Here is a 143,819-nt window from a genome sequence, read left to right on the forward strand (position 1 = left end):
GTATAACATCCTGCTGCTGTAAATACTCACCAGTGCACCAAATGATTATCAATCAGTGGCTGAAAATAGCACCCCGATAAATTAAAGAGCGAAACTATTATCTTCAGCCAATTTTATTTATTTATATATTTATTTTTTTATTTTCACTCAGAACCCATGGGCTCAGGGCTGGCAACTACAGACAGGGTACCACAAAGTGTTAAGAAACTGACTATTATTACTGCCATTATTTGTCTTTAGTCAAAAACTAAAAAAATATGAAATTATGGCTTTAGAAAAATGTAATTCATTGAGCATACTAAAAAAAAGACACTATTCATGCCCTGGTGTCCTGTATGTTGTTAGTGGTGGTTAGTTTAGATAAGGGGAGGGCCTGGCAGTGCTGTTATTTCCTAGTCTCTGCCCACATGTGGTCCCCCCCCCCCAACCACACACTAAGGCTTGGGAAGGTTATAAAAGCCGAGGGGGTGATTAAGAAGCAGGAATAATGGCCTCCACAAAACTAGGAATGCGTTTAACTGCTACAACGGCTCCGGAATCATTCTAAATCGGACTGCCGCCATTAATATCGGGAATTATTCTGCTGCTCTTGAGAAGGAAACCTTACAGGGGTTTAACATGATTTTCAAAGGAACAGGCCCTGGGAAAACATGGGAAGCATAGACAGTATGTACTGTAGGTTTATGATTTATGTCTGAGGGTGACCTGGGAGGATTTAGGTTGGGTATATCTAGAGCTATGCTGACCCACCCACCAGTTCTGCATTGTTGGAGTTTGGTGGATCCCTCTAAATCCAGGATTAGAAAAGTCAAATATACAAACACTTTCACCTCTTTTCTCTTTCCAACTCTCTCACATATAGACATACCAAGAAGAGGAAGAGGTAGACAGCGTTACCGTTGGCTGCTGCCTGCCTGCTAAGCATGCTCAAACCCCAAACCCCATCACTTTCCTCATTACTGGGGCTTCATGGCTTTTTAGGGCTCTGTGCTTTATCTGGGATTTCACATTTCCCAGCCTGCCACTTGACATGGCTCACCCAGCTGCCAGCAATCAAGTAGCAGAGGGCAGCAGTGGGGCCGGCTGAGTCTTCAGGCTGCACCTTGATTTGAGAATTGCACATCACAGCCACTGGCCCGCTAAGCTTCGGTAATTACAGGCCACACATCCCATCGTGCCTCCAACCCTATTTCTACCCCACATCATACACTGACCTGGCATAATGGGTGGAGGGGAAAGGGAAGGGGGGGTGCATACAGAGAGATAAAGATGGTCACGGGTCACGGGCGGATTCTAGGGATGTGGATCTGTGCCTCAAAAGGCATAAAGTGTGTGACAGAGTTGGAGAAAGCAGTGAGAATATGCTCCAATAAGCATCCATACTGTCAATCTTAGCTGGTTGCATGTTATGAAACATCCTTGTTTGTCTTTTTATGCATGTGTGAGTGTGCCCTTGCATCTACAGTACACACATTATATGTGTGTGTGCCTAATTGAGAGGTAAGCAAAAAAGTTGCCTTTAAAGTTGCCAATAAATATCCTGCCAGTAATGTTAAACACCTGCCCATAAAGCCCAGAGGAATGCTAAATGAAACCAAGTTGCAGAGCCTGTCTCCTGTCTGGGGTCTCAAGTCAAGACAGCAGGATTTGTAATGGCTGTAACCAGGATTATTGAGTTCAAGCAGAACAGCCAGGAAGCAAGAAAAAAACATGACATGGTCGGCAACACTGCTTTTCGTCCCTTTAACAACCAGTACAATGACTCATGTGCGTCCTTTTTACAGTAATCCAGATTATTCCTCAATGTAATTGCACAGCAGAATCAATGCTAGAACTTTTGGCATCAGAAACATGTCAAAACACATCATGGCAAGATTTCTTCACCACCGCTGTTACAGCTGAGTGATCAAAGCTCCTCATGGAGTGTTGTATAATAGTAGTGGACACATGGGTGTTTAAACAAAAAGTGTTCCCAATGTTCTTTGTGTTGGATGTGAGCTAGATATAGTACGACAGATGATTACTGCAGCTCAAAACATGCCCCCATGATCTTCTGACCCTGATATCACACACCCTCAAACCACCCAACACACACACACACGCACATACACACACAAACACATACACACATTTAAGATCACATGCTTGTACACGCACAAAGATAACTGTGCACACATGCACATACATTCACACAGATACAGTGTCAGGGCAGGAAGAGGCTCTCGCTGGGCTTTGGAGCCTCCCGGGGTGAGAGAGAGCATCTGACCCCAGAAGCCAGAGACGCTGTCGTTTGGCCTCATCTCTGGTTTCGATTCCCTACACTCCTGACGCCTTCCTCCCGCTGCACCTGTCGAGCGCCAATAGACCCCCTGCCCAGACCCTTTCACCACAGAGAATATATGGCCCTGCTCCCTGGTCCAGTCTGGCTAATTACTATTGGCCTCAAACAGGCCCCAAACGCTGGGGCGTTTAGCCGCTGTTGCCACCCTGAGGCCTAGCTCAGCAGTCCTCCTTCTCTGTGGTTCCTCTCCATTCCTCAACAAGGGCCAGATAAGGCTGACCGAGCAGGGGCATTTACTTCCAGAGTCACAGGCTGCCCCATTCAGCCCAGAGATTAAGCACTGCTGTCTACACGCAACCATGAATAATGAAGCTATCACTCCAGACAGGCAGGCAACAGCAGTGTGAGTTATATACACCAGTAATCCCATAGGCTGCTGCACACACGTGCCAAACATATACAGTAGCAGCATCACTGTATGTATGGCTTATGCATTATTTCACATAGCGGAGGACTCACTTCTAACCAATTAAATATCTTCAATGACCTTGAGGGCTATAAAGTCCTATGTTATAGAACAATTCACTGATGTGAAAAAAGCAGAGGGGCCCAGGTGCAAAGAATGTGACCCCACTACACGCAAATTTTGCACAAGTACCTTTAAAAACTACTTCAAGTAGTTTTACAGTCACAGCCAACACAAACAGAGATTTATTTGCCATGTTCAATCTAAGCACTGATGTGCAGTGAATGAAATGCAGCATGGCTGTTTCATAAGGCATCAGCACAACATATCTGTGGAAATATGTATTTCATGAATGCACAGTAAAATTATTAACATTAACATATCTTTGCATGTCAGTTCAGTTCAAATCGATTGCTCAGTGTAGTTGAAGCTATATTTCTATTATATTACAAATAATCATCCTGGAAGACAAATTATGACCTCTCTAACCAGTGTCAGGATAAGAGCTGGCTGTAAGTACAGATGGTGATGAGGTTCATCTTCATGTAATAATGTGCATCTGTCTATCTTTTTTCTTCTTCTTTTTTTTGAAAGGCAGCTTTTTTGTGATGAGGCATCTAAACTGGGATTATTGTAGCAAGGTGTAAAATACTTTGAGTTGTAGAGTGTAATGAGAGTTTGGTGTCGTGCATTTATTAACACAAATAATTTATTTTTGCAGTGCCTTTGGATTATTTTAATTATTGTTTTAAATAGTTTTTATAGTTTTTAATAGAATTTAGACTGAAATTCAAATATAATATTCGTTAACATCGTTGTATTTTTATTCTGCTCAATTTTGTTTTTAGTTTACAGACATACTAAACTCCCCTCTTAGTCCCACATCTCTCTCTCTCCTTTTCAATTGCAGATCAAAATACTCCCTCACACACACAGCAGTAGGCTGTACCTGACGTGAGGCTGGATAATAGCAGACCTCACGTGACTGCAGCACTTTCCGTCTGGACGCACGGCAGGATCTGTCAGAGCCTCCCTGGTGAGGACCACGCACACACGCACTGGACGGATAAAAATAGACGCCATTCATTCTTTGAGAGGACGCTTACAAAGCTACACGGAAGACATTCAACTTGGTAAACTTCACACGACAATCTTGTTTTTTTTATCACTGGCATCATTACAAATCGGCATAGAAACATTCTGTCCAGTTTATTGTATCAACATGCGCAAAAGCCCGCAGACCAAACCCGCACTGATTTCACTCCTCCACTCTTGAATCAAATCAGAGGTGTTTTCTGTTCCATCGCACCACACAGCTCAGTCCCCGTCTAATAAGAGCGACACCGACACAATTCGTTAATTTACACAATAAGTCTCATCGCTTCAACTATAGTGCTGCGTCACCGGCTTGAGAGAGTGGCAAAGTATGGCACCATATCTGAACTTGCATGAATGAAAGTGACGGCATTAAAGCACTCTGTCAGCAGGCGACTCACTCAGCCTCCAGTGCGTCTTTCTGTCTCGCCTGTGAGGCGCTCTCCTGCATCCTTCAATGAGCATCACTTTGTGGAGAAGGTGCGAGGCATCCTCCTTTACAAACACCGGTGCTGGACATCCTAGACAGCCCGTCCTGCGACATATTTTTAGTTTGGACCCGTTGATGTCACTTCCTGCCTGGGTAATAGCCGGTACGAGTGAGCTCAGGGATGTGGAGGGGTGTTCGGGGAGCCGTAAGAGGGAATTTTCGAGGTCAGGCGGCAGGCAAGTTCAGGAGGTCAAGCAGGAGTGAAATTTCCAGAGGCAGACAAGAAGCACGTCAGTGTTTAAAATGACACCCATCATCTCATCTTGCTCATTCCCACGGTGCCCTATACTTTTATATAACCAGTCACATCCACATCATCCTACCCCCTGTGATGCTCCAGCCAGTTTCATTTCCTGTTACGCTGTGCGCATTTACGGCCGCGATTATGCAACGATGGAGGGCATCATCACTTAGAGTGTTTTGAAAAATACTACACATTACAACAGGTGAATACACGCAAAAGCACACAAATCCCATTCGCCTCCCTCCACTTTCAAAAGCTTTTTTAAAAATGATGATATTATTTAACCGCAAATCGTGCTTAATACAATACAATTTGAAGAATGTGAATTATGCTTCTGATTGTGCTGCACTGACTACAAAAAATGGCCACCACGAGAAGTGGACATGGACAGGCCAGGTACACGGTTTAATCATGGGTGTATAAAAAGAACTGATACAGTGTCAAACAAGCCAAAAAAGCTGCTTCGCTATTAAGAAATACCCAGATAAAAACACACTTCGCAACCTATAAGGGCCCAACGCATCCATTGAGCATGCTCAGTAGGGCATGGGCCCCACAACGTGATGTTGTAATTACATGGTTTGGCCACTATGTCAAATTGGCTTCAATGCCCAGCGCCTTTTCCTGGGGACTTTGGTTTTAGCGTCTGGTCTGTGAATGCAGATTATGTTCTACACATGCGCACTAGAAAAATTGCTCACTAAATGAGCAAGAGCAAGTGACAGTTAATTAAAATAAAATGCCAACAGCCGCAGATATTTTCCATCTATATTGTTAATGTTAGGTCAACGTTGACTGAGCCAACATCGATACACACATGCTAGGTAATGTTTTTATTAAACAATGCAGAAATAAAGCAGCATATTTAGTAGTATACTGGTCATCAACTCGTATTTCCTGATTTTGTATTGGTTACTGTAATCCGTAAATGTATTTAGAAATTCAGGAAATGGCATTCAAATCTCAAATTTCAAGCCCAGTTATCACAAAGTCCTGGTATACACCTGTTGATATCAAATAAACGTAAATGACTCCTATAGGTTTCCTGTTCTTTTTCTGTTTATTTGGACTTTTTTAGTCATTGCTGTGTTTAAGGTCCAAGGCATTCACTGCTTTAGAGTGTGTAAATCCTTTGCATGTCCTCCACACATTCAAGATAAGAATCAATAACGAGGACACACATATTCTCTTAAGCATGTCAGGAGGGGACTGACTGCTCTGTCTGATGAGGAGTAGTGGCAGACACACTGAGGCGATCTGCGAGATGAGGGTTGGAAGCCTGTCGCAGAGTTGACTCCTGCCAAGAGTGCTATCCTCTTACCTCACACAGGTCTCTCCGCTTTTACCTTTGAACCCAGGCCCAGCAGCCCATCTCTGATCTACAGAAGGTCTCCTTTTACCCCCATCCCTTCGCAGGCCCCCGTGATAGATGACCATCAGCATGCCAATACTGCACAATATTTCAATTTCCTGTGCAGGAAGAGGAATTTTAGGGGTTGAGTGAAGTTCAGAGGCACAGTGTGGTGCCTCCAGCTCACAACCAGCCCCCAGCCTCGTGCCGAAGACCAGAGACCCAAACATTCAGCTGAGAACATTCCAGAAACCAGGTCCTCTCGGTGTCAACAAAACAACCCCTGCCGCCATCGTCCTGCTTGACAGACAGCAGCGCAGAGGACACTGACAGGAGACCAAGCGGCTCCAGTGAGTTCAACTTTACAAAGACAAAAGATTTTTTTATTCAGCAGTGAGTAGTCTGTCTACAGGGACTGGTCGATGTTAGGCTGGAATGGGCCAGCTGTGCCACCCACTGCTGATATGACAGCCTTCGCCTTCTCCTCGGATAAAGATAATATTCAGTGCCAAAATAAGTATTTCTGGAAGATGGCGAAAATTTCCACTGATACTAAATATTTTAACAAAATATTTTGTCAGTCATAAAAATGTTTGTTGCCTTCAATTCAAATATTTTTTACTTTTGACTTGCTGAAACACCAAATGATTTGTACTTGTTGAGCATTAAGGACATTCTTAATCTTGAAACACTTTTCCAATTTTTTTTCAAAAAGTATAAATCCTTCCAAATACTTCCTGTTAAACTTTTATGTGGGAATAACATTTCTGTGTTTATTTTAACAGTTTTTTCATGTACTGTAACACGTACACAGACTGTATTACAAACACAAGGATAATGAAGCTGTGTTTTCTTTGTTATGTGGATTAGTTATATTTATATGCCACGGTGACACAAACAAACAGGATTATGTACATTGTGTCAATGTGAGTAAAGCGGGCATATATCCAGTATGTGTAGGACTGTGCCTAAGTATATGTGTGTACAAGTGTGTAGTGTAGTATTTTTTGATTGGATGCGTCTCTCATGTGGCTCTGTTGTAAAGGCCTACGATTGGCTGGATCAGTCAGAGGGTTGTGGCAGGCAGGAGGAGAGGCTGGGAGGCAGGCAGTGCGACCTAGTGGTGGAAGAGGAGTGTGTGGTGCACTATGGATCACACAGATACACTCACACACACAAATACACACTTTATATCACACAAACACATACTCAGAGTCAAACCCACATGTTTTGTTGACTCGCTGTATAGTAATTTATCTCCTTGAAACACATGCTCTTAACCTCTAACCCATGTGTTTGATCTAATGTCCTCAATACATGACATAGTGTTCCAGGTTTAAAAATAACACATAATTCCCCACAACCCACCCACATACATGACTTAACGCTCTCTAACCAGGTTTATATGCATTTGTTATGTCAGCCCACCCTCCGAGCCCCTCCACCTCACACCCCCCCGCTCCTACTTCCGTCCTCCCACAGCCAAGCCCTGCTCTTGAACCAAATTGCACTGATGGCAACTTCAAAGTCAGAAGCTCTGTGACTACCCAACCTTAAAAAAGGAAATCCCTTTGCCTCTGCTGTGGAATATTAGGATAGTATGACTATACTAGCTGAGGTGTCCACCTTTTTCCAGTCAAACAGCTAACACTCAGCCTAGCTGTGTTTGAAGATGATCAGTGTAGGATCACAATTTATCCCCCACACCCCCCCTCCCCCCAAAATTACAGATTACCCCACCCTTCCAGATGTGTTTCAGCAGAGATTGAGTGGACAGAAGGAGGAGCTTTGATAAAGAGGGGGCTGGGTGTAGTTGGGTGGGTGGTGCTGGTCACCAATTTTGGGAGAGAGAGGAGTGCAGCGAAGATAAGTGGAGTCCCAAAAGCAGGTTTTAGTAGGCCCTGCTCTACCAGAGCCACGGCCCATTTTGCCTTGAAGGGGATTAATAATGAATTAAGGCACCCCCCACCCACCCACCCCCCCTCTAAAAAGATATTCATGCATGCTAATGCATCCATTATTTATAGTGTGCATAGAGGCTGGCTGGTGGTGGCCACATGCAAGTTGGAGGGATGTAAGGATGAAGTAAGGAGGTGGGGGTGTCTTCCCCCCGAATGAAGCTTCGAGGCTCTGGAAGCAACATCCGCCCATTGTGGCTGGGCTGGAGCTGAGTGGGGATGGGATGGAGACTAGATATGGACAAGTAAGAGAAGGTGGGGGCTGAGGGGGCTTCGCTGCCAGACAGGCAGCTCGTGCATCAGGAGAGGGTCGCCAAGTGCTGTAGGGGGAGGGGTGGATTAAACAAATAAATACATGATAAGAAATAATCATGCCAGGGAGGGAGGGCGCAATGGAGACAAAGAGGCTAAAAGGGATGTGTGGGGTTGCAGCGAGGGGGGGTTACAGTAAGTCAGACAGGATCTACTGTCTGGATGGGCCCGGCCCTGACCAAAAATTGTTGTGAAGACAACTTTTTTTGGCTCTCCTTTTGATATGAATGTTTGGTTTGTTAATTTGTACTTGTGATACTTTTCTAGAGGAGCTAACTAGAGCTTTTCTATTATGTCTAGATCATATCAGGATCTGAAATATTCTGAATCTGAATGAGCTTTTATGTAATTTCCATGCAAGTCTACACACATGATAGTAGGCTGCAGTGAATGATAATTTAATAAACCATTATAATTGTTAAACACAGTGACGGCAAAAGATGAAATGTAGTGATGTGAAATAGATGAATAGCTGTAGGTGAGAGATGGAGAAAGAGTGAGAAGAGACTGCACTCTTTTCATGTGCGCAGCATGCCAGGTATGTGGTGATGCAGTACGGAAGTGAGGCGAGTAGAGTGATAAGATAAAGAGAAAGCATGAGCTAGATGAGTTTACTACCCTACTGATCCCCATATTAGCATAGATACAGAGTCATCAGCATGGTGACACCGGGGCCATGACACTACATCTCATCTCCATAGATATCGCTGGGGCCATGCAGACAAATCAGGCTTATCTTTGTTATGTCTGTAGTGCATGCTATTCTGCCAACAAGCTGCCACCTTAAATTTCAGTAATCTTTGTAAGTGATTGATCCCTAATTCTGCTTTGGTTGTCCCCGAATTTAAGAAATGATACATTACCTAAATGATTCTTTAAAATGATGTGCTGTCAGAGTCAGTGGCAATTTCAGACCCTTTTTAGGGGTGCTTAAGCACCTCTAAATTTGATCTCGGCAGCCCTAAAAAATAAATAAATTACTATTGTATATTATACAACTTTAATTATTGTTGCGAGCCTGTCAGCGATGGGACAAACACTTATGCTACAGGTTCAAATGGTTTTATTTGAACAGGTTTAATCTACTTTAGATAGTTCTGTCATTAATATATAATCTTTCCCTCAGGGTTCATTAACTATCTTCGGGTCCTCTCTGTAGAAATCTGATTTATTCTGAACCATTATTATTATTACACATTATAGTAGACCACTCTACTATGTATTGATGTAATTTATGTTATCCAGTGAAATGAATGATTTAGCAGGGGGTTTGAACACTTGCAGGGCATTTTATGTCAAATTCTCATTAGGAGCTGAGCCCCCCTAAAGGTCTGATCCTAGAATCTCCCTTGGTCAGAGTCATAGTTTTAGTTGCATGCTCAGCATTATGATAAACTGCATGATTTATAGATAATCCTGGAGAGGCTACTTAGTGTTCAATGTTTATGTCCTTGTCCCTTGCGTGCATGAAAACACATCTGCTTGAGATGTGGGAATATCTGGGGTAAGAGGTTATCAGTGTGGCTTTGCAAAACCATTTTTAGTGGGACTGCCTACCCATGTCAAAGTGTTGATGTGGTATTATATCCATGGCATGCCAGTGAAGCTAATCCCTTAGTATGATGGAGTTATGAATTGTTGTACCGTAAATTGATCAAATATTGTAACAACAACTGTATGAGTCAGGAACAACGCAGGTAACAGCCAGACACAGATTAATGGCACACATGCAACACGTTTCTCAACAAGTAGCACCAGAGGCAAGACCTCCCAGAAGGTAGAATCTGCATTGTGCAAACATTGCAACCTTTGTTCCCCCAACAAACACAAGGTGAGGCACCTAAGTGCTTTTTAATACCAAAACCTCAACCACACACAGGAAAATCCATAAACATTGGAATGATGTCAAAACAACATTGTAAGGTTTGACAGTTTTAATTTTCCACTGCTCAAGTAAAAATGGTTCCTGCAACATTTCCTGCACCCCCGGTGATTTTTATGACAAATACAACATCAGCTTAATTATACATGTGACCACCGCCATAAAAGCAAACCATTAACTACCATCTTGTTAACACAGAGGACCTGCCTTGAAAGTGCTAGAGTCGCATTTTCAATTTTTTCACTCAGTGCCTGTCTACTGTGGCAGATTGGCACCATTAAGAGGAAATATAAAAATGAACGTGGCAGTGTGTACACGCCTCATGTGTAGATATATGCTTTGACAGCCAAGCCTCACACCACATCCGCTATCATTGAAACCATGTAGTTGCATGCTGTTTGAATCATCTTTGTTTTGTGTAGTTATCTGAGCTGTTATGTTATTTATGTTATTCTATGTTATTGTTTTATGATCTTCTTTCAACAAAAATCATAAATTTTAGACTGCCCCATGGATGAATTTTAAATCAAGAATTTGAAGCTTTGCGATTGACTGACTGGAGGACCAGCTACCTGAAAGTGATTCCTTTCGTTTTTCCTTTAACATTGCTCAACACAAACACACGAAAGTGTCCTTGATAATGTGACAAAACAATAGGTTAATGTTAAGGCCATCAGTTTGAATTATTTCTCCTTCGATTATGAGTGTTATTTGTTCGCTTTTGGTAGCAGTAGGTTACGGAAGAGCTTTGTGTTGTGAGCAGACTTAGTGTATTGGACCACTCTTTTGGGTTGTATGCTGTGTATTGGCTTCTATCACTTCAAATTGCCCCTGATCAACCACCAATTTCTCTGTTAAGAAAATGTTTTATAGCCAGTGATAGTAAAAAGTTGCTCATTTAATTTTATATTTACAAACAAATGTGACGAAGGATATTCAATATGGAAGTCTGTCTTAAAACAGTCTTCCTCAAACTGGACTTTACATTGTACATTCCATTTAACCTCCAATGTTACATAATTAAATTTTAAAGCAAATGTCACATTTCATTTTCACTCATGTCACCTTCATATATTTCATACACTTCTCACTTCACTTCATTCACTTTCATCTCGCTACATTTTTAGTATTCCTACCTTACTTTTGTCTATTTTTTGGGAGCAAAAGCCAAGACACATTCCTTATACGCTTACATCGGCTAATGAAACAGATTCTAATTGAATGGACTGCTGTATGTCATGCTGACATAAAATCCCCAAACACAGAATTACAAAGATACAAAAAATATCCAGAGTTATGTAAATAGTAGCCTATGCATGCATCAGTATTTGACGACCTGGGAATGAGAACAGGTTGGTCTTTTCAACTCTAACCTTAACCCAACAACGTCTGCCAACTTCTGAAAAATAAAACAAACAAAAAGCTTCATTTTACATGCTGGACTTTCAAAGTGCTCTCAGTTATTATGGGAGTATCATCAACAACTGAGCACTGTCAAATACAGGTCATATGTTGTTCAAAATCATTTTCACCCATTGGACGAACATGTTTACCACCCCCTTAAACTCTCCACTGTACTCTAAATTCAGTATTTATAACTTCCAATTCTTGGAAAAACTATATATGTATATTTTATCTATATATATTTTTTTAAAACTAGAACTCCCTATGATGCAGCTTAATACAAATCAGCACCACGGTTGTAGTACCTTAGGCAAAGTAGGATTGTAAAAAGATATATCTATTGAATATATCAAATACCAAGTTAAGATGAACTAGTACTGCATCTAGATGATCTTTGTTAAGAAAAAGTAAAGTTGTTGCAATGCAAAGACAAGACCATAGCAACCACCATAGCAACTATAGAAAGCCTGAAAATATATTTATAGTAACTGACAAACTAAATATCATATACATTCACTGAAAATAGATTATGAAAATAAAACGCACGTTTCTCACTACAAATGTTATCAAAATACATTTTAATCCAGAAGTAGTCGCACCAGATTATTGGAGATCTTTGCCTATTGAAGTCTGGGCAATAATAAAAAATGAACAGTAGTTGAACAATGTCAAGAATGGCCACTAACAAACCTAAGCCCCTTAAATTTAGTCGAGGACATGCTCTCGCCCCATTCTGCCACATAATGAACTATATATCACTGTCTTAATAAAAAGGGTCACCCTAAAGACTGTGGATTGGTTCTGCAATACAGGATTTTTGTAAACTATAATCGTTTTCACCCAGTTTGACAACAAAACCTGGGAGACTGTTCTCAGTCACCATGCGTAAAGTGTTTAGAGACTGACCTGTGAGTCTAATCCCTAATAAATTGAATTTTCCTCTGAGAATAAAGGGAACGTCAGTCATTTTTTCTCTTTCGCAGACAGAAACTTGATAGTCACGTGACACAGGCCATAGGAATCTCACAATTTTAAAGCTGTTATTGTGAAACTAATATGTTTTGCACTGTGGGCCAACATAGCTATTACAAATTTTGATGTGAGACACGGTTGGCTTGAATGAACAGGATATTGACGGCTGACAGCAATTATTTTGGCCTTTTCCTGATGCACTGGCAGGAACACAATGATAGAGACACAGCTCAAATACTAGACACGAACATATCCACAAAAACAAAACTGGGGCACGGATACTTCCCCTAACTATGAGTTCATCCTACAGCTGGATGGAAGAAAGGAAGAAAGGTGGCTTCTGGTGTCCCTGACCTGCCCCAGTGTGTCCAAGGAGAAAGCTTTGGAGTCTCCAAATAAGAGTCAACTTCCAACCTCTTCCTGAAGAGACTTTGGTCAAGTTTCAAAGGCTTCCTGGTTTTACGTTACTGGCCAAACACGCCCCAGCTGTACACAAAGTGGCCACTCTCAATGAGACCCTATGGAGGCAGAGGGAGATCAGGCCCCCCTTGACGTAACCAAACATCCAGTTAAAAGCAAAGTGAACAGAGGGGATGCCATTGATGTTATTGCTTGCTTGAACAGGTCAGCGTTCACTCATGGCAAGTGTGATATTACAGAAAGTAATAACATACTTGAGAGCAATGGTTCAAATCCAGGGGCCTCTACAAAGAGAATTCAAAGTTTGTCACTGTCATGAAGTAGAGCGTCCATCTGAATATTTCATATTTCAGTCTCCCTTATCCTTGAGATGTCCAAATGGACTTTATAGAACATGTCAATCGCTTGAGTGATAGTATGTAAAACCCACAAAACACCACCCTAAAGGCAAGCCCATCAAGCGCCATTCACTAGGAGATGTATAGCCCTATGTTAAGCAAATGGCCAGAGAAATGGCGATCGACTGAATCCATTATTTCTCCTCCTATGTCTATTGTCTTACAATCTGCCTTATGTGCCCAAAGTGCCTTTAAAAGCCATGTTGAGAGAAAAGAGCTCTCTGTCTTGGAATGAGCTAACTTAATTATCATAGCAACTGGCAGTGCTCTTTAACATGTCAATGGTACTTGGTCTGCATGCATAATTTTGCTGTGTTATTGTGGTGGCCTCTGCATTTCTCGCTGACAAAAAAAACCCCAAACCACAGGCACGGGGGCCTATTGTCATGGGCGCATCCATCTGGATCAAGGCCATTAGAGGATATTTGCACTTCCTCTGTGGCTCCTGGCTCTTTTTGACATGCATCAGAAGGAGCAGGCATCACCCACCAGTACAGGGCCAATTGAGGTGCAGATTGACCAGAGGGACAGTGAAGAAGGGCAGCCAGCAGGGCAGCTCTCCTGTCAAATCCAGTGATGGACACCCACGTGGGGGCTGGTAGTTGGCCTGCGGTTTCTGAGGTCCTATTGCAATTGATGGGACATGACGAGGCAGGCGCCCTGGTTTTATTCTTTTGTCCCTAGGGATGTTGGAGGGTGTATCAGAATGTCAGAGGCTCTTGGCTACAGCACACTTCTGGTGTCAACTGCCAACTACATACAACTGCCCCTTTCCTGCCCAAACATGCACCAACAAGGAAACAGATATTCAAGTGGCTGTGACGTATAAATGCACCGTGCCTTCGAAAAGAAAAAAAAATGGTAATGTTCTCTTTTTTTGTTCAAACTTAATACATGAATGAATAAAAGATGAACGTATGGAACCTATATGCTGTGAACCCAGCGTGCATGTAGCGGAGAGTGCAAACAATCTGAACACAAATGCTAAATGGTGCCCTTTGAAGCGATGGAAACATGCTGATAAGGTACACAGATAGACTTGATGTGGTTAACACCACAGCATTCACAGGAGCCTTGAATGCCCATACGCATATATATATGAATACATATGTATTGGCATATATGTATGCTTGCACAGGTTAGAAAGACGATTAATAGTAAAGATCTCTATACACATATGGCAAAAACAGCTCTCTCAGACATATCAAACAGAACCAATTCAGCTCCAACCCATAAACACATTAGCTGTCAATCCATATCTCCTCACATGTAACTTATATGCTTGTCACTGCATATGCAGCCTCTGAGCTGTGTTGGAATGCTGACAGCACAGAGTTAGGAATCTTGATTTGATTACGAGTCAGAGTTTAGGGTCTAAGCACTGGAGCCAATATCTGATCGGGCGGGTGGGCGAGGAGACTGTTGGGAAGGAGATGAGGTGGAGGGGAAGGGGCAGAATCTGATGGCAAAGGTGTGCATGGGGGGGTTACCTGTGGCCCAGGCTCCAACTGGGAGTAATTTGGAACAGACTGCTCCCAATGTGTTCATTAGGTTGTGATTGGACTGAGTGCAGGTGGGGAGTGCCTGCCCAGCCTGACGCTGAATAGTCCTGATTGTGCCCAGCATAAAACACCATCTGTTTCAATAAGGGAAGTGAGAGAGAGAGAGGGAGAGAGAGAGAGAGAGAGAGAGAGAGAGAGAGAGAGAGAGAGAGAGAGAGAGAGAGAGAGAGAGAGAGAGAGAGAGAGAGAGAGAGAGAGAGAGAGAGAGAGAGAGAGAGAGAGATGCAGGAGGAAGGAGAAGGAAGGAGAAGGAAGGAGGAGGGAGGTACCGGTGAAAAGTCATGTTTTATGATGTCTGGACAATTTTGAATACTAACAAGGGGACAAAAATTAACAGGAAGAAAAAGTAATATACAGCAACATTTGCAACTCTTGCTGTCTTAAATTCACTGTGGGATAGAATCTTTAAAAACTGCTATTTCCTTGAAGTCAAAACAAAATCAATAAAGTTAACTGTTGATCAGGTGTTGAAATTGTTGCCCTGTAAACAAAAATAAGTCAAATGAAACTTATTCTAGAGAAGAGGTAAAATGGCGTCCATTTCCAGTCTAAATGGCAGGTTTCAGTCTAGCTGTGGCTTGCCACTGTGAGCAGGCAGCTGAAGAGACAAGGGGATTGGAGATGGGGCAGAAGAGTTTATTTTAAGGGCCGCCTGCTTCAAACCTGGGATGTTTTTGGTTAATCCTGTACTCATACTGAAAGCAAACGCTCAAATGTTAATCTAGGTGTTTACATGCAAGTTTACACTGTCTATTTCACTGTAGACACAACATTATCCAAAACACATTCATAGGTCTCGTGGGTGAAAACACAGAAGACAAAAATATCTTTTTCCTCAGTCAGCCTCTCTTTTCTCTTGAAAAAAATAACTCTCATTTTTTTCTCTCACTGCAAGTCCATGGGAAGAAAAGAAGGAGAGCAGAAGAGAAGAAGGCCACTGTTTGCTGCTCGACTTTTGAAGCGTCTTTATCGGGCTTGGCAGCGTGGTCCTGCGTGTCCAAGCCTCGTCGTGCTTTTCATCCTTTGTGCTGTCCAAGGTGTGTCCAATGCACTGGGGCTTTGTGTGGGGAGGGAGACGACACATCACATTCTGTCTTCTGTCCTTAGCTGGGGGATGGGGGGATGGTGGTTGTGGTGGTGGTGGTGGGGTTGTACAACAGAGGGGGGACAAAAAGCAAACTTATAGAAGGCCGCGGCTCTTCAAAGCTGCGATGCACAAAGGCTTATAAAGCGTTACTTCATGCAGAGTTGTGCCAGATGTAATTGCGGGGTTCCTGGAGATAGAGAATCACATGCAATGCTTAGCTCCACCCCTGACACCATGAAAGGGCTGTGGCTAAGAAGCTTCAACTGCAAAGGGGGGTGAGCAGAAAAGTTTGCTTCACTTTGATGCATAATAAACAAGTGAGCAAATGAGTTATCTTAAAGGTTCTGGGACAAATCCACAACTTGCTGCCTTGGAAAGGGTAATTTCATGCGTGGAGCTTGATAGATGCAGGCGGACTGGCTGTCTCCATTAGAAATCAGGAAGGGTGGAAACTGCGCAGAGCGACAAGTGAATGCCCTCCCCTTTTTCGCTCCGCCATCAGCTTTGTGGTATAGGCTCTTTCAAGTCTGAATGCTGCTTTCTACAGAAAATTATCTTGATTCATTGTTAATAAGCCCAGAGGTTGGCAGGGTGAACATGATGCATGGCAGGTATAGGTGGGCTGTAGTTTTTCTGATCAGCCTGACTAGTCCTCTTCTGTTTCCTGTGGCTTCCTGCTGAGATGGGACGGGTGTTGAGTGTGCATTGTTAAATATGTTCCAGGGCACAAACGCTGCCACTGTCAGGTACATTTGCACAGCCTACTCCTCTTTTCAGTGTGTGTGTGTGTGTGTGTGTGTGTGTGTGTGTGTGTGTTTGTGTGTCTGTGTGTGTGTGTGTGTGGGTGGGTGGGTATGTGCATGTTTGTCTTACTGACAGTGAGCAGTGATGGGTGTGGAGGAAAGGGTGGTACCATCACTTTAGGCCTGCAGATGGGGTTCCCACAGGAGGGACACGCCCCGGCGGTTTCCAAAACAGAGACGAAGGCAAACATGGCGGCAGATCTGTCTTTGCATCTTACAGGTTCAGCACATATTTCCAGTCTAGTTAAGTTCTTGTTGTCTCTTCATGTGTCATGTCATGTGTCATGTGTCAAGGACTCCTGGTTAGGGCTTTGGAAACTCAGCCATCTGTATCCACAAGGTCAAGGCATAGATGTTTCTTTTGCAGGCCTCATTTTAAATACAATAGAGAAAAGTAAATCATGTAGTGCTTCATCAAGGTGACATAGTGTGAGCACAATAATAGAATATAAATGTACCTCAGTGGCTCTCATCTTCGCAGGTTGGGTTTACTCAGGGACATGTGTTTGTTTTAGACCTCTTTCTCCCCTCTATGGATCAGAACTTCAGTTTACTTTACATCTTCATTGCAGTAAAAAGGCCTATGTTTGTTCTATACTAGCAGAATTACAATGGCTGTTCATGGCAGAGTGAAATATTGCCGTGATTAGAGTGGAAATGAAGGATCTTGTGTATATCCAAGTGATATTAAATAGCACCTGGCAGAGCAGGAGCGCTAAAGCCTCACCCGGTACCTCTTTGCATATCAATAAGGAAACACGCGCGTGAAATTGAATAATTCAAACACTATATTGGAGTATAGGAATTAGTTTTGATGGAGGGGCCACAATTTACTTAGTGTATGATTTTTTTTTTAATAGAACAAATGGACAGAGAGCATATTACTGACTGTGTACGAAATCATTACCTCATTAATTAGTTATTAATATCTTGCTTTATAGTGAGCAGTAAATTAAGACATGGACACTACTTTTTTCATTCCATTACTGGATTTCTGCACTATATAGTAGATACATTTACACACTCTGAATTCAGGCACTGGCAGACAGTAAATATGGTGCGCTATACAGGCTGGTGAATAGAGAATAACACAAAGGTAACACATTTTATGCAAATACCGAGAAAAATTGTAACAGTGTGCACTATTAATAATGCCAAGGTAAAGTGGACGTAGGTGCTAACGTGTTGAAAATCATGTGGTGACGCACCATTGTAACCCGATGAAACTTTCGGATTAGCTTTAAACTAGCCTGTAACTCTCCACATGTACACACCATTTTCAGGTCGCAGAACAAAGCACAAGGGCCAGCGAGCAGGTGTCAGGGGTCATGGTATCCCAAGGGTACCTTGAGTCTCATCCCAAAACCTCTAACATTTTTCAAAGCCCTCCTGCAGCCCAGCCCCTCATCAGAGAGTGCCCCCAATGGCCCCTTGCACATATGCACTACCCTACACTCCTCTCTGGTGGGTGAAGGGGGAACCTGAGTGCATCACCTGGAGCCCCCAGTACGTGATGAACAGGCTCAATCTGTCCAAAACCAGCCTGAGACCCGGCAGGGGGGGCAGTAATGATGCTGAGGGGGCAAAAACACATACAGGGGGCAGATTTCATTTTGTCCATATTTCACAATGGCTTTTTACACATTCTTGTTGGACTCAAAGCTTAGCTAGAAAGGGTTTCACCCCATGAGAGATAATTACTCATAACCTACATAGCCCTGCTAGCTTGGGTTCATATACACATTCACTCAAGTCACAACAAAACAGCCTCTCAGTTTGGTTTGAGTTAGAGAGTGGTCATCTCTTCCATATCAACTTTTAACCATACACTCCCATATATTACATAAAAATAAGCTGAATTGTAACCTCTACAGGCTTGGGGAGCAAGGAAAACTAAGATAATTTAGACAAGACAGGAATACTACTCATACTAAGCCTGCATTCATTTGATATGTTTGTGAAAGTGTCCACTGGGCCTTGATAAAGTGATGTGGTTGAAACCATTGATGCAATAAATCTAAACCCCCATCTCCTTGTCTGCCCAATCAACCATCAATATAATCTCGCCTCATCAGTACGTCAGACAATTACAATACAGGCCAAGCTCTACCTTACATAGGCTAAGAGACCCCATGGCACACCATGTTACATGCAAGAGGCTGGAAAAACATTGAGGTGTTATATCTCTCAGCAGATTATACTTTATCCGAGATGAAGGGTTGAGAAGAAGGAGTGTAGTTCAGTCAAACTAGCTAAACGGGTGAGAATTAAGATGTTGTAGCGTGGGATGAGGCAGTTATGCATACATAACATGTTGAGCTGGGACCCCCTACTGGGGAGAGGCACGACAAAGCCTCTCTAACAGCAATACCTCTGGGACAGCTAATGATTAATTAGCTTGTGTCATTAAGTGAGGCAAATGTCACCCGAGCTTCCTGGGGAAGCTGTCACACCATGTGTAGGCTACTCACAAGTTTCCCCCTCAGGTGCTGGTGAAGGTGGGGGGTGGGGGGTTGGGGGTTAGTACACTGTTACTAGTCAAATCCTGACATCTAGTGGTCAAATATAAAACCACATCAGTCTCCAGATGCCATACCAAAAGAAAAGTCTGTCCAGAAAACTTTTTTTCTTTTTCTTGAGCAGTATATCTTAATGATAAAGAAAAATACTTACATATAACTTATTCCTAACATTTCTAACAATAGACCTACAACAAAGAGATTATCCAGATTCAGCTTTGGGATTACTCACTGATCTCTGATCCCTGATCAGTAAATTAGGTGAGGTGACCTCTGACCTTTAAATGTCATTCACCTCATTGTGTCACTGACGTCAAAATTAAAGCGCTAATACTTCCTCACACTCAAGTTTCTGAGCAAGCATGTGGTGGTATACGGGCATGCCTGTTGAAGTAGGCATTTTTTGCCAACCTGGCAAAAACACAATTTTAAATATATCTTTCTCTATGCTACATATATAGTTCGTAGTGTTAAAAAAAACAAAAACTAAATGCCCAATTGTTTGAGATGTAACAGCAGATAATTTAAATTTTCTTACCCAAGATCCATGATGTAAGCTGGGGTTTGACGACTTTCTTGCAGTTTGTGACTAATCCAGACATGAGAAAGAGCTTAAATTAAGTTGCTTACTTTACTACTGCTATTTTCTCTGTCACCTACCACTGTCTTTTCACTACACACATGCTCACACTTTATTTCTCTCTCTCTTCATCCCATGATCAGTTAGTCTGACTCTTGTGGAGGTCAGCACTGAATCCTGGCCTGCTGTAAGACCAGACCCAGAAGAAGTGAGAAGGCCCCTCTCTTCACCAGGGAGTGGCAGCACAACGAGGCTTAACAAACACACACACACACACGTACAAACGCACACACATATACACTTCATGTCTGTGATTATTCACATCTTCAAGCATGCGCACATGTGCACACACACACCCACACTCACAATCTGCCTAACCCTCACATAGACATACGCATACAAAAGCACACCTGTCAGGGCCTTTCCACTATGTGAGCAAAAGCAAAGAAGTCTGCCCCCCCCCCCCATGTCTCTCTGTATGTGGTATCCCATGTCTGTTATATTAAAGCAAATCTATTCAGTTCCCACTTTCTCATCTGAAATAATGGCATGAGCAATTTTCACATTTAGACAAGCAAGGACACATGCAGTCTCTCTCTCTCTCTGTCTCTCTCTCCCTCTCTCTTTCTGTGTCCCCTTAATGAATGGAATCGGATCTGGGCCCCTGTGGCTGCAGTCTAATCTTCCTTTGAAGATTTCTACAATTTACAGATTTTAAAAAGAAACGCCCCAACTCCTTACACAGTTGTATTATTTTGCTAAATACACAAATAAATAAGTCATCTACTCATACCAACTTATACTCACATATATAAGTAAATGTGGTTTTTGTGTTATTTACAGTGGCCAAAAGGGCCTGAGGCCTTGCAAGGAGCTTCCAGTCTGCTGGTGTGTGACGTCCCTTTGAAGGGGTCTAAAGGAAAGAATCTGTCAAATAGAATGATTGAATTAAAGTGCACTTTGGTCAGGAGTGCTCTCTCTTTGCCACTTTGCACCATAACATGTCTTGTCCTAAAATAATTAAATTGAGGCTTTGGGTGGTAGAGTAGCCGGATCCTCAATGGTCAAAAGCAGGAATGGCCTGGCTTTGAATGGAAGCCTCCCATCTTAAAAAACACTTTATTTCTTTACACTTGAGGTTTGTTGTCTTTTGTGACTATTATCCCTATTCACCATTTGCTTTCATGCAGCTGTGCCCCTCTTAAAAAAGCCTTTGTGCCAGCACCATGAATACAGGGAATGTGTCCATGGCAGGTAGCCCTTATTGCAAGTTAATCTCCTGAAAGAGCCTCATACAAGTACTTTTAAATTCTCTCCGAGCCACAGAGGGCTCATCATCAATCGAGCACTTCTCCCCTTTGTACAACTGATGAGTGTGGTGCGCGGCTGGTGACAATGGCTGCCAAGTGTGGCAAAGTAATCACATTCTGGGGAAAACACTAGTAATTACTTCTAAACTGTTTGGGCTTCAGAGACAACTACTATTGTGCAATAAAATGAAAGGCTCTCTTTAGGGACCAGTGCTGTGATGGTTGCTCTCAATCTGTTTGTCATCTGTTTGTTTACAGAGATTTCTCTTTGCAGTTGCCCACAGCAACCATGCTTTATCATATATGTGTGTGCGTGTACATTAGTTTATGTGTGTCCTCATGTCAATGCACTTCTATGCCTGAATTCCTAACTGGAGAAAGGACATACTGACACCCATCAAGCATACAAAGACACTTTATATTGCAGAAGCTATAATAACTGAGCAAGTCTATTTTTTCCCTCCTCCATTCCTATAGAATATGTTAATTAAGCACATTCCTGCATTCAACCAGACACGTATCTTCTATTGAGCTCTGTGTGATGAAAGTCTAAGACTATTTCCTGAACCACTCTGGCAAGACAGTATATTTTTTGTTGATCAAGCTTGGGTCTCATGTTCTTCTGTGTCCATTTGTAACTCATCTGGGTGAGTGCACTATTGGGAAACGACAGTAATATAGAATGTAAGGCCAAAATAAAACAACAACAAAAGAGACCATTCTGAATGTTCAGGCTGCTAAATGATGGATTGTATTTAAGCCTCTTTTTTATTACAGTATACAGTATGCTTGGTGGTTACTTAAAACTGCCATACCACGAGAATGTCAAAGTATTACATCATATACAGGCATGTTGTTAATTATGTTTTAACCAGGCATGATTACAGCTCTTGACCTCGTGGGATTTATGTTGTGAGTACGTTTTTGGTCCATAGCCTTAAGCTCACATCGTGCTGTCACAGAAAATGAACAGAGCATTTATAGATTCAGGTGCAGGCAAGGCAGGGAGCTTCAGTAGTGAATCTACTATAATTGTATCACCTTATGTTATACAGCCAATTTAATTACGAATTTCCCTCAAAGTTTCTAGGAGTGAATAGTCTCTTGTGACATCATTAGGGAAATGTCAATGTTGATTTCAATATAACTTGTTGAACTTCTCTATATATCTGATTAAAAATAGCTTCGATTTAATTCACTAGTAATAAAACATCTGTTTATTGCATCACTAAGGCAGTCTTTTCCATCTCAAAAATGTTCTATATATCCAGAAACTGGCTTCAATGACAGAAACTTTATGTTTGTTCTGATATTTTTAATTTGTGTTTAATAAACTATGCAAATACCTGATTGTATATCAACTCAAACGTTACATCATATTCACATTTTTAAGTTTTTGTGTGTGATACAGAGAGTTAGACAGAGATGTTTAATAAATACAGAGATAACCAATTAATACAGATGAGAAATGACTTTTCAAAAATGATCTAGGTCTTAGTAAAGTAACTGGACAGACACTCACACACACCATCAGCTCTTACCTTAGCTTCATTTTAAGCTCATCTTGTCAGTTCAGTTTGACACAGCCATACAGGTCCTGAGTGAAACGTACACTGGGCCATTCAATCTATCAAGAAAAAAAATCTAAATTAAATAACCAATGAGAATGTTTGGTTTAATCTATTTTAGATGACAGATGAATTTTACAAATCATGATGAAAGAGTGGTTGGCTACCAGAGAAAAAATATGCAAACATCAGTTAGAAAACATAGAGCATGAGTATTTTACCCGTTACTGATGATGTGCCATTTGAATCCATTTCTGATTCTGATTCTCATTTTTTATTGTCATAATGTTTTCATGTATTTGTTCTTGCAACAATGGCTAATACTCATTCAGACACAGAATTAGGAGAGAGTTAATGTCTATTTCCAGCTGTAGTTTAAAAATGATGGTCGTAAATAGGTGTTAAAGTTGGTTAAAGTCTGTGTCATTGCCACTAATAAGATAACTAAGAGGGGCTAATTACTGTGGCTGGAGCTGTGATTAGACTGCTGGCATACCTAACATTACAGCTATGGGCATCACGATTGATGTGCCTGTTATGATTAGCAAGACAGCAGTACACAGATACTGAATGTGTAATACTGCCTAACCTACAAAACATGCTCCAGGGTGAACTGATATGGTTGTATTGGTTATTGTGTATTGTGGTGACGCTATTTCTGAACCCATGAAGTGTACAAGTACAACCGCTTTTTCAACACTGAGTGCAGTAAAGACTAACCAACTTGTCACAATCACAGCCATAGCTATAACCATTAGCTTCAGCTACAGCCAGAAGCTGTATACAGCAAAAACCAGCCACAGCCCATATCGACAGCTACTAAAGTCACATATACAACTCTGAGTATCTATCAGTTTATTTTGTCATCCTTTTGCTAATTCCTAGTGGCCAAACATCACAAAATGCAAGAATTCAAAATGGCTAACATGCAAGCAATCAATTAGGCTACCTTTACTTCCACATTCAGTAGACACAAAGCAACATTAGCATGCATTTGGACTTTAGATTATAGGTTCAACATTTACTCACCTTTTTGCCCTGTTTTGTTCTCCACCAACCCCTGAGAAAAACATCTGGTTCTTTAGCTGGCACCAGGCACTTATACTTGATAACTGCATGGTTATATAATAAAGTCTGAAATACATCCATGGGTAACTGTCAGCTGTTTTTTCTGGCCAGGTAGCAAGCACACAGTGAGTTACCTACTTCTCTTTTTGCTATTTTCTCTGTACCAGCTACCAGGTGGGGGACTATTTAGCAAATTCTCCACTCCCACTTTTTAACAAATTCTCTCTCCCACTGTACACTGAACCAAACAGCAGCCTGCCAGTGTTAGTGAAGAAGGAACAGCTGGTTGTGGACCCAGATATTTTGCTCTGGAACAAGCATTATTCATTTTTTTATTTATTTATTTGGCAGTGAAAACAAGACAAATGTTTGCTAATACATCAGCCATAACATCTTTATCAAGCAATATGCTAGAGCTACACCTGTCAGCTTGTTATGTGCTTCCTATTCTTCGTGGATATCAAACATCACAAAATGCATAAAATCTAAATGGCTAACATGCTTGCAAACAATTGTTTTTAAGTTCAGTAGGCTCTATATAGCATTAGCATTCATTTGGAGTCCTGTTTCTGTGTGTTGTATTTTAAAAGTTTGTTATATTATCCATTGTGTCAAATCTTCACCTGAAAAGTAACTGTCAAATAAATGTAGTGGAGTAGAAAGTACAATATTGTTGTGGAGTGGACGCATAAGTATCAAATGGAAATACTTACGTTATGTGCTACTACAACATTGTACTTGAATGAATGTACTTACTTTCAACCGCTGCCTTTTCAGCTCTGTTTTAATCTTCAGCTCTGTCAGTAACACATGTATGACTCTTTAGCTGGTGAAATATTGGTTGTAAAGTTCACCAGGCATTTTGTAACTGATACTGGTGTTTGGTGCTGGGCAGATAGCTAGCATAAAGTGAATTAGAGCTTGTAGCTGATATCCAGATTTTAGCCACAACAGGGAGCTTTTTCAGGAAGACTGACAGTAAGACAGAGCGTAAGACCCATATTTTTCTTTAGTGCAGACAGTTCTTAGGCAATGGGGACAAAGCATTTGTTTACCAACCAGTCAGCTATGAAATATTTACAAAGCAATAGGGATATGTATCTATTAGCTTCTTTTATAGGTCTTCTGCCCCTAGTGGCTGAAAATCAACAACATAAAAAATTCCTTATTTAATGAAGAAAAAGAATTACTGCATCAGCAGCTACAGTCAGAGCTCGGCTTTCCTTCAGGCTACATCCCTAATTAATGGGCATTATCACTATAAGATTGTTCGGATCGTCTTGGCAGCAATGACTATGATATGGATGCAATTTATACATTTTTCTCCATTGCCCAAATTATGAAACAGCTGGAGAGAGCCATTTTAAGAAACTCAAAATACTTAATTGAAAAAAAAAAACGTGATTTCTTGGAAAGGAACCAATTTCATGTCAGTGCTAGACAAATATCAGATTTATAACTGTGTTGTGTATTGTTTAATCTTCATAAAAAATAATATGAAGCAATAAGAGCAATAAAAAGATTAATAAGTGATTATGTTTACTACTTTAGCAATTACAGTCATGTCACTAAAGCACCCATGTAGCTGAATTTGAAAAGAAAAACCAACAGAGAGAGAGAGAGAGAGAGAAGAGAAGGTTGTGAGCTTGTAGTGCTTGCCCTTTCTGCCCATTGTGTGCTTCAATGTGTTGGCCCATAGGTGTCAGTGAGTGACAGGGGAAGAAATGCACTGCCAGTCTAATAATTCCGAGGCAGCAGGCTTGTGGGTCTCTCTTTGAACCACAGTCCATTCAACAGAAGAACAGGGAAATATCTCTCCACCCTTTTGTGGTCACCAGCATTTCATTTGCAAATCTAAATCTAAAACACATGAGTCACATCAAAGGGCTTTTTGATAGCTCGGATAGAACATAGACTTGAAATAAAACGGCTAATTACGAGTGTTGATTAGTAGGCCATGTAAGCTACAGACTAATTGGATTGCACAATGCAGTTCGGCTTTACTTTTCTGTGCATTTTAATTAAGTCTTTTTCCTATAAAAACTGAGATGTTCAGCCCATTTCTGTGTTTCCAGCATAAATATATATCTTATAGGAATGTGCATAGAGACACACCTACTGTATAAAAGAGATGTAAAGTCTGAGGTTATGATTATTTTATAAAATAAAATGTATAAATGTAAAAGCCTTTTTTTAAAGAAATTCCATGTATAGAAATTTTAGCTCAGTTGAAGGTGCTTTTTACACTACTGTTAGAACAAATCAAGGTTGGGTTTTAAGCTTTATTCTGTTGGAGGTTAAACTTCTCCTCACTGCATGTTTCAAGACGTAGACATAGACAAGACATAAGAGACAGAGTCATATATGATATATAAGATAAAGACATAAAAAAAAAAACTCTGCGTTGAATTATAATATGAGTCTGATGTGTTCTTTCCACAAAAGAGAAAAATCTGCACATGCACATATATGTTAATCTGACATCTTATGTGAGCACAAAAAATGTTCTTCCTTCAGCAAATGGATATGAAAACAACCTTCTCGTGTCACATACATCATTCTGCACAGTGAATGTTAAACATCCAAGTGAAGGATCAATAACCAAAACACATTTTTGGGTCCCTGAAATTGCTTGAAATAATGTAACATAGAGAGAGTTGTAATTATGTCATCTGAAAACAGTTTTCTTCATTTCCTCATTAGGAAATGAAGATTTTAAGGTGAAGACTAATTGTTTGCTTGCCAAGTGCTTTAAATATATGAATAAATATGACCTGAAACTAATATCTGTGTATTGATGTAGTACACGTGTTACAGGTCACAAAACAGAGGCCAAATGAATATAACAGTAAATGTAAGGTTAAGATGTGCAATATGATCCTACACTACTTTGAGATTATTGTTGTAACAGTATAGTGCCACCAAACTAGTGTGATAAAGTGCAAAATTTAAAAATGGTAGCATAATTCTCTCCTTTCTCTTTGGTATGCTTGCCAGGGAGGACAAGAGCGTATCTAAGGTGGTGTAGAGAGACAGATGAAATAAGCATGAAGAATCTATCTTCTGATGAAGATCATGTGATAACAACTGAAAGCACCACAACAGCTACAACATGGACCTTGACGTCAGTTTGTATTGTCCACTGCTGTTTACAAAGTCAGTAATAGAAAGGGAAGATGAACATGTAATCCTAAAAGAAAAATAAATGAAAGGAAAATCCAACATCTATGACAAATAGCCAAACTCAATCTAATGTAAAATACATGAACGCTCTAGAACAACTACTAATTGGACCCTCAGACAAACTTTTTCCCCCTGTTCTCCCTCCCATCCCCTCGTCCCCTCACCAAATAAGTATAAGAAAAATGGGTTAAAACAATAAAAATAAAGCACGCATACAAATACTGAAAACAATTGTAACACTGATGCATTTCAAGGGTGTTTCTCAGGACATTATATCACACCACATGGACATTCTACCCCCTCAGAGCCTCCTCCTGCTGAAGCAAGTTACAAACATTAGCATCATGTCTTAAAAAACATATAAAAGGTCTCCAGATGTCATCAAAAACATGTTGCTTCCGTCTAATAATGTATGTTATCTGTTCTATTGTCATGTTTGATGCCATCTCTTTAATCCACCTTCCAATTCTTGGTCCCTCAACAACCCTGTTACTGCTATCACCAAAAATTTAGAAATAATCAGCAGAATAGAAATAAAAATAGCTCAAAACATTGTAGTCTGTTAGAGATATGATGCCTTCAAAGTACAGTGAGGTTTTGAGCTTCACTCTCCTTACTCACACGACATTATATTTCCCAACAAATTGCACAGTGCTCTGCAGAGATGCTTGCAATCTAGGTTGACTTGAGTCCTAATTTGTTCTCTCCCCTCATAGCAATCCAGTTATTTGAGGACCACATAAACAGACATCTGATTGAATCACTTGTTGTTACTAAGGAGACTGGCTGAAATAGGCTTTAGGTGAATGGCAAATCAAGCCTTTTATTGGGGGACTTAAAGGACACAATTATAGATAGCTTATTTATTATTAACTGTTTTCTGCAATGATACAAATAAGAATGTGGTTGCTGAAATGAGCAAAAAATAGATTAGGCTATATAAATGTAATAGACTGTTTTTCTTTTTTTTTTTGCGACAAAACCTAATCCATAAAAGAAAATGACAGATTGACACAATAAAAACATGGGGATAACGTATGTATTTTCCACCTTGTAAAAAAAGTGTCAGACAGGATCGTGAAAAGCACTTGCACATTCACAATAAAAGAGGAAAACGGATGGGAGGGGGGTCGGTGACAAGCACCAGCAGGGAGGAGATTTCAACGCAGGTGTCCTTGTTTTTTTTTTTCTTCTGACATCTCGGAGACAAGACCCGACCGTAAGTAGCCTAAGACTGTTGAGGGGGAATCAGTGCTGATAAAATAATAAATGTTTGATCTGCCATGAAATCCGAAAAGAGCAGCAAAGGAGAGATACGCTCGTCTGGATGAGAGACCCCCGCTGGGCGAAGACACGCAGCGTATGTTAGCTGAGCCGTGAAAGCTCGCTGCCATTGACTGGAGCTGATGGGAGCAAAACGATGAAAAACCCCGAGCGCAGGAGCGTGAGCATCCTCAGGCTAGACAACGCATCACTGGTCATTTCAAGGTATAATACATCATTTACAGATTAGCAGTCCGCGATATTTGCCACTGGTTGGACATCCACAGTCGATGCTGCCGGTTTGCACGGTGGCATTTATGGTCGCCAGACAAATTACGTTTTTTTCACTCTGCAGATGTGGGCTGCAAGAAGACAGGCCTCCTCCGTGGGTGAAACGTTCAGGAATTAATTACACATCACGATGACCAGCGAATCAAGTATTGATCTCCAGCATTACAGGCTCTTTATGGATGAGTCTACTGGACTGTTTTCACATGCAATGGATGAGAGGCTATGCCATGTTTGCATTTGAGAATGATGTTAGATGCATGTTGAATTTTGCACATGAGATTCACTGAATAAGGAGCATCAATAGCCTATAGCTTATTGTTTTGTCATCCTGAAAAACAACCACATCTTGAGCTTTTTTTCTCTCCTGTCATAGCTATGGTTGATCAAGATGAAACTAAACTGACTAGATGTCAACACTGCTGGATGTGAGGCCACAGCACATGCACTCACTGGCACTGGTGTCGGACGACAATGCCGAGCTCTCAGGTGCCCGGTATGGGCAGTAATTTCAGTGATGTTCCCTGGGAGTCTGGCCTCAGCAGCTCCAGTCAGGACCCGATCTGGTCCTCCACTGCTAACAGCCTGGTAAAGATTGTGCTCATATCTCTGATTGTGTGCGTGTCCTTGTTTGGAAATGTGGTTGTTCTCCTGGTGTTCCAGAGAAAGCCTCAGCTCCTGCATGTGGCCAACCGCTTTGTTCTCAACCTCCTCTTGGCAGATCTACTCCAGACCATATTGGTCATGCCCTTTGCCATTGCAGCCACGGTGCCAGGTGTGTGGCCTCTAGATGCCCGACTATGCCAGGCCTTGGTAGTGCTCATGCACCTTTTTGCATTTACTGGTGTCAACACCATTATAGTCGTCTCCGTGGACCGCTACTTGGCCATCATCCACCCTCTGTCCTATCCCACCCGAATGACCCCTCACTTGGGCACCAACCTGATCATCTGCACATGGGTGCTCAGCTTCCTGCAGAGCACACCTCCCCTCTATGGCTGGGGTGCTATTGACTTTGACCACCATCACAAGGTGTGCTCAGTAGTGTGGTCCTCCAGCCTGTCCTACTCTGTGGTGGTGTCCACCTTCTCTTTTTGGCTGCCAGTGTTTGTCATGCTCGTATGTTACTGGATGGTGTTCAGAGCAGCTCGGAGGCAGAATGCACTTGTGCACCCCATACAGACACAGGCCTACTCCCAGCCCTGCACACAGGACTTCCAGGCACCTAGCAGCCCGCAGCAACAGCCACAGCCCCAGCTCCAGCAGGCAAGTTCACCTGATGGCCCCTACTCAACCAGGGGGTACCCTGTTCGTGTTAGGCATCGGCGTTTCCATTACCACTGCAAGGCAGCACGTGTAGTTTTTGTGATCATGGCCTCATATATCCTCAGCATGGGGCCTTACAGCATATTAAATACCATATCTATGAGCGCCAGAGCAGCTATACCCCCCTGGTTGTCCTCTCTTGCCCTTGTGCTCTTCTTTCTGCAGTGCTGCCTACACCCCTACATTTACGGATACATGCACCGTAGCGTGAGAAAGGAATTCCTTGCTCTGCTTTGTGGACTGTTCTGTAAACAGGGCCGTCCCAGCCAGAGCTCCGCTGTGGAGAGCTGCTTCACCGCTACTGAGGGACGCTCCGGTGCTCACCCTCACCTGCCCAGCCTCGCTGCTCGAGTCTTCCCCCTGCGAACATGGGAAGAGTGCACCACATCCTCCTCTCCCATTTTTGATAGAAAGTCAAAGGACAGCCGTAAAGAGACCACCTCGACCAGCGTCAGCTCTGAGAGGGAGCTCACAGTCCACAGCAAGCAAAGCACATAAACTGAAACTGCCTTGAGTATTCACTGGATAGTTTGACTGTATTTGCCCTTACTTCAAGAGTTTCTGATACAGTATGCCTTTTTGACAACAGGGTTTTTCATTCTGATGTTGCTGGCATTAGGTATAGTTGTATTACCTACTTCACCATCTACACAATGATCTTTTTCTATTTTGTCATAAGAAAAAACGAGTTGGTCCATCCTTTGTTGCATTATGAATGTATTGCTAGTAGAACTAACTGTGTGAAATAAACCCTTCACAATGACTATTACTTTGATTTCACTAGTCTTCTTTAGGGTTTTATAAGTAAATGCAGTTTTAAGAGTTACCACATGGACCAGAACAGTTCAAATGTGTGCAGCTGTTGTGTTTTGTCTCTACAAACCATCTGTACTGTTTTAGATGTATGCAATTATTGTACTAGCCACTGTTACATAAAATGGACATTTAAATCAATTTCAACTTTAAAAAGAAAAAAACTAAAGTAAAACCAGAGACTACTTTTAATTTGTATTATACATACTTGCCAGCAGAACTATCATAAATGCCAGTTATTTTCAATGTTACGCTGCGTCAACAATATTTGCTTTATTCATGGGTTATATATGTCTCTGATAAAATATTGATCTGCAAAACCTGCACAACGTCTCAATCTCCTTTAAACTTTTTGTGTGTTGTACTCTGTGTGATCCTGCCTGAGGGTGCAGGATGTACTGTCATTGTGTTAGTTTGAGCAAGCTTTGCCTGCAACTAATGAACTCAGGGTCTGTTTGTGGAAGAATTTATAGTGCCATTTTTTGGACTAAATCTTGTTGAGCAAGTAAAAAATGACCAAGTGTGTGTGTCATTGTTATTGTAACTATTCTTAGTCTCAAAGCGCCTTTTAAAAAATGAGTAGTATAGTGATATTGTGCCTGTCAGTAAAGAATACACAAAGGTTGGTGACATCCCTTTCCTTGATGGGATCGTCAAATATTGAAGTTTGTCTTAGCTTGTTTGTTTCCTTTAATTGAAGCTTAACAGAGGTGGAATTTGTTGCCTCTTCAGTGTGCTACTGTATGTGCTGCCTTTGTAAATTGAATCTTTCTTTGAGGAAGTACAATATTTCTGTTTAAAATACTGTCCATAGAGAGCAGGTTTTGTTTTAACAAAAAAAAAAAAAAAGACAACTTCAGTGGACTAGCACCAATATTTGTTGTTGGCTTCATGCCACAAGATTTTATGTAACAAATTTCTTATATTCCACTGAGCACGTAGGTTTGTAAAAAATACCTCCTGATACAGTAAATGTGTCTGCTTGAAGCCAAGTACGGGATGGGTATGTATGCATTACTCATTTTAGAGAAAGGCAATCAGCTAAGTTGATGGGGTGAATGATGTGTTACCAAAGGATGTCACAGGTGCATCACAACAAGTGAGCATTATTTAAAACTGTTTGTGAAGTCCCCATTTGTTTTTATAACCTTTTAGGTAATGGAAGAAAATATTTGGGAAATGAGCCAATGTGCTCCTTATTTATTATTATGATTATTGTTGTTAACTGTGATGTAAGTTTTCTGAGATACCACTCCCAACTGATTGCACCTGACCTGGTGTGGACATGAGCCTTGGTTTATTCAACTGTCCACTCATTAAAATCCATACTACAGTATTATCATTGACAATCAAACTTGTATACTAAGTTTGTCAGAGTGTTGCTCTGTAAAGAAGAAAGAGGTACAGCTCAATATGTAACACAATTTATCATTGAATAAGAGAAAATGTGTTTTTAAGTGCTTTAAATCTACATATTTTTGTGATTTCTATTGTGCTTTTGTATTATTTCTGGTTTCGTTATCCAACATCAAAACCTGTCTGTTGTTTAATAAAAGTGAATTATATTTATTAAGTGTAAAAGTGTCAAATTTGAATGATTTTTTCATACCAAAGAAATGCTCAAAACTAAGTTGACTACAGGAATGCTATAAAAAAGACTATTATGCATTTGACACTGGGTAAAACAATATCCTATATAACATCCAGATATCCAGGGCACTTTTGAGGAAGGAAATTCCAGAAATCATAAACTAAATACATTCATAAATGATCTAAATCAGCTGCTGTGCGGACTGTTTTAGTTTTTTAAAATTTGTAGCAAAAAAAAAAAAAAGCATGTCTAAGCAACCTTTTTAAAATGCTAGACAGAAATCACATAATCAAACAGCCCAATCTTCTTGAAGGTTTTGCAGTTATAAAGTTCCACATTTTCATAATCAGGACAAAAAGAAGTTTAGGAGTTAAGGACAAATTCATGAGGACTGAAATGAAAATGCTCAAGAGGTAATCCTGTATATATGTCGTCCATGTCCTCACAGAATTGTCATTTGGGTTGTGATTGTTGTAGATCATATGCAGGTGTGAATACTTGTAACTGAGGAGGGAGAATAAGATGTGTGCTCTGCATTTATCTGCATTAGATCAACAACACTGTCTCCTCATATGCTCATTTTTTCTTGATGTTATGGTTTCAGCCATGAAAATCTATAGGTATGAACAGAACATTGGATCTCATCGTCTTATTTTGAGAAAGTAAGGAACAATGTGGTTAAAAGTAAAAATGTTCCATTATGCATTCCAGTGGATGGAAGAAAAAAACGTGGCCTTCATTTTGAATTAATTGCATTTATTTGTAAAAATGTTATCACCTTGGGTGATGACGCCACACTGCTTGAAGCAAAAGACAGCAGTGTTTTATGTAGTTACAATTCAGCAAACCACTTATTAACATCTAAAAGGGTGCATCTCAAGGGTGCATATGTACTTCATCAGTAAATTGACGGACTGCGTTATGATTAACTAGGTGAGAATCTCCTGTGGCCAAAAAAAAAAATCAGGCATGTCACTGAGAGATCATCTGATACTGTAACAACATACAGTAGCTGCAGCATATTCATCTATGATACAGATGTGCTTTTTAACCAAGGATACCCTTTGATTTAATGCAAACTTAAATGTAGCCATTAAATACAAGAGAAGGGACATGTATCAGAGCAATGTCAGTGTTTTATATCATTTCTTAACTACATACAGGCTGATATTTAAGGATTTATAGCCCCATCTTTACCTATAAAAGAAAGAAAAAAAAACTACAGAAGCTTTCATAATGGTGACAATCTTTAAGTAGCATTCTCTCGCTCGCTCTCTATACAATATATGTACACACACATTTTTTTTCATCATTACAATACAGGTAATGAAAAACAAAACCTTTTGCCATAAGGGAATAGAAAAGCAAAACAGACAACATTTTACTTTCATTAGAAAATTAAAATAAAAACATTTCAGATTTTCCTGCTAAACCCACCAAAGTTCACAATGACAACTAAATCCCAGGAACCCACAATGATGTTCAAGGTCCCACTCAAAAATATTACTGGTCAACAGTGAACACAAAATTATACTTTTTTCTTTTAAAAAGAAAAAAAAAAAAAGAAGAAAAATATAGCAACATAGGTTTAAAGCACAAACGAGGACGGGCTCTGCTTTTCGGATCTTTTCTATGATAAGTGATGGTTTCAGTTCAGCTCCGTTCAAACCACTTTCTCACACAGCCAGCACTGAGGAGGCCAGTACTGTGACACCAAGGATAAGTCTTTCCCTCAGTCCTCTAGTCCACCTTGACCACACTGTAGATCTTATTTACAAACCAGAAGCAAGCAAAGAAGCCAATTGTACCTAAGAAGAAAAAACAGGTTAAAGAAATTAGTTGAGTTTTTCAACAAAAGATTAAAAAAGCATACAATCATCATCATCTGTAGACGATGAAAGGACATTGACACATTTTACCGAGGTGGGACTAGCTGCATTTAAAATCTGATTCTCAAGTTGTGCAGCTCAACGAGACATTTTAAAACTAAAAAAAAATCCACAAAGTCCTGGAAGTAGTGTATTTCAGTAACACAGACACACAAAAAAAACTTTCATGTGTCAAATGGTGCAGTCAGCTTGCTGTTGCTGCACAACCAAACTTCATCCACTAAGTTTGACTTTTGACAGGTTTGAGACTGCAATCTCCCAAAGACCACGCTAACACCAGCAGCAGCACTTCATTTTGTCAAGGAGAAAGTATATTTTCCCAAGACCCCCCAATGCTGAGAAGCCAGATTGGTCAAAATCCTGGATCAATTCATCTGGGTATAAAAGTCCTATCTGACTGCTGAATGGGGGCCATGCAGCCCAATCCCGAATTAAGTTGAGATCAAAGTTGGGGATGAGGTGAATAAGTAAGACAAGAATATAAAGACTTTAAAAATGGGAAATGAGAAAGATTAGAATTATTTAGTTCAAAACTGGAAGCAAGGAGGGAAACTGATAATCTTTTCCTTGAATCCTTGGATTATTTCTTGGTGATAATCTTTTGACATCTCATCCCCTTGCTACTTACAGCTCTGTCTTAAGATAGTGTCAAACAGTGCTGCAGTGACACGCAAGGCTACAGGCTAACTTTTATCTGGCCTAATGACACTAGAACAGCAGAAAGTATGTCATCATCTGACATCATGGTGAGTCCCATATTTCTGGGCGGCATAAAGACTAGGCGTGCATTTGCTTGTAATCTAGTCCTGAACTTTATCCTCTTTCTGCATAGATCCTTTACTCTCAACTGAGTGGGTGTGCAATAGAGCAGGACAGGGCCAGAGAGTGCTGTTACCATGTCAACATGTGTCAATCTTTGTCTCTTTTAACATATAGACAAAAACAGTGAGGATGTTATATTCAGCATTGAAATAACGTGTGTGGTAAACCTGCTCACTTTTTGACACACAGCTAGATTTCAAGTACAAGAATAGATAAATCATCTCAACAGTGATGGTCAGGAATCCTGAGTGCATATGTGCTAATTATCGTCCCTAGCAAAGAGTCTATGTGGTTTTCTGTGTCGTTTGATTGACAGAACAAAAGAACAAATAAAGGAACTCCCTGATAAAATTAGACTGTCACTTGTCGCCTGTCAAACAGCAAACCACAGACAGTAAAGTTGACCCAAATAAGTCTGCAAAACTAGATCTGAACAAGAGGGACTTTGAATGTTCGAGACTCATTTCCCATAGTCTTTCTGATTTTCATTTAACTTCAAACAGACTCAAAAATTACATTCAAATGGGACCCTTGTAAATAAATGCTCTTTAACTTCATTTGACACGGTGCTTCTTTACTGTCAGTATAACAGTGAAATGGCCAGGGTTTGGCTTAACTACAAGAAAAGCAAACAAATGTTGCACAATAGTGGAAGTTACTGACTAGTGTTTTACAGGAACAGGATGGAGATCCTGAAGCCTTAAGTTAATACTGAAAATAAATGAATGAGTGTTGGCACGTTACACTGAGCAAACAATGGCACACAGGCTACAAACTACACATCCTTATCTGCCTCTGACATACTGTAAGCTAGTGAAAATAGTCATGAAATTGTTATTTGACATAATATATATTCATTATCATTTGTCCTTTTTATGACTTCAACAATACAAAAAAACACTCACAATATATCAGTGCATTATTACAAAATGCTCTGTGGTTGCTTAAAGAGCTCACATGTCACATAACAAAGCCTCACCTGTGAAGAGGAAGAAGATGAGGACCATGATCATAGTGTATCCAAAGTAGAGGAAGGTACTGGCAGCTCCAATTATTTGTAGCTTTGAGAAGAAGTAATGCACAGCATAGATGAACAGATAGACTGCTGTGAAGCCGCTGGTCAGGAAGGAACGCCACCACCAGTGGTAGTCCTGGACACACATTACAAATGAAATATTAGGACCCAGTGATTAGGATTCTAAACTAGATGTGGAAATGAATAAGCTTCATTGATGTCAATACAGTTTGAAACAATGTAAAAATAATAATAGCTTCATGTGTACATGTAGTCTCTACAGTCCTGTGACTGCACAGCATTTAAGAACATGCTCAAGACTGATTGATGATTTTGTAAATATAATATCTACCTTTGTAACATTCACAACAGCTCTTTTTTTTAGACAAGTATATTTGTATAATGAAAATTCACGTGTAATCAACATTGAATAACATTTTAAGTCAAAGTATTTATTGTTATAAACCAAAGTTTGATAAATCACACAAAATTCTCAAAATATTCAAGTACCTCAGCACATAGGTGGAAGTAGCAGAGCAGAATGGTGGCCTCAGAGCAGGTGATGAGTAGAATAATGAAAACCAGGAATAGGAAACCAAACATGTAGTACATCTGATGAGACCTACGACACAATAACTCCATGTTAGACAAAAGGCTTAGAGCGAAACATCATTTATGAAGGGCACAGGTTATTAAAAACTGGATCAACTGGTGACCCAAGAAAGACAGCATTCTTTTCGTCTTACCAAATGCTGTTCAAGATGAAGAAAAGCTGGATGAAGATGCAGCCAAAAGGCAAGATTCCTCCCATCACTATACCAGGGATAGGCTTGGTGAAGAATGACTGCTCTGGAATCTGACGGGGGATCTGGTTTGTTCGCACAGGTTGCTCAATTGCCTGTAGAGGAGCAAAAAGAAAATTATTAAATGGTGAATGAATTATTACAAACTACAAATGAGTACGCACGCACACAAATTCTGCAATTTATTCATTTATAGCTAGACAAATTCCTCAAACACAGGGTGCTGCACTTACTGCTTTCTTGAATCCAAAGTAGGCACCGACGAAGGTGAGCGGCACAGAGATGCCAAACCACAAGGCCAAAATGGCTACTAGGGTACCAAAGGGGATGGCCGCTGACGAACCCTCCACCCAGAGGATCAGGTTCATCAGGAAGAAGTCTGCAAACACAATACTAGGGAAGAGAGGTGGATAAGGACAATGACATAGAGTAAGATAATATGAATAAGAGGGATAACAGAAGTTTGACAGGTAAAGGGAAGGGTATAACATGTCACTGTAGTACTTCAGGACAGAAATGAAGCCTGAAAATGACACAGTTGAAACAAACTAAATAAATATGGTCAGTGAACTTACCCTGGGCACAGGAGTGCTGTCAGCAGGACATTTGACTTCCATTTTTCACCACCAAAAGCTGAAAATGCAAACACAGATGGATGAGAAATGTTGACTTGTAATACTGTAATGAACTTTGCTATAAATCTTTTACAGAACTCTTACTTTTGTAAAGGCGAGCAGACACGTAGCCAGCAGGGGTGCCCAGGAGAACCCAGAGGACCACAGCACACGTCATGAGAGCCCCTCTGTTGGCCGGTGACAAGAATCCCAGACAAGCCAAGACTACGGTAGACAAACAGAGCACTCATTCAGACATGCCAGCACTACTGCACGTGAAGTACTGAAATATCAACACACAGGCTGCTTTTAATGTGACTCCATTCAGCTGGGTAGCACTGCTGCAAAGTAACCTTAGACTGTGAAAGCTAAAATTCAAAATCTAAACTGGCTTGAAAATGTAAATGCCTTTAAATGTGTCTTTTTGGTTTAATAATGTAGTTGGCTATAATTTGGAGTCTACCACACACCACGCTCCTTGACTTTGTGGGAATGTTTTGGCATAAATTGTTGCCTCGCCACTTTGCTATGGGATTTTTAAAAAGTATGTTGGGGAAGATAACCAGAGAAATAAGCTTTAACTAACATTATCTTGCAACTTCCACATACTGTGTTTTTTTTTTATTTGAGTCATTTAGTTCCTTTAATCTTTTCATCATCACTATTTTGTGAACAGCAACATGACAGCCACTTATATAAGAATGGATCCCACGGTTCACTGTGTGTAATTATTACTGTGGTCAAACATTACAGCGCAAAGTAAAACCGTCCTTACAGAGTGTGATGAAGGTCATGATGAAGATCTGGGTTCCCTGTCCGAGGAACACTGACAACAACATGCCTTTCCTGGGGGGCCGGAACACATCTCCGTGCACTTGCTTCCACCCTGACTCCTCCTGTGCATCCTCCTGGGAAGGGAGCCAGACAGTAACACAGCAACAGTCACAACCAAGGAAGTAAATCACATTTTTCAAAGAGAAAAGTAAAACGTTAACCAACCACCACACAGTAAATACTACATTGAAATCTGACACCTGCTAGCAAAGTGTAATAAAGTGAAGAATGAAAACCTTGTTCACTAAGAGCTGTGAAATCTGGTGTGGAAAACGCATAACTTATAATTCTTAAGTATAAGTCAGTTTTTTGAAACTGGCGTATTAAAAAATATCCACACCACATTTTACATACTATTCTAATGTGCCGGTTGTTTGCCATAATCACACACCCAGACCCCTGATTGAGTTACCATAAAAGGTTTTGCTCAAAATGGCTTTCAATAAGCTTACATAGGGAAGAGAGGATTTTTCCTTGGTCGATGGAAGCTTTATCAAGTCTGCCTGTGAAGTGTAACAAAACATTTATAATTCTGGCTAGTATGCACACAGTGTGCTGGGTGGCATTTTACACATCAGAATTATTGCATCAATATAACCTCCATAATATATGGTTATGTAGATAAGCGTAGGCTCTTCAAAGTTTCCAGGAAATGTTGGCGTTTTACTGTTTTACTACTGTTCACTAGTCGGAAATATGAGGCTTTCACATTACAACACAGCAATGGCACCAGATACTGAATAGTTCATTTGCATTGTGACAACATGGTGCTCTCCTGTACACAAATTACAAAATGAATGCAATTCAAATTGTATTCATATGAGTATTATCTAAGTATATTTCTGCACTGTATTTTTAAGAAATGTTCACTTGTATATACACACACATCTGGAACAGTTCCAACTGAGCCAAACAATGCCTTTACCTGGTCCACCTGGTTGTATCTGGCAATGTCCTTGTGCAGAGTTCTCAGCATGATCATGGCAACCATACCAGACAGGAAGAGGACAATGACCAAGGAGTTCATGATGCTAGAAAAAAAAACACAAAAAACACACCCTCAGATAAACATGCATCAAGAGCCAGGGAGTGTCAAGGAGGCATTGTTTCTATGCCACATAATTTGAACAAATTCTTCATACCTAAACCACTGGATGTTAGTGTGAGGCATGGAGACCAGGATGTAGTCCCACCTGGAGGCCCACTTGATAGAATTGTTTTCCTGTAAAAGGAAGCAAGATTATTGCAAAAAAATATCCCACATAGTTTAGTATATCTCATGGTAACTCAAAATCATTGTATATTAGTTACATATAATCAGCCATATATTTTAAAGGCCTACCTCAAATAAGACTGAGTAGCTGTAAACTATGGACACGTCATTATCAAACTCTCCAGGGACCTCCATTGGGCCACCTCCTTCACAATTTAGGTTTTTCTCATCCGTGTGCTTGATACTGTTGTGCGCAAAACACACAAAATCCTTCAGGTCAGTCATTAATAAATAGTAAAATAAAAGTGCTAGTTTTGAATGGGGAGTTGTCATTCTATTAAAAGCATGTTGAAGGGGATTAAGCTTAAATCAAAATATGGTGATATCATATTTATCTACTGCCAACTGACATTTACCTCTTTGGCTCCAGAGTGGCAGCGACCAGCCGAGCGCCTCTCCATCCTTCTGTTGCTCCACTGTGGTAAGTGATCTTGATGTCTACATGGTTGAAGACGTAAAATGTGTTCTTCTTGTTGAACTCAGACTGAAAAAAGAAATCTCATTCAATATCAGGTATGATAAGATTTGTGAACATATTTATGTTGTTGAGCATTGTCTATACTGTAAGTATCTAATGCAAATAATTTTACAACATGACTTCAAACTTCACCTTTATCCTACTTATATCACATGTACTATTCTGTATTGGTATGGCCTTCACTTTATTTACTTACATGACAGTAAATTAGTAAATTAACAATTAATTGTAAATTAAAGAGTGTTTCTGTATTAGATAACCTAACACAAGAATCCTATCAATTCTCTAAGTATTCACTGAAATAACAATTATCTTTTATCATAACTATACAGAGAAACATTATTGCAGTTCTCAGTGGATACAGGGCATTTGCACAATTCGTAACTTCTAATTCAATGACTTTTAAAACCTTGTAATACCTAAACGGGGTTGCTATCAAGCAACAGGATGCCATTGGTTGCACTGATGCCCTTGAGGGGATTACATGCCATTTTGGTGAGCATTCCTTTATAAACAGCGTGATGCTCCTTTTTCTGCGTTGCTGCCATTGGTTTATGTTGCACTGAAATCCCAGTGCAATTCATCACTACTTTGTTGATTTTAAGTGACACGTTTGTATTTAATTGTCTACCAACTCAATGTTTCAGTGAAGTAATGGTTTTCTAACTCAGTTATTACTTAGTGTAATACATTGACTTTAGCATTTATAGCTTAATGGTGATCTCAAAGTAACATTAAGTTTGAGTGTTGAATCATTTAGCAGCAACCTTTTACTTGTGAAATAATGAGTACATACATAAAGACCCCAGGTGTGTAGGTGCAGGTGTGTTGTTCTTTGACATTTAAGCTCTGGTTCTTATTTCTGTGGTGCACTGCTTTTTGGACTGCTGTGCTTCCGCTAATTGTTGAATAGCTGACAACACATTTGCAAGTGTTTGTCACATACACTTGATTTATAAGTCTTATTGAAAACATTATGATGTATCATTATTGTTTTTAAACAGGTCAAAATGTAATGCGCCCCCCCCCCTAAAAATTAAGACATTTCAAGACAAATTTTAGACCTTGAATTAAAATATTTAAAAAATATTTTGAGATGATCAATTAGGTCAAACTTAACATGTGAATCAGAGAACAAATCCAAAGACCAAAACTCACATTGATAACACAAGCATCTTTAGATCTGCCATCTGAGGTAACAAGGCAACCAATGGGGAAGCCAGGATTGCAGTACTTCTGACCATCTTCCACATCATAGCACCATGTGACAGGCATGTTGTCAATGATCCTGAAAAAAAAACAAAAAAACAAGTTAACCTCAAAAAGGTTCCTGATAAAGAAAATCTGAGTGAACATTTGTTTGCTAACAACTTTTCTCTACTGCTTCCATCCATAATTTAATCAAGTGCTCCAGACTGAATATAACGCACTAATTAATAATTATGTTACAGTGGAGTAGATATGTTACTAACCAGTGGTGCTGGTAGTTCAGCTGCATTCCCATCTTAAGAAAATCTAGTTTGGTGGCATCATCCTGGTTGCCTTTCTTGTACGCTTTTGTGCATACAGCCTGACATTTCACATCTTGTTTGAAGTTGAACTGTAAAAGGCAAGTGAGCCATGTTGCATTAACAATCACGTTCAACAAAGAAGGCTGAAATGGAATGTAAAATATGTAAACAAACAAAAACCACCAAGTAGACTAAGATTTACAAGTACCTTGTACGGAGAAGACTCAATTCGTTCACCAAACAGCACCTGTCCAAGGTTCTCAGAAGGCCTCTTCTCCTTAACATCTTTGCAAAAGTCAAACCTTTAACAGATTCACAGATTGTCACACACTATGAAAGACAACAAATCCAGACATTAAATAACTGGCTTAAAGGCATAAACTAAATGTTACTTACATATCATACTCATAAGGCAGGACTGACTCCACGGAATCCAAGCGATTGACGAACAGCTGAATCACTGTCTGTAAAGAAGCAAGAACATTTTTTCTGTCAGTTTAGAATTGTCGAATGAATACAAATCAGATTGTCAAATCCTAACAATAGGTTACAACCAGCCAAAACCTGTACAGTTAACAGGTTGTGCATATTTTGTGTCCACTGATGTCATCACTGGGACTCACAGGTGACCTGGGGGCGTTGACATGGGGACCTTGTGGATGTCTGGAGCCAATGACTGCAGTTATTATTTTAAATGTTGATTGATTGTTTGTCACTGTGCCTCTTTCTCCTGTCTCCTCTTTATTTCTTCTTCTCTCCCTCAATCCCAACCGGCCAAGGCAGATGGTCGCCCACCTAGAGCCCAGTTCTGCCTGAGCTTTCTTCCCTTTAAAGTAAAGTTTAAAGTAAAGTGCTTGCTCATAAGGGGTTGTGGGGTCTCTTTAAATTAAATTAAAGAGTTCAGTCTAGACCTGCTCTATGTTAAAAGTGCCTTGAGATGATTTTTGTTGCAATTTGGCGCTATATAAATAGAGATTGATTGCTTGACTGATTGACGTGATATAAATAGGGAGTAAATTACTCAGTTTTAACCAAAGATTGCATGATTTGTCTCTCAAAGAGGAGAAGGAGTTGATTCAAACTTACCTGGACCACGTAGCAGAGCAGCGCCAAGCTTACAGTGGTTACTATTAGCCTTACCTGTCACCCTTCATTATTTGATTCAGTGTTGATGTGCCCACAACATTGTGCTAGGCTGGTGAAAAACCCAACAACTCGGTATCTATATTAACATATTTACCCCAGGCAATGTCAGTGCAGATACATTTAGCAGGCACCAGAATATGATGCTAGTCCTCCGGCTACAGGCAATAGCCGTGGCCTAAAGAGAGGACTGGCTAGCTAGCAACATTAAGGAGGATAACAAAGTGACATGTCAATTCTATTTTGGACAGACCATTTACTACATTACAGAGCAATTGTAAGTTTTATAAACTAATCATACCTGACAATCTTCACCACCTTTGCCATCTTCACAGAAACTCACTGGGGCTAAACCCGGAAGATAAAACGCCGAGCACGAAGAGAAATGTGAAACCAGCAAGAAAACCAGCACAAAACCAAAGTGTATCCGCCTCTTCATTTTCTCGCGGACACGGTTAGTCGCAGATTTGGTCTTCTTGAGTCAAAGCAGAGGGCTCCTTCTTTTAAGGAAAGCGTTTGTTAACGTTAGCTGTTCACGGATAGCTAGCTCTTTCCACTCGAGACGCAGCGGCTGACCTGTCTCACAACCAACTCTGCCAAGCTATGCGGAAACGGATCCATATCCTCCGGAAGTCAAGTGATTTGATCTTCAATAGAAAACACATGAAGTCTTTAGTATAAAAAATGATAAATTTATGGCGGGTGTAGATATTCATAAAGTCATTGTATATTATTTATAGCAATCCTGCATACATTTATATCACAAAAACAGTTACAAACTATTGAGTTTTTAAAAGTCAACAACGCTTACATGTGGAGTGATTTTATCTTGAAAGTAAAAATGGGATGTCGTGTTTTGTCCTGACAGACTTGACGACGTGGAGGTAACACTGACGTTGCTTACACTTACTTAAACATCCTTGTTTTCCTTAAACAAATCATAATAATAGTTGGGTTTCTTTACACTGCACATCAATAAGATACACGTTTCTATAAAATAATAACTAGTAGAAAAAGACGTACAGCACAAAGTGAGCGATAAAAGTAGGTAAAACAAAGAAATATTACAGATAATACAGACTATTGTAAAAAGCGACTGGACAAACCAGAAAAACAGGCAAGCAGCTATTGTTGGGGAAGATGGTAGCATTACGTAGTTTCGTCCACTACATCTTGTTTTAAATTGATTGTTATGGTATATGCTACTGCGTTTATAAACTACCGTAAAATAAAATAAGCAGGAAGTTGTCACAGGAACATACAGGACTAATTGCAACAGGCTATATATTATCTATATATTATTAACAAGGAAGAAACTGATGCATGTAAAGAAAACGTTGAAAGTAAGGAGTGCCTAGCATAAGGGAGTGGAGCTATTACGTATTGAGGGGAGAGGGTGGGTAAACAGAGGTCGGTTTCCCTTATTAAAAGAAAAAATATATATATAAAGAAAAGGGGACATAAAGAAGCTATGACTTGACCACATACATCCATGGTTGGGTTAGGGTAACTTTAAGAATGTGTTCTGATACAATTGCTAATTATTAGTTAACAATGTAGTCAGTAACATAATCCCAGTATTACAATTTTAAAGTAATGTAATTTGACTACTTTCAGTTACTTTTGGATTACTTCAATACCAAATATGCAATAAGGGACAGGGGCGGAGCTAGCTTTTGGAGCTGTAACCCAAATGTTTTCTCAAAAGCCCTGAATCTTTTTTTTTTAATTTATTTTTTTAATCTAGTTGAAGTCACTTCACTTTGTCAACAATTGTGATTAAGAGTGAAACTTCTTAACACATGTTACTGAGTGACATGTAGCTAAAAAATGAATGCAATATTTCTTTGTTTTCCTTTTGATGTAATGCCTTATTGGTTATTTATTTATTTTTATGTGCATTATTTTTGGGAAATAGTTATTAAGGACTGAAATAAATCACTATACTATGTTTGTATTAGTCATACATTGCAGTAAAGTTAAATTCTGTGTATGTGAACCATCCAAAAAAAATGGCTCTGGTGCTCTGGTGCTCTGGTGCTCTGGGCTTATCCCCAGATTTTGTCAACTCCTAGATCCACCCCAGATAAAGGCAAAATCCACAAAGGATTGTGTGGCTTTTGCAACCGCTCAACTGGTGCAAATGAGACAAATAATAGTATATAATTCACAAAAGAACCCGCAAGATGTGAAATGCAGCTGCAGACTACGCTAACAAGCAACTAGGGTCATCTTGCCTCTCCCATGCATTTATGTGCGTTATTATAATAAGCATTGTTGCAAAACCCGTCTAATTCACAAAGGCCAGAACAAATTGCCACATGCAGTTAGGGTGGAGATGTTAGTGTGTTCAGAGAGTTGGTGTAAACTGTGTTGACTCTGTTTTAGTGGCTTTCAATCTACTTACAGACAAAATAATACAACAAGCTTCAGAAATATACACTAAGAATGTCTATAAACAGGTGAAATATTTTCTGTGAACTGTAACCATGATACAAAGAGAGCTACAAAGTGAGGAGTGCTGAGGTAAATATTGAATGGTAAGAAAAAAGTCACTTTACAGTGGGTGGTTATGTACAGTATACAGCCAGTTCAACTATACAGTAATGAATGTAATATATTACAGAAGAAAAATCAAACACTGAGCTAGAGGGAGTTACAAAGAAAAAGTCAAATCAAACGAATCAATCAAAAGAAAAACAAATCAAGTCTATGTTGTATTTGACATCCTTTGTGACCAAGCAGTGGGATTTTATCTGTTAATTTGCTTTTAAGAATATGAAATTGTTAGCCCATAAAATGAAGAGATTAGAGATACACAAATTAAAATTAGTTTTATATTCTAGTATGCCAACACTAAATGCATCTGTGCAAATAAAAAAAAAACAATAATATGGAAAATGTTCATATGGTGGTTAATAACAAAATTACACATATTACAAAAAGAGTACTAACATAAACAACGGTCTTAGGGATACTATAACAAAATGTACAACTCATGCTCATTTTTTGTATAATTATTTGCTGGCAGTATTGGGGAGTAACTAGTTACACATTAATGTAACTGTAATCCGTTACAGTTACTGAGAAAAAATGTGTAATTAAATTACAGTTACTTATGAACATGTTGCTGATTACAAAGAGGGTTACATCTGAATATTTTCTGTTAAAAGCTTCGGCTATATGTTGAATAACATTCATTTTGTTTCTTTGCGTGATTCTGATGCGCCTTCTTTTGCCAGTCAAGGCTATTTGGTAAAGCCTTTTGATGTTATTCTGAGAACATGTTACTGAATACACATATTACTGTTTTTAAGTCTTTGAAATCAATATTTTTTAAATATTTTGTAAACAAATCATGACGTGAACCTTGGAGTACACATGTGCTTAAATTTAAGACCATGTCAGACTTTTGACTTTTTCATAAAATATTTATATTCTATATTCCAAAATCTACAGGAACTTAAAACTGCATTTTCAAATGAGGGATAAATATTGCTTTAAAAGAAGTTATCTCCCTTATAAATCATGTTGGTATCCATGAAAAACAGCTGAACTTAGATGTTGGTAGGCTTAATGGATACACTTACCCTAACAGTTGAAAACAATCATTAGGAAATTAGAAAAGTAAAGAAAAGTAATCAAAAAGTAGTCAAATGCTTTCAAAAGTTTCATTACTTTGATTAAGTAATTGAAATATTTACATTACTTATTACATTTTAAATAGCGTAACTAGTCATCTAGTCTATTACATTCCCAAAGTAACCTTCCCAACCCTGAATATCTATCCAGAAACACTCCTTGATGTCATGATGATATTACCCTCCGGTGCAGTAGGTGGCGACATGTACCTCTTGTATTGGTTTGCAGCCCGCCATTAAACAAAGGAAGAAGAAGAAGAAGAAGAAGGGCGAGAAGAAGACGACGACAAGAGAGACGAAGAAGAAGGAGGAGGCGATGAGCCGTTATTGAGCTTCTCACAGCTGCACCTACCCTGTTCATATATACTATAACGGTAGCATTGCTTTAGTAGTTTTACTAGCTGGCGGGCAGCTGTAAAGCCTAAGTCTGCCTTGAGCCGACGGAATAACAGCCAGCTAGTCTAGTAACTAGCTTTTACCACCGCTGGCACGTTTATCGCCATTTTGCGCGTTGAACGGTCCAAGACTTTCACCAACAGCAGGTAAGAATCACCACAACAATGTTTGAGTACCAAGAGATACAATTGATGTTAGTATTATATATAATCTAATAGTGCATACGACGTTTTGTTGTTGATGTTGTTGTTGCAGGTGGGGGATTTGTGCAGCATGGCAGAGGCAGACCGACCAGGGAAGCTCTTCATCGGCGGACTGAACACCGAGACCACCGAGAAGGCCCTGGAGCAGTACTTCAGCAAATATGGCAGGATTGTGGAAGGTGGGTGTATGGAAAGATTGTTGGCAATTTTTCTTTTCAGGTCGTATCTTAGGTAAGTTAGGTTAAATTATACAAGAAAATAGATATTAAAGGCAACAGAAGTGCATGATCAGTTCATGTTATAGGTTACTGTGCGGATTCGTGCTATTGATACACATTAAATATATATACCCAGCTGTGTCTTCAGTTTAAATGATTAGTTCTGGGAATTAACTGCTAATTATTTCAAGTATTTTAAAACACGAAACCCATAAATAAATATATTTTTGAAGAAATACTAATCATCACACCTACCACCATGATTCTGGTCAAGTGTTCATTGTGTGTCACTTTAATGGACACATTTGTTTTCACCTTTGGTAACATGAAGCATGTTTTGAGCTGGCTTTATTGCCCCTTGTTTACTGTAAAGTGTAGTGACTTGCCGCAGGAAATAAGAAAACCCTTTGAACCATGAAGGGTACATATTGGTTTAAACCGATAACAGTGTGACTCACAGCTTTAGTCAGTAAATTGGGTGTAGCAATAAGAGCCATTTTTTTAAACGTTGTCCAGCTTAAATTGTTGCAAAATAAGCTATTTGTACCTTTTTTTTAATCAATTTTTTTTGTAAATAGCTAAAACTATGTCACAATGCTCCAACACTGTTCTTACCCTGTATATCTTAATTTCAGTTCTTTTGATGAAAGACCGTGAAACAAACAAATCAAGAGGCTTCGCTTTTGTGACTTTTGAAAGTCCAGCTGATGCCAAGGATGCAGCGCGCGAGATGAATGGAAAGGCAAGTCCTACTTTTAATCAGGCATCATTTAGAACATAATATAAATCATGTTGAATTTGCAATTGTTAATGGTGCCTCTTCTATTGCAGTCCCTGGATGGCAAGCCTATCAAAGTGGAGCAAGCTACCAAACCTCAGTTTGAGAGTGCTGGCAGGCGAGGACCACCACCCGTACACTCTCGCAGTCGTGGTCCACCCAGAGGCCCCCGCGGGTCCAGGGGAGGTCCTGGTGGTATAAGAGGCCCACCATCCAGAGGTAAATTACTTTGCAGATTTTGCTCAGTCAAGTTTGTGAATATGTAATGATGAAATACACTAATTTATTATATTATATTTATAAATTGTAATTTTTGTTATACATCTTTTTGAGTTTAGTTTGTTAATATTTGCATTTCTTGTCTGTTATAAGACTACTATGATAATTCAGGGAATGTAGAACCCTTCTTTAAAGGGATGTCATCCAGAGGTCCCCCTCCAATGAAGAGAGGACCCCCAGTTCGTAACGGAGGTCCCCCACCCAAGAGGTCAGCCCCATCTGGTCCCATGAGCAGACGTAAGTGTGAGGGAATTCTTTTTATATTTATCTCAATTCAAATGCAGCCAGAGGGGTGTAAGTAATTCAAAAAAAATGCACTGGCATAATACCCATTGGTTACCTGCTTGGAAATCCCCTCCCACAAAATGTTGTTGAGTCAAATGTATTTCATTGTTGTTGAATGTATTTATTTATTTTGGATGCACAGGGTGTATGATCCAACTCCCCTGCATGCACCTTGATGGACTGTGTTTATCTCAGGGTTATTTGGAGATTAATAAGCTAGTTTGCTATTACTTTGTGTTCCAGCCCCAATGTCAAGGGACAGGGATCCCTATGGTCCACCCCCTCCTCGCAGAGACTCCATGATGTCCAGAAGGGATGATTATCCATCACCAAGAGATGACCATTATTCCTCAAAAGATAGGTAGGATGCTTAATATTGAGTCATATTGTACACCAGTTTAAAAACATTTGAACAACCTTGCAAGTTTTTGCACAGTTAAGTGTGCCACAAAATATTTGTAAAACTTGTTTTGCTGAATGTATGCAGTGACTATGTGACAATAGTTAACACAATAACTTTATACAATTGCAACTGTGGAAATGGGGTGGTTTTAAACTACGTACAACCTATTTACACCTTAACTTGCTCTTTGTAAAATATATGCTTCATATTCAAAGCTTATTCTGTTTAGGTCTCAGTCATATGAAAAGGCATAGGGTGGACTTTCATATGCGTCTGAGCTGTCCTGTATCTGAGAAGATCAACTCCACTAATAAGTGTTTTTAATTAAGTGCGATAGAAGTTTTTTGCTTACACAAAATTTAAACAACTTTAATGTTTGAATTATTTTGTAGCGAACAGAATCTCAAGGGAGAGTGTGTATTTGTTGAACTGAATTCTCATATAACTGATTTAACCTGTTTTTGTCAGTTACCAAGTAAATGCATAACATTTCATGGTTACAGCTCTGAGGTTAATTGTGCTATTTTTGACAGCTACTCCAGTCGGGATTATAACTCCAGAGATTCGCGGGACTATGGACCTCCTCCCAGAGATTATTCATACAGAGAATACTCAAATTCCAGTTCCCGAGATGACTATGGATCAATGTCAAGGGGATACAGGTATGAGTTTGCATTGATACAAAAGGTTAAACACGTGGCTCTGATCTCACCGGGTCACCAAGTAACAACTATTCCTATTATGTAGTGAGCGTGATGGGTACAGCGGAGGCCGGGAACCACGAAGCTACGTAGACCGTCCAAGTGGTGGCTCCTACAGAGATTCATATGATGGTTACGGTAAGATATGCCTACATGAGTGTAATGTGGACAGATAATTACTGTGGCACAAGGAAAAGCTGCATTAAATAATCAACCAACCAACCAAATAATAGCATTGACTACCGAACCTCCAGTCACAAGATGCTGCAGTTTTTCCCCTAACCCAAAGGAAATGGCATTTCAGTCTGACTCTTAAACGTTTTGCCATTCCATTTGCCGCTTCCCTCACCTGCAAAGCAACTTGCAATCGTTCCATCTATTAGAAATGTATAAGTATTGGCATCTCAACTGAACTACAAAAACATTTTGGAAAGCTGTATCCACATATCACAATCCATATTACCGCTGCATTCTTCAAAAGAATAAATGTTTGTGACAGTATCACACAAAGCTAATGCAGACTACTTAATGTGCCCCAGAGAGTTGGCAACCATAAAGGAATCCCAAAAAATCCTTGGAAACAGCCGTTGACCACTCCGTATATGATGCCTATCAAAGCACTCCCTCAAGGAGTAACCTTCCAAAAACCATCAAGACAACTCTGAATACCTCGTCCTTACCTGCAGTTCTAACACTCGGAGCTCTAAAAGGAAAAATGGCTACACAAAAATCAATGGCATGCAGAAACAAGTAACATTGCCCTCTTATTCCCTGTGCTTGGATATTTTACTGCCCATATCAACTAAATATCCAGTGTTACATTTTAAGGCTTATTAAATGACGGGACATTTAAACATGTCGTCCATTAAATTTATTTTTTAGAGTGAATTCTATTGGCAAAAACAATGAGCACTTTACAGTGCAAGAAACTGTGTCAATTGAACCTTGCCAATTACCTGACCCATTGACCCTGCAGGTAACTCTCGCAGCGCCCCACCATCAAGGGGTCCCCCACCATCCTATGGTGGGAGCAGTGGAAGCAGTCGTTACGATGACTATGGCAGCAGTTCCCGGGATGGCTATGGCAGTCGTGACAGTTACCCCAGCAGTCGGAGTGACCCATATCCACCTAGCCGTGGTGAGCGAATGGGCAGGCAGGATAGGGGCCCAGCTCCCCCTGTCGAGAGAGGCTACCCTCCTCGTGATTCATACAGCAGCTCAAGTCGTGGTGGGCCACGTGGTGGCCGTGGCAGCAATCGGGCCGATAGAGGAATGGCTCGCAGCAGATACTAAAATGGACATGGAAATCACGTCAAAGCAAACGTTAGTGTTCGTGCACAGTTAACACGTGTTTTGGAAGAAATCTGACAAGAAAAACTATCCATGTCTGAATCTGTGGAATATGGAGCATAGCTTTGAAATGTATCTTGAGTTTCCCATTTTTTTATGTGTAAACTTTTTTTTTTTTTTAATTAGTATTTCTCTTGCTCATGTAACAGTACAGTTACCAAGTGAGTGTTCGTTTTTGTACATTCAGTGCTGTTGGAATCTGCAATGCCCTATAAGCCTGGCTTTCCTACTCTAATAAAGATTTTAGTCGTTCTTTGACCACTTCTCATCGATATTAAAAACAAGACCAGAAACAGTGACATGAATGTTAATTAACAACATGATCTCCTTTTTACAAAGTTCTCTGTAAAGCTTAGGTGAGTCTCTGCTCGTGCTTTTATAGTCGAGTGACTTGAGTTCATTCTTAACACAAATGTGCTTCCAACTGGTCACTACTGTCTCTAAGGGTTAGGCAAATGTTACTGTCAAAATGTTCCAATGTAGTTTCCTTGGAAATGGATCCGTCACCCTAGAGCCATTTGATGGCATGCAACGACAAAACCAAAGGCAACAACAACCAAATGCAAGAGTCTTTTCAACTCGACCGATAGTCAACGGCTGGTAAGCAAAGCAAACCTCTTTGTTTCTCATCTGTAAATGAGTTTCTCATTGTCCTGTATTGCAATCTTCACTCAAAGCGTGATATTCAAGACAACTTTTGCCTCAGAGGACAAAAGGAAAAAATGGAGGTCAACTGAATGTGCCTTTTTATTGTAGTCCGTTTTTATCAGCTAAAATTGTCAAAGTGCAGCACCATCCTAAGAAGTTTCATCCCTTGTCGGCAATGAAAGTTTGCCATTTTCCCAGCTGAGCCCTCAAAACCATGGAGATCCTTTTTTCCCTAACCAATCGTCCAACCTGAGTGAGAATGATTGGCAACAGTGGTTTGTAAAATCAAAGGTAAAGCTCTCATAGCTATATGTAAGAATTTTTTTTTGTCTCAGTAAAATTTAAAAGCCATTTTAAAATTGATAGCCATTTTTTCTCAGTATCAAAACCTTTTCCACAAGCATGCCAATTCAAACAATGGAGACCTCTGGAAGAAACCTACCGCCCTGCCAAACTGGAAACGATCGCTAAAGCCAAATCGAAGTCGGACCATGGATTAAAAGCATTATCAAACATTGTATGAATACATAATTAATAGGAGGGCAGCACGTTAATAGTATGTTCTTGTTACAGGATGAACACCCCTTCAAGGCAACTGCTCTTACAACGTACCTGAATTGCGTCCTCAGTTTGTTGGACCAGTGAAACCACAGTGCAGCAGTGCAGGTATATAATTGTTATCACTGAATTATCTGTACATACAGAAAAGCTAAGGAAATATTGGCAGTGTGAAAGAAAAGAACCATGGAAGAAACATAAGTTCTTTTTGCATTATAAATGTTGAGAATATGTACTTTTCAAATGACCTCCAACGTATACTGGAAAAACAGAGCTGTAAAATGAAATAGTTGATGTAATCAGTTGTTTTGAATGCTTGCTGTCTTTCAGATGCTGGCACAGGCCACTGAGGAGACTTAAGTGGAACATGTTGGAAGTGGAAAGAATGCGGCCTGAGGATTTGCTCAAATCATGTTTGGTGTTTTCAATAAAGATGAGAAAAATTAGTTGTTTGTTTTTTATTTCTCATGAAAGAATGGACTTATCTCCATGTTGGACTGACGATTGTTAATTTTGTATTTAAAAGGGGTCTCAAGTGTTTTGGTGATATGTTGCTTTATCACAATCTGTAAGTTTTTAACCCAGTTGCATTTTTCAAATGGTCATATGCACAATAAACCTTTATCTAATACAATCTAATCAATCGTGAGTTCATCCTAGACATACTGTTAAGTCAACAGAAATGACCTGAGGTTAAAGTGCTGATAGCCAGACAGCCATATTGCAGTCAGAAACAAAATCAACATGAGTCATTTTCAACTCGATTAAATAAACATAGATGCAATGGATTTTAACGCTTGTATCATAATGAAAGTCAGCAGACGACATATCAAGCAACATCCCGGGTTAATCATAAAGTAAACGGCACATTTTATCTCTTGCGAAATATGCTGATGCACCACAGATAAGCTCGCTGGCGGTGTTTCCTGATCCTTGCTGCGACTTGACTTGTAATGCAATATGTAAGTAAAGGCCCACTGCCAGCATATGCTACTTTGTAGAGGAGGGGGGGGGGAGAAAAAAAAAGACTGCTGCCTATTGTTGAGGTTCCTATTTGCCAGTAGGGGTGATCATCAGTTTCGCGTGTAGAAACAGCGACCGTCCTTCCCCCCACCGCCGCTTTTTTTTAACTTGTAGCAGAAGTGCGGATGTGAGTTGCATATTGATACGGAACAGGCCGCCAGTATTTAGTTCCTTCAGCAATGCGTGTTTAGGCAATGATCATTTTTTGGAAGCTATGAATCCAGAGGAGCAAACTGTAACGTGGTTAATATCACTGGGAGTGCTCAGCTCGCCTAAAAAGAATATAGCAGACCCGGAGGAGTTTTTGAAAACATCGCTGAAGGATGGGGTTGTCCTGTGCAAGCTCACGGAGCGGCTCATACCTGGCTTCACGCCCAAGGTGAGTTGTTGATTTAAAGTTAACTTAGGTCAACAAATGCTAAATGATCGACGGCTCTTGGTGGAAAAGAAGGGAGGGGTTTGTTGAAAATGATACGGGCAAGAACTTCCCCTGCAGCAGGGCCTTTTCATTTTGGTATGACTCTCGAAACTTGAGCCGTGAAAGTTTTTGAAGCCTGTTTTTCTGGTATGTAACATTACCGCGAAAATGCCCGCACATGAAAAACAGCAATTCGTCAACTTTCAGAGGCGAGATTTCAAGATGTGGCTTCCTGTGAAGCGAAGAAAAAACGCGTTCCGCATTCTTGACATCAGTGAGTCGGTGTGAACACCCACCAAAAACAGTACAAATCATGTGGCAAGAGTGCAATAAGTAAGGACTGCATGAGGTCCTAAACAAGGGGGGGGTTTCACGGCACTCAAGTTTTCTTAGCAGCTGCTTTTAGCATGTTGAACACAATCAACGTGACAGTAACAGATGCTTAGTTTGAGATGACAAAGTTGATAATGATAAATAACAGTTGCAGAGACTGTTCGTCACTTCCTCTAGAAAGGCTCGGTTCTTCCCGGTGTGAGATATTTTTTTCCTAGGACGACGACCGCTACTACCCCTACTCAGCTTTTGATTGGCTGACCCTGGTATTCTCACCCAAGTGCTAACCAATCATACTCCTCATGTCTAAACATGACCAACCCAAGTAACGAAGACACAAGTTCTAGCCAATCAGAGCCAGAGTGGGGCGGGTCTTGACGGTGCGACCTCCCCTGTGCTAAAAAGCGCAAGAATAATACAGGAAGTAGTAACTTCCAATTTGTATTATTACTTTTTCTGTCTAGTATTACTTTTATACTTTACGGCCTGTACTTTTATTACTATACGGACTGTACTTGCAATCAAAAATAACGCCAAAGGTCTTCTTCACGACCTTTTGTAATACGGATTTTATATTGAAAGTTGTAAAAGTCAGCGGATGTCTGGCTTAAATTTTGCGAGTTTGACTTTTCAGTGGCGTTAATGGTTATGTATGCATGAAGGAGACGCAGGAAGACTCCACAGTTATTTTGTAAACTGTAGGTTATGCCATTGAGCTCACTACAACAATGTTACTTCACGCTTGTTTCATGTGTAGCTTAAAAATGACAGTATAGCTTCGGTCCGGAGCGTCTGATGAATGCCTGTGTCAGATGTCTATCTGGCATTACTAAGGTTTATATATTTATTTTGTGTGTGTGTGTATGTGTGCTCAGTATTGCCAGGATCCGAGAACTGAAGCCGACTGCATTTCCAACATCAGGGAGTTTTTAAGAGGATGCTCGTCCTTGAAAGTGGAGGTAAGTGTGTCTTCAAGTTTCAAGTGTCGACAAACGTGCAATGTTTTGACATGGGCTGACCTTTTCTCTATCATTATCTCCTTACTTAACCCTCTTCTTAGCCCACTGCAGTTTACAGAGGGGACTTACATAGCCTTACACTCTTGCTTGTGTTGTGATCTGCTTACCCTGCTAGCATATGTTTTCTTCACACGTCCATGTGGAGTGAGCCACATAAACAGGCATGCTGTCAGTCACTCCCACAGAGCAGACAGGAACAAAACTGTTGTCCTCTGTTACAAGTCCCTCTGTTGTCATGCTTATTTTTTTCACTGTTTACTTCCTCGAAAATTCCCCATCATCCTTATGCTGCAGTGACACATGATATTAGTTAGAATTAGTAGATAATTAATTTGTTGCTACAGGTTTAAAAATCTAAAACTACTGGCCTGTATTGCCAAGATGTCCAGATGTTCAAAAGGGGCAAATGGATTGCAGATGTTGGGAGTGTTCCCCTTTCTTCATACCAGCCTGTTTTTTGACCGTCACACTGGACAGTAATTTCTCCTCCAGTTTTATAAATAATCTTTTCTGGTCTTGAATCACATCAGTTGGTTTCTTTAAACAGCTAATTGAGTCAGCAAGTCTGGCTCACTGCAAAGTCAAGTGGTTCAATATTTCTGCCCAGCTGGCTTGTAATGTCTGGGAGGGTCCCCCTTGTGCTTTTATCCACTAGTCCTGCCCTAGCCCATAATTAGACCTTTTGTGGCCAGCCAGTAGCTCATGGGCAGCAGGAGAGCCACTGTCAAATCGGCCAGGGAAATGTCTGTGGCACTACAGTGAGCCCTGCCCATCCTTTGGTCAGTGATGTGATCTTGTTTAGAGAACTATTTTTTCTCTTTTTTTGCCATAGCAAGTAGTGCCTGTTTGTCCTGTGACTGCATAAAGAGAGCAGTCATACCACTTTCACTTCTGCCCTGAGAGGCAGAAAGAGGAAGCGTCAATAACTGCACAAGGCCTCAGATTTTTTTCTGCTATGTTATGAACTGAGGGGATTGATTTGTTTGCTGAGATTTTATACACTACCACAGTCATTTAGAGTGGCATGTATTCATAACATGAGTCACTGAAACTACTGCTCATGGTCAGTGTTTCAATATTAGCAATCTGAATCTGACTAAGGTCAATAATGTGATGCAAGCATCACTCAATCCTTCATTTTAATTTATTAATACAATGTTTTTCTCAAACGTTTTCCATTTTTGAAACCAGTGATACAAAATCATGACACATAAAGCTAATGTTATGTTTTAGCTATTTTTTACATGTTGAAACGCAACCTGAGTAAATCTTGGTAGTCATGTATACTCTAAGCTGATTCTATACCCAAAGATGTAATGGTCACACTTGCTTTAACTCTGAATGAGGACACAACGCATGAGGCTGTACTACTCAAACTCTATATTTAAGATGTTTTATTTAAAATGCGAAACCTTATCTGCTGAAGGAAAGAAGATAGCCGCCTGAGACAGAGCAAGCAAGCAGTACTACTTGTGTGTGTGTGTGTGTGTGTGTGTGTATGTGTGTGTGTGAGAGCATCTGTGTGTGCACAAGTGCACAGTGAATTGCAAATGAGTCTGCCAATGTCCGTTTTATTACAAACCACTAAGTCACAAAATATGGGTCATGCTTAACATGTCAGTTTTTATCTCTGTCTTGTTATAGGCTTATTCAAATCCCTTTGTGTGTTTCATTGTCTGTGTTTGTGTCTTTCTATTATTTGTGCTACGACCTGAATTGTGTGTCTTTCTCTGTGTGCAATCAGTAGAAATCTTTGTAATTTCGAGTCACTGTCTTGTATGAGCAGTTTTTTTTTTTGGGAGGGGTTATTGATCTCATCTTGTTTCTTCCTTTTCCATCCAGGGGTTTGAACCAGAGTGGTTATACTCTGGTGAGAACTTTGGAAAGGTCCTGTCCACTTTGCTGGCAGTCAACTTTGCTACACAAGGTAAGATCTGTGCTGTATTTCCCTGAACAACCAGCCTTCCACTTCAGGGATTATCATTATTGATTGATCTACCAATTGTTCCCTCAGTTAGTTATAGGGTCTGTAAGATTTCAGCAAATTGTGAAAATGTGCATCAGAAGTTCCCAGAGCCCATGGAGTTTTTTATCCAACCTTGTGTTTAACAATGTCATGCAAAGAAAACCTCAGTGGAGGTTAGAGTTGCAACTATTAGTTGATCAACAGAAAATGAATCCCTCACCATTTTGATAGTTGACTTATTGTTTGTTCTAAGTGTTTTAAGAAAAAATACTCACATTCTCTTGTTCCAACCTCTCAAATGTGAATATTTTGGTGTTTTTAAGGTGACTGACATTTTCCCCCATTTTCTGACATTTAATACACAAAACAACTTGTAGTTTAATTGAGAAAATATTCAAGAAATGAATTAATAATAAAAATAATTGGTAGTAGCAGCTGTAGTGGAAACATCTACTGCCTGAAACTTGCTGAGCCCAACACTGTTTTGGTGTAAACTTTCCATTAAAGGCATTTAGATATGAAATATGATGAAAACAGTTGCTGCTCTATGTCCTGTTCACTGGGTTTGTCGATGGAGCCCTTCTAAATCATGATTGGGTGTGTAACCCATGGGCAGCTGGCATGGCAGTGTGTGTTTGTGTCATGCTGGGTGCCATATTTACCCATGTGCATCCATAGCTCAATACTCTCTGACAAATATCCTGCTTAGTAGATTTTTAGATTTTTTTAGATTTTTTTGTAATTTTTACATTCATATTAAGTTCCAGTATGAGGCTAAATGCATTATGGGACTGAATATGAGTTTATCGCTTTTAGACAAAGACCTTTTACTCAAGAGCGAGTCTTTGTTAAGGATGCAACATGAAAAGGTTCACAGTGCAGCAGCCTCACAGCAGTTTGGGGCTAATTGCTTTGCTTGAGTCCTTGTTTGAGAACACTGAAGTAACTCCCTCCAGTTCCCAGCTCCCAGCTGCCAGAGAACCGCCAACATCAGAATTATTTAGTCAGTGTACTGAGACCAATCGAGTGCCTCTGCATGTCACTGAATGCTTGATCATAGAGGCATGGTGTTCAGAGCCATATGAGAACATTTACTTGTGACATTCCTGTATTTTAATAGGGTAGCCTACTGTGCCTTAGATTGTGCCAGAGTGACAGTAGAGATGAGCTGCAACTAGAAATAATTTCCATCATCTTTTAACCTGCAAGAGTTTAGTTTAATCAGTTAATCTATAAAATATAAAATAGTGAAAAATGGTCCAAGCTGATGTTTTCAAGTTGCTCAGTGAAGCAGCAGATCCTTGCAATAGTTTAGTGTTCTTCCTAGCTGATTAATTGTCTAGTCGTTTTCAGTAGGTGAGGATGGAGGAGAGGAGGATGTGTATCTGCACCAGAAGCCATTGTCAGTGCTGAGCTCTGCTTGATATGCAAATCTTTTATAGGCTGGCTATACCCAGCAGCTGTTCAGTGGTCGTCAGAAGTGATCTTGATTTGAAAAAGATTAGTCACAAGTTAGTAGATGTGTTCAAACGTAAGAGAACTCTGTGCTTTTTACTCGTGATCCTTTTGCCAGCCTTACTGTGCTGCCCTGCATTATGTGCATCTGTGAGTGGCCACACAGCAGTTGTGTTTGTTTAGGGTAGATGCTTTGAACATTGCCTGCATACGAAAGCAAACAACAGTGGTGACTACAGAGCGTAACGGACAGAAGGGCTTGTTACAGTAGGAGGCTTGGTGTGTGTGTGTGTGTGTGTGTGTGTGTGATCCTAACAGTTAGCCTTCAGTGTGGTGCACCCTGATGTCTCAGCATATGTAAATCATCTCCAGCCTGCTCTCCAGGCTTTCATCATCATAACATACAGTACATAGATTCTAGAGATGATTTGCTGATAAAACAAGATCACACCAAAAGTGTTACCGTTGCACATTTCACTGCCTTTATGTGAAAGTGCACTGAAGTGATTGTCAATTTTATGGCTTCCAAACTGAGCTCCTTATTGAATCTGAATGAGAGGTTATCAAGGCTAAGGGTGCATTTTACTAAGGGTGAATTAGGACCTGGTTTACATCCAACTGGCATTTGTTACGGACGCTTCAGAGGGTGTGCGTTTCTGCTTGTTAGCATGTAAGATGGTGCAGGGCTACTATGTGTCACTAGTCAAATACTGGTAACAAAATTGATATCTCTGTCAGTGCATCTCAAGGACTACACTCACAGTGCAGGACAGCTGGCAGCTACTGACCCTAAATCACTGTTCCTCTGCTGCAGCAGCTCAGTGACGAGGTTGGATGTTAGTGACACAAAGAGACAGGGTAGTGGTCAGAGACAGGGTAGTGAGAAGTTATGTTAAATATGTATCAGTTAGTCAGAGTGGATGTATTTGCTGAACTAACACATTGACTGTATCCGTGATCACTGAGATATATATACAATGTATTAGTTTGCATATTATATATAAATATACGTCTTTTATGAAAGATTTACTAATTTGATATACAAACACAGTATTACACACATATACTAAGCTATACATGATTTTAAAATGAAGAAATGTTTGTGAAGGAGAGATAGGATACTAAAAGTGTATACAAATATATCTTATTACCTGAAGACTACATATTTCCTTCCTGTTTTGAATCTGACTACGTATTTCCTTCCTTTTTTGGAGCTACTTGATGTTATTTTGGAGCAGTCTCTCAGTTTTGGTTAAATCAGATGATTCAATCAGGCATTGAAAAAGTCTGTTTGTGCACTCATCTGTTTACTGTCCTCAGGCTGTGTGGATCAGTGGACCATACTTGCATGAATTATCGTCAGGTTGTCAGCCCCCAAATATGTGCACCTGCGTCAGTTGTGATGTGTGCATTTGCAAGATGGTGTTATGTTGTTCATCTGATGAGGACAAGACCAGAGAGTCATAAGTCCCCAAAACACTAAAACCTAGATAATGAAGGCTCCATGTTTTCTCTCTGTGTGTGTCCACAGACTGTGCTGCTGAGAGGTCATGTTCGCAGTCCGGTGCCTCCTCTCCTAGTCATTCGACATCCTCACACACGCTCTCCTCTGCCAAATCCAAAGGATCTCTGCGCAGACAATCCAAATCAGTGGTATGGTGTCTTCTATATATATCTACATGTTTTGTTGTTCTGTTTTTTACACTCTCACATGTTTGAAAATGTGTTCACTCCCCTTTGCACCTTTTTTATGTAGAATTTCCAGATCATTGTTTTTACTGTTTCTATCACATGTACACTCTTACAAGGATTGACCAAATTTTAATGAAAAATGTGCATGTCATTTTTTCATTGCATTAAATGATTGCACATCCATACAGATATTCTTTCTGATGCTCTCGATGATGTTTGATCACTCTAACAGGAGATGTCTGAGAACGGTGGGGGTGGGCAGCAGATGGTGAAGGCCCGCTTCAACTTCAAACAGAACAATGAGGATGAGCTGTCGTTTAATAAAGGTGACATGATCCTTGTGACGCGGCAGGAGGAGGGAGGCTGGTGGGAGGGCAACCTCAACGGCAAAACGGGTTGGTTCCCCAGTAACTACGTCCGTGAGGTCAAACCCTGCGGTGAGTCTGGCTGTATGATCAAAGGATTTTTGCTGAAAGTGCATTGCAATCTGCTTTTCACAGTCTTGAAAAGTGGACTGATGGTTTTGTTGTAAGGTGTGATGATGCCGTAATATTCTGCACTATTTTTTGAGCCATTGCTACTTAATGTCGTTGGGTGTGCACTGTATAATCTGAATGACAAATCCATTTGATCTTATTTGATCTATTATCTGTGTGTGGATATTCAGCATGAATGTTATCATTTTGATAACGATTCAGAATTTGTTCTGAGGCACTCTTAACTTTGACACCCATATCATCCACAGAGAAACCAGTGTCTCCTAAAGGAACTCAGCTGACAAAGAACTACTACAGTGTGGTGAGTGAATGTATAAAAAAATATACATTGTTTATGGCACTTCATACATTTTTTATGGCACTTCACTTATACACTGTGCGTATTTTCTATGCAGATTGTATTTATGCTCAAAGCAGGAATCCATTATTTTTTTGGAATTAGTTTCTCTTATCTTAATTGCAAGATGGAGATTGTTTGTTAGTTTTTTTTTTTTAAAGGCAGGTTTGCTTGCTGCTGGGAAACGTTACACCTGTCCGAGCTGAAAGTGGCTAAAAAGCAATTGTTACTCATATATAATCAATAACATTTAATGACGACGAGAGCAGCATGTCCTCTTTTCATATCAGTTTCCTATTTTTGTACATTTTATATACTTTTCCTCTTTTTAATTTCCACAAATGAGTAACTTCTCTATTTTAAATCACACTTCTTCACTGCATCTCTTGGTTTTCTCACCGTTTAAAAATACCCCAAAATAGTGATGTGGAACTAATAAATCATTCAGATTTCCTTGATTATTAACAAGTTTTCTGTCCTTTCTTGGAATCTGACCACATTAACATTATGTATTCTGCTGATTGTGCTTCTTTTGCAGGTGGTACAGGACATCTTGGAACATGAGCGGGAGTTTGTCAAAGAATTACAAACAGTGCTAAGTTGCTACCTACGACCCCTGCAAGCCAGTGACAAGTAAGAGCGATGACAAGGACAAAAGACAAAGCCTTTAATACACAAATTACATATACATCACCAAATGATATCACTGAAAGCAGAGGGAAATATGGATTACCTGGAAAATCTCTTTGGTTTACTAGATGATACAAAATTCCTGAAGCTTAATAGATAGGATTAGTGGCATTTACAGAGATGGTTTGTAGAAATCGAATACAATATTCACAAGTATGTTTTAATTACTGTGTAATCTAACTGTGTTTTTGTTAACTGAGAATTAGGGCTGGGCGATGGATCACGATTTTATTTTCAATCACGATTTTGGCTTCTAACAATGATCAAAACAATTTATCGCATTCTGTTTCGCAATGATGCTCTCATTTTGTCTTGTGTCCTCCCTCAGCCAGGTTGTGACATGTTTAGTACAGCGTACCACGGTCAGGTGCATGTCTATCTGTGCTGTTGTGGTACCGGTTCTTAGAGAGAATCACACTTCAGCAATCTTTTCTCACATTTTATATACTAAATAAGAAACACCATTATAATACACATCATATATTAAATAAGCCTTTATAGTTATTATATTATATATTCTTGTTATAAGACATTTCTATGTATTATTTAGGGCTGTCAGTCGATTCAAATATTTAATCACAATTCATTGCATGATTGTCATGAGATAACTCGTAATTAATCGCAAATGAATCACACATTTTAAATTAGTTTCTAAATGTACTTCAAAGGGATATAGGGAAGTTTTTAATACTCTTATTAACATGGGAGTGGATATGCTTGCTTTATTTAACAATGAAATACTGCACGCTCCCTAAATCTGCTGTCAGACTGGACGTACTCCGTAATGTAAATAACTTTGGTCTTGTGAATACAACATCTGGAATGGCTTTGGAGCTTCCAGATGTTCTTTATCCATTTCTACTTGTTATCCAAAACATTACTGCTCCTTATTTCCCAAACTACAGGCCGGGACAAGGGTCAAACCTTTTTTTTTTTGCGTTGAATCGCGTTAACACGTTTTTTTCTCTGACAGCCTTAGTATTTATATTTTTGTTTTTCAGTTGAATCACAGTTGAAGTTTAAGGAAATCCACTTTTTCAAAGTTTATTATATGCATGATTTCCAAATTGAGCCTGCCATGTTGCACCACTATGTCCAGAACGGACAATCCAAACACTGGCTTTGTGGCCACTGTAGGTTCTCCTACATGTTTGGATGGAGAGGGTGAGGAGTAATCAGTTGGTTCCTCACCGTCACTGAATCCTACGTACTGGTCCTTTTAATCACTACTACTGCTACCATTACTGTCATCTCAAAAATCATATTCAGGCATTTTAATGATGATAATTCTTTACTTTTATGTTTAACTTAACTCACTTTCATCATGTATATATTTGAACATTCATTGTCTTCTCTGCTTATGCAAAATCTTTGTCTCTTCAGGCTGAGCAGTGCAGACAGCGCCACCCTGTGTGGAAACCTAGAGGAAATCCTTACCTTCCAGCAAAGCCTGTGTGTTTCTTTGGAGGAATGTACAAAGTAAGTCATCCTGGACTTAGCTCACTTTCAAAACATTTGTCATTTGAATAGTTGCTGAACCCAAGTCTGTCTATTGCAATGTAATCATCTCATTAGTTGGACAGATGGATCCATCTTTGTGTGTTTTGTAAGACTTAATTAAATGCCTTTTTTAAAAGACAATTATAGCTTTCATTTATGTTTTAGATCTGTTACCACACAGCACACATACTGTACAGTACATTAAAGCCAAGTGTTTCTCAAGGCACGCCAAACGTGATTATATTTCTCCAGAATACAATGACTGTCTACAAGTTTTTTCATGGTTAAGACAGTAGCTTAGTAAATTGTTTTCAAATATCAATTTTTTTTTCAAGGCACAAATTGATTTTTAAAATCTCCATATCTTTTGGTGCATTCATGCAATAAATGTCTGCCTTGGGGGAAAGAAAATGCATTCATGCATCTCAGCAGGTGCATGCATGTTTTAGAAGATGGCTGTTCTGAATGTAAAGTGTGTTCTGTCTTATTATTGCCCTAATATTCTTAAAATACTTTAAATTATATCATTTGATTTTGAGGCCTTGAAACTTAATTTGCCTTAAATGTTTTGTTGTGCTCTGTTAATCTGATGAGATTTCACAGGACTGTGTTCTGCCAGGTTTAAAAATTGCAATAATGTTATACTTTACCTGCCAGTAAAAATGTTTTCAACAAGATAAAACTTAAAGACACTTTGGGAAATGATTCAGTATACCATCATTACGAACCTGTCTCTTAGTCTTTTTCTGTATCTCTCTCTTTTCTTTTCCCAACCTTTTTCTTCTTTTATTCCCACCCCCTCTCTGACCTTGGCTTTGTCTCTGGTTTTGCAGAGTCCCAGAGGGCCAGCAGCGAGTGGCAGGTTGCTACTTAAACATGATGTGTCAGATCAAGAATCTGTACCTGGCTTACTGCTCCAGTCACCCCTCGGCTGTCTGCATCCTCACTGACCACAGGTCAGTGCTTGCACACACAACAGCAAAGCACAGCACAGCCATTGACCATCATAACAAAGAAAGGTCTGATACTGAATCCTGACGGTATTTTTGGAAATTGGATTTTCAGTGTTGTCACATGACAACTGAGTTAACTCATTTAGCTTAATTTTCCAGGCAGAGATGTCTGTACTCCTTACCAAGGTCCTTCCAAAACAGAAACAACATTTCAACATCAACTCAGGGGTTTCCAACTCAGGGGTTTGCATCCTACAAGGGGTCACAAAGAGGCCATGAGATGATTTCCTGGCTAGAAAATGAAGGGGAGAAAAACTAACACAAAACTTCTCTAGTCTTTGCTTTTTCTCTTGTGAAATTCTGTATAGTTTTACCTTTTTAAGCCCATAAAAATGATTCAATTTAAGCTGTCTGAGACAGGAATATCTACTTGAACATTCACCTTGTGATGAGGGCTCGCCAGTATTATTGTATTAAAGGACAGATTTATAATTTTCAGGTTTGTTTTAAAACAATAGTCAGGAGCCCAAATGAACAATGAATTTCGTCTTCCCTAATCACTCCCCGTGTTCATACTGGCTATTAAAAAATCCATTCATAATGCATTTACAATGTAATTACAAAGTGATGGAGGCAAAATCCATACGCCGCCTTCTGTACAAAAATGTATTTAAAAGTTTATCTGAAGCTAATATGATGCTTCAGCCATCCAAATTAGTCAAATCAAGTAGATATCTTTAAATCGGGCTTGTTAGTGCCGAAGACTATAGCTCAGCAAGGAAACACTGTCCACGGAAACACAAAGAGGGAATTTGATTTTTGATATGACAAACATACCTATGTATTCACAGATTTTTGTTTTTTGTTACAATTTTATATTGGTCTTTGCTGTGGGGTTTGTTTGTTTTGTTTGCAGTTGATGAACTGTAGTTTAGCTTTAAGCCACAAGGTGTCAGGCTTTCCATCTGTAAAGGACCAGGAGGCTAAACTGACTCTCGAGTAGATACACTGAACAGAGGAACAGTTCCTGTGTGCTCAAAGTTTTTTTTCATTGCAGAAACTATTAAAATAATTTTTATTGAGTGGGACCTGTCAATGTGGAAAAAAGCCATATATGTCTATGGTGCAGTTAAAATGCTACAATCTTAAGTGTGAGGTGTCTTGTCAGTTTCTACTGCTGTGAGCTGCAGAATAGGTCAGATTACACACAGGAAGCCGACTGTTGACAGGATATATAGGCTTGTGGTTATGTTGACAGGCAAGCAAAGCGTTTTCTCACAGTAAGCACATCTGCATTTCGGTTGCAAGAGTCTTTCTGTGGCATTAACATTTACACTGTGTTACCAGTTAGTGTTGCTCCAGGATACTGTATGATTGAAGATTTTGGATCATGGAAACTCATGAATGGTTTTACTTTCAAAGCACGTTTGCAAGATTGCAGTAAAGTCGACGTGTTGCAGTTAAGAACAAAAGTGGAAAATACAAATTCAAAACATTGGGCAGCCTTTTAAACTTCTAACACTAATACAGTTACTTGTGGTCCGTTGCATACCAGGTGTGACACTCTGGTGAGCCCCAGCAGTGAACCCTACAATACTAACCAATACTTTACTGTGTTGTTTTCTTTTAAGGTCTCATTGGAAAAGGATTTGCATTTAATTCCATGGGTTGCACAATTAATTTCCAACAATGTGTTTATTATCTAAAAATATTAATTTTTTACCACTGAAAACAATAATTCAGTTCAGTGGCAACATTTGCCATACCTGGAAGAAGTTATGTAGTTTACATTATTCTGGTTCACACTTTTTTCAGAGTTGCATCAAGTACAAGAAGTGGTCTGTTTTCTGAGCTTCTATCTGCTATTATAAACCAAACAGAGCTTCTTCTATACTTTAAATACGGAAAAGTGTTGCCCAGTCATCAATTTTCATTTACTGACTTTTATTATGGACACATTTTCCACTTAACTTACATGGCTAACATCATTTTTAATGAATTACTCTCTTGTAAGACCCGACTGATACTGGATTTTTGGGGCCAATACTGATATTATGGAGTAAAACATTCTTATGCATACAGAATATATACATAAACACATATTTTGCAATGATGCCTCAAATGCCAAACACTTATGACAAGGATATGTAATGGAAGCATGATATTTTACAGTTTAACAATAAAGTTTATTGTTCAAAATCAGTGCACTAAAACAGTTATAATTATAAATGATTAATTATTAATTAATAATTATAAATCACTACGATTTAAAAAAAACAAAATATTAAACCTGAATTAAGAAAAAACGATCCAATGTACATAAAATATTACCTTTTATAATTTTAAAGAATATATTGGTCCATATCAGGCCTATACTGATACATCTGTGGGTGATAATACCAGTCAGGCTCTACTCTCACTCTGCATTGTATACCATACCCCAAAATTTACTTCATGGAACAACCAAGTTTATTATATGCCAAATACAATAATCAGAGCCCAGGAAGAATACCAACAAACTGTGATGTTGAAATTTTAACTCACGGACATATTAAGTGAAAGTCATGAACTTTATATTGAGGCAAATTTTCAATCTACTGTAAATGGTGAAATGGCAGAATTATTAAATAATGGGTTTTATGATTAGCACTAGTGATTTCATGGTATCATCAAGTCCTCATGTTGTCAAATATTTACCTCCTCCAACTTGTCCGCTAACCATGAAATCATTTTTAACTCTGCATAAAGAAGTGTGTGTTTTGTATATTTAACAGTGAGGAACTAGACAAATTTATGGAGAGCCAGGGAGCCAGCGTGCCAGGGATCCTGACCCTAACCACAAGTCTCAGTAAGCCCTTCATGAGGCTGGACAAGTACCCCACACTGCTGCAGGAGTTGGAGAGACATGTGGAGGTACAGAAGAAGTGTCTAACACTATACTGAAATAATACTTAATTTAAATATATTACTTTAACAATAATAATAAATAATAGTGTGTGTGTGTGTGTGTGTGTGTGTGTGTGTGTGTGTGTGTGTCTACAGTATAGACAGTTCTGTACTATTTTGTTATTATTGTTTACCTCTAATACATGGAGCAATAATATCTAACAGAGTATTTAAATGTTAAATTAAAAAGTCTATTTCAACATTAGTGCTTCTGTATATCACTGTATATATCTTGCTTTAACATTTAGAGAAGTTTATTCACAAAGCTACATTTTAATCTGATGTGTTCTATATTTCCACCATAGGAAGCCCATCCAGACTTTGCTGATATCGTAAAGGCAACAGCTGCATTTAGGAGTCTAGTGGTAAGTCTGGGATGTCCAAGGGGGGCCCGGCACTAAACTATATCAGCTTTGTTAATCTCTGTGAGGGATTAGGCTTCCTCATTTATCAGCACAGGACAAGCCTAAGTAAAATAGCATGTAAGCCTGTCATGCCAATTCTCGATTGTTGGATTGTAAATCCACTGGATTTTTGTTGTCATTTATTTTTTATTTCCTTGGGGAAATTCAAGACACTGTTTTGTGTCAAAGAGATGATTTTCATCCCAAAGAAGTTGGTGATCACAGTCCAGTGGACATGCATTTACAATGCAATTACACAAGTTCAGTCCTATAAGTATCTTGGGGTCCATATTGATAGTAATGTTCATGTTGACTGGGTATGCTCTTGACCCCACTGGAGAATTTTTTTTTATTATTTTTTTTTTTACATATATTCCATCTGTATGGAGTCAAACAAAATATTATGTTTTTATTATTTAGAGAGTGTAATCAGGTATGGATTGACTGCATGGTTTGGGAACCTTCCTCTACCATCAGAATAAAATACAGATCATTCTAATCTTCAGTCTCTCTTTGACCAGGGCATACTTAAACTGTAAAGAGAATCCTTTGCGATCCATGCCATACTGAGAGTACACTCTCAGTATGAGCTGTTATCGTCAGGCGGAAGATATAGATTGTGTAAACTGAATCGGTGTAAGAACCCCTTGGTGCCCGTATCAGTGGGAATTTTTAACAGTAGCCTAAAATAAGCGGCTGTACAGCAGTACAAAACCACAGATTGGTGTCTCTGTGTGTATTTTTCTGTATTTGTGCGTTTGTATTATTTATATTGTTTTTTTGTCCAACTGTTGGTGTTTGTTGATGGATCTAGCTTTATAGAGTCCACATCAAATTTCCCCATGGGGATAATGAAGTATATATCCATCTCTGTCTATCTAAGGTTTAACTGTAACTGTGATAAATTTGATCAGCGGTGTATGGTATTCTGTGGTGTTTGTCGGTTTTTCTTTTTTTCACAGACTTCTTTTTTTAAGACTATAGTGGTTTTATGGCTTGGAAGTTCTGGTTGTAGTGGGCAAAAGCCATTAACATGTCTGAGCTTTTCTCTGCTGCATATTTGCTGATCTTGTTGTTCCTACAGTGGGTGTGAACTGAAATGCCATTTTAGAACAGAAGGATTAAAAACAAGCAACCGCATTTTGTACCTGAGCGAGCATCACTGTGAGACACAATTTCCCCGGTATAACTAAGAGTTCCTTGTAAGAATAGATGAGGTGACTCACACATGTATTTTCAGCAGGGCTGCTGCACAGAAAAGCGGGAAAAAAAAACATATCACCCAGTTTTGACTATTGTAATTTGCAAGTCTTATTTTCTGTGTGTGCTGTGATTGTGTGGTCGGGTGGGGAGGCACTTAAGAAATGCCACTTGCATCTCTTCAGTGCTCCATTTGCAGAATCTCTTTTTTTGTGTAATGTGCAGTGGAAAATGACAGATGTTGCATTGTCATTTTTCTTGTCTGAAGAGGGAGAGCCCCTGACAAGCACCTGTACTATTTTAATGTGCTATTTAAGGATGCAAGGTACTACTTACACGTATGACAAAGATGTTCAAAAACCGATAAACCCGTATCCACACTGGAAAAGAAGGTTCCCTGCTACTTATTACTCAATATTTCTAGGAGGCAAGACAACATGCCATACTTACTTTTACCATGAAGCAAGCACAGTTTTTTTTAAGGGTAGGATTCAGATTTTTTTTAGATTATGGACTTTGGAATTTAAATCTAAAAATGGATGTGAAAAGTGAAAATTCTGTATCTAAATTATTTCAATCACTTATTATGACACATGTTTCTATCTTCAAAGATTGATGGATATATTTGTGTGTGTGTGTGTGTGTGTTTAGACGCAGTGCCAGGACCTGCGGAAGCGCAAGAACCTGGAGCTCCAGATCTTGTCAGAACCAGTGCGTGGTTGGGAGGGAGACAGTATGAAGAGCCTGGGTCACGTGGCATATATGTCCCAAGTCCATGTGAAAAATGGGTCCAGTGAGGTGAGAGACAAGGCAAGGAGACGACTGATGGAATCACATTTTGAGGTTATAGGAGGAAGTGGACAAATCCCAGAATGACTTGAGAACCAATGTCAATTGTCATTTCTTTATCTAATTGAGAGGATTTCGCTGTTTTAGGAGAGATAGGCATTTCAGAAAGGGACACTGTTAAAGGATTCATTGTATTACTAAGCATAGAATGTGACTGAATAGGTTCTGAGAGTGATCATGCCCCTTTCTAAATTTAAATAATTGCGTCCATTTCTAAGTATTGGCAATTAGTCATAACTCCAGTGTGAAGAAAAAAAAATGCATCCCCAGTTTTTGTCTTCAAGTTTAGCCTGCAATTCAAACAGCTGCACTGACCTTCATTAGATCAAGACACATATATTCTTCTGTTTCATGAGTGCAAATCCTGCAATAAGTGATTCCATCTTCCCGCTTATCGCCTCACTTGGTGTATGTTTTATATTTAGTCTTTTTATTTGTATATTTTGTGCTAGATTGAGAATGCTTGTGGTTCCTGCATGCGAGCAGACAGAGGAAGTGTGAACGCCACCATTGTGTCTCGAGCTGAAGTGCTCTACATTTGTTTGAGTAATGTGAATTTTCACTATTACGAATTTAGGCCACTGATGTTAATTTAAACTCTCACACACATTTCCTAAAGGTGTCAAAGGGTTCCCTCTATCCATAAACCTTTGTGTGGTAAAATCCATCCTCCTATGCTGTTAAGTCAGTATTCCCTTGAAGTGTCAAAACAGAAACCTATGTAGGCCATACACAGCCTGAAAAGATATCTACTCTTTCTTTTGTGGTTTTTGTGTAGGGGTCAACATTGAGGCAGGGGTTGGAAGAAAGCCCAAGATAGATTAATTGAATTCAGCCTCCTTTATTCACTGCCAACCACTTTCCAACCACCATACCAGTAATACAACTCCAACTTCATGTCAGCTTATCTCATTTTCCATTCACATACCTTTCAACAGTTTTGCCACACCAGTATGTGGTTAATAACTTATGTCAGTTCTGGTAGTTTCATATCAGTAGGTTGGGCATAATCTAGAACACGTTTGGTTGCATCCGCACTTGTCACAAATAGAAAAAATGATGGGTATTAATGAAACTTATTGTGGTATGCGTATGCAAATACTGTGTGTCCTTCATAGATCACTTTGGGACCAAACATTGTATGTGTCTCTTGCAGGAAAAAGAGGAGCGCTACCTAATGCTTTTCCCGAATATAATAGTAATGCTCTCTGCCAGCCCCCGGATGAGTGGCTTTATTTATCAGGTGAGATACTGCATATAAAGTACGTCATCATTCTTTTTAGTTGGTTTAGCCAAAAAAACAACTTATTTTCTCAGTTGTCTTGAGTGGAATCCAGATATGGACTGAGTTTTGGTTACGTTTTCCCAGGTTTGAGATATCTGTGCGATTTCTGTTTTGCCCTCAGTGCAATGGCAGTAAATGGAGTTTCACTTTTGGTACTTAAAACAAAAAATGATGACAGCAGTATTTAATATTTCAAATCTGCATCATCTATTATTTTTGGGTAGTAGCAGAAATGTCAGAGCCCTTTATCTCAAAACCTGGACAGGTAAAACTATAAATATGTGAATGGCTAGATACTACTGGAGGTTTAAGCAAGCAAATGTGTTTCCATGGTGAACCTAGGTTTTAATTAGTTCTTGTGCCATTTTTATTATTTTAATTTTTACAGACAGATAATTCCAAGTCTTTCATTCATTCATTCAGTCATCATTGATGTAAGGTGATAACATGATATACTATATAAAGTATCTTAGACCCATGACATGCTTTCTACTTTTGTCTCCCTTTTGTTCATCCCATCCAGGGAAGACTGCCACTGACAGGCACCACAGTAACAAGACATGTGGATGAAGCAGATGCCCACTATGCCTTTGACATCACAGGTTTGCATCTGAATAGCTGGAGACCCTTCTCTAGTTGGCACTGCTATCAATTTAAAGTGGGATTGTATCTTTAAAACTGAAGTTTCTTATAGTGGTTGCTCCGATGTCAGCTGACTAATTCATATGACAGTGGTTTAAAATATTCATGTGGGTGTCTGCACGCTGTCAATAAAGGGATCACACTTGCCTTACTTTAAAAAAAAAAGTTTGCAACAGAAATGAAACCAGATATAACATCTGATTCAGATAATCCAGTAAATGTGAAGTTATAAATTGGTTATCTCTTGAAAGTCTTCACCAGGACATAATCTCATGTTGCCTTACAAGTCCTGGAGACATATCTCATTATTTTGGGTGCCTTTGTGAACCAGGACAGTAGGTTTGACCTTGTAAAGTTTGTGTTTAATCATTTGTTTGCCATCACACTGTGTGAATTTTGGGCGGAAATATAAAGTACGGTAGATGTAAATACACCTCATAATCGCTGCAAATAACGTCTGCATTTCCTGTATTGACTGCTCTAGTTGCGATATGTTTTGTTTGCCATGTATAACTTTAACTGAAGGAAGTGTGTGTGTGTGTTTCTTTGTGTGCTGCAGGAAGCACGATCGAACGTATTACAGTGTTCTGCAGTACTGGTCAGGAATTACAGGAATGGCTTGAGCACCTCCAGCCCTTTACCAAAGGAGGCAGCCCAGCAGGAACCATCTTAAAGGTTTGGACAGACACACACACACACAAACACTTAACATAAACACATTTATACTGTATATAGTCATAACAATACCAGAAGTGAACATTGCACAATGCTGAAGTGCGAAAATCCCTTTAAATTCTCACCCAGACGTGAAAACCACCTTGTATCACACATATGAAACTCACACATTTGTTTTTCTTGTTTCCTTTGATTGCTCTCCTTTAGACAGGAGAAGGCAAGCCGGTGAGCATCGTTGTAACCTCCACTCACCTGTCTCACCTGGGCAGCCTCAGTCGTGGCCCCCTGGAACCACCAAAAATCAGCAAGCCGTGGTCCCTCAGCTGTTTGCGTCCCGCACCTCCCCTCAAACCCTCCGCTGCGCTGGGATACAAAGAGGTGGGAACTTCTAGAGCTACACAAGCAAACCTACACAACATTGCATCTCTTTTAAGCTGTCTTGCAGTCATAAACCACAAGTCCCACTCTGTCCCCTTTTCTGTCGCTACTTTTTTTCAGTATGGTTTTGTTCCGTTTTACACAACACTTCCCACCTAACACACAAATACAGTACACAAGTGACATTTTAGAATTAGATTAACTGGCCCAAAATTATCTGGAAGTACTTTTTAAGTCCCGATTAATAACACTTCTAAATGTGTAGTCACAGGCTTTCAAAACAACAGGAAGGGCCTTTACATATATATATATATATTAGTTTTTTGCAAGATGCGTGGGCCAGTAGATAAAGTGTGTGATGATTGTGCAAGGCAGTGACAGATAATATTATAATCGAATCATGCAGTGTAAAAAAAAATGGAGTGGGAAGTGCTGCAGGTGTGGCTGAAACATGACAGGGTATGATGTTGCTCTGAATGAGTTTTTAACTGTAACTACAGCATGATCACCAAGTCTGACGGGCATTCACTGAGGTTTATGAGTTTCTGGTGCCTGTTGAGTATCATGATGCTCTGTGGTTCTAGTGGGAGGCAGGATCTTGCACACAATTATCAGTCAGCACTTTAAAATTCTCAGTTTTCAAGAACTCCCACAGTCTAGTGAGGTGATAAATATAAATGTCTAGCATGTGTTTAAGTACTTCTTTTGACTAGTGAGATGACAATGCTTCTGTAATTCTTTAGAACTAAATAAATAAAATGCGTGAACTCCATTTTCATCCACTGTAAGAACAGAAACAAGCAGGCGATCTGTCTGGGTCTTTTTCTCTGCAGTACATAGTTTTGCTATGTCTTCTTTTTGCCAATTTCCCCCTTCCTCCAAATATCTTTCTTTTTTATTTATTTGTGAAATAATCACTCCATTCTGCAAAGACAAAGAGTAGGGGAGAACAGAGGGGGTGTAAAAATGTTCACCGTTAACTCTCTATCACATCCTTCTTATCGTATTTTTCATGCACATTTCCCCTTTTTCTCTCTTTCCCCATCCTGCCTTCTGTAGAGGATGTCTTATATCATGAAGGTAAGGTTAGATCGTAAGTCTGTTTCTGTTCTGTGTGTGTGGTAAAGGATGTGGGGTTGGGGGTTGGGATGGGTTTTTGTATGTGTGTGTGTGTGTGCGCGCGCGTACATACGTGCGTGTGTGTGTATGTGTGTGTTTGCTCCAGTGTTGAGCTGGCATGCCTTCGCTTTGTTCGCTTCACTCCTCCCTCATAGTCATCCGTTGGTTTCCTGTTTTCTGTAGCCTCGCGTGTCTTCTGTCTTTTTTCTTATTCCCTGTACTTAGTATCAGTTTTCTAATAAAGAGGCCTTCTAATGCAATAGCAGTCCTCATTTCTGCCATTGATTCTATTTTTGGAAATCTAGACACAGACTGAAGTCCTCTGAGAACTGTCATGGCCCAGTATACTGTCGTACATTAGTTAAGATAATATCTCCTTTTATAAGTTGATTTTATATTGCATGACAACCTGGCAGGCACCACATTTTCAAGGCATAATGGTGTACATTTTTAATTTGTCATCAGTCGCCAAGTGTCCATTAACAAAAGTCCAAATCACTGCTAATGGTACTCTGTGTCTGTTGTATGTGTAGGTAATTGTTAAACACTTAATCCTTAATGGCTTGTTAAGGTAATAATATGTCATGATTGTATGTCTTTAAGCTTCTTGTGAAGTTCTTTAGCTCTAAGCTGACCATAAAAACAAATTATGCAGCTTTAAAGTGATTTTAATTATCACAACGCATGGTGGACTCCTGTTACTATACTCTGAGCAGGTGTATGGCATGAATCACAGTATTCTGCTGAGTCCCCAAAAAACCCACCTGATGAGGGAAAACCCTCAGTAGATTTCAGGAAAATGCTACCTCACCAGTGCAGAACTACACTTTGTCCTCTGCGCCTACATTAAAGGGAATCCCTGGGCCCAGTCAAAGGTTTTGAGGTTTCCAGAGACATGATGCACTCAATTATTCCCCCTGATTCCTACAAAAGTGTATTATTCATCATTATCATCATCATTATAGAATGTAGCGGTGACGTTTAGGAGTCTGTTGTAGAATTTGTGGATGCCACATAAATGGGTTTACTATCTGGTTTCTTTATGTGTATTTGAGTAAGTTCCCCTGTTCCAGTATAAGGGGCAGATGACATCATCTAAAGAACGTTAAGAAAATGTGTGAAAGTCACAAGTTTACAATCTACATATGCACCGGTTAAAGCATGTCAGCGCTGACTAAAATGTTACATTTAGTTAGCAATTATTGTTCACACCTCCACTTATACTGTACAGAGTGACAAGAGGAAACTATCATTGTGCCTATTTTGAGACTCAAAACCATCCCAGGAGCAAATAGAAAAATGCATTCATTCATAAAACCACATCATTGTGGTTTTATAAAGTATAAAAAGTTATGGTAACATATCAACTTACCATAGCTTAATAAATAGTGTATCCCCCAGGTAAACTTGAATATTTTAAGTTTTTGTTTTTTCTCCTCCAGTGACTGTGTTTGTAGTAGTTGGTGAAATGTCTTTGATATGAAAATTAGTTACTAAATGTGGAAATTGTTTTTATTAAATGTGTTTTGCTTTGTGTAGAGCTGGCAGGCAGGAAACATACTGTCACCTGGCTGGTTTGGTCACAGTCATCACCACATGCTTGCTGCCTTGTCCGTCGATGGAATTTCGTTCTTTGTTGTTTCTGTTTGTTAAGGGATATGCTTCCCTGTAAGCTTTTGCATACTGTTTGGTTTGGAGCCTTGGCTTTACAGGTGTATTTAGCACTGTGTGTGTGTGAGAGTGTGTGTGTGTGTGTGTGTGCGCGCACAGAGAGAAATACTACATTAAAACTCTTGCTCTATCAGGATTCCAGCAAGAGCCCGCGGCCTATGAAGAAGTTCCTGCCAGGCAACAGGAAGAAAGAAAGGAAGCCCTCTGATGACGAGATTCAAACAAGGAAAAGTAGGAGTTTTGTTTCACTATGGAATTGAGTGCTATGAACTGGCCGAATACAGTTGTTTTGATATGTGTGGAATTTGTTCTTGATTAAACAAAACAGGAATGTGTATGACACTATGACACTATCTGCTAAATTAAACTTTACAGTGTGTATTTATTTTAATGCTAATCTCTGGTTTTGATAGGCACAGCCGCGCTGGAGGAGGATGCCCAGATACTGCGGGTGATTGAGGCGTACTGCACAGGAGCCAGCCTGCACCAGACCACCACAGGTTGGTGTTTGTGGAGAAATTATTAATCTAATACCCTCCTAGATCATACATTCATCTTCAACAGCTCATATAACCGTGAATTTGTGTGTGCAGCAGTGCGGAAAGAGTGTGTGCCTCAGGTGCTTCTGCCAGACGAGGAGAAGATCATTGTGGAGGAGATGAAGAGCAATGGGCAGACAGTTATTGAGGAAAAGTAAGCACATGATTACTTTGGAATAAAAGGTTTTCATACAGCTGTCGTGCTAACAGTGACATGCAGGGCTTTGTCATTAATTGTATTTGATCTTGGGTTTCACTGTAATTAGATTCAGAAATATAATATTGATCCCATTCAAACTCTTGAGACATGAATCTTCCTATAGAATGACCTTGTGTTGGGAGGCTAGTGTAACCAATGGCACTTAATTTCTATTTTTTTCTTTCAGGAGCCTGGTTGATGCCGTGTATGCTTTAAAGGATGAGGTTCATGAACTGAAGAAGGTAACTGTTACTTGTATGTATTGAATGTGCTCAAGAGTATGCTACACTTGTACATGCAGTGTTAGTACACACTAGTTTTGTATCTTTCTTCTTTGTATCCTATTTTTGAGCACAAATGTTGTTAAATGTGCTTCAGCTTGACCAAAGTTTGTATTTTTGAGGCCAACACCAATATTTGATACATGGGAATGTCTCTGATCACAAAATGTCAGTTCATATTAATTTTGTTTTGCGTGAACAGATGGCATGTTGGGATAAAACTATGAGTAAAAAAAGCAGTTGATCAAAAGACTTTACAGGTAAATACAACATAATAGTCCATTTGAAGACTTAATAAGACTAGCCTGTCTAATGCGAGGCTATACTTGGGCACTAGGGCGGTCGAGCTAAACGCTAAAATCAGCATGCTGACATGCTTACAATGACTGTACTAACATGATGTCAAGTAGCTATAATGTTCACCATATTCACAAAACGTAGCCTTGTAGGTTAACATTAGCTAACATTTGTGGTATTTTGAGTATTTGCCCTGATGCTGATAAATTCATCCAATAGTTGTCAGGATATTTCACTCTGAATGAAAAGTGGAAAATCTGTAGTATTCATCCTCCTGGCATGAATGTATGTACAAAAGTCTTTGGAAATAACTCCAATAGCTGTTGATATATTTCAGTCTGGACCAAAGAGACTGACAGTGCCATCCCGAGAGCCTTGATGCTAGCATTATTACATTTCAACTGAGAAGAAAATGAGTCGAATATACAATGAAAAGACGTTAACTTAGCAATACCAATACCAATATATCTGAAATAACCTATTATCCACCAATATCAGCTTGGGACTCTAGAAAGCATATTTGATTTTACAAACACACACCTCCTGAATACCATTGTTGTCTTATATATTTTTTTAACAGGAGAATAAATGGATGAAGCAGTTTCTGGAGGAGGAGCAGAAGTCTCGCAAAGAGCTGGAGAGGGTGGTCCGAAAACTGGCCAAGCAGAAGAATGATTGTACTTGGGATGACGGCGGCCACTGAACACATCCACATAATCATCCTCTCGTGTGTGTGTGTGTGTGTGTGTCTGTGTGTCTGTGTGTCTGTGTGTGTGTGTGTCTGTGTGTGTGTGTGTGCGTGTGTGCGCGTGTGTGTGTGTCTGTGTGTTGCGTCTCCATATTTCAATCACACATAGAGTTGGACTCCTTTCTGACAATGATTCTCGGAAGTTTCTTCGATTCAAGTGCTGGAACTTGATTTGACATCGTGATCAAATCAAATCTGTCTTCCTGATCCAGCCCCACTCAGCTAAACCAAGACTGATGAAGTGGGATGCTTCAAACATATTGCCTCTTGGCGACTGGCACTGTGAACACACCCGAGAAAATAGAACAATTTTGGACAAGGAAAAGGACAAACGTTTGCCATCGCTTCTTATGCTTCAGTTGGAAATAGAAAAGGAGAATGAAGCCATCAAGTTCAATAGGTGTTCTCTTGCATGCACTTCTGTCGCCAAGGGGACTATTTTCTTCTCTTCACATCTTGTCATTGTCATATTTTATTTGTCACAAGGAAACCCCAGTCAGGAAATTGATTTATTGAGCTTTCCTAAGTATGTGTGATTGGCATTTTTCTAACATTCAAAACTCAATCACAACTTTCCCAGCTATTTTGTAGGTGTTCAATCAAGTCAAACAGGTTAGCTCATCATGTTATATTCAGTTGTTTCCAAATGCAGCCCTTGACTGTTTATTTAAAAACTGCATGAATGTACAGTGTTTCTACAGTATGCATTTGCATCAGAAATGTGATAATCAAGATATTCAGATATATAGTCCAAAGCTATCAGGGATGCAGCTGCATAATAAAATAGAAAGGCTTAACTATGTATCATTTATTATACAGAGTATGTGAATAATGACAAAGATGTCGCCCCTTCTCTTCTTACTAAAATATACTCAAGAATAATTTTAACATTAATTACATAGCCTTGCTTTATTTTGGATTTTAAAATATTTTTATTTATTGTTCATCAAAGCATTTAATTGTGGTGTTAGCCTTATAGATATAAGTTGCTGCCTTTACATTAGCCTTGTGTGGAATTTTATTAAACTACACTGATGTGTAAAAGCAGAAAAATATCCTTGTTCTGGCCAAGGAGAAATAGAATTTTTTTCTAATCATAAAAGAGGAAAAACGACTTGAAGAATTGTAAAGAATTCAGAGGCGTCTATGGCTTTCTAACAGGATCCTGCAGAGCTGACGGAGCCAGTCTAAAGAAATAAACGGAGAAAGATTTATTTGTGGGTGTAGAGTAGAGCTCAAGTGCCTCCCGAAGGGGTCGATAAACTCTAGTGAGTTAAAGACCAGACTGGGACTAAATGCATGACTTATATCGAAAGTGTCACTGGTGGGTTGTTGTACTATTTCAACAGAAAACGGCTCAAGCTGAATGGGTGTTTAAATAGGGTCTGACAAATACACAGGGGTTTGTGTGTTATTGAAGATGCAACCTCATCCCAAGGACCCACAGCGGTACATTTCCTCATGAGGTTGAGTCTGCACTCTCAGCACTGTATTGTCGCTGCAGTGGGTGTTATTGAAATGCAGTAAGTGACGGCTTTACTGACAGACCACTGGTCCAGTCATTGTGGAGAAATTGCAATAATAATAATAATGATAATAATAATAATAATAACATTAACCCAATCTATTAACCAAAACAGGCCAGGCCATGTGCTTTAGCCGCCACAAAGTTAGGCTATTCATTGTAATCCTTTTGCCTTTATTTAATCAAGACTTTTGATATTAAAGATTGTTTAACCATGTCCAGATTTTCATCACAAATTATTAAAAATGTAATAATAATGCAGTCCTGTACAATCCCTGTTTTCTTGTGCACCTTCTCACAGGGAAGTTAGAGCATTTTGTGATATACAAAGCAGAACCAATACATCTGCAGCACTGTTAAGTGTTTTGCTCAAGGGCACTGCAGCAAGTTCAACGCTTGCTCAGGTGCTGGAGCTGATCTTTAATTATTATTTCTGGCAGCCAGATTCTCTTCAGTGTCAGAGAGTCTGCTTCCTGTACAGATGTGTAACTCTGTCTCATCATTTGTTATATATTAAGATCAACATTGTTGCTGTCCTTGTATTTTTGAAATTTTTTTTTTCATCAAGTATCGTATACTGTATTGTTCAATTCCCTATAGCCTTCAGTGAGCACTTACTGGTGGGAGGGGATTGAATTCCAGTTTCATCTTGTTTATCTGAAACCACATCTCCAGACCACTGTGTGTATTGTTTTTTTTTGAAAGGTTGTTCTATGCAATTATTGTTGTTGCAAGTGTTGTAATGCTTTTTTTTCTAGACACTCTGTACTTTATGTTTGGTATGGTCATTCTTTTATTAAAAATTTAATATAAAAAGTTGATTTTAGGTGACATCAATTTCATCATGTCATTTAAGAAAAGGAAATCGCCAAAGCTTTTAAACACGAGTCTGCCACATAGCGTAAACTCTTGCCACATAAATACTGGAAAATGTATTTCAGATAGGCTTTTCCATGCAGCTTTCAATACATATGTGCCTCAGGAATTTGTAGGTTGTTGTAACTCAGTAGCAAGAAAACCTTTACATGATGGAATGAGTGACTAGAATAGAAGACATCCTGTGAGTGTGCGCCGCCTCTGCAACCATACACACCTCCATAGAGATTCACACTTTCCGTGCTGTTCAACTTCACCACTAGAGAGACGTGAAGCACACTGCTGGTTTTTTTTAATGTCTGAGGTGCTAACTTCGAACTTTCATTGCACTGCGTTTTGCTTTTACTTTTAAAACTTTGTATTACTCATCTATTACAGTCACCACGTTAAAGGTCTTTGTAACTTATACCTACAGGTTATTATGTATTCAGTGGTTACATTCTAACCACTGAAAGCTGTAATGTGCATTTTAATCAGGCTTTACTGTGATTTTTCATGTTTTTACCCATTTACTATAAATCCTTAAAAGTCACATTTATAATTACTATTTTTCAAATTATTATCTATTGTTTCATATCTTTTAATGTATAATAATGTCCAAAAGTCTGCCAAAAGCCATTTATATCTACATAGGGAGCCGGTCCTCTTCCTGAGCCCGCCATGAGTTTCACAGCCACTGTACATGCTTCAGCTGGCTGCAACTTACTTCTAGATGCCATTAAAACTTACACAATGGACCTTAAGTTTGCATTTATTTTGTCAAATAGTGTTTCAAATTAATCTGCATTTAAATTACATTACAGCATAACAATGATCAGACATAGAAATGTGCACAAATGTCCTCTGTGATGGATTACACAACTGAAGCTAGTTTCAATAATTTAAATGAATGGAAACCAATGGCTCCCTGGGAAGGAAGAAAAATATATTACAAAATCTAAAACTACAGCTAGCTGTGAAAAATTGGCAGCAACAAGGTCTACATCGTCTGTGATTATGGAGCTAAAACTTGCAAAGATGTTTTTTGTTAACCAGATGCTATGAACCCAACACATAGTTTGATGCCAGTATCATTCTTTCTGTTCATACATTGTAAAAATGATTTTCCCTTCTAGGGTGTTAGGGTACACGTGGTCCTGTTTGTTGTGGCTAAGCTTCATAAGAAGAGGCATCTTTGGTCTGTGGTTTCCTATTTCCCCAGAATTTTGAAATGTTAGCGACTGAACTAGATTGCAAAATTCAGGTTTTGCACTCACTATCAGTATTTTTGTGGTCTCCAACAAACTGCTGTTAAAATGCATTAGTTTGTACCTTATTGCTGATTGTTCACCCCCCTCTCTCTTACCTCTAACTAACTCCAAAAACAGGGTAGATGGAGGAAAAATTAAGAAAAGGAGAAGAAATATTTTGCATTAAGTATTAAAACTTCATTTCACCTTCATACAATCCCATTTACATCAATAAATACAGAACAGCCATTCACATTACTGCCATAGAAATTACACAAAGTAAATCTTATTTAATAAATTATAGTTTGCGAACGCAGTCTCTGAAATCCATAAAATAGGAAATCATCCGTTTGATACACAGTGCAGTCTATTTAAAAGTGTTCTTTGTAGCTTTAAATCCAAATCCATCAACATGACAGAAAGTTTCTATTCTTCAGCTTAGGTCCGGGCATGTGCTTGTATAGGAGTCCTAAACTTTGTACATCCCAAAGGCTGTGGCTCCTTCATTGTAGTCCACCAGTGAAAGGTCTTGTACCCAGACACTGAGCTGGTTTCCTTTCTCTAGTGTGATCACCTCTCCCTGTGTGGCTGTGCACAGCCGAGGGATGGATGAAGACACACTGCGGATCTCCAGGCTGCAGAAGGCCTGCATCATAGTCTTCTCAGCTCCTGTCTCATTCTTCCTCATCTTGACCATGCTGACCAGTGGGAGCTCAGAGTTGCCCTTTGAGAAGGTCACCCTAGAGAAGACATAGTAGTCACCAGGCTCCAGAATTGTCAACCAACTGTAGCGGTAGTAGTTGATGGTTCTAAGAAATGAGTGGTTCATGTCCCACTCTAGATAACCGGCTGTGGAGACAGACGGAAAAATTAAAACATTAACAAGCATTATTTAAGATACTTTTACAACCCTGAATTGATTTAATGGTATTTGTGATTTTATTATTTCATTCAGAATTGTGATTTTAATCATTTCTTACATATGGATTTCTGTTCTTTGTGTGATCTCTGCTGAACTATCATGCGTGCCAAGGGTTTGTAGGAAGTTCTCTGATTTTCTGATGAGAGAAAGGCAGCTGGAAAGAAAAATAAGCGTCCGGTCAGAGACATAGCTGAGATTGTTTTTTGCATGCAATTTACTTATCTAGACATTGGAAAGAAAGAAATTAAATAAATGTACCTTTTCCTTCAGCTGAGTGAAATTTGTCCTGTAGGGATTTCAAAAAATAGAAAAAACATAAGGAACACGTAGTACACCATGTACAATATGTTAAATGTACATTTTCTTATCATCTTGTAATTTAATATTCACACCAGTAATATGTTTATCAATGTTCATAAAATGCTCATCTTGTAACACCCAGACACTGTGTTGTGAATACAATACCTCATCTACTTATTTAAGGACATTTCCTGTGGTTTGAGTCCAGTGTCACTCGTCTGCCAGACATATTTTTACTTACTTAGTTTGTGTTTGTAAAAGTAATTAAAAAGAGATTTTTACCATTTGGTGAAGGTGGTACAGATAGATGAATCCCCCGACAGATAGCAATAAATGCATCAGCACAGCACCAACCAAAAATCGGATGAGTGTCCTGCTGTGGCCTTGTGATGGAAGTTGAGCTGGTATGAACACCGGGTGGGACCGGTTGAGGCGCGGAGGCACCGGTGGTGCAGGCAGGCTGGTCTGGTAAGTGTTGATCATGGTGGAGAGGAGCAGTGAAACCTAGAGAGGCCTAGTGTCCGTGACCTCCCATGCACTTCTGAACAACTGCTTTCTTCAGCAACTGAGTTTTTGTCTTGCTACTTCCTGGAAGCTCTGAACACTTCAGCATGCAGATGTGTGAGATGTGTGACCTTTGGTAAGTATTTGTGTGTTGTATGAAATGCCTGTTTGCATTTATTCCCTCCTCTCTGTCAGATATGTTTCCCTAAATGCTCACAATGCCACGCACCCTTGTATTCGTCAATATTTCTGTTACAGTTTTTTCCTAAATTACTAAAGGATATTTTCTGAAACACTGTTACATTAATCACACCCTAACCACAGCATTGTATACTGAAAAGCACAGCACTGTATTTGTCCTGCAAAAGGCACATTTTAATTTTTAACTTGCCACTGCCACCAAAATGATATGACAGTCTTAGAAACTGTGTCAGTGTGACAGAAGACTTTAAGATATTAAAAACAAAATGTAAGTCACCTCCAATGTCTCATTCCAAACACATATCTGTCTGCTCACAGGATTCTATCTCATATTTGGTCTTACAAATAACACACAGAATATCTTGATATGATATGGTGCAACTCTCCCCTACATGTCTTCCAGCTCCACCTTTCCTTCTGATCAAACACACATCACGTTGTATGTTTTTTGCTTCACATCTGTGTGAGTGGTCTGTTGTTTCTCTTTGATGTCTGCTGGTCTATATTCAATCACTCAGTAACTGAGTTTCATCTGCTGTGTGTAAATGTGTTTGAGAAATGGTACCTGTGGAGTACCTGCAATTCCTATTTGACATTATCTTATGAGCAAAACTGTAATAATTCTATTAATGTAATATATAACATATAGTGTCATGATAGTCTGTAAAGTAGGCATCATTACACAGAGCATACTCAAGTTACTAAGTATGGAGTGTTCAGTGGTAGTTTCACACTGTTCTGATGTGGACGTGGTTAACAGAGATGACCAAAACAGCAGTAGACAGATATTATTTAAAGAAGCAGGAAACAACACATTCATTACACATCTTCTTTATTCAAACAACAATGGAACATGAGTGTCCACTCATGAAAAGCTTTCTGTTGAACCTTAAAGTTGGTGTGATTATTACAGGTTTTACTTCACATGAAATTTAGAAGGGACATCTTTTAACAAGCACGTGATAAACAAATTCCAAATTAGTTAAGTGTGTTGAAAGCTTGAGGAATTATCCAAGTACAAGATACATTTGCTGTCAAAACAACCACAGTATATATAATGCCTGCTTGGATGTGGTAGAATCGGCTGTAACTCATGCCCACACCGCCTGGTTAGGCTAATGTGAAGTGTTTTTATGTGGCATACTTAGAAGGTCACAGTCTAGTATGCATAAGGTATCTTAAGAGAGGAGACCCTAACCCTAACCCTGCTAAATTCATTTTTGTGGTAATTTCTGCACCACGGCAGGTCAGGCCATCTTTTCCAAAAAGATACATTTTTGCTTCATTGTTTTGTACTTTTAACATGTTAGTGATCTTTATTAGACTTCATATTATGTATTCTGGATGTCAGTCCATAGTGATAAAATACTTTTTTTTCTCCCCCAGAAAAGAGGAAAATTGATGCTGCTGGTTGATGACTCACACACAGCACCAGCAAGCAACATAAAATATTTTTCATGTGCTCATGTTTACAAATATACTGTATAGTTATGGTAATGCAACCAGTGTGGGGGGGCTGCAAGTTTCGTGTAAATAACATCCTTTGCAATGACTCATAGCCTCCCCTAGTGGCTCAAAATATCCTCAACAGTAATTATATACACAGTGTATTTATTTATATGTACAGATATAAATACACAGTGTATACTTAATACACCCTGGCAAAATATAATTGTTTCAGTTTTCGTAATCTAGTGATTTCAATCAATCCTGTGGCACATGGCACAATATTACAAAGGAATATCAATGTTGCTATTGAATTCATTACTCCTGTTTGCTTTGATTGCTGTTTATTGTGGGTAAATGGAAAAAAAATATTTTTAAAAATGGCAAAAAACAATAATAATACTTCAAAATCTAAAGCACATACAGGTGGTGTTGTCTCCAGTGTAACTGATAGGCAAGGATGGATTTTACTTTCATATAACCCATATAAAACGTTCATTGATTTGTGAATTGTAATTATTGGCACCAGCTTTTTACTGACTGATCAATAAATTTACCCTATACCTATACCTATATAGATATTTGGACCTAAGTCTCTCAGAGAAGTGAGGGACTGCTTAATTTTTCAACACATACATGAGGCATTTCTAAAGAGTTAATTCAAAGCATGTACATATGCATTAAAGTACATGCTAAAACTGCATGGCACTGAATTTACATTCAAACATAACAGAGTTGACTTTTGTCTTCATATGATAAATCAATAGGGGTTGAGAGATAGAAGGCAAGTTTGTGTCTTTTTGTTCCACTTTGGATTCAATAAAGCATCTGTTTTAACTTTCACAGTCTGTCAGATGAAAAAGATGAAACAGCTTTAAGGAGTGTAGTGAACAACCAGGGTGTGGCGGTCATTGTGCCGGCTGCAGAGAACAGTGTTTCTGGACCTGCTAACGATCTGAGGCTGTAAAGAGCTGAGGGACCCTTGTCTATGGACAGGGAAGAAACCAGATAACTGTGTCCTTGGGTTCGGGTGCTCCTCTCCTTGAACTGACTGAGGCTCCCCTTTGCACTTCATGAAAGCCACAAAGCATCTATAAAACTGTTGAAAATAAATGACAAATTATTATGGATTTAAATATAAAGTCAAACTCAAACTAGGTATGAATTTCTCAGTTTTAGACATAAAGGTTACATGTAGTCATTGTTACAACATCATTGAAACATCACTAAATTTAGATTTACTAAGGGTTTGCGTGTGTAAAAACGTGTGCAAACTTGATATCACCTGCAAAAAATGTGCAAATGTGCAATGTGCACTAACGAGGCTTGCGTCTTTCAAATGTGCAAGATAATATGCACTGTCCATTTAGTATGTTTGCCATAATGAATATGCAATATGGGGCGTATTATATATAATTTATGTAACCTAATTCATCCTTCATCTTCACGCTGTACGGCTCTCACCTGGTTGTTGAAGAACAGGTAGATGACAGGGTTGATGACAGTGCTGAACTTCGCCAGGATGGAGGGCACCACACTAGCCATGGGAGTGACCAGTCCTAACCTCCCGAAGGTGGCCATCAGAGCCATGATGCCATAGGGCATCCAGCACAGCATGTAGCAGGACACCATGGACAACACCATCACCATTATGTGCTGCTCTCTGCGCTGAGCTGCCATCACGTTGATTTTACCCACCTGGACACATGGAAGGCGAGGACAGGAAGAGGTGTAGAGGTAACATAATAATAATAATAATAATAATAATAATAATAATAATAATAATAATAATCTTTATTTATTTAGCACTTAGTGTTAAGTTAAAGTTTTAAGAGGATTGTTTTAAGTTTTAAGAGACCTGAAAGAAGACAGTGACACAGACAGGCTTATTTCATAAGGCAGGTCGTTCCAGACCATTGGGACCCTGATGAAAAAGGCTCTGCCCCTTTTAGTTTTCAGCCTAGACTCTGGAAGAAACAGAAGCCCTCTGCCCTAGTGTCTAAAACAACATCAAGGTTCATAAGGGATTAAAATGACTAGAGTATAATTCAGAGCCAGATCATGAAGAGCCTTATAGATAATCAATGTTAAAATCAACCATAAAACAAATAGAGCCAATTTAAAGAGGCTAAAACAGGTGTTATGTGATTGTGCCTAAATTCTGGTTAAAAGCCTGGTTGATGAATTATAACATAATTGATAGGATCAATACATTTTCCTACCTGTAACATTCAAATCAACCTTATTGATTTATTGACAGTTTTTTTATCTCCCCAGGCCTTGATTATTGCACCAGTCTTTTCCTTTATTTCTTAACAAGACTTTGAAATGACTGTACACAACTCATCCACCAGGATTTTACACAGAACTACGAGGAGCCCATCAGGGCCCCAAGGCTCTAGAACAACTAGCCTGAGGAAATGTGCCTGTTTATATAAAAATCATAACAGAAAAAGTATTGTTCAAAACACTGCAGTATTTCAATGTATCTCTCTTTGGCGCCATCCCATGGTTATTTTAAAAAAAGGAAGAAATGCATACGGAAACACTACTGCCTTTCATGAAGATAAAGAGGGCAGAGATTAAAAAAAGTGTTACATTTTTCTATACACAAAAACGATGAATATGAACTGAACACACATTCAACACAATGCAACACGAAACTCTCTTGCACAAGCTCCATTCGGTGATTAATGCTATGGAAGATGGTTGAAAGCTCTTATCTTCCCCTGTAGAGCTCTTGAATTATCAGATTTTCTTGATGAAAAGCTCCAAAAAATGTTACTTTTTCTTCCATTTAGCCCATGAGCAGGGCAAAATCTTTACTAACATGTCAATCTATTTCATATGCTAAATAATGGTTGAAAATTGTGCAATAATGGTTATGTTTATATCAAGGTTACAGTGATATAAATCAGAAAATTATTAGAAAATGAAAAAGACTTGTTCTAAAATTCAGTAAAGACCATATTACTGTAACCAAAGAACCATTCATTAAAATACCACATGATGGCTTCATGGATGGATCATTATATAGTCATCTAAATCCGTCCTGCTGGTTTCCCCTGATGTACTGAAGTTAAAATTAGCATGCACTGCAGAATGACAGGTAGGAATGGTTTCAGAACATGTGGTCACTGTTTTGTGTAATCATCCTCAGAAGCTCATCATGATGCTTCATGAGCAAATGAGTGTCTGCCACATGCAGGAAGCTCCAGAGGAGAAACCTCTGCCCTTTCTGTCAAATTACTATACACTCAATTACACTACACCTTGTGTGATATTAAGTCTTAACCTTTTCTGCTATGTCCCTTGATCCTGAATCATGTATGTGATAACTATTCTGGCCAATGAGCATGGCTGAACTTGTATTATGTTTTGAATATAACTCACAGAGAGAACCTGAGAAGTGTATCAGCTATATCACATAAGCAACTGATCAAAGGTTTTTGAGTGATGTGAATTTGTTTTGTTTCGATAGCAAAACTAAAAACATAATTCTGTTTTATTTCAACTTTGAGACTGAAATCTTAAAGATAAACTGAAGGAAGACTTCAGGATCATCCTTCAGTGAAAAACTGCACTTTGTGTATACTGTATGTACATCCTTTATCAATTGACATACAGCTGTTGTTGAATATGTCTCCAAACAGTATGTGAGTTCACAGAAAAGGCTTTAAAGGCAGCACTGTGAGTGGAATCTCAATGGGATGCTGCCATGCAGAGAAAAACAAACAAGCTTTATCCACAATGATGCTGTTGATATAAATGTGATCGCTCATTCTGACGTGTCAGTTTAAGTCCGCTTTAAGAAGCCATAGGCTCCAAAGACTGATTGCTCAGTTTCTAAGAAAAGCCTAAGGCGGTGCTCTCGGTTGGAAGGCGACTGGTGTGCGACTGAGCCCCTGTTCACCGGCACAGTAATCAAGCCTGCAAAGCCTCTCTCTCCTCTGACTCCCTCGGGTGCATGGAGTTTAAATAAAATAGGGGTGCTTATATAATAGCAGGTATCCAATAGTGACGGGTAGCTTCCTCAATCTAAAAATATCTTCTCTGTGACTCATTGATGGGAGTAGTAGCAGCAAAGTGCATGGAGAGACCCAATACCAGTTCGGAGCCCTTAATTACCAATTATTTGTGCAACTGGCAGGTTTATGTAAGCCACAAAGAGATAGGAATGAGTCACTGGAAACTGAGATGGGGGTCATTGTACACACTTCCCTTACGACATTGCCCCGCCATCCTTCCTCTTGTTGGATACATTGATTCTAAGATTGTAAACTCAAAACTGTTGGGGTTTCTGGGATTATATAACTTGATGCTCCATGAAATTACCTTGAAAATATGTGACCAAGTGTTAGTTGGAGGCTGACAGCCATCATTCAACACTCTGAGGCATGATCTTATGTCCTAAGAACACCTTGACAGCTCAAGAGACACACTTCATAGCCATTAAGGATTCATAGCTGAACTGATAACATGGTGTAAGGCGACACTTCGAGCGCATTATCCTGAGAAAATTACAGCTCTGTGACACCTGCTGTGTGTGTTGTACTGAACCTGTCAGTGAATTTGTACTGATTTTTTGCTAAAGATAAGAATAACACAATGTGTCCAGCCATATCAAATACATCAAATACAATGACAACGTTACATTCACACCTATATTTTAGTAGGATTATAAAGCAGCAGACAAAGTGAACTATTATGAACTATTATGCTGGCTAAAAGGGCAAAAACATGAAATTCACAGGAAACACCTACTGTCAACCAAAAATGAAACATGTCAATGCGTGGTGGATTTACTGTGAAAAGGTGGTATGTGACAGTTGAAACCCAAAATGCAGATGCACAGTTTTCATATGAATAGACAGTTATTTTAAATTCTGATTCAATGCTGTGTGATTTTCTCCTGTGTGGTGTTTAGTATCAGGATGTTTCCATTCCTATTCAAAGATATGTCAGAAATTGTTGTATATAAATAACACAAATTAAAAAAAACAACATCACTGGTTTGTTATTTAGAATTTGCATTATATGATTTTGCATTATCCCTATATAATTAGTTATTTATGAAAGATTACCCAAGAAATCAATCCCACTCTATCAATAAATATGCATATGAGGAGATCATTGCATTCACACCGAGTAGACAAAAAGAACAAAATATGCAGTATACTGTGTGCTGGTGTTGTTAGTTCTGTGTCAGATTCACATATTTGTTATCCTTTTAAGAGTGCAACGGGTCTGTTTGAACTCACCCTCCTAATTGCAACCAGGATTCGGCCATAAGAGTAGACCATGAGTAGAAGGGGCAGCAGCAGACAGAAGATGAACAGACACAACACATATGAGACAGTGGTGGCCGAGCGTAGATGCCACTGGACAGAGCATGTCGTACCAGGACCCTCAGGCCCATAGCTTCCCCAGCCCAGGAAGGGCGGCAAAGTCCAGAGAAGAGAGTAAAGCCAGGAGCCTCCAATACACAGCCAGGCCTTCCTGAAGTCTGAAATGTCAACCTGGGAGGAACGCAGCACAGTGGTGTAGCGCTCATAGGAGAGAATGGACAAGGACACCAGAGACACAATCCCTTACAGGGAAAAACAGAGAAAGATAATTTACAATGAATATACATTAAAGGAAAGCAATACTTTATACGTTATTCATCCCCATAACTTCTATTTTGCCTCACTTTGTGGAAATAAAAGGTCAGCAACAGAACTCTGAAACTGACTTACTCACTGAAAGTCTCACGCAGTCTATATAACTTGCTTATCACCAAAATGTAAACTCTCAGAAGTGTGAAAACAATTCTAACAAAGGAAGTGAAGAATTCAAAACAACTGAAAAAATATGTTTTTTCCTCTAATAAAGTTAGACTTGTAATGTATATTATAATTCCTTTTTTGCTTTGCTTTTTGTCACCTTTACTGAGAGGGACCATTTTCATCTAATAGAAATTATTTACTTAATTTTGGGTTGAGATCCTCATACTACATCCTGATGACAATTTATTATTATTTATCTACAGTGTATGTGAACATTATACAATCATATATTTGCATGTGCCTCCTTTTTACAATCAATTCTAGACAGGAGGGTACCAGATGTATAAATCATTCTGGGCTGATTGATGGTCACCTGAATGCGCAGAAAACTGTATCTTGCTTCTTTTTACCCCCAGACTTTTCTTCTAGTGTCATGCGATGAGGTTGAGGTTGTGGTGTGGTTTTGATGGATATTGGATGGATTGCAATGACATTTTGTTTCAAAATTCATGTCCCCCTCAAGATGATTTGTAATAATGTTGTTTTCCTGATTAGATAGACTTTTTGTCCATGTGGCGATGGGCTGTGGTTTGGGCTGCAAGGAAGAGATGGGTGGGAGTGGCTCATGGGAGCAGTGTTGCCTGTTGTTTACTCATCATATTATTTTTATGAAGTAGCATGCTGCACCTGGAGAGAGATGCTGGAGCCAGAGGAAGTTGGGCGTGCCAGATGTCTGTTCTAATTGTAAATTGATTGTGTGCTGTTTGACAAACTGGACTGTGTGCCCTCCATAAACAGCAGCATGTATGCGGAGCAGTTAAGAGTGAGAAAAATGTTTATGTTGTGAAAGTATGTCAATACAAAGGATTGCTTAAAGTGGACAAAACTGCTTGTGACTGTGTTTGTGAACCCTGAAGTAGCACTGACACCAATTACGGTCCAATACTTTGGTTTATGTACCAAATATCTGCAAAACTGATGACATTCAGACTCAGTTGTGCTTTTTGTATGTTTACATGAGAAGATGATGGACACGGAACATCATGCCCATGTAATGTCAGCATATTAGCATTGTCGTGAGCATGTTAGTATGCTGAAATTAGCATTTAGCTTAAATCAGCATTGTGCTTAAATACAGGTGCCAGTGTCTATGCATTTTATTTTTATTTTGTGGACCCACTTTCCCTTTGGGCAATGCAGTACTAGTTATGTCAGTTATTTCCTATCTTTCTCACAATGCTTTGTGACTACAAGCAGAGAAAGGACATTAACTTGTTGTCCTCAAGCCCTCATTCACAACAAAAATGAGTTTGACCACAGAGAAAGTGAGTTGCTCTGTTAAAAATACTTATAATTCTTATTTTTGGTTGGATTATTCCTTTAAGCTTTAACAAAATAGCTGTGAATGTGCGAGCATGTCCATGCATATATGTGTTAGTTTGTTCCAGGATGACCTCTTTAATGCATGCAAATTATGTGACTCACCATTAGGTAAGTTCATCTTTTGTGCAACAAACAGGAAGTGCATATTGAATAGACAGGAATCTCTAACACACTGGCAATGAAGCCTTCAACTGGAGACTTTTCTTTAAAGCTGTTATATATCTTCTCTGTTGGGCAGTATACAGTATGTGTGTTACGAGTGGTGGGAGATTCAATAAGTAAATAGGTCAAGATGGCAAAACTGTATTAAGTCCATCAAATGACACACTAGATCTGAATCATCCTTACCTTGACACCAGATGAACAGACTTCATCACTACTGTAAACCACTGTTCCTGGCTGCCTGTGTCGCTGAGTTGTGTCTTGAATCTCTGTGTTATATTATATTGATGTTATTTGATATTTATACAATCTGCTTTTTACATATCAGTTTTATCTGTTTCAGGAATTAGCTTTTTTTCAAAACTTATAATTTTAAAAACAAGACTGAAAATGTTCCTGCAGTTTAACTTAAATCTGTGACACTTCAAACTGTAAGTCAAGCATTTTTGTTATCTTATTCCTACCAAAATAAAATAAAATATATATATATATTTTTTAAAGAACTGAAGTGATGACTCTACTGCATTTATAAACGTTACTAATGAAAGGCGAACCTCTGCATAACAACACATTTAATTTTTATATTTATTTAGACGATAATACTTGCGTACTTAAATAGCCCCTTGAATGCAGAATTTTTAATTTCAATGGAGTATTTTTACATAGTTGCTACTACGGCCACTCAATACTTACCAATACAACCATTGCACATTTTAACTTTCTGAATTAATCAATAAACATCTAAGTCTAAGTCTACACAGCTGTCACTCACCAAAGAGGGAATTGGCGAACCCGTACCACTTGCAGCCGTACTCTCCTATGAGCCATCTTCCGTGCAAACTCGCCGCGAAGCTGAAGGGAGTCCCGAAAACGCACACGAGTATGTCGCTAAGGCTGATATTCAACAGGATGAGATTGATGGGAGTCCAGAGGGTGCGAAACTTTGCGAATATGAGGAGAGCGAGGAAGTTGGTGAGGATGCCTGCCACTAGAATGAAACCGAGGCATACTGCCACCACCGTGTGGCTGGTCCGGCTCAGCCCGCTGGGGGTCTGGGGTGCAGTGGAGTCCCGCAGGGTGGCGTCGGTGCTGAAGCTGGAGCTGGAGAGGGAACTGTCTGTGGTACTGAAATTGTAACCGCGTGTGTGGACGACCATAGTAGTAAGAGGAGAGGAGGCTGAAGAGGAGCTGGACACACACAGCAAGAAGCACTACAGTCCTGCACAGTTCCTGTACAGCAGCTCAACGCGGTGTGGCCGATCTATAACACAGTTATTAGAGTGTGTGACCTGTCCCCTTTTTATACCCTGCAACCCTGTAATGTATGTAAATACCCCCCACCACCTTCTCTCTGGTACACACATACACACTCACTGTTTTTTCTATACAGTTATTGTAATGAGTCCTTTTGATCACAATGGCCTGTGTGAATGCAATAATCCCCTCAAATACATGCTCTCCAGCTGTAATGCCCTTTAAGGAGTTATGCCAGGTTTATTTTGAGACTGAATAAGTAAGAATAACAAGTTACAGTGACTGCCACTAGGTTAGACTTCTTCATGGCAGATACATGGGCCAGATGAATTGACTATCCAAACTGAAAGTATAATTTAACAGTCACTGGATGACTTTTGCGTAGCTGTGCATTTTATATTCACTGCTGCTTTCTGAGCCACTCTGTTCAAATTATGTCAACAACAAAGACATTTTCACACCTGTTCAGCATTTTCTTTTCTGCACAGCCTCCCATGCAATAATCCTATGACTTAAAAGGACTACACCAGTGTTTTATCACATTGAAAATACATTAACTATGTTCCAAATTGGAAAGAGATAGACACCTGTAAGTACAAAACATACTGATAAATATATAACATTGTGGTTTTCCCTATAAAATACACTCACCGCCCACGTCATTAGGTACACCTGTGCAATCTAATGCACAGGTGTACAAGAGCTCTGCCATAAATTGTACTTTTATGTAGATTATACATTTTAAGTTTTTGTTGATATTGTCAGAAAGGTGATGACTCTTCATGTTTATTATTGAGGTTGTACCGGATGGTGTTGTTGTCCTGGAGTGCATTATATTGAACAATGTTTCTAATATTTTTTTCCATTCCATTAACATACATATGTGAAGCAAAAATATTAGAAACACTTAAAGTTACTTTTTGGGGTAGTCATTCCACTGTTGTTCCTGTTTATAGTTTTTAAAGGATACAGACACTGATGACCTTTATTGAAATCCCTTTTATTTTATCTAACACATCACATACCCCCATTTCTCTTTGTCCCTGTGTAGATTCCTGAGAGTGTTTTTCCATTGTGTATACATGACTCGTGGGACTGACGTCATTCTGCTCTTTGACACTGCCATCGCAGGGGAGATCTCTGAAAATCTCACCGGTCGCTGGTGCCACGTCGAATCCATACACTGCAGCCATGAAAACATAATGCCCCTCGCCTTGCTCTGCAATCAGCATTATTGGTTTCTTGAACGTTCAATGGACAGTTATCACTGCAGACCCAATCGCTGCCCCCCACCCCCCACCCCCTATATGGGCCTCAGATCAGCCTGATTATGCCTGACACACAGGAAGAAAAGGGATTATGGTCTCAAGCCTGCTGGGCTGCTGAATCCACACCTGACTCCAGGAGACATGCAGATTGTCTGCTGTTCTTCATTTATGCCTGCTGCCAATTTTCTGTCCATAGTATTTCAAAAAAGATACAGCAGAAATATGCTTGAATTGTTAATGAGAATCTGCTTAAATCCCTAGCAGCTACAACATCTTTCATTCCTGATGCTATCTTTTTTACACTGCAGACTCCATGTGTGAGCACTATTAAGTAAAGAGGATTCAAGCATGAGCCTAACTGGCACCTGTCTTTATCTTCAGGTGAAACATTGCAGGATTTTATTTCAGAGTTATTCTGTTAGCTGCATCTTTTACCATTTTTTGATTCAGTTTTACATTTCAGCAAGCCAACAAAATGAAACTCTGCTTAACAAACATTACTTATGTACATGTTTGCACTTTTTTCTTGATTGTATTATTAGTTTTAAGTGTTTCTTATTCCTGCATAAATATATCACATATATGCTGGATAACATTATGCTTTTTTCCAGCTGCCACAGTGGAATAAGATAGTTTTGAGGACATTTAAGGACACTGTGTCACAAGTGTTTTGTTTTGAATGTGTAATCTCTATGAAGCCGTCTGAGTGATGCTAAAGGAGCAGCCTCTCTCAAACAAAGCTGAATGAGGATCATGGAGGCTGTAGAGTGGAGAGAAATTCCAACCCTTAGAGGCTTCATCTTCTAGATTCCTTTTTAAGCTTAGATGCCAGATTCTTAATTTTTATAGATGTGTCACAACGTTTTTGATAATAGAAAATAGACGGTGCTTAATATCACCAACAGTCAACAGGCCAGGTGCTTTGTTAACTTTTCTTTGCTGTCTTTGGTTGATATAATCTCCTGCTTAGTTGTTCTAGCACATACCTATTTTTGTTTGTTGTCCCTTTTCTGATTTTAACAGGTATAATGCAAATCTTTCTTATGATGATATTTCCCTTTTGTTATTGTTTAAGTGCATATCTGAGGAGCAGTGTCCTTGAAATGTGTTGCAAGAAATCTGAGACTCATACATTAATTAAGGAGAAAGCAATAGTCCAGTTAAACTATTGTGACTATATAGCCTCAAAGTCTGATCTTTCTCATTGACTTAACATAAATCTTTTGTTGAAAGTGCACAGAATTGCCATTTTTTAAATGCAAGGTCAGTCCTGTGATTTTACAATGTAAAGTTCAATTTTAACTGTGACTTCCTTGAAGACAAAGTTTAACTCAAGATGATTTCACTACACTTCTAACATCAGAAAAACATAATTTCACTGTTTCACCTCTGGCCACAACCAGCTTCACTGATGGATGTGGCTTGGTGTGGTCAGAGTTGTGCTTCGTGGTACCAGTGCACCTGTACATCATTGCAACAGGGTGAGAGGTTAAACCACTGGGGGGCAGCAAAAGTACAATTTTTAGGCAGTGCGAAGGTTTGAGAGCACAGAGATAAATGAATTATTAAAAGACCACAAGAATTGGAAAACGTTGGCCAATTACCAACAGAATACCTAAAGAGTCAGAGTTATGAAGCAGCTACTGAGGGAGATGATATCACTGGATTATTTTGTCAAGCATAGCATTGTCTGAATTGGGCTTGAAAAGGCTCAGTCTGACACTAGTGTGATGGGATTCGGTTGGAGAACTAGTCTTGTTTTGTGTTAATTATGCCAGTTAATTATAGTGTCTTAATGACTACAGTATTTTAAATGTCATTTTTAATAGGTTTCATGTTGTGTGAAATTACCATTCAAATAGTGACATGATTAAAACTTTGAGGCAGTTTATGTTATCATGTATGCTGCCTTTTGTTCCACAATCACATCATATCAGATGGTTTTTGAATAACAGAGGTATTAAAAGGCTGCAAGTCATCCAAGCTAAATTTTATGTGCCCTCTCATCTTTCTGCAAAGCATGTTAAAGGGCACCATATATTAGTAAGAAAGCCTTAAATTAGTGTCAAAACTTTGAAAGAGAAAAGACGCTACATTTCTAGAAAAAATTAGTCAACTTAAATATATCACATATGGAGAAGTGATAGCCAGGCATCCACAGTTGGCGATGAATGTCCTGTCCAACCAACGAACCTTTGAAGTTGGCTAATTTTGTCTTCACCTTTTAAAAAAAATCAATTTGGATTCTGATACAGTGGAACCCAGGAAGGAAACACCAGATATGTGGACTTTTTCAGCCTTGGCAAAAGTTGGCTTGGTCCAAAAAACAATCCCTGCTGCACATGTCTGTTGGGCTTTAGCTTTGATCGAGACATGCCATCAAGGTAGACAAACACAAAAATTGTCTATGATGTTTTTGGGTACATTAGCCTGAACAATTGAAAACCTAATTTCTTGTGTGCACCAGGTCTTACTTATTTGCATTGGTAAGCTGGTGTTGTGCAGGTCTATCTTAGTTAAATACGTCTACATGTCATATATTGTGTATACAAGACGTCTATATAAAGACTGTGTGGGCATCATGTGTACATATGCTTTTGTTCATATTTTCTGCCAACATACATGTGTTACAGTATGTGTGTGTTCCTCAGTGATGATGGTTGAGGTGTTTCTTTGCTCTATAATATGGTCCCATCTCACACACAGATGCTGGTTCCCTATTCCACCAATGCCCACACTTTAGGCTCAGAGCCCAATAGCTCCATTTGTTAACACATCCATGGCTGATGAAGTACCAGATGGAAAGAAACTAATATTAGCACAGCATCACCAATAATCCACCCTTAGCATGTTGAGACAACTATTCCTCCATTTGTGTCCATGGATGATGCCTGCAGCAAGATGTGGATACTGTTATCGTGTTTCCATGACTATTAAAAGGAATCAGTTGATTATCTGCTGAGAAAATGATAAAAGATGATAAAGGACGATATGTAATGGTTGTGGGTTCCATCGGGGAATTGGCTATCTCAATACTAAATATTTATGCCCCAAATGAGCCATGAACCATAACTAATGTAATTACCAGTAATGGATATTAATGGGAGGGTCTTGAATTGCAGTATAGAGAACATAACTATAAGTGATCACGCCCCTATCACATTATCTGTTGAGCTGAGTGAAGAGTCATTTTTTAAATATTGGAGACTCAATGTTTCAATCTTATCAGATGAGATGGTAGTGAAAGAACTAGAAGAAATTTTAGAGGAATATTTTCAAATAAATGATAACAGCGAGGTATCACCATCAATTATGGTGGAGGGGGGAAAAGCAGTCATAAGAGGGAAAATGATAGAAATAACATCCAGACTGAGAAAAGCTCGACTAGAGCAGCAAAAAAGGTTGGAGGGTAAGATCAGAGAATTGGAGGTAGAACATAAAAGAACGTCAGACAATTCCACACTCCTTGAATAAAAAAAAAATCAGAAATAAATTAGATGAACTCTTAACATATAAGGCAGAGGGAGCTCTACGTTTTGTAAATCAAAGATATTAAGAGATGGGCAAGCCGATTACTAGCATTCCAACTCTGAAAAGCCCAAACAAGTAGTATCATCTCAAAAATAAGACCCAATTTCTAAACTAATCAAGGTTAAGCCAACAGAGATAGTAGAAGATTATAACAATCTATACGCCGATTGTACAGATTAGTCTAATCTAATTGAAAATAAAATACAGGCATTCCTTAAGAAACTAAATTTACCAACATTATCGACTAAAGAAGCATCTGAAATGATTAAACCAATTTCAATACAGGAAATACTTAATACCATAAAAATTCTTAAAAACAATAAATCCCTGGGTACGGATGGGTTCCCAGGAAGAGATTACACCAGTATTATCTAAAGTCTTTAACTATGCTCTGTCATCAGGAGATCCACCAAACACCTGGTCAGAAGCCATTATCTCGGTCTTACATAAGGATGGTAAAGATCCGACCTCATGTGACCGATACAGACCTGTGAGTCTCCTCTGTAATGACTTGAAAATATCAATAAACATATTGGCACAGAGAATGCAGAGATGTAGAACTAAACTAATCAAACCAGACCAAACAGGTTGTATTCCTGGGAGACAGGGTGCTAACAACATCACGAGAACATTAAATCTCATATCATGTAGTAAAATGAAGCCTCAGCCTACCATGATGCTCAGCTTAGATGCATAAAAGGTATTTGATGAAATGGAGCATACATTAGCAGCTTTTGGGTTTCATTCAAACTTCATAGATTGGGTAAAAATGTTGTATAAAAACACCAAATCACGAACCAGAGTTAATGGTTGTTGCTCAGAATTTTTCTTAGGGGTCAGACAAGGAGATTGTTTAAGTCCATTATTATTCGCTGTGAGTATTTAACCGTTAGCAGAGTCAATAAGACAAAATAAGGACATAAAGGGAATAGAACATGAGCGGGCAGGTGGGGGTAGAACATGAAACATCTTTATTTGTGGATGATTTATTAATATTTATAAGGGAACCTGGCACATCTATATCAGCCCTATTGAATAACTTGAATGACTACGGTGAAGTATCAGGATATTTGACCAATGAAGCCAAATCAGTGGCTATGATGACATCAGGTGAATGTCCAGCAGAACTAAAGGAAAAGGTGAATTTTAAATAGACTGATAAAGGGTTTAGATACCTGAGTATTATTATTACTCCTAACATATCACAACTCTTTGAAGCAAACTATGGGAAATTGTTATTTGAGTTAAAGAATGACTTGGCTAGATGGGAGATTTTGCCTCTGACGTGGTTAGAATGAATATATTACCAAGATTGTTGTTCCAGTCATTGCCTATTTTAGTTTCTGCCTCAGCTTTTTTAAAAATTGATAAAATCATATTGAAATTTTTATGGCAAAATAAAAGAGCGAGAATTAAATACAAGACACTTCTTTGCTCAAAAGAAAGGGGAGGTCTGAACTTCCATTTCTGACTGGAAAGGCTTGGAAAAAGCTGAAGGTGGGCAATGACTGGATCAGAGGAACAATGAAAGTATGGTCAGTAGTTTCTACCATCTATTATGGATTCAGGATACAACAATTGGGCAAACAATGGGTTGGTATATATTGAACCGGTGTTTAATGGACAAACTATGAAATCATTTGAACAACTTAGACAGGAATTTAATCTACCGGCTCATGACCATTACAAATTCCTACAATTAAGACATTACCTGAAGAAACACCAGGAGTGGGAGAATATTTGTAAGACATCGTCCAAATTGGAGGAACTGCTAATGGCATTCACAGAGGAAGTAACAAAAAAGGGGCTATATCGAAAATCTATAAAGCATTACAATACGAATCTAAGGATGATAATAGGGATGTTAAAAGAAAAATGGGAACTGGAAACATATATAATAATTACAGATGAGGAGTGGAAGGATACATTTAAAGTGGGATATAAACTTTCTAACAGCCCTGCATGGAGGGAATTTGATTGGAATATGAAAATGCGATATTTTAAAACTATTTATCACCTCAAAATATAATATACATCTGGCCTGTGCTGGAGGGGGTGTGGAGCAGTGGGGGATTTTACTCACATTTTCTGTTACTGCCCAAAACTTTTGGAGTTCTGGAAAAATGGGTTCTGGGTATACATTTTTACTTAGACCCAGCACTTTACGGGTATAGTTCCTGACAACATGACAGATAAAAACCTGAAGACATTACTAAGCCACAGCCCCCCGGCATAACACAGTGGAGAGACAGTAAACAATGTTTTTATCATGGAAAAAACCACAGCAAGACTACAACTGAAAATGGACATATTTGTTGAAAGATGGTCACCATTGATTCAGGACTCTAACCACCTCTTTCTGTTGGGTTTTTATATTTATTTTCCATCTGATTATAGGTGGTACATCTCCTTCACAATGTATGTGTTTTTATGTGTGTTGAATTAAAAAAAAGTTGGTGGGCTATTGTATCTGATTCAGAGATGACTTATGTGTTACAGATTATAATAATAATAATAATAATAATAATTCCAGAGACATTACTGTATAAGTAGAAATGGGTAAAAGGCAGCAGAAATGATCCAAGGTACAAACAAATTTTTATTTTTATTTTATTGATTTATAGTATAGGGAACTCGCACATGATTCATCAACGCACAAAAATGTAGTACATATTTTATTTGTTATTGTTGTTACTTTTCAGACTAAATTTAATGCCCAACAACATTTTGATTGTATTTTCATTAGACTATACTTTTACAAAAATAACTTTTCGCATTACTTTTGCTCTAACTCTTATCTGAAGTCAGAAGTAACTACAACTTTTGACTAATTCCCACATTAACACCTCACAAAAAGGTGTCTCTAGGTGTAGGACTTTAATAAACCTCACAAAGCCCTTGAGTACAGTGTTTTGTTGACAGTGCCAAACTCAAAACTCACTATGTTCTACTAAAAAACACTAACTGTAGTCTCCACAGTTTTGATTAGGCTACTTTGCCCCTGGATGTGTGGACAGGTGAATAGAGCTGAGAACATAAGGGATGGTGATGATTAAGTAAAGTACATGTCTCCAAAAAACAGCTTTTGTATAGACTAATTTGGGTGATAAGATTGTCTAAGTGGAACAGCACAGGTTTAATGGTTTTGCTCCAAAGACTCTGCACAACAACACGTCTCTATTCAATTATAAATTAACCCATTAATGTGTGAGGAGTGTGAGGAAAGGTCAGTTAATCTATATGAATCTATATAATGTATATGATAAATAAATCTAAATACCTTTTAGAAATAAATACTCTATACTATACTATAAAATATGTCATGTAATTGCATATTGAATATAAAAAAAGAAAGAATTATTTTACAGTTTCATGGTTACAGTACATACTTTGTCTTTCATTATCAGTATGATTATTTATTTCATAATGTCATGTGAACACCTTGGTTCTCCATAGAATCAATAACTCGCAGTAAAAATACGCTCTAAAATATCTATATGAAGATGTGTGTCTTAAACTTAAACTACGGTACAATATATTATTTATTCTGTGGTAATAATTTGGCCATCAGGTGTCATTATTGTTCACTTTCTGATGCTGATTGCACTTTTGAGGCAGTTTACATCATAGAAGCAAGTAACGTAGTTCAACATGAGCTCTGTTGGAGCTCTCCATTTGTCTGTTCAGATATTTATTTAAATTGATTTATGATTACAATTTTCTACAATGCATACTTTAAAGATTATGTAAAAGTCATGTAAAATTGTCACTTTGATTTTTGTTTGTTTGGATATGTACAAATATTTGCATAATGACTCAAACTCATCGAAGTTAACTGCAGACAGATATTAACATCAATGTTTATACACTCAAGAGGCTCCCAATGCTCACATTTCAACTGTGACATTAGTTCATTTACTGGTGCAGTCGGTTAAGGGCACAAGAAAAAGCCCTTCATGCAACTCCACAGCAAAGGGAGCAACAACATAGATAGTGCTCTGAGATCTGCAAAATGAATGACAAAGTTGAAGAACAGGTTTGCCAGAGGGTGTTCCTTTAGAGAGGTTGTTCCAGTTATTACATGCCAAGGTACTGAGATCATTTCACTGAGGAATGGAACAGTGCTGCGGTTACTTCTGTGTATTATTGCACGACACTCAGGGGCCTGTATGACAAGGTGGCTTCACAGAGCCACATATGTGCAGCTGACACAAAACTCTGCCTCTGCTGCTCCCTCCACCATGTCTTCAGTACCAGTACAAGTCCTTCTTGTCCAGATGCCGTCCTGACAGAGAGAAGATAAAGGTGGAGCATTTCTGACAAGCTCTGTACATGAACATGTTTACAATAAAACATGCCAAGTGAATGTAAACAGTGATACATTTCATTTCTCTGAATAAGGTGCATGATAATTGACTAATATCTAACAATTGTTACACTAGATATTGACAGGTTCAAAAACATGAACTTTTATATAACTGTAAACCTGTATCCTGACTACATTCTTAATGGATCACTCCTTATTAACTCTGCATCCGATGCCAAATGGTACATAATTGCTTAGTATTTATGTGTGCCTTCATGTGAAGTGTTGCATCATGCTGACTTCTTACCCAGAATGCATCATTGTGTCATGATTACCACAAATGGTTATGAATATGAATGTGTTTTGAGCATGATTATTATAAATCTTTTTCTGTCTCTATATTGCTATATTGGTGCTGTGCAGTAGAGACTCTGTTGCTACATCATTGGTAATGTGTACTTTTCACACAATGTTGTCACAACAATAGAAACAATTATGTAAATAATAAGCGAGTAATGGTTAATTATTTGTTATGTGCTGCTTAGCTGGTGGTTTAAATTGGTACTCCATAAATTAAATTTTCTTTTAGTTCTCAGAATGCATCAAGATGCAAAAATGCCAGAATATGCATTTATCAGAATGCAACTGAAAATGTTTTTGTTAGACCATCAAGTACTCCAGATTGACAGTTTCCAGCTAATTGTTAGATACCTTCTATTAGCTTAGTATCTAACTGTATGTTTTTGTTTTTTTAATTCAGTCATTAGTATCTACAATAGGATTATTGATGCAAAGTTGTTTATAAAGTTCATGATTTGTTCCTTTGTCAAACCATTCAGGATTTAAGGGACCTTATTCCAAATTGCTATTAATTTCTTCATCTAAGGAGCAGTTATTGTCAGTGTTGGAAGATACTGTATTACAGCTGAATGCTTACCAGCATCAAAGCCTGCAGCGGGATCAACAGAGTCTCTAAACCCTTGAGGCACCGTCCAGCTGGGAAGAAGGTCTGGCTTGGAGGTGGAGACCATGCTGGGTCCCATCTCACTTCTGTCGCTATGCAGTAGGTTGAGCAGGGAGGTGGCATACTGTTGACCAGTAACACTCAACCTGTCTGGGGACAGGGAGTATGTGATGGATGACAACCCCGGGGCTTCTCCTGTCCTGGCTTGGAAGGAGTGCCATGGGCTAGGAGCATCACCTGCAGGGCTGAATGTCAGGTGACGACCTGATACAGGAGGGACCTGTGACTCTGAGTAAGAGTCGGCAGCATTTCCCTGACAGGAACTGCTTTCCTCTGCAGGGGAGAAAGGAAGAGCAAAACCATGAGAACAAATGGGGCTGGGTGTCCTGTTTGAACTCATGTAAGACATACACTGTTAATTATGTGCACTTACCCAATTTAATAGATTTGCGGATTTTCTTTGCCTTCATTGCTGGAGCCTTGGTCTTGCTTCCTTTGCTGAGAGCACGGCTGAAATGAGCATCCACCATGCTGCCAATGTCCCCCCGGAAGTAAGTCAGGATGACACACTGATCCTCCACCTTCACAGCTATCGGACTGTCTGTTCTGTCTTCCATGTACCAGCTATGACTGAGAAAAGAGATAAAACAGGATCATTTAAAAAAATACTCAGATTAAACACCAGTGAGTTGCAAAAAATGTTAAATTACACTCTGTAATTTCACTTGAAGATTTTAAAAGGCTGTACTTTAGTCTTTGCAGTCTCACTTGAAATTGCTCTTCTTTTTCTGAAAATAATGTTTAACATGTGTCTATGAATTATCCATGCTAAACTGTGTACACAGGTCTCCTTTGAAAGACAGTTCTCAATAAGACTGTTTGTTTAAATAGAAGATTAAATAAAATAAAATACAAGTGTAATAATCTTTGCAACTAATCTCGAATTAATCCACAAGACGCAAACAACATATTTGATATTTCATCACTTAAAACTTAATTGTGAAAAGAATCAATGAACAAAAATATGTGGTTTTCAATCTATCTAAAACATGAGAGTATATTCTCTTGATTGCTGTTAAAGAGAATAAATTATAGAATAAATAAAAAATTTAATTAAATATGTGCAAGACTGGATTTACTCTAATTTTCATTATCATTATTGCAGTTACTTTGTCTGTATTGCAACCAAAAAAAGTTTGACATAAAACTAAAAGTAATACCTTAAACTTAATGTATGGTTCACTGCTATACAAAATAGTTAATGAGAAGTTGATATTTTTAATTGACTAATAGTAAGCGTTTTAAAGTTTTAAACAAACATTTCTATTCCAACAAAAGAACATAATCACATTAAACTATCTGTTTGGTGAAAGTAGTTTAAGCTTGAGGTGACCTACATACCAGGTGGATGGAGAAATGTCAATATGGTGGATATTTAAAATGAAAAAAGGCTAAATGAAATGAAATGATTTTGTATGTAATAGCATAGTGACTGTGGCCTTTCATATGGAAAATATTACATGTATCTCTGGAGGAGTGAAGTGTAAATAATCAGATTTTATCCATCACATAATGCTAATTTAAAAAAACACAATTAGGCACTCAATAATATGCATAAATTATTGAGTGCCTAATTTTGTCACTTATGGCTTTTAAGTCATTTGCTTCTCTTACCTGACCTGATGATTGACCAAAGATGTCTACCTGCATGAGCAGCAGCCAAAATTGTTGGAAAAAATGTTGCTTGGTTTCAGTTAAAACATGAGAGTTTCTGATCTGAAGAACCAATGTCACGTCTTTACTTTCTTCTTCTTTTCCTCTACAGACAAAAACATTTCGCTCACTGATCCTTGATGTGAGGCACTGTCAGGGCGTGTGATGCTTCTTGTACGTAGACAGCTATGAACAGAATGTCATCCAGCAAGTTCATCCAGAAACTAAACAGCACCTTATTAAAACATTCCTTCGTCACATGTCAAAAAGTTAAACACAGTTATACAGAAACTCTGGTGGGATTCATATTAGATTAAAAAAACCAAACATCTATGATGATGGAACAACATTTTAAATGGACATACATATCTGAAGAACCCATGGTATGATCTTTCTCGTTCTGTTGTTGACTTGTCGTTCCCCTAGTCACCACTGATGTTTCTATGTTTCTGCAGGTCCATCCTCTATCGAGTGGTGAAGTGGTTTTGGCAGACCTTTTTTTCTGTTAAGCCCAACATACAGGCAATATATAGTAGGTGCATTTTTTTCTTTTGTATAATTAAACATTTACATATAGTAACATAGTGTGAATGCAGAAACTAATCTGGTAATTTAATAAGTTTACATTTATTGTATTTTATCATTAGATCCCAATATGCCGTATATACCATTGGTTCCCAAAGTGTTCCCACTCACTCAGTGTAAGTCTTTTATTAAGCTCCATAAAAAACACACATGCTCCTGAATAAAGGAGGTGTCACAATTTTGACGTATGCAGAGAAAACGTAAGGCACGAACAGGTTTAGGAGTGGGAGGAATACATATTTTACACAGACAAAAATAGTTTCTGGTACAAGGTACCTAAATACTACAAAAGCTACTAAATGGACTTAGTTTTATCAATGACTGAATAGACTTAGAATAATAGAATAGAATAATAAATAGGATTAACTGAATCAACTTTCAGTGTCAAAGACAAACATAATGTTGGAAACATAACATCACACACAAAAACATTTTCTACAAAACTAGCATGAAAATGATTTATTGTTAATATTATCACTGAATGATAAGTCGATAAAGACATTTTCAAAGGAAAAAGCAGAAGCAGTAGAAATTGTAGAAGAGGGAGATAGTTTCATATCTCACAATCTGCAGAAATTTCTCATCTGCTTGAATACAATTATTGGACATTGATAAATCACCTTAATATTTCATTATAGAATACATCATATTTTAATGACATACATTTACATGGAAATCTCTTAACGTACCCCTCTTCAACTGTATGTTAACTGGTTTGCTTTGAACAAAAGTTTAACAAACAGAAAAGATGCTTTTTATCCAACTTAACAATGAAAGCAGCCAGAGTGAGCATGAATATTTTATCTTTTAATGTAAACTATGAAGGTATTTTTAAGTCTTTTAAGCTTATAAACATGTATATATAATGTGCTCTGCTCCAATTTCTTCTTTCAACCTTACTGTTATCAGTGTTGTCAGGACAATGAATAGCATATTGCATGGCAGATGAAGAGACCTGCTCATGCCCCCTAGTGGTGGTTTGGTCTGGATCCTGTAGAGGAGTCAGAGACCTTTCTGATAGTGGAAGCGACTGAGTCAGAGTTAACAAGATTGTTCTTTTTGCAGCGGCCACCCCCAGTCCCAGAGTGGCTCCAGTCTAAACACAAAGAACAACAAAGAGAAAAGACTATATTATGTAGTTTGAAAATGTATCCCATCAACCAACTGGCTGATATACAACAATATACACTGCTATCCCTTTACTACACACCTGAGTAGTCACTGAGTCTGGAACGTCCGCAGCAAAGGTGGATTCTCCATTGTTTCCTCACAGTCTCCTTCATTAGACAGTGGAACAAAAAAACAAAGAACCCTGGAACACAAGAGCAGAGATACAGTAGTAGACACACTGCTCAGTTATTTCATCACTTCAGATTCTGTGATGATGCAACATGATGTACACATAGCAGTGTTTTTGTTTTGGTTAGTTTTTTCTATTATTATTCTCTGTAGTTGGTTTTATTTCACTGATATATTTGTAAGTATATTAACTTTAATTACATTCTTAAAAGTGTCAAGACTGAAATATAGCTTCTTCCCTCAAGCTGTTTAACTAATGGACATGGCCTGATCCCCTTATCCCACTCATCCACACACAGTCACTGGAGGACTACAAATCAAACTATTTTTGTGTAAAAATATAACTGTGTGCCTTAAATTGTTTCTATGGTTTACATATGGCCTAATGTTACAACAAGCATTGCTGCTGTTTGCTGTGTTTGCACCTTTTTATATTGCATATTGTACTTTATTGCCCTTATAGATTATTAATATGTTATTTATGTCTTAAATTGTTTTTCATATATATTATATTGTTATCTGACCCTCAAAATACTGACAATAAAGCTACTACTACTATTATGCAGGGCGACATTTGCTCTACTGCTCAAAAAACCTAAAGGAAAGCCATAGAAAACCAAGGGGACAAACTCTAAAAATGCTTTGTGATAAAAGGAAGAAACATATAAAAATATATGCAGAGTCCATACATGTAAATCATATAAATACTGACTGATTTGTTGAAATTTAGACTTTGTTATATGACTAATATCTTATCACCAGCTGCAGCTCATCCTTACCCTGCAATGTGTTCAAGATGGAGAACAGGTACATCAGGACCACTCTGGCTGGCCCAAATGAAAAAAAAGCCAGTGTCCACGTCAGTCCTAACAGGACAGTGAGACTGGCCACTGCCCTCAAGTCATTCAGAGAGCTGCGGCTGTTTACTGATGGCTTATTGGCCTGCATCTTTCTGATCTGGATCAGCACCACAATAAACACAGAGAGGTTGCATAACAGGATCAGAAGAACAAATGCCACCACCGTCACGTAGAAGAAGATGTCATTCTGCAGCCAGCAGCTGGGAGATAGCAGGAGGGAGGGAGAGAGTTGGTCATCATGTAATTTAAAGTTGGATTTAAGATAAATGTCAGCAACTACATTTTTTCCTTTGTCTAAGAAAATGGCTGTTGATTCTTTTTCCTGTTTGGGTTTTGCAATGTACTCTCACATTTATCATTTCATAACTTTTATCAAGCACTCATGTCTTACATATATTAGCACATCATTTAAACTTGATACTCCTGAAACAGAAACATTCAATCATAGCCCAGTGCTGGAGTACTTACAATGCGTCAGTGGACTTAAGCGCCACTGAAGCCTCTTCAGGCACAATGCTGCCATAGGCATCTTTATCTATGGCCAGCACCAGGCTGACTATGACCAGAGGAATACCTGTGAGGACACAAAACTTTTCTGTTTATTCTGTTTATCCACTGCAAACAACCCCAGATCAGAATCAACAAAATAAATGTATGTACAATACAAAGGTCAAGACTGAAATCTTTCAAACAGCTTTTAGATGGATTGCCATGAAACATACTACAGACATTCAAATTGAAAACTTTGTAGCGCCATTATCAGGTCTAAATTTTATTTTTTTCAATACTTTGCTTCATGTCCAAGTACTTGCAAAACTAATGAGATTTTCATCAACCTCACCTGTACTCTGTGTTCACTTCTAATTAGTAAACTAAGATCGGAAAGATTAGCATATCAGGATTGTCATTGTGACGTTTTTAGCATGCCACAATCTCACAGAGCTAATTGTCTATACCTTGCTTCAACCTTTCATTCACATTGAATTGCTTGAACCCAACCACTCAAAACTTTGGACAACTTCAAGCTCCTTCTTACCCCATCCTATAGCACAGAACTTTAGGATATACGAGGGGATATAGATGTTGAAGACCTTGACTAAGGCAAGATACATGTGCACGGCCTCCAGGCCCATCCAGGTGAAGGAGGCCAGCAGGAAGTAGTGGAGTGTTGCTGCAGTGGCGATGCACAGACCGTAGTTGGAGAAGGATGAGAGCCAGGAGTCTAGGAGGAATAGCATGCTCATTCCCAGCAGAGCAAATGACAGGTTGATAAGTATTTTAGATGGGTAGTCCTGCCGCAGCTTTCTAAAGTGGGAGATAAATATAAATAAATAATTACAGTTGAATAAATAAAGGTTCAAATAAATTAAGGTTTTTTTAAAAACATACATGTATTGAAAATGTTATATTCATTCCTAAACTCCCATCTGCTAATTTGAACAGAATAACAGGATTTTTTAAGAAACCAGACAAACTGTATGTTATTTATGATTAAATAACACAAGCTGCCATGAAGTATCCTTGTGTTGAGGTACTATACAGTCCACTCACACATTTTCTGTCTCCAGCCCCCTAATAGTCATTGCTCACTATTGCACTAAATACATTAAGTAAGTGATCGGTATATTAGTGTCAGCACAAAAGTCTTACTCAAAAGCCAGGTAGGTGAGAAGAGTGATGCCCAGAAAGATGGAGGATATACCACAACCAAGATAAGAGATTACTGTCAGAATCTGACTGTCAACCTCACTGATAGGGTCTCTGGACACATCCTGAAACACAACAGAGCACAATTTATATTTAAAGCTGGTATGTGCCCATCTTTGGTGACCTCCTGTGGTAGTATCAAACTATGCACTATGACAGGCAGCAATGCTAACTCCTGAAATGTGTGTCATCGGAGTGATTTGAAAAATGCTGTAATGACATACAATTTTGTACACATTGTGGCTTTAACATCAGCTTCCTACATCAGTGGCAGAAAAATACGCAGGCAGTCAGCAGCTGACCAGATTGCATACAGTATGTTGGTTCTCATGGGAAGCTCTTCCTCACTTTGATTTATAAAACGCAGACCAATGACTCACCAGGAGCACTGCGAAGTGTGTGAGGTGATTACAGCGACAGCTGGTTTGACAGGAAGAAATACTCAGGGTTTCACAACCTCTGCTGTTCCAACCACCCTGTCCACCTGACACACACACAACATTTGATTAAACAAACAACATTTGATTAAAGCTGCTTATCAGGAGACACACGACTTCCTGCATTTAGGAGGCATTTAATGACCACACTGATTCCCAAATATAATAAATAACTAACTCACCATTGGTCTGGAAATCCCAAAACATACACTGGACTTTGTCATCTGGCTGTGAAAACAGGAAAGTGACAAAGGTAAAATTTAAAACTTTTCTTCTTACTGACGAATTAATAATAATTAATAATAATTTCTCACCTGTTTGAGCTTTCGATGTCTGAGAGTCACCACCACTGGATCCTTCAGGTTGTTAACAAAACTATCATTGATGCTGGCAGACACTATAGAAGAAATCAGTGTCAAGCTGCAATGTGTTGCATTGGTTGCGAGTGGGTCCTGTTGAAAGGTAAACAGTTGTGCCATGAACAGGTAGAACTAAATCACAGTAGGACAGTGAAAGAGAAATTTTATTAAATACCACAAACAGATTTGTGCAGATTTCACATACCTAAGCTATTGATTATTTAATCTCTAAATAGTGGAATACACTAATGTTTTAATGAAATACATTTATTTTAATACCATATGTGCTTTGTTGTTGTCTGTTAAGAGCGTAGTTTGTCAGAAAGAAGTTGGAATTAGAATAGAGAGAAATTCAACACCACTCTAATATTATTTCTTTCAAATATAAGACTACTGCCAGTTAATTTAGTTTAACACAAAGACTGGAAAAAAGGGGGAATACGCTAATCAGGTTCAACCAGAAACAAAAGCTTCCTGACAGCATCTCTGACACTCACAAAAATGTTATCTTACATTTTGTTTGCTTAATTAAAGGGTAAAAATGTCAGTTGTGGTTTTATTGGGGGAGTTATGCGTAACTGTTTCTTGGCCCAATGCAATGACTTCCTGGAGACTCCACTGGTTGCCTGGCAATGTACAAAGTGATTTTTTACCTCCAAAAAACTATCACTTTAAAATATCACTTCTATTAGCATTATGTGGTCTACATAAGGTATTGTCTTCTATCTATCTGTGAAAAGAAGAGAACGTTAAAGGGGAATAGGAAGACCAACTATAAAAACGAGAAAGACAATAAAAGAGCAAGATGATCAAGACTCTCATGAATATACCTGGAAAAGGTCGTCTGTTCCATAGAACTGAAACTGCACACGGGTTTTGTTTCCTTCTGGAAAGAATTCGTTGAGAGTAGACGGCAGAGAAATAGTTGCATTTGTTTCATTGATTGGTCCACTTATAAAACTCTGGTTGACAAAAATCTGAAAAACAAAAATAATAATTATACTAATGCACAGGGTAGTGTAAATATCTCATAGCCTAGAAGAGCAACCTACAGATTGTGTGTTAGTCGAGTCAAGTTAAATGTGCCATGAATGCTTGAGGCCACAATGTCTGTTTATTAACACCTTTTCCTTCATTTCCTGGTTTCTCAAGGACATAAATGTAACACACATTGGCCCGAGGCAGCCGGATGGAACCAGTTTCTGAGTCAAGAAAACATGAACAGTCCCTTTCTTTCTTGTGGATATCTCACCTTTGAAGCTCACAAAAGCAGCTTGTAAGTAAAATGTACTGCCCCTATGATTGCATAGCTCTCAGAGAGTCTCACCTTTGGGATCAGGTTTGAAGAAATGGAGGACACACCAAATGTGAGGCCACTGAATTCACTTTGGTCCACATTGATCATGGATAGGGCCAGTGAGGGTGCTGTCAAGCTTGCAGATTCACCTTGGAATTTCATATTGTTCCCCATCCTATCTGTCAGATTAAGGACACTTTTGCAAAGGACAAACGAGAGATAGATTAATGAGAAAATCAAGACTAAATGTTAGATTCATAACCAGATACTTTTCCCTCCCCTCTTACATGTTAGCCACTGGATTGACGTCAGTTTTGGATAGCAGGATATCAGCAACAATATTGACAATATTGGTACCAAGAGCAGGTTTAATGACGCTGATATCGACCACTTGATTGAGCTTCTCCACTACTATATCCAGCTCGGAGGATGAGAGTTTGTCAGTGTCAACTAACTGATCATCTACAAGTTTGTCAATCATGTGCACTATCTCAGCCGCGTTACCTGGAAATCAATAACAGTTTAGTTAGTTTCTGGTGCGTTTTGTTTGTTTTTTTGCTGTGATTCTATTTAGATTCAAAGGGAAAAAATAAACAAGAAAGGAAAAAAGTTTTACTTCAAGAGCTTTGGCAAATGATTATTTTGGAATTTAATTTATTGTTGTTATTTATAACTGTTGACTTGACTAATCCTCTTACCAGTGGTGACAGTGATATTGCCAAGGTCTGATATGGTCACGTCAAGTGGGTGGCAGTTTGACATATCAGGATCAGCCCAGCTGGTTGTGTCAGTTTCAATATCTAACTTACTGAGGAGAGAAGAGAATCAGCAAGAGCCAAAAATAACAGAGAAAGAAGACTACAGTATATATTTCTCTCTTATTAATGCTTAGCTTGCCCTTTCACTGATTATTGTCAGTTCAAGACAAAGAGTGATAAAATAATTTAAAAAACACCTGCTCACTGCTAATCATCATATTTGAGCCTTAATAATAATCAACCCAGTGTTCCATTAAAGGGCCATAAAAGTGATTACCCCTATTACTCAGTTGTTGTCCCTTGAATGATATAAATTTCAAATTTGGCAGAGATGAATTAAAGGAGATTGGAGCCCTTCATTACACTAATAATTCACTTATCGGAAATTGATTTTTGTCTGAGCTGCAGACTGGCAGGGATCCATCAGCATTATATGTGTGGGTTCAGAGCTTGTGCGCAGAGTTGCGGAGGGAGGGGGGGTGCATGCAACAGGACATTGTAATTGAGGGAATTTTCTTGTCTTGGTTGAACTGTCTCTATGGAAACAGAAGCGAACAGGATCTAAATAGAGCAATATACAAAATAATCTGCACAGATATTTTATCACTAAAATGAATGTTGGTTCAAATGATTCAGCCTCTGGATGGTGGGAATAAACTTTTAAATGAACCAAATGTGCTTTATCGTTTAAATGACATTACCCACTCCATTATCTCAACAATATATCAAACCTTATTGTAGTACATGATATGCTTATAACAGTAAGTGTCATACTAACTGTTTTGAATCATTTTTGGCACATGTTTAAGACAGAATTTAACAATCTGTCATTCTGTCCCTGGCTAAGTATTCAATTCACTGCATAAATGATAGTTGATATCTTACCAAAGCCTGTAGGCTTTGTCTGAGTTGAGCCCTGGCTCAATGCATAGCATTTCTTGGTTGACTTGAGGAAATGCTTCAGGCCAAATATATTGTCCATAGATTGTTGAAGTAGTTTCTTCGAAACAGTTTTGTAGGGCTGAGAGAAAAATGTTGACAACTTAACAAGATTAGTTTCCACAGCTGATCATTTGTTTTTGTCCTTGTTTCAGTCAGGAAAGTTGCCTTACCTAAGTGCTTGATCCCCACATTCAAAGTTTCAATAATAATGGAGCCATTTTCATACTTTGTCATCAAGGAAGCATTAATGTAATTTTGAATTTCTGCAATACTGTTGATACTGTATTCCTGAACATGGAAGGAACTGCTATATCTGTTGATGAAATACTCAATTAGTAGGAGCAACAACACACACTGGTTTGAAAATTCTGAATTAATTGCACATTGAGCTGTGTTAGCTGTGTGGTAGATTTCAGAATATCCTTATACATAGTCACATACAGTTTGTGCTGTCCACGGAAAAGCTAAAAGAAAGGAAAACAGAGAAGTATGTTTTTTTAATTGCATTGTAATTACAGTGAAATATTAAATAGGTTATTATGCTTAGAATAGTCATTTCAAATACCACAAACTGTAGAATGAATCACACGATTATGATTTTTAATTTCTTGCTGCTAAAATGAATTGAACACTCACCATTGGTCCATTATATTGTTCCATGTACCTATAAAATATTACAGGTCAATACTGACTCAATCACAGCTATCATATGAGTAATGAACAAGATGCTAGTTATGTAACAACAAATAAATCCCACCAAACCCACTTTCCAAGATTCTCCGTTATGATGAGATTCAGTACAATGGTGCCATTCACTTCCAGCTTTTCTTTCACCTTTCGCCAGAAGAGAATTCAGTGTAAACAATAAAGTTGAGTAAAAAGAGCTGTGGAATACATTTGTGAGAGTCTCTTACCCATTTCTCAATTACTTGTGCTGGTTTTGCAGAGGTGCCAGTCATATTCAAAATCAAATTAACTCTGAAGAATGTATCTGCTCCAACTGCAGGGACATAAAATACAGATAGAGCAACAATACATCTTCATATGTTTATTTCAATATACGGGCAAAATTTAAAATGAACTCTGAATCAAATTATCCAAGAAGGAGAAGATGAACCAAGAAATGGTGCAGTATTTGACCCTACACTCTCTTCACTGACTTCTGTAATGTCCCACTACTGTTTATTCTATTTACCAATTACTATATATATATTCTTAAATTTGCAGATGCCAGAGTTGTTGTTAGTCTGCTTCAAGGAATCGAGTCATCCCATGGGCCTTTGGTCAATTTCTGAGCCTGAATATTTCTAAAACCAAATATGTGGTATTTGACTTAAAAAAAACATCACTTCTGCCTTCTCAGACCATTGTCTACAGGTAGAAACAGTGAAGAGCTAGTATCTTGGTACTTAAATTGACAAGCCTTTGACATCAACAGTGAGGCAATATCCAAGAAAGGGCAACAAAAACTGAAATTTCTGCAGAAATAAAAGTTCAACTGGTGTTATTATACAAATCCATAATTCAGACCTACCTTCTACCTGATTTGTTGGCGTGGGATTTTAAATGTTCAACACAGGAATAAATTTGGCAGCATTGTCAAGGTAGTGAGTAAAATCATCATCAAGATATGTTTAGTGGACAAATCACACAAAAAGATATCCATCATAACAAATCTAGACAATCCTCTCTTTAAGGTTTTTTTCTGGTCAGGGGCATTGGTTTCTGATAATTAAGTGCAGCTGGTTCAAGTTTATTGTATCCTGCATTGCATATCTATTCTATTATCTTATAATTTTATTAGCTGCCAAAAGTTTTTCCTTTTGTTGGACAGTAAAGATCTGAAACAGAAGTGTACAAAAGAGGACACAAGATAGAGGAAGATGGACCAGTAGAGTGGTTCATCTAAGTTATTAACTGACCAGCTGTTTCATTAAGATCTAAAGGCTCTTCTGTTGTTGACACATTAGCGGGTCGAGCTGGCAGACCTTGAGTTGGACTCATTTCTGTGAAATTAAATAGTTTAAAACACCAAAATACAACAGCACAGGTTTTCTTGCAGACTCAGCTGCGACAATATAAAATATCATTGTAGATGAACCAGCTGGTTAATGGCAACATTATTCTATGTTGTATCACGGTTTCATTTCGTCTTGCTTGCTTACCTGATGAAGGAAGACCAGTACTGACAGTTGGTGGTGGTTCTGTTTGTAAAGAGAATGAATCTGAATAAAAGACAAAACATTATTAATTAAATTAAATTAAATTAAAAAGAAACATTTACATTAAAAATAGCATGACGTTTGACAGAAATAGAATTATGGAAATGAAATTAATCAAAAGCAGTAGTCATCAATTTGTTTGTAGCAAACAGAAATTTGCTCTCTGGCTCTAATGTATTTCTGCTGGGGCCAGAAATAATTCCACCTGTTTTGATTAGTGTTAGTTAACAATCTTAGTGAAAGTGCACCGTAAATTGAATCACTGAAATTGATTTGCTAATGTTCAAATCTCAAATGAACATTTCCATACAAACCTAGAGTCAGCTTTGTGTCTATAAAATCAAGTGTTACATAAAGATGGAAATACACTTCAGATAAAAAGGTCAAATTCATGTCTCATTAAAAGTACAATTATTCTTAGACTGATCCAGTACTTCAATTTACACACAACAATGCATCTACTATATATGTATTTATATTATACAGACTATACCTACCCACAGGTAGTATGCTGATGCTATTAGGATCTGCCGAGACATTGAGGAAGTCATAAGAAAATGTCGAACTCAGCAAGGCAGCAATGTTCACCTGAACTACTTCCACACTGGCAGCAGGATCCACATCCACATGAACTTCACAACTGAAACTGGGATGAAACCACAAAGACTATATAATTCTACACACATGTGAACTGTAAGCTTACTTCATGCATAGTACAGCCTTCATGTACATTATGATCCTTTTCATATCAATGTCTCTACTTCATCTTACCATTTGTCACAGGACAAGTTTGATAATGCTCTTGATTCCTGGAAACACATTTTTAAAATATCTGTATCAGAAGGTTGTATGATTTTACTTACAACTATTTGTTTTTAATACAATTTGCAGTTGTCTTGCCTCTGAGCTGAACTGAATGCTCATGTACATCATTCATTTCCTTGGAAAACAACATCGTCTCAATTTAAAAGCCTGTCTGTTCTCTAATTAGCCAACTTTTGAGGATATTGCTGTGTTTTTACATGGAAAATCAAACTCTTAAAGGTGATGTACCTGAGGTTGTTGCACGTGTTGAGCAGCAGAATTATTAACCACATAGCAGGTGTGGCTGTACGGGAACACAGATAACAGAGGGATTGCTGATTGAAATATACATTTAGGCATATAATGCATGCACCAACCCGCCCTGTCAATCACAATCAATGCACACATGGGGAGGAGTATTTTCCTAAATAAAGTTGTGTTACCTCTGGGATGACACGTAGATGTTACGGACAGAAATGTTGCGAGGGAAAATGCTCTCCAGCTGACAAGAGATGGCAACAAAATGATTTTTAATGGCAAATCTGTTGACTGTTTTCTCCACCTCACTGCTTGACAAACTCTACTGACATATTCAACACATATTCAAGTACTTCATACCCAGTTTCTTGTAATTTTCTCCAGTGACATTGAACAATTTCCAGGCTTAGTGGAGTGAACAATGGATGTCAACATTTTGATTTTGTAGAGTGACCATGCTGAAAAAACAAAGAAAAAAAAACAAAGAAATTGATCAAATAAATCAAAACATGCTGTCAGATGCTGATAAAATATACAACTTTCCAGTGAAGGATGCATGACCTATCAATGGGCTTATAGACGAGTAACTAGTGAATTCAGGAATGTGGGGATTATGTTTTCTTTGACCTTGAAACTCTGCCCACTCATTCAAGTCTTACCTACAGTACAGTAGATTGCTTTGTTATGTGAAGGGGTGAGGAAACCCTGGGAGTAATTCAATTTTGTTACCTAGACAACTCAAAGTGGATGACCATGAAATGCAATAGAAATCAGCCATATTCACCACAATGGAAGCTGATGTCAGGCTTAGGAGGGCAGTCATATTTCCACTGCTGCAGGTCCCAGCTCAACACATCTCCATCAGCACAGCTCTGCCTCCCCAGCTCCTCGGTGCTCCATTCTCTAGACCACATCCTGAACAGACCAATGTCACCAAGCAGGTCCTTCCCATTCTCTCGTTTCACTATACCATTTCCATCAACATAGTGAGATATACCTAGAGTAAGAGTGCCGTTTTGGGCCAATTGCTTGGGTAAGATGGGATTCACAGCGGCCTCGAGCTTGATGCTTCCATTAATATAGACCCGTAGTCTCTGGGCTTGACCAGACCAGGTAAGACAGACGGAGTGCCATTCCTTCAATTTCAGTTCAGTTTTCATGGGAAATACTTCCCCAAAGAGCCATACTGACAGGTCTGCACTTGCTCCCCCAAGTCCCAGCTCTATGTTTCTGCCCCTTGGAGCTTTGTAGACAAAACCTGTCCATCTTGTTGCATGGCTGCGGCGTAAAAGCACACATACACTCAGCTCCTTGAGTGCTGGCACCACAGCACCTGGCAGTAGCTGCCACATACACGGACGACCTTCGAAATGCAGTTTCTTACCCCACAAGCTGGTACTGGTAGAGGCTGACACATGAGGAAAAAAGCAATAAATAGATGGGGATTGAAGAGCTACAGTTTATAAACCCTGAAATATGAAATCAATCAATCAATCAATCTTTATTTGTATAGCACCAAATCACAACAAAGTCATCTCAAAGCACTTTACACATAGAGCAGGTTCTAAACCGTACTCATAAGGTTTTCATTTTAAATTTTAAAAAATATTACAGAGAAATAAGCCTAGTGGGAAGAAATTATGGTATCAAAAGAATCAATAATTTCTTTAAAATCATTAAATTGGTCAAAAAAATCTTACTTGATCTCAGAAGACACAGTGATAGCTGCATACACAGACAGATGGTTAAGAAAGACAGGCTTCTAATGGAGTTCATGGCAACAAGAGGAAATATACTGTACTATCTGTGTCGGTCAAGTGGTCATCAGCTGAAATGTTACAATGGGAAAAACAACTTTTTCATTTGCATTCACCTTGAAGAAATAGCACATAAGTTATCATAAGTCACATTCATTCGTCCAAATACATAACTGACACTTACCATTGTGATGTCCTTGAAATGATTAAATCTGAAATTAAGCAAACTATACGTGCCCATGAGAAGTCAGCTGAGCCATAATTCAGCTAGCAAGCGTCACTTCACTTCTCTATAAGAAGACCTCCACGCCCTCTCCTTTTAGTTCCCCAAGTTACTCATTAATCACTGGCAATAAACTTAACTAACATGCATGATAAACATTAAAACCATACCCTTTTCAAAAGTGAATCTCTGCGTTTTCCCTGTAACGCATAGCAATCCTTTGAGTTCAATATGACTGGTCCTGGCTGTAGAGTTTGAGTTCCAGTGACTCAGTGAGAGTTTCAAAGGTAATAATTACCTTAACTGAGTTAAAAGAAAGACTTAAGGATGTTGAGAAATAGTCTGACTTGACACACACCTTTGTTTGTGCAGATGTTGATGACACCAATGTACCACCATAGTGACATCAAAATCTCCCACAGAGTTGTTTTATATGCTTCCTTTTTGTAATTTACTTTTATATGTGGATGGACACTTCTAACTATTTTCATGATTGTAATTTACATTAATGTCATGATTATGGCAGCTTAAAGTTTGCAGGATTTGGCATCTAAACAAACAATCATTTGCACAGGTTACAATTGTTCCTACAAATTTCAATTCTCAGCTTCTGTCATTTTAGTGCAAAGCTGTTCAATGGGCTTCCTGAGATAACAGGTTTGTGTCATTGTGTGTATACTGTATGTGTGTGTGTGTGTGTGTGTGTGTGTGTGTGTGTGTGTTCTATATGCAGGGTTGCCATCTGACATTTTCAGCAAACAGTCAAAGTAATATTCTTGTTCTCCTTATGTGCTTCACAATTATCCTCAAATAATTACTACTCAAACAAATCTAATTAGTTTTCCTGTGTGACGTATGATGGCAATGTCTGCTTGTCTACCTGACTGCCTGTCTTTTTTTTCAGCTGTGTAGACCTGAAAGTGAGACGGGTCCATACAATGCCAATTTAAACGACTATGTATGTCAATAACTCCACCTTAATATATACCCATATATTCTCCTGTCGGGGTTTCAACAATGACGGAGAGTTTTTTGTCTGTTTTGTGGCTCCATAGCCCCACCCAGTGTTCAAATAGCAAGTTGCAACTTTATTTCTTCTCAACATGGGAAATTAACTCATTGTAATATACAGTAGGTATCTTATGAACATGGGTCTTGCCTTCAGCTTGACCCTCTTCAGGTTAGTAAGTAGCTAAGCCAACAAAAGAATAGTGGCATGAAAGGTTTTGTTATAACACACTCACATACACAAAGTCTTTTTTGTTGGAAACAGGTTTGTTAACAAGGGTCTCATTCATGCATTTTAATTCCCTCCTTCCTCCTTCTTCCCACCCTTCTGAGAAGGCAAAGTCAAAACAAGCGGTTTCCCCAGAGGGAATATGAGAAGACCAGGTGTGACGTGTGGTGCCCAGGTGGAGGTCCTGAAAGTATTCATTTGTCCCTTGTTTGATAGTCTGGTCGGGAACCTCTTCTGCGTCACAAGTGAGGTAGAATAAGGGGATTCCCACAGATCTTTCCCACCATCCCGGGTTACCCCTGCTGAGTTGGAGTGAGAAATTTTGGAAATATTGTAAGAACTCGCTGTGACTCAATAAGTACGCTTTTTTTCTTAGCAATTTCGTCTTAATTTGTGTAATTTGCTTGAATATTGGAAAATTGAAGTGAATTTTAAAACTCTGTACACATGGGAACATTTTACTTTATAGGGTTGCAGTTTTTTTTTTGAGCAAGAGAGTTTTTCAATGGAGGTTTTTCACCATGCTGTCCTGCTCATGGTAGGTCTAGTCTGACTTTTAAGCATGTTTATAACACTTTTTCTGTATCATTGTCCAGATAATCAATAATTAAGATGTGTATTTCCTCAGGTTTGGTGTGTGCTGGTACAATCTGAGCCCAGCTGTGATCAGGCACAGTTCTTTCACCCTAATGGCAGTTGTGTTTCATGCCCTGTATGTGGGCCAGGAGAACAGCTCTCAGAGGTAACACATGTACTATTATTGTGGAAGCATCATTTTGTCCCTTCAGCTTTCCTTTCTTCGGCATTCCTGCCATCTGGCTCCAAGTCTATATTTTGCATCACCTTCAGGACTGTGGCTTTGGTGATGGCGGTGATGGTGTCTGTATGGTGTGTAAAGAGGGGAGATTCAGCACGGATACAGATGTGACTCCTTGCAAAAGATGCACACAGTGTAATCTGCTGAACCGCCTGGAGAAAACAAAATGCTTATCCACCAGTGATGCTCTGTGTGGGCAGTGTCTGCCAGGGTGAGTTACATTTAATACTACCCAGCTGATAAATCCTAACATGTGTTTTGTGTTAAGTGGCTGTTTGTGTTGGCAGGTATTATGAACTTAGGAGCATTACTGGGGAAGTGGAGTTGCCCTGTGTGCCTTGTTACAACCATGACACAGTACATAAGGAGTGTTTCCTTTTGACAGCTCAAGGCTCCAAAGCAGGTAACATCCAGATATAACCCAGCCACTGGATAACAGTACAATGACAATACACTTGTAGTTTTATTGATTGGCGTCAAGGAAAAATTATAATTGCTGTTCTCTGACAGATATTGCTGTCACTGTGTCCAGGGGAAATTTCAAAGAACCTAAAGACAAAAGTGAGTAACACTATAGATTTTCACAATCAACTTTTTCATTTGAGATCTTGATTTCAATCTGACATCTTCTGTTTAATCAAGGGGTTAAAGAGGAAACATTTTCAATGGTCCTGATTGGCTCAGCAACAGCTTCATTGATTTTCCTTATTGCTCTGCTGCTTTGGGCTTTCCTCCTGACTGCTGAGAGATTCAGTAAGTTACACACATATTCATATTCCAGCCATTTCTTTCCCTCTATCTTATATTTGTTTCATTAAATTTGGCTCATATTCACTTGCAATGTTCAGAGCAGGTTCCTGAGTACTGCCCAGGACCTAAAGGTCTGTTCTCTGAAGCAGACATTCAGCTCCCACCATTGTCCAGCCCCAAACCAACAGAGCACCCATCACAGATACTCGCTCTAGCTGAAGATTCCCCCAGGTGCTTTGAAAATATTGTTTCACAGTGCAAGTTTGATTAGTCTCTATATCATTATTTACACATGAATTACCTCTCCACACAGATGCCTGAGCTCCATTAGTCATGAGAAGGAGGTGCATCCTACTTCTATTGTGATTAATGTCACCACCAACATCAAGTCCTCCAATCAAAAAAAAGAGAGCTCTCACATCTCACAGGAGGATCAGCAAAGCAGCTGCTATTCCATGGAGGAGGTATAGTGGTCTAATGAATCTTTTTCTTAAAATATTGGTTTTAGCTTTTAACTATTCAGCTCGGGATATTAGCTGCTGTCCAAAAAGTATAATGTTGTTGATTAAGAAAAAACTCAATGCTAAATAATTATAGTTTGACAGCGGAATGTCACGGATGTGTAGCAGGTGGACCCAAAAAGCAGACCGTCTTGGAAAACGGGCACTTTATTGGCCAACTCAGGAGAAAACAACTAAATAACTCTGGCCACATGGGCAGCAAAGAACACACAACAGGAACTTTGGCTACGTTCACACTGCAGGCCTTAATACCCAATTCCAATGTATTGCTCAAATACGATTTTTTTTGTTTGGCTGTTCATATTACACTTTTAAATGTGGCCTCCTGAAGTGACCCGCATGCTCAGGTGATCATTAATGACGTCACGCACAGCACAGTGTTTACGGAAGCGAACATGGCAACAGCAACAGCAACAGCTGGTGAAGTTACTGGTAGTCTCATTTATGGTCTAATGTTGAAAACAGTGTGTGGCGGCAGCCGGCAAATTTGTGGGCGGGTGATGTTAAACAGGAGGAAAGAAGACGAGAAAGAAAATGAATACTCCAATGATGTCTTTATGCAGAACATGTGCTGCTGGTGTGTGTTGCTCCTGAGTAACGGCAAAGCCGCATTAAATGCGACCTGACTGTTCAGATTGTGGTCGCATTCAAAAAAATCCTATGTATCCGATTTAGTACCACATTTGAAAGTGGCCTGAATCGGATTTGGAAATGTCAGATTCAATGCGACTTGTGCTGTTCACATTGTCAGAAACAAATCAGATATGGGTCACATTTGAGCGAACAAATCAGATTCAGGTCACTTTTAACTGCGGCGTGAACATAGCCTAACTCGCAGGAAAAACAAGACAGAGACTCGGACAAAGACTGAACTGAAAACCAAATATATATAGACATGGGGTAATAACTAAACAGGACACAGGTGAGTGAAGCAAGACAGGTGAAACACATGAGGCAATCAACCAAGGCAGGGAAAACACAGGACGTAAAACTAAGGAAATACACAAGGAGAGAATAACTTTTCAAAATAAAACACGAACTACTCCAAGATGTAACACTAAAGTCAATAATAAAACTTAACAAGAGTTTGAACCCACTTTGTATTGATCAGTAAGATCAGGGTTCAAGTAATGCTATTTGCTTAAATTAATGTGCTCTTTAGATAGCCCATGGATAACCCATAGTTTAGCATACTAGAGTTTTGGTTTTATTTATTTATTTAATTATTTTGTTTGTTATTGAGACCTCATTTACAACTGGGACAAAGGGGAATTTCACTTATGGTGATCAAAGCACGGAAGAACAACATGTAAAAACAAAACCAACTAAATTATGTTCCTCTCCCGAAGTAGATGATCCCAGATAATCCACAGACCTCAATGCCATGTTGGAAACTATTTTCTCTTTGCAAAAAAGAGAGCGAAACAAACAAAGAAAGAAAAATAGAGAGAGTTTCAATCAGCTAACAAAAAGAAAGGTAAAATCTGTTCAGTGATATGATGCGTCAACATGTGGTGAACTAAGCCGATTAAGCCCACAACATTGAAATGAATTGAAATTGTGTATATTAATCTTTTTGTTCCTGTAAGAATGGTGTTAGAATCTGTAGTACCTACCTTTTCTTACTATCGTCTTTTCTTTGTCATCATCAGATGGAGCAAAAACTACAGAAAATATGGGAGATGGCTCAAGGTACATCCTCCACTCATTGCAACTGTGCAATACACATTCATTGTATTTTAATGTAATGTTCCTCATTTCACCAACTTTGAGGATCTTTTTCAGAATGTGCACACATCATAGTAAATTGTTGGTTTAAAGGTTTTTGGCAGGTTTATGGAGAAGTTCAATCCTTCTACAGAGATTCCTGCAATTTAAGTGGGTGATTTTACTTTTACTGTTCTTCTTGGTCCAGGTCAGGGTATTGAGATGCTGGACTATGACTCAATCCAAGACCTATCCCTGTTGCTGGACTCTTCTGACAACAGGAACTTGTTGAGAAGACTGGGGCGTTCTTTGGGTGTCCCCCCTCAGGTCATTGCTCATCTCCAAGGCTTCCAGGACCTCTTTCAGTACCTCCGCACCTCCACCTACACACTGCTGCCTCAACTGGCCCAAGCTGCTGCTCTCTTGCCTAACCCTGAAGTTGTTGCTAGGATACACCGAGCTGTGGCCAACAAGTGACCACTTAAACCCTCAAGATGTGTTACCATGACTCCAGCTGTTACATACAGCATTTCTGACCCACTTTGTGTGATGATAGTTACCTAACTGGGTCACATAAATTTTGAGTAAGATGTGATATTACTGTAAATGGATATAATGGGCAGTAACACCTAATGGACTGACTTCTTTGCCCATTGTTGTACTTTGGATGACGAATGTTTGTTTTACAAGTTCCATCTGAATAAATGAATCATGTTTTAGTGACAAAAAGATAATGATTCATGCACTGAGTGTTAAATAACACAATATTCAGGTCATTGAAACTGAACCCTGCATGCGGTGTTACTTCCTGTTTACCGTGCAAAAAAGATGAGATGCCCTCTGGCTAAAGCATGTGAGACAGACCCGGACAGAGGCTGTAGTGTTCATGGTAAGAGAAAGAGCATAGAGTCCTGAGAAAATGTGTTATTCTCTCATTGGGAGGAGATTGCGACCTAACCATTTTCCTTCATCTTTAGTTCTGCAGATTCTTCAGCGCATTCAGCCTGGTAAGGTTTATCGTTTCTTTTTTAATCTCCAATCTGTAGATTAATTTTCATCAAATTCAGTGAGGTAAGGGGATGAAAACTATCTTAAGACCAAATATATAAGCAAATTCTCAGTTGGCTTCTGTAAAGTTTGCTGTCCTGTTTAATACATTGTTCTCTATGAATTCCAGAAACCAAGTGTTAAAATGATTTTATAGCAGGAAAGTAGTCTATTTGTGTGTTCCTGAACCTTAATGTTTCAATGAAAATATCATGACTGTTTAATTAACTGTCTCCAAAACTTAATTGCTGATGTATTGTCTGCTTCATTTGTGGATAACCTTTCAATTTATTAGCATACAAAAACCCTCACAGAGACGCTAGGGGCCGCTGTTGGCTGCCATAGCAGTTGTAACAACTCCAATATTTTTCTGACATCCTCTTTAGATCGTCTATTGAAAAGATGAATGACTACTGTCAGTAAAGCACTTTGAACTCAGGGGTTTAATGTAACCATCTTGCCTACATTTACCCATGAACTATAGCCTAGTAATACTAGTTGTATTTTTCTATTCCAACATATTTTAAAGGGAAACATTTAACTTCTTGCATTTATCTGACAGCTTTAGTTACTTTTTAGGTTTGATTTTTTACAACTGATGTTAACAGGTTCCCCTCTAGACTTCCCACATGGTTTCATTTGTGTTAGGGGCCCAATATGGGGGGAAAATCGCACAGGAGAACAATTTCTTCTTTTCTTGTACATTAATAATCATACGACCACTCAGATTTATCTTGTGATTCTTTGGGCGGGTTTTACTTAGAGTATAATTTTACATTGTGGTATTGGAAGGCCGCTTTTCTTCTTCCACCACTGCAACTACATGGCATGTTTGAAGTTTTTCTATAAAATAATATCACATTTGTATGGAAGCCAATGTGATGAAAACAAAAAATCAAACAAAAAACAAACTAAAAATCAAAATAATGAATTAGTAACTCAAAATAATGACGTAGTATCTCAAACTAAATGAGTTAGTCACTCATAATATTGACTTAGTATATCAAAATAATGACTTGTCTTATGACTTATCAATAGCCTATCATTATTTTGAGACACTAAGTCATTATTTTGAGAAAGTTTCTCATTATACTGACTTACAGGATCTTTTCTTTTCATCACACGGAAATGGGTTTTTAACACATTTGCTATTCACATACAAAACGATTTAAAAATGCGGTCTGAAATGTTTCATTAACTGTCTGTTTAACATTGACAAACTATTAAGACATTTAAATAGGCTACTAATTATTATTATTATTATTATTATTATTATTATCATCATGTGTTTGAATTATATGGCCTTGCTTTCAAAAAAGGTTTTAATGGAGGATGTCTGTAGCTAAGCCCATTTCAAAACTTCGCATTTGGCGATTTGCGTTTTTATCGGTGGTTTCCGGAAATCGGACAGAGTGATGCCTCTGTCCTTCTCCGGTGTCTTTGGTGTCCACGTCCCCGCGGTGTCCGAGTCCTGCCGGCAGCGAACTGTTACGCGCCCCTGCTTCAGAAAAAAACAGAGAAGGAAAACTTCATAGAAATGGCGGAGGGTGCAACGAGTCTCAAAGGCTTGCGAGCCCAAATGGGTAAGAAAACTCTTGGCAGTCGTGGTTATTTGTTTGACCCAGTTGCGCCTTACAGTGTTGTAATCACTTTGTAATGTTAACCGGGTTATTTGAACATGTAAGGCGAGCAGCTCGTCTGGCTAGTAGTGTTAGCTCTCTGTCCGGGTTATCTGCTCACAATGGACGCGGAAAAATATGCAACTTCACTAACATATTAAACGTTAAAAGTTGGATTGCAAAGTCAGATGATATCTATATTAATGAACCATAGAGAAGACTAAATGCGCTGGTTGAACTTAGTGAAAGTAAAGTACTCGTAGTCAATGTTAGCTGAAGTTGTAACGTTATATTTTGTAGCATCTGAGCCGGTTGACATCACGACCTCACGACTTTTACTTGCCTGGCGCCTAGCTCACCTAGCCCTGCTTTATCTTCGCTTTACTGCATTTTAATCACGTTGTTTAACGCAGTGCTGTCGTCTGTATACATTAGATCAGACAAATGAGACTTTAAATGCTTGTTAGATTAAGCTAACTACTCTGTAAGTTACAAATGTCAGTAGCTTAGATAATGTAGCGTTAGCTAAACACTTGGGGATTATTGTCAAAAGTGATCATCTGCTATCCCCATCAGGAAGCGTTGAGCTTTTTTGTTGATGTGTTTTGTGTTTTTTGAATTCAACTTAAAAGTGAGTTGATGCCCGGTAGAAACCTACAGTTAACTTTATTTCTGGAGCTACACACGAGCCGGTTGCCAGTACATCAGCACTTTCCTAGCTTCCTGCTCAAAACTACTCCTCTACAAAGTGTGTAGTACAAAATGTTATTTCTCGCTATATCCATTGCATATGTATATTGGCTGACATATGGCATAACCCCCTCCACTCTCCAGGGAGGGCAACTATAACAATGTCTGACCTGAATTTAAGATAAAGCTGGAGTGTCAGGCAGGCAGAGCTGTGATATGAGGAAAAAAGGCTGCATAGTTGCATTTCTTGAAATATCTTGATGCAGTGATAAGAGTTTTGGTTGGACCAGCAGGTAGTTTTGTTCAGCAAAAGGCACACTAGATTTTTGTAAATAGGAGTATGTAGGCCAACTGCAGCAGCAGTTTCTATCAGTGCTTTTCATCCAGGCCTCAGCTGGCCCCTTCCAGACTTAAACATGGATGTTTACTGTGTCTGCATCTGCAGGCATGAATGCACAGTTTGTTTTGACTCGGGGTGCAGTTGGGCCAACAGTTTTTAGGGTAAGAGGGAGTTTTCTGCATACCCAGTGTGGGTGTAGGCATGTGTTACTCCTGGCAACTACTGGGCCATATTTAGTGCTGATCTTCTTCCTGTTTCCTTTAACTTTTCCATTCAGTATTTTCAATCTGGAATTTTCATCCAGCCAATATTTTGGTTTTATGAAAATATCCACAAACCTCCGAGTGATGGGAGATATTGGAGTACTGGCTTTGAGAGGGATAAAATCATCTCCTGAGCATTTCTAACTACTCCATGTAGAAGTTAGCTCGGCCTTCAGTCAGACTGACAATAATAAAATAATGTCAGGAATCTAGCTCATGTGCACGGTCATTTCCACAAGAATGTGAGCAAGGAGAAAACGTACCCTGCTATTATGAAGGTGGATCACAGTGCTGCAAGTCACACTGCAAGGTTATCCTGATCCTGGCTCGGCCATTGCTGATGCAGAATTAAAAGCATGAGAAATATTTCTGAGTTGGTCAGATTTAACCAAAGGAGGAAATGGACCAGACCCATTTTTAGTGTGTAGTTTCTTGGATCTGTCCACATAGATTGACTCTCCTAGCACAAACAGCTGACCTCTGTTTTGTTGTACCTTTTAGATTAACTCATACGATGTGTTAGAATGTAAGTGTGTACACACACATACTCGCATGCAAAATATTTGAATAGCAAAACATGTTATTTTGTATATAGACCAAGGCAAGTATATCCACAGCATAGTTTTGTTCATCGCTATCATTTGTTGTGTGTGCGTGAATATTTCTACTGGTTTCTTTTCGGGTTGCTCTTGTTTTTTTCCTCATTAGAAAATTCTTCCATGTGACACAGCTGCATGTACAAAAGTACACAAGTTCCCTGCCAATTTATGTATAGATTTGGGATGAAAAAAAATGTTTTGAAATGAGTACAAATTGTCCACCCTTGTTGATGCGTGCGTCAACAGGCGTCTGTGAGACACGGTGTCCAAGTTCAGCAGAAAGCCAAAGATGTGTGAATTATGAATGTAACCGTACACATATTGTTTGGGACAGGATGTTTGGTATTGGTTCAGTCTGGTTTGATTAACTTATATTTTGTGGATATGTTGATACCTGAATCCTGTAGTTTCTCTTCTACTCATAAAGAAAGTTGAACATGATTTTCTCAATGGAGATGAAGCTATAAGATAACATAATCCTAAAAAGCCTGTGCTGTATCTTCCTCGAACAGTCTATCAGACAGGAATAAATAAAATAATCAAGCAATAATTGGATTAATGAGCCTAATCAATATGAAAAAAAAATCATCAAATCCTTTCAATGCCCGTCACTGCAGGAGAGTGTGGACCACCTGAAAGACGGGACTCCCAAGAAAACTGGCATGTGTCATCATTATCCTGCACGTACTACAAATAGCCCAGGCTTACCTTTGCATGAACAGGTCTAGAGTAATCCCATTGAAGATCTTGTGTGTGTGTGTGTGTGTGTGTGTGTGTGTGTGTGTGTGTGTGTGTCCTATATACAGGGCATGCGCATATGTGTAAGCATGCATCAGCAGTGTTACCCGGTCAATGGCCAGCAATGAGAAGCTGTGAGCTGCGGATGGCAAAGATTGTTGTCACAGCAGCCAGAAACTGATTTAGACAATTTAACCAAAGGAAGCAACTAATCTGTAGTTGAAGTCGTTTTGGCTGGTAAATCCATCAGATACGGTGTTTAGGAGGAGTTAATGATCCCTATATACTTCTAATAAGTACTCAGTGTCAGAGTTGTCCACTCTCGACACTTCCTGTCCCGTGCAGCAAACTACTGATTTGTACTGTGCTTCAGGGCACAGTTAAGTCTGCAGTTAGAGGGAGGGACAGAAAAGGGACCTGGCACACTGATCTCTGTCTCCACTAGACCATGTGTCGGCTATACCAACAATGTCTGTTTGACACAGACTGCCCAAATTATGTCTAAAGATCTTGCTTGTTATTTAGAGAACTAGCATCAGTTTTAGTATTCATCCTGGAGTGTTTTGATGTAACGCAGGCGGACATGCTTCCTGTTTAGCGTTTCTCTGTCTGGGCTGCTGAGCCAGGGTCATGGCAAGCTCCCCTGGTGGTCTTCCTGTTGCCATAATAACCCAGCAGCATGTCGGCCAGATCACATCTAATCAATAAGTACGTATGCTGCAGTCTGGATGTTTTTTCAGCATCTTCTGTTTCTGAAATGTTGGGCGATGTCGCTGTAATCAGTTTCACAGTCATCATAAGAATATTTTAATCCAACATGTGTGCTGCTACACATTAAACTACATGTTGAATCTGATGATTGAAAAATGTCTCCTGCCACCGTCAGACTGGATCTTTAACTCAAAATGTTTTACTCAACACTCAACAAATGATTGTCTCACTATAACGCTATTGATCAGTTTGATATGTAATTAGCAGCCATGTTAATGACTAGTTTGATCCCTCTAAACTCTCGAAGCATCCAGCGGAGTCTGTCGATGCAGCAGCAGTGACGTATGTTAATGTGTGTTTCCATAGTGATGAACAGCTCCTCTGATTGGCTCTTATCATTTCTATGAGCACACCTGGCTCCCTTGAGGTCTGTTGGAAGATGTGATCTCTCTTCCCTTACCTCATAGAATAAAACTTTATTGTCCGTCATGGTGGAAATTGTCTTTGGCTCAATAATAACAGATATAAAATAGACAGAAATTACTTAAAAACCATAAACTCCATAAAATCATACATAAAATCATAAATACATAAAATATGTAAGGTATGAATATACAAGTGCGTATCAGTTCCTGTGTTTAGAATTTACAAAGTGTTTAAAATATTAATTGCCTTTGGGATAAAAGACTTCTTGATAAAGTCACTTTAATCAACACTTTATTATTTAAGGTGCTGTTTTCTGACTCGGTCTGATTTTATTTATTTCTTATCAACATGCAACAGCAGGTTTGGTGACTGGGAAGGTTCTGCATCCATTGTGTTTGTTTGGAGCAGAAATTCAATAAAATCTTAACAGCATCAATGTTTGTGATTTTACACATATGTAATAGCCTCTAAAGACCAAGTGAAACAGCTGTTACCTACTCAGCCATTTCTTTCCTGTCTTACTTTTACTTCCCTATAAAGATATCGCAGTTTGAAAATGTCACTCAGTCATGTCATTGCAGAAGGTTATAGAATAAAACCTTTAATATTTGCACTGTCATCCAAATGAATTACAGTATTTAGAGGATTTTAGCATGAATCTGCATCTGAATGCATGGGCTGCCATATCATTGTCACTTTATTTATTTAGAAGATGACACCGCTGATAAATACGGTGTATATTGTTCATCCCAAATGTGAAGTGAATCATTATTTGTTGTTAAGTATCCACTTAGTTACAAGGCAGCCTTCAAAGCGTCACTGTCCTGTCGTCTTTATTGAGCTATGAATCATCTCATTTCAGTGTCCACGTCTCCCTCGATGCAGGCCCGATCGAGGCTGAAAAGCTCTTATCATGCATCCTCAGCCGCTCCGTGCATCACTAAGCAACAGTTACCCTGATACGCAGGCTGCTCGGCATTCATTAATTGAGCCTCCTTTTTATTTTGCCTTTTCTTAGATGAAGGTGGAGAGAAATGGAGAAAAGACTGAATTATGATGAGAAACAAGGCAAGCAGTTAAAGTGCAGTTACACCTATTATATATTTGATCATTTAACCATCAACATTACACAGCTTGGCATCTTTTTTTATCTGGAGTGTGATAAATATGTGACTCATTTATGACCTGGAATTAGATCGCTTTTTCTTCTGAATATAGATCAGCTGCCTCGGCCCACGCTGCACCGGATGGTTTTCTTGTCTATTCTCCTGAGTAAAAGAAAATGTCTGTGTTGAGAGAAGGTTAACAAACAGTTTCACCAGTGTCCCAGAAATCCCCTGTGTGAATACTTAAGATGTTGCCACAATAACCTGAACTGTAAACATACAGATACAGTGGTTTAAATGCACTAAAGTATACTTCATAAATATAGCACACACATACACACAGTCAGCTGATGTAAGTTTCCATGTTTGCCTCAAGCTTTTTGTATTATTTGTGTGTGTGTGTTGTATGATTTCCACCACAGATACAATTTCAGGGCTCAGAAATCATCTTTCCTGCTTTAAAAAGTAGTAACTTTAAGAATGTGTGTGATTTAAGTGTTAATGTGTTATTCCTGTGTATTAATAAGCTGTTAAAAGTGCAGTGAAATCAAAGCCAGTCTTCATTCAGCCACCGTTTGGCTCAGACTCACCGCTGAGGTCAAGGGAAGGAGTCTGAGGGCAAAAGTGACGTGAGCCGGACACACTTCCAGCGGGAATTAGCGGCAGACTTTGACCTTTCATAATCTTTTTTGACCTGACTCGATGCTGCTGCAGAAAACGGATAATCAGTGCATTGCTGACTGCTTACGCTTGTCAGCTCACTTTTCTCCTTCTGGTCTCTGGTCACTCTGTTATCTGCTTTGACACATCAGTTACAGACGTGATAATGAATCTTATTTTACAACTTCTTCAGGAGGGATTTTATAGTTTTTTCCCTGCACTCATACATTTTGGTGCAAACAAAGAATATATATGAGTGATGAATCAACAGATCATGCTGCTTAATGTGTCTCTGCCCACAGTTTTGGATAAAAGTATCCATATCATTTGCTAACTGTGGCAAATGTGACTGCTTCTTGAGTGGGAGGCAGCAGAAAATACTTGGTTTACATGAGCGGCATCTTAATAACAATTAAGTCAGTACGTACAGAAGAGAAGATGATGTTGGGTTCAAATAATCATCATAATTATATTAATGATTATAGCAACAATTCAACTTTGTGATCAAAAGAGACGGAGAGATTATCAGAGCACAGTTGGAAGTGTTCATCAATACCACGTACCGTATGTATCACATGACTAAGGATCTTTTTGCCTCTTAGTCAGCAATTCATTAATGCTGAAAACGCACTGACATGAGGGGAAAGAGACCAGGGTTAAGGCTGATACCAGGGCTCATAAATCGTGATCATTTCCCTCCCTCTTTCCTTCCTTCCTGCCCCTGTATCTCCTCACTACGACTTTCTTGTGAATACTTTTGGCTGAAAAAGGTGCTGTTGAACTGTGGTGGCAGGGTTGATATATTTGACCTTCTTGTAAGCCCTTTTTTCCCTCTGTGTCTGTAGAAATCACTTCCCTGAAGAGGTGAAAGAACGCAACAGATTCATGCATTAGCTATTTACTGATGTTGTGAAGATGTGGTCCTGTTTGTGTGTGTGTGTGTGTGTGGAAAGTTGCCCTTTTATTGATTTCATTTAACTTATTTAACTTATTTGTTGAATCATTTTGTTGAAAAGTTGTACATTTAAGATATGTTGCTCACAGTAGCACATTTCCTCTCCCAGCTTGTCACAGACAGCAGTGTATAGCTGGCTACAGGGTGGACCATGAGCTGGGCGTTATGTCAGATGGCTGAATAGCTGGATTGTTCTGTAGCTTCAAATCCGTTGGATCTCTCTAGAACTAGCATTCCTATGGGGAGCAAACAAAGCACAGAGAAAAACGCGTGATTTGAACTTGATTGGCTTGCTGTACCAAAAGCAATGCCATCTCTCTGATATACCTGCTTTGTCAGGCTTGACATAATGTGAGTCTAGCTAAGCTGTGTGTGTGTAAACTGTGGGTGTCTGTGTGTGTTTTTCTGCGTACAGCTGCAGCTGCACAGGCACAAGCAGAGGAACGGCGCAGCCTGTCAGGAAACAGTCCAGGACCTACAACCAATGCACCAGCTAAACCTCAGGGGTGTAAGCCAGGTAAATTACACCACACCTTGACTCAGAAACTGATTCTCGCATATACTGCCCTGGCGCTGCTCTGTTGTCTTTCATAATCTGAGCCATTTGATGCAACACAATCCACTCCCACCACCTTCTCAGTGTGGCTTAATGCAGGTAACCCTTAGTCATCATCGTATTACTGTTGACAAACAGTTGACAAAGCTGATTAATGACAGTCACATGTACACATCTGCCAGGCTGATGCAACGCCCTTGTACGAGCATGTACTGTATAACACCATTAACGCACCATTAAGCCACCCTTGAGTTCTCTGTATATGTACTGATGCATGTTTTTACCATTCCTAACCACATATCATACACATGTGTGTGTTTGCAGTCCTTGACGGTGCCTCACTTAGAATAGACGACCGACTGCGAGTAGCAAAAGAGAGGCGAGAGGAGGCAGAGAGACAACAGGGTAAGAGGAAGATCCCGGTTTCCCCCACATCTATCTGTATCTTAAATTCTGGGGCTGGGTGTTGAGCACAAAATCAAATAAAAAATAATATTTTTGACTAAATACCTTCATATCGGTATTATGACAATATTGTAGGGATGAGTACTACTTGGTGCTTTCACTGAATATTTATTCAATGATATTTTTCATGAATAATCATCAGTAATGCCGATATAATGATTTAAGTGGGTAAAAGCGAATAATAGAACAGCTGTCCCTTTACTATAATGCAGTCTTTAAAACGAGGAAAAGACAACATGCGCCATATCACAATATTACGATATCCAAAATCTGAAGTGATATCTAGTCTTATATCATGATATTGATATATTGACCAGCCCTAACCTAGAGAACACAAGGGATCATAACTATTTAGTAATGTTTCTACTAATGTTTTAGTAATGTTTCTACATACACTCACTGCCCATCATGTATGTGCTGTCAGCATTACGTGAGTCACAGATCATGGAGCGGGAGCGCAAGTCCAAACTGCAAGTGGAGCGTCAGATGGAGGAACGTCAGAAAAAGGTTGAGGAACAGCGAAAGAAGGAGGAACAGAAGCGAATTGCTGTGGAGGAGAAGAGGAAGCAGAAACAAGAAGAGGAAAAGGTAGCTGCAGCACTGGTGGAGGCTCAGAGCAGTGCCTGTATGAATTGATGAAAGTTAAATGTAAATTCAATTTACATTGACACATAGGTTCATGTTGTAGTGTTCACTTAGATATTTAAAAAAATATAAAGATGTGAAAAAGAACAGTGGTAAGAGCACAGTTATCAATTTCATCCTACAAATACTTAAATGATATGTCAAATGTTTATTGTAATACATAATGCATAGGGATAATTGGTTGATAGGATTGTTTTGTTACCTTGAACTGCAGTATCAGTTTGATGTTTTCAGACTGACTTTTAGTTTCCCAACAGATTGGCTAGATTAAGACATTTTAGGCACTAGTGTTTCTCTGCTGTAAATGTGTGCCCCTGTTCTGTTACAGGAGCACTACGAGGCAGTGATGCGGAGAACACTGGAGCGTAGCCAGCGAGTGGAGCAGAGACAAAAGAGATGGTCCTGGGGAGGACTGTCCACAGACTCAGATGGACGAACAGGTAAATGCCCTTCCCCTTTTTTTTCTTTACTTTTCCATTCAAATGACTCTCAACCTCCACCTAATGCAGAGGTCTTCAGCAGGGGGTCCGGAGGTACTGCAGGGGGGTCGCGAAAGTTTTGGTTGTCTTTTGTTTTTATATTTCCCCCCTCGCAATTTTTTCCACAAATTGAAATGTCTTTAAATACACATTAACATGAATCCAACACACTCTAGTGAACAGATAAATGGAGGCAGACACCAAGTGTAACAGTGACCCCATGGTATTGAATGCACAATAACAAGGTACATTTATAAATGGTGGCACTATAGGACCAGTTTAATATAAAACACAATTTTATACAATACATATGTAGGGGGTCCCCGCTCCATCTCTCCATCAGTTTGGGGGTCCTTGGCCTGGAAAATGTTGAAGACCCCTGACGTAATGCATTGGTGCATTAAAGAGCTGGTTAGGAGACACCAAAAACTAACTTCTTCAAATCCAGACACAGGGGGTCAGGTTCAAACTGAAACCCAGCCTTTATTAAATGGATTTTAAAGCAGGATTTCCTTTGTCAGCAACTGATTAGTTATTTAGAGAGATTAGACTGATTATTTGCTGTTTTTGCTATTAAAATACAGGAAGATGATAATGTCTTTCAACTGTACTTAAAAATATCTATGAACTCTTGGCTTGGGAACTGTGCATGAGTAAAATACAATGCCTCATTCATTATTACATCACATCCTTTAACGTAATCGATTCAGGCATAGCTATCATAATTTATCAGATAGTGGAGATAAAGTTATTTTTAAAATGGGCTCCAAATCAGAATCCCTAAACTATTAACTATAGACTGTGAAAGTAAAACTTTCAGTCATTTAATGTAGTCAGAGTTAAAAATGTAATCAGATATAACTAACAGTGCATTTGGATATTATTACCTTACATAAATTGTGTAATTCCAGGTTAGGATTTGCAAAATAAAATCTAATTTATTGACAGAAAGAGAACTGCATTTAAATGACAGTTGTAACTGTACTCTGCCACAGTCTTGCTGTTTATCACTGCATGCATGAGACATCACTTGACTCCTGTGCACAATCGCTCCCACTGTTTAACACTCCAACAATAAACCACAGTGATCCATGAAGTAACCTTGAAATTGTTTTTGAGGTACTAACTGATGTTTTTAAGTGTTCATTTGGTGTCAGAATTGTGAATACAGGATGATGTATTTATTACTGTAGACACTGTGTGTCAAGCAAGGGCTGATGGCGACCAGCCAGGTTTCACCTCCATCCCTCTTTACTGGGAGGTGCCTTATCTACTTGTATTTTATCGCTCCTCCCTGAGAGCTTTCTTTTCCCACAGGAGACTCTGATGCCAGCGCCTCATCTCCAGTAACTATAGTTATCTCCCCTGCCTCACCAGAAAAGCCACCAAGGAGTCGACAAGGTTTTGTTTGTTTATAATTTGCCCACCAATGTAGAAACACACAGCATGAACTGGCACTGGCACTCTGGATAGTTTGGTTACCTGCTATCCCTCCCCTGACTCCCCCTCTGCAGTCTCACTGGCAGTTTTTCCACTAACACTTGTATGTATGGGGCCTCTGTTTTGAATGTGCTTTGGACATTAGTGAGTAGCTGGTTTAGGTTGTTGACCCACACATTTCTGGGCACTTCCGGGTCACATGGGCAATTTCGCATGGAAGCCCAATGGATGGAATGTTAAACAAACAGGATTGGGAATTTTGGGCACGGGTGATGTAATGTTGTTGATGCTGTCAACCTTGGAATGGTCAAACATTAGCATCCAGTGTTCACTAACCACTATGCCTGGCTGTGAAACCACAATTGACATTGTGATGATGTGGTAAAAATGCACATTTTCATGTTAAACATGATATATAACAGAATCATTTGTTTTTCCAAAATGTGCTCAATCTTTATAAGTAGCACAGATATAAAGACATTAATAAATATTTATATCTGATTTATATCATACTATCAATTTTGTGAATATATTTTAGGCCTATTAGTGAAGCAACATATTGCCATTTGCGTATCAGCGGTATTAGGATCTTGTAGAGCCTTGTTCTCCTCTGTGCACCCAATCACCCTCCCCCATTGGCTAGTCTCCAGTGTAAACTCCGCCTCCCTTGTCTGTCTTTCCTCTTCCCTACTAGTGGATAAGCGTTCCACATCCACCATGAACTTGAAACAGCCATACGAGGCTGGCATCAATAAACGCCTATCCTCTTCCTCTGCCACCCTCATCAAATCTCCTGACAAAAGTAAGTCTCCTCTCTCCCCTCCCTCTTACCCTTCCTCCCTCCTACCCTTCTTCCCCCCCCTACCCTGCCTCCCTCCCTCTTCCTGCCCTCGTCCTACCCTCCTTGCATTCCAGTGCTTTGTTTTAACTAATGTAGTATGTTTCAGAAAGTCTATTTATCAACTAGTTCAATGTTTTTCTATGATGATTCATGTACTGAGATCTACCAGGTGACTAAGCTGAGACGACCTGGAACAAATCCACCTTCTCTGCCAACATTAAGCCTAGAGTGAACTCTGACCACTGTGCTCTTCATGTCCAGGGTTTTGCACACAGGCTTACTGGAGCACAGACAGACTGGTAAAAAAAAATGCCTTAGCTCTCTGTCTCTGGTTCCAGCCAATGATAAACTAGCATGACCTCTCAATTCTGCTGCATCCATTCACTATGCTCCTGTTTTTAAGTACAGTGAATCAAATTTTAAGAATCATAAGGGGTCCAAAACACCAAACGGTGATTTGTTAATAAATGTTGTCTGATAGATTTAGTGGTGTAGCAGTCATTCTCCTGTCGCAATGTTCCTAAGCCTATTGTGAATTACAAGAAGCGTATGTGATTTCTGCCGGAACAAAACAATCAGCACAATTGGTTGATTCATCTCTCCACAGTTTCTAAGGGCTGCCAGTGCCATTTCACCTCTCTGATAATGCTGATTTCTCTGTAACTCTCCATTGTTTAATAATTATGTTACCATTTTTCCTTTTCCAGGCCTTTGAATACTTTCACAAAATTCTAAGTTTTTATACCATTCACTAGAGAGCACTGTGTAAATTCACCATTGGGTGTTTCATCATTGTCTCTCAGGTGTTAAGCCAAGGAGTTCGTCTTGTAACCGGTTGCCTAGCAATGGCATTGCTGCTCAGGCCAGTAAGGAAGACGGCAAAAAACTTCAGGTGGAACAGACAGGTGCAAAAGAAACCCTCTCCATCCAACACTATGCCAAATCACTACAGGTTATAGTGAATTATAAATTCACAGCCATGAAAACTACATAGCAACCTGGCTTTGTACATGCTAACAGTTTAAACACTGATAGCTATAAGAATTAATGCTACAGCGGGCAGATTCTGATCTAGGGTGCATCAGGTACTATGGTCTGTGTATTTAGGCACTGTCTATTAAATTTAGACACTAGCTGCTGTCAGCCCTGGTGACTCACATAAAGCCAAATGAAGTGCACATGACTTGTAAACTTTCTGCGGGGATTCCTTGTTGACTCCCTTCCTGTGCCTGGTTGGCTGTAACTCCACTCTCATGTCCGTAGGCCGTTCCATGAAGAAGAGAAGTTCCTCCCTCACACGAGTAAGTGTGGGCAGAGCACAGACCCCTGCCAAGCCTGATAAGGGGACGACGGATGATCAAGGTGGCTAGCATGAGCAATCAGCAATCATTTTTCAATGCCCCTATATGCATCGCTCAGGTCTCCTTCTTTGAATAACAAGCATGTTGCTCTGATATTAATGGCTTGCTCATTCTGAATTTGCTCGGGTTTTTTTTTTTGGCTTTTTTTTTTTTATAAAGTCCTTAACAAAGAGGTTTTGTGGGATGGCATTTCATTTGGCTTAATTCAGGTTCATGGAGCCACATGATTCTTTAAACTGGCCAACTCTTTTTTTCTCTGTTTTCTCTTTGCATTCAGCTTCTCCTTCACCTCAAGTCTCATTTACTGACCACTGAATTACCCTTTAGGGAGCTGCTAATCTTCTCTACACTGTTCTTTGGACCAGATCCTGTACTGTGCTATGTTTCTTACTGGCAGCTAACCTAACCTTTATCTTTGTTTTCTTTTTTTAAGTGTCAATCTAAGAATGGTCTTGTTGTGTGCCATGTCTGCACTAACACAGTGTTTTGTTTTTTTGTCACAAAGTGTTGATTGTTTTCTCCCTCCCAGATGACGCTGTCTTAGCTGGATTTAAGTTGCTGTGCTCATGTTCAGTGTGGTGTGTGTCAGTGCCATCCCACTATAGCACACCGAGTGCACAGAAATGACCACAAGAACTCACTGCAGTCTGTGTATTGCCTTTAACCAATGCTTTTGTTTGTCCTGTAGCCATGTCAGCTGTGCAGATGTTGTACACATTCTGTGTCGCTAGCCTGGACAATAGTACAACACAGTTACTACCATTCATATTGACTTAGCTCTTCTGCCATTAAATATTAGTCCCAAATCTTCCCACCTTCCTTATAACTCTTAACCTTATCTCAGACCCCTAAACCAGATTCTTAATACCTGGGTGCAGAGCGGCAAGCTGTGCTGCCATGCTCCTGGGGATAGCACTCAACGGCTAATAAAAAAACAGGTCTGTCTGCAACAGATGTCTGCTCAGTAAGGGACTCTAAAAAAAATGTGACTCTGCAATCCCCCTTTCAACAGCCACTATTTAAGGATATGTGGCAGAATCAGTCCCTCAACACCTTAAACTCTTATTCTGTTATGATTTCTACTTTGTAGCTCAGCTAGCAAATATGGCCTAAATGGGGGATTCTTCAATACTTCCATTTCATGGGAGCAAGCGCTCTTTGTTTCTGCTGTGAAATCAAAGTCCACCATAGTGCTTTCATAACATGCTGACTTGTTCAGTGCTGATAATTGTACGTAACCTACTTGATAATCAGAATTTGGTACCTACTTTAGTAAAAGCTAAAGACCTCTTGCCTGATCAGTCACTTCCTATCACTTTTAGTCTTTGGTCTATTCCACTCCTCAGCTTCCTACCCAATAGTATTTCTCTGCTGTCTTTGAAGTTCACTAATGGTTTGTTTTTTCCCATCAGCATACCCCCCTCTGCCTCAAGGAACCATTGATTTGACCTTATTGTCTACTTTAACTACTGTTTAACTGATCTTCAGTTACTAGACAATCAGTCTTTGGTCTGTCTCAGTACTCTTCCATGGTGTGCTTTTTTTGCTGTCTCACTTACATCCTTATTTTACTACATTTTCTTTGATATCAGTGAACAATGTTGAAGATAGCCTTGTAAGATTACTGAGACATAACCTTTGGTTCTGTATGTTGATTCTCTCCTGTTGGTTAAATCACATGGTGACCTTTCTGCACTTCATTGACCCCCTTTCCCTCTTCTTTGTTTTGTCATCCCCCACTCTTGCCCACTCTTTTATTTCTCGGCCTTTTTGTTCTCCTCTACTATTTTTCGGGTGATTATTCGGCCGTGTAGCTCGCAGGCCACCAGGCGGCACTGTGGAAGGAGGGGTCCTTAGTCGCCTGCTCACTCCCACCCAGGCCTCACTAGCTAGGAGCAAGAGCGCCGCCGCCCTTTCCAGTGAAGGAACAGATGCTCCAGGTAACCTCCACATAGGAGATCCTGACAGAAAGGAAGGATGGCTAGATACAGACCCTGGTCCTCCCTACTTACCCTCATTTTATCAGTAGAAAATCAGCCCAGTCATTCCCAGTATGACTTCACTAGATCTGAGTTCATCCCATCGCCCTGCTGCAGACTCTCATGCTTTTGGAACAATCCTTTCAAAGCATATAGTGACCTCTTGCTGGTGGTGGATTTATTGAATTTTCTGCTCAGCTCCAAGTGTTTTTAAAAGCTGCTATTGTTACGATCAGCTGTTTTGTTATGCATGTACGTACAGTTATTATTTACAGCAAAGTACACTCATGTGAGAGAGCATAGTTACTCTGTAAATATTGACACACACACACACACACAAGTCCAGCTCACATGCACTCTCAGAACAGACACAATTGGCTGTGTGTGTTGAGCTGAACCGAGCAAGGCAGTCTTGGCCAGGAGCATTTCTCTGCATCTGAGGAGCCCCGGGGTCCATGCCGGGAGATTTGCTGTAAGCTGCTTACCTGTTAGTTCTTGTTACGTCAGAATGAGACTGTTGGCCATTGCATGTGTTCTGGTTGAGAGACTAGAGTGCCGGGGACTCCAGTACAGTGCTTAAATAGTACTTAGTGTCATTTCATTTTTAGAATATGTTTACATGAAGTCACACTGTTCGAATGCTGCTTGTCCACATTCCTAGACAAGATGTTTGGCTGACGTTATGTAGTGAAATATGCTCTGTAGCTAGGCACATAGCTGGGGTTTATTTGACACTAGCTGACTTGCACAGGTTAGATTTCAAGTGAAGTGTTTCTTTGTGTACTGTAGATTAGTTAAGATGTGGTTGAGGATATACATACTCCTCGACCCCTGGCATAGACAACCCATAATGAATCTCCTGGCCATTCCAGGAGATGAATACTCCCTGAATACTGCTTTTTTGCTGTTGTCTGTATTTTATGTAAGGCTAGAAACAACCATACTGTAAAGCACTGACTCACTTCAAAGCTGCAACTGTATTCCTACTGTTGGTTTTAGGTTGTGGTGTTTATTGACTGGCCATTACAAACCCATTAGCAGTATAGATCTTCTAAGTATAGCCCCAGTAGAAACATGACACATCTGCATTAGCAGCAGCAGCAGCAGCAGCAGCAGTGGTAGCTTATAGCAGGGTACATTTAATAGTCACAATAGATGCTTTGCTCAGTATGCAGTCAGAATGAATTACAGAACAGATTTGTGACCAGGCTGTGGCAGGGAGAGTCCTCCAGGTCTCAGGATTATCACGGCTAATCCCTCAAACTGACACAGCAAGCTCATAGCCAGTGGATAACAGTAGGGCTGGGACATATATTGATATCATATCGATATTGTGACAAAAGACTCAATATCATCTTAGATTTTGGATACCGTAGTAATACCGTAATATCGTGATATGACTTTTCCTGGTTTTAACAGTAAGGCGATTTAATTTTCTGAATTTACCAGACTGTTGTAGCTGTTATATTATTTGATTGTAAGCACTTAGTCATTATATCCACATGACTGATGATTATTTATCAAAGATCTCATTGTGTGATTATTTTATTGAAGCACAAACAGTGCTTTCACAAAATAGATATTGAGGTATTTAGTCCAAAATATTGTGATATTTGATTCACCCAGCCCTAGATAAGTCTTTCCATTCCTTACTAACTACATGCTACACTTTAACTGTAACTGTCATCTACTGCTGCCATTATTTATCAGCTCAGCAGTTACTCCATTTTACATATAGTTTAGTTTTACAATTTCTGTTGCGTTTCCTCTTGTTTTCATGTTGAATTTTTTTTAACAAACATTGCCTTTTAAATTTTAGGATCAGGTCTGTTGTGAAATGTGTAGGATTAATATAAGTGCAGGAAAGATGACAAGACTGACAGTTACTCTCATTTTTGTGTCATGGTAACTTAATGCAACAAATAACACAATCAACATTCATGCCCATTAAGTGTACAAACTAATGCGTGTGTGTGTGCAGTGTCAGTATATGTTTTACTGTGCTGGTGGTAGGTTTTGTGTGGTGTGTGTGCTCCCTGCTATGTTTGGTGCTTGATGTTGCGGTTGATGTTGTGCCCAGAAGCTTGCACACCTGTACCTGTGGGGTGTCGGGTTGTTTTGAGACTGTTGCTCTTTACTCCATATGTCTCCAGTAATCTTCAGCTTAATCAAAGCTTCAGAAATCAAGCTGTTGCCTGCTTAAAGTGCTATATCTAACAAATCGCTGTTTTTTTGTGCTCTTGTCCCCTTACAAAAACACCCTCCTGTCTTTCTTTCAATTATCATCTACCTTCCTCTTCCTCTTTCTCTCATCTTTCCCCTTGTATTTCCTTCCACTCTCTTCACTCCTTTTTCCCTTTGCTCTTCGCTGCTTTGCCGCCCCAACTTGGCTGCTTATCACGCCTCCCATTGGTTGTGCTCCCCTGGCCCTGCGATGACTGTGTCCTTTACCAGAGTGTCACCTATGTCCTCGCTCAGCCTCTGCCAGCCCCCTGCACCCGCCACGTGGGCCCGTGCGCAGCCGCAGCATCGACCGACAGAAGAGCGGCATGACCACCTCTGTCTCAGCCAACGGAGCCCTCGACTCTTCACTGGTAGGAGCAACTTAATGTTAATCCATTTTCACTCATGAATTGTCCTTTCACAGATGTAGCACACAACAGGAGATTGTGTCAAACACGCCCCCCCCACTGGAAATACTCCACAACAGGTGGCACCTTGGTAGAGCATGCAGGAGGCAGGATATGATGCAGAAATTACGCTGTGGTTGTATTTTGGCGTTTTTTTAACCTTTTAATGAGAAAAAAATAGGTTTTTATTTTTCGAAAAATCACAAGAAGTCCTCTCTCCCATTAGCACTAGTTTCTCAGAGATGTGTTCAGTCAAACACAGTGCAGCTTAACTGGCCATACCCAATCACTCACTGTTAATTCTCTGGTAAATGAGCTGATATAGTTACAAATGAGCTCAGTTGGACATTACACAGACTTTGTACTAGGGAGCTAGCAGGGTAAAGGCTGTTTAATGTCTGGTCCAGCTGATTCAGACATTTGCATTCACACATACAGCTCTTCTGGGTAACATCCAGAAAATTTCAGGGTCGCATGTGTAAAAGGGGCTTTAGAAACAGCACAATTATTAATATTCACCTGAACGGAAAGCTTTCATTGCAGGTAATTTTCTGATTCCCTGGATTTCCTCCATATTCCCTCTCCTTAAGTTGCATTTTCGTATCCTCGATTGTACATTTGGCTCATGAAAATCAGCCCTGTCAGTCAGTCAGTCATTTTGCATTTACTGGTAAGGTAACCTGGATGCAGGGCTCTAGATGGTATCTCTAAATGTCCATATTCAAACTCGCGTGTGATAAACGATACATTTACGTTGCATTTGTAGGACTGATGAAACAGTCTGACCATTCTGGTTGTTGAGCTAATTAAATATATTCTCAAAAGGTTTTTTAAAGTGTTCAATTTAGAGAATATTTTACAGGACACTGCTCTAAAACATGATTTTACATGATGGTATTTATAAACCACATCATGCTTTTTTTTTAATCCACCAGCAACATTATGGTTTTATTTCCATTAAAATGGAACCTAAAAACATTTTAGTTGGCACATGATTTAATTTTTGGTAGCCTCCTGAAGAGAGGAATACCTTCCAGAAACTGCCTGGAACCCAGAATCAAGTTGAGGGTACACAGAATGATAACAAATACACGACTTCCATACATTTAAATTACATTACTGAGTGAATAAGTGGATGGCACCAAAGATTCTGATTTATATGCATATATCCGGCTACATTTGCCT

The 143,819-nt window shown here is 39.1% G+C and overlaps 9 protein-coding genes across 15 annotated transcripts in view; 5 read left to right on the top strand and 4 right to left on the bottom strand.

Annotated features, from left to right (window-relative positions):
* Positions 1-28,978: 28,978 nt before the first annotated feature.
* gpr101 (G protein-coupled receptor 101) lies at positions 28,979-30,328 on the top strand. Its single transcript, XM_053324258.1, has one exon. It carries the CDS (start codon positions 28,979-28,981, stop codon positions 30,326-30,328), a length of 1,350 nt encoding a protein of 449 aa, XP_053180233.1.
* A 2,645-nt stretch (positions 30,329-32,973) lies between these two features.
* LOC128362527 (transmembrane 9 superfamily member 2) lies at positions 32,974-43,202 on the bottom strand. Its single transcript, XM_053323295.1, has 17 exons — positions 42,918-43,202; positions 41,870-41,937; positions 41,682-41,775; positions 41,435-41,562; positions 41,121-41,250; positions 39,841-39,968; positions 39,554-39,668; positions 39,354-39,433; positions 39,137-39,242; positions 38,153-38,285; positions 37,483-37,602; positions 37,339-37,396; positions 36,997-37,156; positions 36,707-36,858; positions 36,471-36,582; positions 35,925-36,096; positions 32,974-34,042 (listed from the first exon to the last, which is right to left on the bottom strand). Exons 1-17 carry the CDS (start codon positions 43,053-43,055, stop codon positions 33,975-33,977), a joined length of 1,962 nt encoding a protein of 653 aa, XP_053179270.1. The 5' UTR covers positions 43,056-43,202; the 3' UTR covers positions 32,974-33,974.
* Positions 43,203-46,535: 3,333 nt separating this feature from the next.
* On the top strand, positions 46,536-52,520 carry rbmx (RNA binding motif protein X-linked). Of its 7 annotated transcripts, none has more exons than XM_053323296.1 (10): positions 46,536-46,799; positions 46,909-47,035; positions 47,710-47,816; positions 47,906-48,071; positions 48,225-48,374; positions 48,660-48,777; positions 49,353-49,481; positions 49,567-49,658; positions 50,497-52,184; positions 52,407-52,520. In XM_053323296.1, exons 2-9 carry the CDS (start codon positions 46,927-46,929, stop codon positions 50,811-50,813), a joined length of 1,188 nt encoding a protein of 395 aa, XP_053179271.1. In that variant the 5' UTR covers positions 46,536-46,799; positions 46,909-46,926; the 3' UTR covers positions 50,814-52,184; positions 52,407-52,520. The 7 variants fall into 7 exon arrangements, with proteins under 7 accessions (XP_053179271.1, XP_053179272.1, XP_053179273.1 ...); XM_053323297.1 differs by having other exon boundaries at positions 48,225-48,368; XM_053323298.1 differs by having other exon boundaries at positions 48,243-48,374.
* Positions 52,521-53,153: 633 nt separating this feature from the next.
* On the top strand, positions 53,154-79,533 carry arhgef6 (Rac/Cdc42 guanine nucleotide exchange factor (GEF) 6). The gene is made up of 22 exons (XM_053323480.1): positions 53,154-53,478; positions 54,726-54,809; positions 56,712-56,796; positions 59,822-59,943; positions 60,215-60,419; positions 60,728-60,780; positions 61,355-61,449; positions 62,890-62,985; positions 63,840-63,962; positions 66,734-66,872; positions 67,211-67,270; positions 69,161-69,307; positions 70,515-70,601; positions 71,167-71,245; positions 71,845-71,960; positions 72,168-72,338; positions 73,398-73,418; positions 75,263-75,359; positions 75,542-75,628; positions 75,722-75,821; positions 76,054-76,108; positions 77,025-79,533. The coding sequence occupies exons 1-22, from the start codon at positions 53,314-53,316 to the stop codon at positions 77,145-77,147; spliced, it is 2,310 nt and encodes a 769-aa protein (XP_053179455.1). The 5' UTR covers positions 53,154-53,313; the 3' UTR covers positions 77,148-79,533.
* Positions 79,534-80,691: 1,158 nt separating this feature from the next.
* cd40lg (CD40 ligand) lies at positions 80,692-82,571 on the bottom strand. The gene is made up of 4 exons (XM_053324092.1): positions 82,327-82,571; positions 82,003-82,030; positions 81,803-81,898; positions 80,692-81,671 (listed from the first exon to the last, which is right to left on the bottom strand). The coding sequence occupies exons 1-4, from the start codon at positions 82,525-82,527 to the stop codon at positions 81,292-81,294; spliced, it is 705 nt and encodes a 234-aa protein (XP_053180067.1). The 5' UTR covers positions 82,528-82,571; the 3' UTR covers positions 80,692-81,291.
* Positions 82,572-85,069: 2,498 nt separating this feature from the next.
* Positions 85,070-92,665, bottom strand: tmtops3a (teleost multiple tissue opsin 3a). Its single transcript, XM_053323937.1, has 4 exons — positions 92,281-92,665; positions 89,457-89,785; positions 85,660-85,893; positions 85,070-85,294 (listed from the first exon to the last, which is right to left on the bottom strand). Exons 1-4 carry the CDS (start codon positions 92,663-92,665, stop codon positions 85,070-85,072), a joined length of 1,173 nt encoding a protein of 390 aa, XP_053179912.1.
* A 12,914-nt stretch (positions 92,666-105,579) lies between these two features.
* On the bottom strand, positions 105,580-117,424 carry adgrg4a (adhesion G protein-coupled receptor G4a). The gene is made up of 18 exons (XM_053323646.1): positions 116,857-117,424; positions 116,433-116,530; positions 116,258-116,316; positions 116,064-116,118; positions 113,555-113,622; positions 111,787-111,896; positions 111,376-111,592; positions 111,119-111,284; positions 110,622-110,768; positions 109,747-109,923; positions 109,615-109,660; positions 109,376-109,479; positions 108,939-109,060; positions 108,325-108,593; positions 107,757-107,862; positions 107,208-107,488; positions 106,340-106,441; positions 105,580-106,225 (listed from the first exon to the last, which is right to left on the bottom strand). The coding sequence occupies exons 1-18, from the start codon at positions 117,422-117,424 to the stop codon at positions 106,098-106,100; spliced, it is 2,823 nt and encodes a 940-aa protein (XP_053179621.1). The 3' UTR covers positions 105,580-106,097.
* A 2,171-nt stretch (positions 117,425-119,595) lies between these two features.
* On the top strand, positions 119,596-123,610 carry LOC128363010 (tumor necrosis factor receptor superfamily member EDAR-like). The gene is made up of 11 exons (XM_053323893.1): positions 119,596-119,647; positions 119,759-119,827; positions 119,918-120,031; positions 120,139-120,317; positions 120,394-120,509; positions 120,617-120,667; positions 120,749-120,859; positions 120,955-121,087; positions 121,170-121,320; positions 123,030-123,069; positions 123,293-123,610. Exons 2-11 carry the CDS (start codon positions 119,795-119,797, stop codon positions 123,559-123,561), a joined length of 1,197 nt encoding a protein of 398 aa, XP_053179868.1. The 5' UTR covers positions 119,596-119,647; positions 119,759-119,794; the 3' UTR covers positions 123,562-123,610.
* Positions 123,611-125,645: 2,035 nt separating this feature from the next.
* map7d3 (MAP7 domain containing 3) overlaps positions 125,646-143,819 on the top strand; it is a 26,306-nt gene continuing 8,132 nt past the window's right edge. The window contains exons 1-11 of the mRNA XM_053323892.1: positions 125,646-125,714; positions 132,654-132,755; positions 133,119-133,199; positions 133,684-133,847; positions 134,233-134,344; positions 135,701-135,784; positions 136,518-136,625; positions 137,468-137,569; positions 137,928-138,026; positions 139,840-139,965; positions 142,483-142,598. Coding sequence (XP_053179867.1) covers positions 125,669-125,714; positions 132,654-132,755; positions 133,119-133,199; positions 133,684-133,847; positions 134,233-134,344; positions 135,701-135,784; positions 136,518-136,625; positions 137,468-137,569; positions 137,928-138,026; positions 139,840-139,965; positions 142,483-142,598 — 1,140 coding nt within the window. The 5' untranslated portion in view covers positions 125,646-125,668. The remainder of the gene's footprint in view (positions 125,715-132,653; positions 132,756-133,118; positions 133,200-133,683; positions 133,848-134,232; positions 134,345-135,700; positions 135,785-136,517; positions 136,626-137,467; positions 137,570-137,927; positions 138,027-139,839; positions 139,966-142,482; positions 142,599-143,819) is intronic.

This window comes from Scomber japonicus, chromosome 8 (assembly GCF_027409825.1).
Source record: "Scomber japonicus isolate fScoJap1 chromosome 8, fScoJap1.pri, whole genome shotgun sequence".
Classification (NCBI taxonomy): Eukaryota; Metazoa; Chordata; class Actinopteri; order Scombriformes; family Scombridae; genus Scomber; species Scomber japonicus.

Excerpts from the sequence above, each read along its gene's own strand:
- gpr101 (XM_053324258.1), top strand. The coding sequence starts at position 28,979 with ATGCCGAGCTCTCAGGTGCCCGGTATGGGCAGTAATTTCAGTGATGTT.
- LOC128362527 (XM_053323295.1), bottom strand. The coding sequence starts at position 43,055 with ATGAAGAGGCGGATACACTTTGGTTTTGTGCTGGTTTTCTTGCTGGTT. Across the intron at positions 41,251-41,434 it reads CTGAACTACCAGCACCACTG|GATCATTGACAACATGCCTG; the intron begins GTTAGTAACATA and ends TTTTTTTTTCAG. Across the intron at positions 39,969-41,120 it reads AAGATGCTTGTGTTATCAAT|TCTGAGTTCAACAAGAAGAA; the intron begins GTGAGTTTTGGT and ends TTCTTTTTTCAG.
- rbmx (XM_053323296.1), top strand. The coding sequence starts at position 46,927 with ATGGCAGAGGCAGACCGACCAGGGAAGCTCTTCATCGGCGGACTGAAC. Across the intron at positions 47,036-47,709 it reads ATATGGCAGGATTGTGGAAG|TTCTTTTGATGAAAGACCGT; the intron begins GTGGGTGTATGG and ends TCTTAATTTCAG. Across the intron at positions 48,375-48,659 it reads TCCCATGAGCAGACGTAAGT|CCCCAATGTCAAGGGACAGG; the intron begins GTGAGGGAATTC and ends TTTGTGTTCCAG.
- arhgef6 (XM_053323480.1), top strand. The coding sequence starts at position 53,314 with ATGAATCCAGAGGAGCAAACTGTAACGTGGTTAATATCACTGGGAGTG. Across the intron at positions 53,479-54,725 it reads TACCTGGCTTCACGCCCAAG|TATTGCCAGGATCCGAGAAC; the intron begins GTGAGTTGTTGA and ends ATGTGTGCTCAG. Across the intron at positions 75,822-76,053 it reads CAGACAGTTATTGAGGAAAA|GAGCCTGGTTGATGCCGTGT; the intron begins GTAAGCACATGA and ends TTTTTCTTTCAG.
- cd40lg (XM_053324092.1), bottom strand. The coding sequence starts at position 82,527 with ATGATCAACACTTACCAGACCAGCCTGCCTGCACCACCGGTGCCTCCG. Across the intron at positions 82,031-82,326 it reads TGTACCACCTTCACCAAATG|GACAAATTTCACTCAGCTGA; the intron begins GTAAAAATCTCT and ends AAATCCCTACAG. Across the intron at positions 81,899-82,002 it reads TCACTCAGCTGAAGGAAAAG|CTGCCTTTCTCTCATCAGAA; the intron begins GTACATTTATTT and ends TTTTCTTTCCAG.
- tmtops3a (XM_053323937.1), bottom strand. The coding sequence starts at position 92,665 with ATGGTCGTCCACACACGCGGTTACAATTTCAGTACCACAGACAGTTCC. Across the intron at positions 85,894-89,456 it reads TCCTGGTTGCAATTAGGAGG|GTGGGTAAAATCAACGTGAT; the intron begins GTGAGTTCAAAC and ends CCATGTGTCCAG. Across the intron at positions 85,295-85,659 it reads ACCTGTTCTTCAACAACCAG|TTTTATAGATGCTTTGTGGC; the intron begins GTGAGAGCCGTA and ends TATTTTCAACAG.
- adgrg4a (XM_053323646.1), bottom strand. The coding sequence starts at position 117,424 with ATGTGGCAGCTACTGCCAGGTGCTGTGGTGCCAGCACTCAAGGAGCTG. Across the intron at positions 113,623-116,063 it reads AACACGTGCAACAACCTCAG|GTGAAAGAAAAGCTGGAAGT; the intron begins GTACATCACCTT and ends TTCTGGCGAAAG. Across the intron at positions 109,661-109,746 it reads GACATCGAAAGCTCAAACAG|CCAGATGACAAAGTCCAGTG; the intron begins GTGAGAAATTAT and ends CTGTTTTCACAG.
- LOC128363010 (XM_053323893.1), top strand. The coding sequence starts at position 119,795 with ATGGAGGTTTTTCACCATGCTGTCCTGCTCATG. Across the intron at positions 120,860-120,954 it reads CCTGACTGCTGAGAGATTCA|AGCAGGTTCCTGAGTACTGC; the intron begins GTAAGTTACACA and ends TGCAATGTTCAG. Across the intron at positions 123,070-123,292 it reads AATATGGGAGATGGCTCAAG|GTCAGGGTATTGAGATGCTG; the intron begins GTACATCCTCCA and ends TTCTTGGTCCAG.